Source organism: Paramisgurnus dabryanus, chromosome 1 (genome assembly GCF_030506205.2).
Source record: "Paramisgurnus dabryanus chromosome 1, PD_genome_1.1, whole genome shotgun sequence".
In the NCBI taxonomy this organism is placed as follows: Eukaryota; Metazoa; Chordata; class Actinopteri; order Cypriniformes; family Cobitidae; genus Paramisgurnus; species Paramisgurnus dabryanus.
The window spans coordinates 46215573-46335634 of record NC_133337.1 but is presented as its reverse complement, the minus strand read 5'-3'; the positions used below and the strand labels follow the sequence as shown (position 1 = coordinate 46335634).

The 120062-nt window shown below is 37.8% G+C and overlaps 3 protein-coding genes across 14 annotated transcripts; 2 read left to right on the top strand and 1 right to left on the bottom strand.

Annotated features, from left to right (window-relative positions):
• Positions 1-11166: 11166 nt before the first annotated feature.
• On the bottom strand, positions 11167-34261 carry sec24c (SEC24 homolog C, COPII coat complex component). Of its 4 annotated transcripts, XM_065262958.2 has the most exons (25): positions 34120-34261; positions 31789-31979; positions 31468-31551; positions 29041-29158; positions 28727-28896; positions 27927-28640; positions 27457-27599; positions 26877-26945; positions 24483-24594; positions 21781-21908; positions 21518-21656; positions 21317-21432; positions 21097-21221; positions 20576-20767; positions 20404-20497; positions 20113-20229; positions 19790-19960; positions 19580-19676; positions 16226-16371; positions 16003-16141; positions 15725-15843; positions 15445-15624; positions 14871-15062; positions 12932-13021; positions 11167-12721 (listed from the first exon to the last, which is right to left on the bottom strand). In XM_065262958.2, the coding sequence occupies exons 2-25, from the start codon at positions 31958-31960 to the stop codon at positions 12581-12583; spliced, it is 3768 nt and encodes a 1255-aa protein (XP_065119030.2). In that variant the 5' UTR covers positions 31961-31979; positions 34120-34261; the 3' UTR covers positions 11167-12580. The 4 variants fall into 4 exon arrangements, with proteins under 4 accessions (XP_065119030.2, XP_065119031.2, XP_065119032.2 ...); XM_065262959.2 differs by lacking the exon at positions 26877-26945; XM_065262960.2 differs by lacking the exon at positions 31468-31551.
• Positions 34262-34903: 642 nt separating this feature from the next.
• Positions 34904-40176, top strand: chmp6b (charged multivesicular body protein 6b). Its single transcript, XM_065262649.2, has 8 exons — positions 34904-35116; positions 35570-35679; positions 35896-35983; positions 36201-36287; positions 38452-38517; positions 38661-38741; positions 38841-38910; positions 39122-40176. Exons 1-8 carry the CDS (start codon positions 35054-35056, stop codon positions 39175-39177), a joined length of 621 nt encoding a protein of 206 aa, XP_065118721.2. The 5' UTR covers positions 34904-35053; the 3' UTR covers positions 39178-40176.
• A 5995-nt stretch (positions 40177-46171) lies between these two features.
• On the top strand, positions 46172-119060 carry baiap2b (BAR/IMD domain containing adaptor protein 2b). 9 transcript variants are annotated; one of them, XM_065262534.2, is made up of 16 exons: positions 46173-46536; positions 66077-66152; positions 72688-72774; positions 90051-90062; positions 90607-90668; positions 91007-91078; positions 93292-93429; positions 101148-101300; positions 109887-110126; positions 110806-111001; positions 111844-112045; positions 113872-113940; positions 114258-114420; positions 114668-114705; positions 114915-114961; positions 118313-119060. In XM_065262534.2, exons 1-15 carry the CDS (start codon positions 46465-46467, stop codon positions 114931-114933), a joined length of 1599 nt encoding a protein of 532 aa, XP_065118606.2. In that variant the 5' UTR covers positions 46173-46464; the 3' UTR covers positions 114934-114961; positions 118313-119060. The 9 variants fall into 9 exon arrangements, with proteins under 9 accessions (XP_065118604.2, XP_065118606.2, XP_065118607.2 ...); XM_065262532.2 differs by lacking the exon at positions 114915-114961 and having other exon boundaries at positions 46172-46536; positions 111847-112045; XM_065262531.2 differs by lacking the exon at positions 114915-114961 and having other exon boundaries at positions 46179-46536.
• The last annotated feature ends 1002 nt before the right edge of the window (positions 119061-120062 follow it).

Genomic DNA, 120062 nt, shown 5'->3' with positions numbered 1-120062 from the left:
TCAGAATTGTTGCAAAGAAATGTCATGTCCATAACGTTGTTTTTTCTTCATAAATGTGCATACAAAAATTTTATTAAAATAAATGAAATGTTTTTCTCCATTTGTTGTGTTTTATTGCATTCTGTTTGTGCCTTAATTCACAGAATTCCTACAAAGTATGTTGTCTCCCAAACATATGTGTCCTTTTTTTTGTCACATCCATAACACACGCACAAGTTTCCCTCATCTAAAATAGAAACCATAGACTGATATTTTTATCATAGACTGATATTTAAAATCATATGGATTAAAATAGTCTCATTTATTAAAATTTTAATTTCTCCAAAGCTATTTAAAAAACACCTAAGACTAAGTTAATAGTAAACACAAATGAGAACTTCATCAAATCTCTTACAATAAATCTGAGCAATAACATTTTCCTCTGAGCAGCTATGGAAAATTACAGGAAAAATTTTGTATTACGTTAAATGTCTGTAATTTATTGTGCCCGTTATTTTACAGTAGCTTATTTACCAGCACCCCAGCTGCCAAAATTTTACCTTTTTTTTACAGATTTTTTTTTTTACAGTGCAGGACTGTTACTGATGACCCCTCGAAAAGAAAAAAGGTGCATTATTCCCTGATCAAAGGAAGCACGCTATTATAAGACAGCTGAACTATTTGGTAGTGTTCACTTTGTCGTATTGAAAAATTTTCCAGGTTATAGTATTGTAAAATGTATAACTGTGAGCCAAGAGCCGTTTGGTGCCCTTGACAGAGAACCGCTAAGAGCAAAGCCAGCATCCGGTGCACAAACTGGCTAATGACAATGTGGGTCAAGCCCAAGCATGCCTGCTCCAGGGTAGAGATGGCCCTTTAAAAGCTGACTCCAGATTAGTTCCCTGTTAGGCTTCCAGTCTCCGGCTTATTGCACACAGTACATCAGAACTGATCTCAGGTCAGGATGAGATGACGCCCGGAGTTGCACTCCAGGGTTCTCCTTGACAAGTCCTCGGCGTGTGCTGAACGCAGTGATAGACGAGTCAGGGGACCGAGGGAGTGCAGCATCCCTCTCTCTTTTTTCTTTTTTTTCTCATCTGTTGTTAACAAAAACTCTTGCTATCTTTAGCACACCTCTCTGACCTCATTGGATGAGAATGCACACACCTGCAATGCCTCAGCGGCAATACTTTTCTGTTTTCTAATATTTTTCTAATATTTTCTAACAAAATATAGTTTGCAAGAAACATAAAAACTAGGGATGCACCGATACCACTTTTTTGTAATACGAGTACGAGTACGAGTACTTGCATTTCAGTACTTGCCGATACCGATACCGAGTACTTAATAAAAAACATGATTTAAATTTACAGGTAACAGCTTTAGTCATATAATTTAACAAAAAAACAAGGGACTAGTTTTCCAGTTTGTTGTAAACGCTGCCTCTTTGGACCACACAAGAGGCATTAACCCCTTACACGCCGTTCAAACATAGACATTTCTCAGACCGTGGTATCGATCCCTGGTATCGGGGGACTTTTAACGAGTACGAGTACTTTAGAAAATGTGGTATCGAGGCCGATACCCGATACCAGTATCAGTATCGGTGCATCCCTAATAAAAACTGATTTTTTTTATTATATTACAAGATAGTAGATTTTAACATATGAGAGGTCTTTTTTGTATGAAACAAAATGCGTATTTTTCCGGGTCTCAGATTTACGTTATTGTTTACGTTACTCGAGTGGTTTTACTAAAGTAGGCTACACATGTTTTGACAGATTGATTATTATTTTGTATAACCATGGTTTTAGTACAAAACCCTGGTTGAACCTTAATGTAGGTAATTTGCCATATCCACAGTTACCATAATTTTTTATTTGTTTTATTTACACTAATGGGTCATTTTGCAAGGGCACTTGCAATGGATTTAGCCATTGAAATTGTTATGGAGTCCATCCTGTAAGTTTTGTTGTGATGTCACAACCGTGTTTCATTATGGCGCTTGGATCGTTTGTACATACGAGTAGACGGATAAAAGTGAAGCCCAAATAAATTTCCCTTGTCTGCCCAACAAAGTTGAATTCACTTCAAAATGTCATGGAAGTGCTTAGGGAAGTATGCAAGTATATAAAAGTGTTGAACGCAGCCATGGGTTGTTTGAAGCAAAGGCTCACACACACTTACACGCACCGACATATGTATATGCACAGCTGTGACCCATATAGCTGACAGGTGATGATGCTGAGGAAGGCAGGCGGTCATTGTGGTGGGTGGACAAAGCTGTCCTTACAGACACACGGACGCAAAAGATTTCGTCCCAAGAACTAACTGAGAGATAAACAATTTTTAAATGAGGACATAAAGATGTGACACTTGAATAGTTTGTTATTTGGATGTGCTGTGACAGAACGAGGCTATGCAAGTGTGCATTTGCTATCTACAGGACAACATCACCAGCGGAGCGACACCTGCTGGACAAACTTAATGCAACCCTGGATGTGTTCATTAAATTTTATGCAATCCTGGAATTTGTTATCTCATCCTTTACTTTAAATTTCTTTAAACAAAAGTCACAAATTAAATACCACAATACTAAAATGCAATTGGGTTTGTTTATTTTATAAGTATATTCGCCCATTAAACCTGCATGTTTTTGGACTGTGGGAGAAAACCAGCATACCCGAAGAAACCCACGTTGACACAGGGAGAACACCCGGAAAGACCTCCAGACCCAGCCGAGGCTCAAACTGGGGACCTTCTTGCAGTGAGGCAACAGTAATGCAGTCAGTGTGGTAATGAGATGTATATAGCTGACTGAGGTAACTCTCGTTACAGTTATGTTAATACGGCAGTCACACACAGCTCTTTTAGCAGAATAGCTAAACACAAATCCAGCGGGAGAGAAACAAGTCAGCATTGGCAGCGTTCAAAGCAGAATGTAAGAAGTGATTGGTGGTTGTGAGGGTGACAGGGGCCTTGTTAAAGCTAAACGTTGGTTGCAACTGATCCCACAGCAGGTGTCAGAGGCCTGATTTACTTCGCACAAACAGGGAAGTATCATGAGGCACGAGACTCCAGGGGCACCGACTCTCCATTACATCACACATCCAGCAGAGGTCTAATGAAAACAGTGTACACCCATATGGAAAAAATACATTTATTTTGCTAAAAATATGTTTTTGATACATTTTGTAGAAAGTGAAGTTTAAAGGTGCAGTGTGTACATTTTAGAAGGATCCTTTTATATCAATGTGATATCATATACATAACTGTATTATCAGAGGTGTATAAAGACCTTACAAAATGAACTGTATTGTTTTTATTACCTAAGAATGAGACGTTTTATCTAACATTTTGCACCATCATGTTTCTACAGTAGCCCTAAACGGACAAGAGAACATTTGTCACTACGCTGTCTCAGAAAAGGACATGTTTGTCCTGTGACAGCTACCGTAGCTTCTCTATGGCCCTGTCCCAAATGGCACACTCCGGACTTGTGGTCCTCCTCAGAGTCCACACTTTGATGACATCACGTAGTCCAGACTTTAGGGACCCTTGATGCGAGTCCACGTGGGTGCACCGGAGTCGTATTTTGGGACAGACTCGAGCATCACACCGGAAATAGGTAGAGAAGTTGCCCGTCAGTGTGAACTCCTCCCTTCCGTCGTCTGATTGGTCCGATTGCCCTTTCGCAAGGACTTCTGGGTTGGCAAAGTGCGCGAAGCCTGCTGCAGTGCGGGCTTCGCTAAAGACCGCATCAAGGGGGCAAAGGAGGCGCTGATGAGCACACTTCAAAGCGTAAAAATTACAGATGGGACACCCTACGGACTCGTAGACTAAGCGAGAATGCGCAATTTAAGGCCACGAGACCGAAAGTCCACATGAAGTGCGCCATTTGGGACAGGGCCATTGTGCTTCGAAAGGGAGGGGTGCAATTTGCAACCCCACCACTAAATGCTGCTAAAATCTACACACTGCACCTTTAATAAAATATATTTTTTAAGTTGAAAATATATTTGAAGAGTTTGGTTCCAAAACGCAATAAATCCATTTTGACAAATTTAGGTAAAAACTTGTTTTTTATACCAAGAAAGTGACAAGATGAAAACCACTATTTTCTGTTACAAACTTTCACATAGCATCTTTAGGTTATAAAAACATAAAAAATTCAAATCCATAACTTGATTTTCAAAGATTTATTATAAAAACGATTTTTTTTCTCCCACAAAATGCAATAAATCCATGACACGTTTTTTCTTCAAAATGCTATAAATCTATTCAATCAGTGTATAAATGTGCATTCATCTTTGCCATGTTATATTCATTTAGTTGAACAGTTGTACACACCGATTAAAAAAATAAAAATTAATGTCATTAATCAAAACACTTACTTTGTCATATTAAGATCACTGTCATTGCTGCGGTTATACTTGATGTCGTCGCTTAACATTTTACACAGATCAGCTGTAAAATGTTTTGGTCCTGCTCGATTTTCGTTGACTTTGAGTAAAATAATGGAAAAAAAATTTATAAGATCCCCTGGGGTCAATGTATTAGCATGACAGAAACGTGATGCTGTCGGGAGAACAAGCACCTGTCTTCGAGTTCCTCTCGTGTAAATTATTAGATGTTGATGGCTTACATTTCTTTCCCGTCACAGAAAACCATCACAGGTTTATCAATGCTAGTAAAGTATTATTTTGTTTTTGTTTGTTTGTTGATCACGAAGTACAACGCGCCGCCATTGTTTGTTTACATTGGGTGGAATGGTGCGCTGTAATTTGTGGAGCGGATTTATTGCATTCTGCCGAAAAGGAGGAGTGGCATTTATTGCGTTTTGGGAGAAAAGGGAGAAAAGATGACAGAATAACACGGCGAATATTGGATTTTGCATAAAATTAAGAATTTACTTTTAAATACTGACCTGATATAATACTGATTTTGGCAGTAACTCATTTTTTTCAAAAATGGCATTTATTGCGTTTTGGAACCAAACTCTTCATTTAATTTAACATTCATATACTAACATATATTTCAAAATGTATTTCAGGGGCAACAAATACATTTCTAATTTTCAACACAAAGACGAATTACGTTTTTGGAGACATTGATTTCCCCCCTATATATTCAATAACTGATTTTTGTTCATTTTTAACTGAAAAAAATATACAGATTGCTATTTTAAGTAAGTGCAAATTTGTGAATTGTCGCATCCATAACAGAGAAATGTCACATCCATAACGTTGTTTTCAACCTTATATAAGTAAGGTGTCTCCCAAAAACTTACTGTAGGATGTGTCCTTTTTTGTCACATCCATATGTTTCCCTCATCTAGAACCTAGACTGATATTTTCTGTTGACATCAATTAAACATCATTAAATTTACCCAAATCCAGATGACTTCACTTATACAATCTACATTTATTAATTTTTTTTACTGCATTTACAGTAAACAATGGTCTTATTAATTCCCATTTTTATTTCTTCAAAGGCTCAAAGTTTGGAAAAACACCTGAGACTAAGTTGGAACTTAAATGAAACGCAAACTAGAACTTCATCACATGAAAGAGCAATGCACAAGGCAAAAATATATTTTTCCTGTCCAAAAGTTTGCAGAAAAAGTATAAGTATAAAATGTATAAATATGTATAAAATATAAAATTATATTAAAAAAGTATACTTTTGTAGAATATATTTTATAAAGTTTACATTTAATTTAATATTTTCAAACCTGTTATGTTCACAGGTTTGGAACATACAATGCAGCGTGAATATAAATGCTATAAAATATATTTATTTTTAAAATATTTTTCAAAATATAGAAAAATGGCCAAAAATATATTGGTGAAAAACACATTTGTGTAAACATATATATACTATATGAAAATGAAATGGGTTCCAAGCTGTCACTGGCAGTACCCTTTTAAAAAGTTCCTATACCTTTTAGTTACAGATATGTATACATTTATACTAATGATGATATACTGATATACTAAAACACTCTTAGAACGAATGTGTTAAAAACAACACATTAGTGTTAATTCTGGGACAACACTCTAAATGCGTTGTCCCAGAATCCACCCATCTCAGTTATTATTGAAACAACACATTTTGTGCTACTTTTAACACAATTTGTGTTTTATTTTTACAACAAAATAAACACAAAATGACACAAAAAGACGCGTAAAAAATTAACACATCCTTTTTCCAAGAGTGTAATATTAACTCTTTAAGTGCAAAGGTGTAGTTTTGGAAAAGGTACTGCTCAAGTGACAGCTAGGGACAATTTTTCTGACAGTGTGGCTGCTTACTGTAGGCTATTGATTATTTCAAAAGTTCATTGAGTTTTACAAGTGTGCCAATTGCTATAAATTAGAAAAATTCCAAAATGCAGAGTCATGTCAATTAAAGAAAATTACAGCCTGTATTGAGGAAATAAATTTGTCATTGATTCCATCAAACTTGTTTTATGAAAAAAACACTGTCACAGTAAATGGACAATGCAGTTGGTAATAAATATTTTGAGTAGTGCTAGGGTGTTCTGCATAGCCACTCGCCCCCTTATACCCCTATGATACTCTGGTCCTTATGTGCACGGGCCCTATTTAATATAAGCAAAATTGTCCCATGTTATTCCTGTCTTTTACTAAACAAGCCATGTGATTGGATGTAATATTTATTTCCGTAGCACTAGTACTGTTAAATATTTAGGAGTTTAATACTTAAAAATCCCTAAATCTATCAGCAATAGTAAAAGCTTGCCATAGCAGACGCCGCTAAAAACAGCACATGCCATGAATGACTCTCTTGGATTGAGTTAATAAACACACCTTTAATGCAACCATCACATCACATGCCCGAAGTACAGATCATTCTGTTACTGTAGCTTAAGGTTTATTTTAAGCGAGCGAGTCTGATGCTGTGACAGGGTATGTGCTTTGAACTGAGATTAAGTTGAGAGATCACAAACATTTCTCGTTCATCTAAAACAAATCAAAGCACTTCCAGTAAAGTCACAGGATCATTTAAAAAAGTGAATAAACATTCACTTTTATGAACTTTGGCTGTAAACATATGGACATTTTCTGCAACTCGTGTTCAACACAGATGTTGTTCTGTGGTTTTATTACAGTCAACATTCAATCAAATGCTTTGTGGTGCTGTACTATTACTTCTTGCTTATTCTTATGGCACAAAACTCATTAACCCATGGTTGGGATATCAAATCACAAACTTGTTAAAGGGATAGTTCAACCAAAAATGAAAATTCTGTCATCATTTACTCACCCTCAAGTTGTTACAAAACTGTATACATTTCTTTGTTTGGTTGAACACAAAGGGAGATATTTGTAATCAAGCAAACAGAAGCACCATTAACTTCCATAGTAGGAAAGAAAAAATACTATGGAAGACAAAAATGGTTTGATTTCGAACATTGCTCGAAATATCTTTGTGTTCAGCATCATAAAGAAATGTATGCAGGTTACATACAACGTTTGAGTTTTATTTGAGGCTCTTTTGAAATCTGGCTGTTCAGTAACAGTTTAGCAACATCCTAGCCATATTCACTCCATTAAAATCCTCTTAAAGGGATAGTTCACCCAAAAATAAAAGTTATTTTTCTTTTTCTCAAACCTGTATAAAATTTCCAGCCTGATCTCAAGAGAATTCGTACATATTTTACGAGTTTGCTAATTTGTATGAATTCATACGAAGTTAATCATGCAAAAATGTATCGTACATTTTGAAAAAAACATAACGTACATCTCATGAAAAAAACAGCAACAACATCAAAACCCAACCCCTAACCCCATTGTCACAGGCTTCAAGGCAAATCTTACAAAGAATTATGAATGGGGTCGTATGAAGTAATACGAATTAGCCAACTCGTAAAATTTGTACGAATTCTCGAGAGATAGCGTTAAAAATTAATTTTTCTGGTGAACACAAATAAAGAAAAATATATTTTGAGTAATGTTTGTAAGCAAACCAATTATGAGCCCCATTCACTCCCATGGTAGGAAAAAAGAATACTATGGAAGTGAACGGGGCTCACGAACGGTTTGGTTACAAACATTCCTCGAAATTAATTTTTTCCTGTTTCAGAACAAAGAAATTTAACATCATGAGAGTGAGAAAATGATGACAGAATTTTCATTTACGGGCAAACTATCCCTTTAAGTTAAGTTTCTAAAAATAAAGTTAGAAAAACTCTGCCCTAAAACATTTAAGCATTTGTTTTATCTACAGTGTCATGCAGTATGGAGCTAGAAGAGTCTCAATAAAGATAAATGCACACACTACATTCACATATGCACACACAGGATTCATAAATACACACGCAGGATACACAAATGCACACAAAATTCACAAATGCACACACAAAATTTAAGAAGCACAGAAGATTCACAAATGCACACAAAATTCACAAATGCACACAAAATTCATAAATTCACAACCAATTCAGAAATGCAAACAACATTTACAAATGCACTCAAGATTCACAAATGCACAGGACAAGATTCAGAAATGTATTTCTGATGCACACACAAATATATCTTGATTTACAAACTGTTTTGGTCTGTGAACTTTACTGCATTTGTGTGTCATTTAAACAGGGATTGCAACCAATCAGATATCTCCCTTGTTTTAGTCAATCACAACAACGCACCCCACGTGGGGGATTGTTTACTTATAAGCCAATCACATGACCTTTAAGCTGGTTTGCCAACTGCCAATAAAACCGAAGAAGAAGAAGTTTACACAGTGTGATATGCACGTGGTGCGGGCGTGAGCTAACGTTAGCGCGGTGGAGTTCTGTCTGTCAGTTGGTTGGTTGAGACCTCAACATGGCTTCTGGCAACCACAGGGGAGCGGTATGTAGAACTTAAAGTGTTTAGCTAGTTATCTCCTTGGTTGCAGATCATTCCCAGTTTAAAAAAAGGCATTTGTGTGTCGAGCCAAGTCAGGGGAGTCTCAAAATTCACACACAAATGCAGTAAAGTTCACAGACCAAAACAGTTTGTAAATCAAGATATATTTGTGTGTGCATCAGAAATACATTTCTGAATCTTGTCCTTTGCATTTGTGAATCTTGAGTGCATTTGTAAATGTTGTTTGCATTTCTGAATTGGTTGTGTATTTATGAATTTTGTGTGCATTTCTGAATTTTGTGTACATTTGTGAATCTTCTGTGCTTCTTAAATTTTGTGTGTGCATTTGTGAATTTTGTGTGTGCATTTGTGAATTTTGTGTGTGCATTTGTGAATTTTGTGCGCATTTGTGTATCCTGTGTGTGTATTTATGAATCCTGTGTGTGCATATGTGAATGTAGTGTGTGCATTTATCTTTATTGAGACTCTTCTAGCTCCATATGCAGTGCATTACAATAGGCTACATTATTAATCGGCCGATTTTTGATAAATTTGAAACCATCGGCATATCGGCAATAGCACGAGAAAGGCCGATACCGATTGTTTATTAATTAACTGCATAAAGAAATGCATTATATGTAAAAAATAGTTAATGTTGTTAATAGAATAAATGCTGAATAGCTAAAACCATCTTTGAAGGTTGTCATGATGTCTTATTATATTTGTTTTAGCTTAATTTGTGCCTCTCTTATTATGTTGGTCAGTTGAATGTTAATTAGATCCAATCCATGTTCAGTAAAAATTATTTGATGCAGAAATAAACTAGTTAACGTTAATAGACCAACTGTATAGTACTGTATTTAATATCGGTATCGGCCAGAAGTTGTCTGTTTAAATCGGTATCGGCCCAAAAAAATCCTATCGGTGCATCCCTAGTTCATTGGGATCAAACCCACAATCATTTGCACTGCTAAAGCAACACTATACACTACAACACAATTTTATTATGCTTTCTGCTACAAGTGTAAAGTAAAGGGCCGTTTACATTTTAACGATAAATATGAGGTTAACTATAGGAGCGTCCACATTATAACGATATACTTGCCTTTAATGACATTTAATGACTTTTATTGGATATTTCTTGTAATAAAAACTGTTGCACTATTTACATGTCACTAAATATTTAACTATGCTGTTCTTGTTGCATTTACACAGCCGGTAAGTTAACCAGCAGATGTCCTCAACACGCTGCGTTTCGTGTAAGTCTAGTGAATCTAGTCTGTGTAATCAAAGTTAATATCTTACCTTTTGACGTAGTCAATGTGGTAGGATAAAAGCATTATGAATTTCACAGCAACTGCATTAGCGCTGGACACCTGAGGTAATTTTATGTCGACCTCCGCATTGAGCTTTTCAACTGTCATTTCAAGTGCGCGTGCACTTGAAGTTCAAATAGATTTGTTTGGCTGTCAATGGTTTATCGTACATCAGGTGTGGGGAAAATCGCCCAGAAAGCGATCCCGACGATATCGTTCGCTGTATCTTTATCGTTATAGTTATGGTGTGAACTCCGATTTTGTCTTAAATATAAAACGATTTTCAAAACTATATAGTTATCGTTATACTGTGAACGGCCCTTAATAATGTCAAAAATGACACTATTTCAAAAAGTAAGAAACATCCCCAGAATTGATCTGGGACAGGGAGCACTCTAAAAATGTCTGGGTTATTTTTCTGACCCATAATGGGTAAATATTAGACAGAACACATGCTAGGTTAAAAATCCACCGGAAATCATACAGACATGCTTGGGATCTTTTACCTCACAGTCCAAGTTAAATACTGTGGGATTGATTTCTGTGACCAGTGGTCACTGACCACCAAACACCACCTCTACAGAAACATATCTGTTCAGCTTTAACATCCTGTTTTATTTAATTTTATAGATGAAATCGATTATTATAGGCATTTATTTGCAGTCACGTGGCATAGATGGATCAAGAAGACAACTCAAATACACAGAGGAGTCTACGGCAAACATGGATTAAAGATTGCAAACACAAAAGAGAAGTAAAAAAAGACACACTTGATAAATTCAGATTTCTCAGTTCAGTAAAGAACTTCACTAGGATATACCCCATGTACAAAAGCATACATAAAACAGCTTGGAAAATGATATATAGGAGGACCTTATGAGGTTTAGGATCACTGGAGGAGAGAATGCTAAAGCAAACAAGAAATGATTGTTTAAAAGAAGCACACAAACACACATTTCTGTTCATGTAAAAAAGATTGAAAGCACACTAACCGCCATTTTTAAAATGTGATTTTTAATTCTGTACATGTAATAAATGTGATGACAAGGAATTCAGTGTTGATTGCTTTTTAAGGTCACAATTCTGCATGTGCTCGAAAACGTTCGCTTCAAAACTGTTAGAAATGAGTCCCGCACTCCACTCATAGCACAAGGCTTCAATTGCACAAAGATTAATACCCTAGACACGTAAACCCCGAAACAGGAGATCTCGACCGCGAGAATCAACCTGACCCAGGATCGTGAACCTTCCAAGCAGATTTAGTACATAATAAACCATAAAAGATGCATGATCGAGCATATTTGCAGAACAGATTACTAGCAGACAATACAGGAAAAGAAAAAAAAGAAAAACAAATGTCAGTGCTTCGGTAATATACGCCAAATTCATGAACCATCTGTTGAGGAATCGGAAATTCATGTTGGACAGGCATCCAAATGTGCCAATCCATACTCTCTCCACAATTGGACAATTCTGGATCGGGACGCAGAGCAGACACAATAACATGTTTAGGCGTTTCTGCTTTCGTGAAGGCTGATGGGAAAAAAAATATGGGAATAAATTTATCTTCCGACGGCAGGCTTTTATACTGCCTTTCCTATTTTTTTTAACTTGATGCATAGACTTAAATTTGTTTTTTAATTTTGGGGGAGTAAGAAACATTTTACGATTAACAGCACACTTCAAAATCCCACAGAGTCTATTAGCCAAGGGGTTGCACACATAAAAAAAACTAAACAGAAAAAAAGACACAAAATTAGACATGATGAACAGAATTAATATGACAAAGGAGAGACTGCATTGGTAAGGCCAAGGTTAAGAGATAAATTATCAAAGACAAGCTAAGAAAGTCAAAGATCTGGGTAAAGAATGTCTGATGAATATGAGATTTTACTGTATTCAGATTTTTAATTTTTCTGTCCCTCTGTCCCATGAATCAGTGCTAGTGTTTCTTACAGAACACCCAGTACAATCAACATCAACGTTCACAGTCATCCATCACGCGCACACGCACGCGAACACTAAAACCCGGTAGCCGTTCTGCGGACAGTGTTAGTTTCACAAAGCTTTGTTGAAGCTTTGAAAACTGATCCCAAATCAGATGTGGACAAAGGGTGGGGGGCGTTCAACTAAACGGCACTTCTCCCTTTTCAACCACACGCTCTGCCATCGACACAGAAGAGAAGGTTGGGCCGAAACTCCCATCGCTAAAACCAAAAGAACAACACCAAAACCCGATGGAGCGATATTTCCTTTACGAGGTGGTTTCCTCCTCACGAGTCACGGTGGGTGAGATTATATTTGAGATAGAGGAGATGATGGGTAAAGGGATTGTGTTTATTATTATGTCAAATAAAAAGATATAGCGCTTCCCAGAAGAGACCCAGGGGGGAGGAGGACACGGAGGTCCTAGCTCAGGAGCTGACGAATCTCCTTGTGCATGTGACACAGGAAGTCCACGTAAGAAGCTCCGCCGTTGTTGCTCTTATCTTCAACCAGGAAGTGTTTGAAGATCAGCTCTAGTTTGTCTTCCTGTTTCACCACAATGAGCTGAAAGGCAACAAATTATTATTGTACAAATTTTATTGTATTATTGCTCGACAGTCGACCTCATTAACAACATGGGAGTCAAGATTATCATACATCTGGAATATCGGTCGACTTTATAATCCTGTTGCATGGCATCAATTTGTTTATTTTATTTTATTACACAGTAGTTATATCAGATCAGTTTTGATTGAAGCTCTGTGGTGGATTTACCTTCATGTATCGTGACCGTTGTGCCCTGATGGACTCGATAATCTCCTTCAGTCTCTTCGAAAAAGGATTATCCAACACCGGCAGGGATGTCTAAAGCAGCAAAACACACAAAATAAAAACACAATTTTCACATAATGTTCCAGAATATATGAATTAAAGTCTCTCTCTAGTAAAGTATTCAAGTGGGCTCATAATGGACACAAATGCAAACTAATGTTTTAGTATTTAAATATGAGGCAGGAACCAAAGTGCATATGGGTGATTCTCACAAAATTAGACTTATGAGGTGTCATGAAACATTTTGATTAAAAAAAGGAAATGCAAAGAAAGGGTATCAAAATAAGAAGCATACAGTTACAAACATCTCTTCATGTACTATTTTGTACATGATTTCAAATGACATCATACAAACCAATTTTTTTCACATTTAAGGGGAAAATTTTCATTACCGCAACGTGTCCAAGACTGGATTTGGGTTCTTTGACATGGAACATTTATAATTAAAAAATCTAAAAAATAAAAAGCTTCAGTGCATGTTATACTATAAACATTTACATTAAAGAAACATGTGGTATTTGGTGATCATTTGTAAATGTAGAGACAATAATAAGGAATATTAATTAAATTTCTCATCCTCCGCAACAATTTTCAATCATTGTTTAAGCCCTCAAGGAACTAACATTTTCAAGAAAAATTAGTTGAAAGGGACATAATTGACTGTGACACTCAAGATGGCTACCAGGTGAGGTTCTTATTTTTTCTCTCCAGATAAAAAACCTTTTTTTTTGTCGAAGTTTTGTTTGTCATAGTACCTAGACAACATTTTAGTTCTCATTACCAAAACATGAGTTTGTAAATGCATATATTTAATGTAATATGTTGCGGTAATGATAATGTTTTATAATGATAATCTAAAAAATGTAAATAATTCTATAGGAAATATGTTTTAAATCCTCTAAAAATAATGGTTATATTAAGTTCAGACCTTAATCTTATATGTGAAAAAAATTGGCTTCAATGGTTTTTAAAAAAAATCTGATGCTGGACACCTTTTTAGTCTGGATTTCATGAAAATCACCCAGATGTACTTAATTTCTGATTTAGGAGGAATATATGAGCAAATTTGTCTTAAGTTTACAAACCCATACATCATGTATGCCTGAATCAAATTTAGATTAGTTCAAAAATTTTAAAGGTCATGTTCTTCCTGATCACATTTTTCAAACTTTAGTTAGTGTGTAATGTTGCTATAATAGCATAAATAATGCCTGTAAAATGATAAAGCTCAAAGTTCACAGCCAGGCGATATATTTTCTTGAACAGAATTCCACTTTTAAAGACTACAGCGAACGGCCGGTTTGGACTACAGCCCACTACTTCCCGATTGAATGACGCCAATATAATAGTTTTTGACTAAACTCCGCCCACAGGAATACGTCAGTTGCCAGCTACGGCTCAAACAGCGAATCACAACACACTAAACAAACTACACACAATCAGAACTCGTTACGTTTTTCTGAAGGAGGTACTTCATAAAACAAGGAAGACATCAGCCCGTTTTTCAGGACTGTGAAAACAGCGCTATACAGATAAGTAAATTGTGTGAAAATACAGTTTTTTTTTTAAACGTGAAACATAAACACATGTTATACTGCGCACTGTAAACACAATCGAAGCTTTTAAAAACACAAAGAGAACCTTTAAATTTGTTTCCTGTGTGTTAGCATTTCTTTTTTGCACTGTTTTAAATAATCAGATTAGTGTGCAGTACTGTCAGCTTGTTTTAACACATAATACCAAGTTTAAATCTTTTAACCCTTACAGTCAGCCCAGAAAACGTGAAAGTCGTCAGCATGTTCTTTGAAGACCAGTTTCTACGCAAGCATAAATGACCTGAAAATAGCTCAAGATCTTGCTGTGCATTTTAAAAAGGTCATACCATGCTGGGGTCTATCTGGCTGAACGAAGTCGTTCCAAAGATGTTCTGGAGCAGCTCTTGTTGGGCATTCATCCCGACCCAAATGAAAAGGTTTAGTCCGTTCTCTAACAGGTACACTCCTCCTCTAGACAGCCTCTCCTCGGAGTCTCTCACAGCTACGGGCAGAGACGTGCTCTCGACATCCAGCTTTTGCTGTAGAGAAAGAGAAAGTCAAGTTTGTCACCCTTATTAGTTAAACACAGCAGGCAAAGTGATTTTTTTGCCCAAATGGGACATAAATAAAAACTATTTTGACAGTCTGAACAGCACAAATACATACAGCACATATCTGACGTATTGCAATGAGACATCAGTCTGAACGTCCATGTCGCATTTGGTGCGACTTTGTTTGTTTCTGCGAACACAGTTCACTGCGTCTGACATCACGTCATTTTTTTGGGCTGTATACGGTTCACACGAGACTGATGGCAGTCACATTTAAATGATAACATGAGCAACAACTCTGAACGGAGCATTAAGACCTACAATGTGAACTAAGCCTATAATGTAGGTCGACTTCACGGTTGTCTCTCACCAGAGGAAGCAGCCGAGGGTAGAAGAATGCGTGGCTCTCGGCTACGTCCATGGCGCTGACCAGCTGTCTCAGATAGGCACGGTCATCCAGGGAGACATCCGCCCCGGGCTGCAGAACGTCACTTTTCAACACGCAGTTCAGATACACAGGAAGCAGCTTCATACACTCTGGTAAAATCAACTGTGCACAGGTAGATATACATGAAATCATATGCAATTAAAAATACACACATATTAATAGGATATTACAATTTGATTCCAGCCATGTGTTAGTAGGTTACCTGTCCCGCTGAAGATGGACTGGCGCAGTTTTTTCGATAACAGGCCAAGATCTGCGCACACTGATTCACCAGACTGTCACGTACATTCTTGGTGGGACCGCTAAGTAAACTGCGATATGCTGTAGACACATTCAACTCAATTTTTACAAAATATCAAAAATTAGGCAATGATGCACTGGCAATACACCGCAGTGTTATAACAAACGCAGCCCAACAATCCCAAGCACAAGACGTAGTAAACGTGAGAAATGCGAGAGGATGCATGTGGTTTTGCTCACCATATTTGGCGAGGAAGTTGATGATGGTGTCAGTCTCGCAGTTCCTGTACAGATCTGCCAGCTGAGAGCAGCAGTTTACTGCCATGTTGTGGATGCGAAGGCGTCGCTGCCCACTGCAGCTCGTGTACAAAACCGCACACTGACGAGACAGAAAGCACAGAGAAAAATGTTAAGATGACTGAATTCAGTGCAGCTGACACTTCACACGCGTGTTCACACGCACCTGCATTAGAGCGCCGGTCTCCTCGCTGAGCTTGTCATCGTGTCTGAACTCCACTGTAACTGTCTTGTCACAGTCTAGTCCTGCCAACTCTACATCTGTGGTGTTGCTCATGTAGAAAGAACCAAAGAAGTCTGTCGCCCGGATACCTGCCACAGAGCCATGGGATAATCTTAGCCTTTATCTTTATATTGATCACTGTTGCAATCACTTTTAAGGGCTATTTGCAAGCATACATAAAAATAACAATTACATCATCAGAATTAGCTTCATTACTATAGAAAATTGTAAAGAAACAGACTTCTTTCCCAAATGTAAAGGTCCAATGTGTAGATTTTTAGAGGCATCTAGCAGTGAAATTGTAAATTGCAACTAACGGCTCCAAAGCTTACCCCTCCCTTTCAAAACACTTATGACGCTTTTCCACCACATAGTACCCCACGGTTTGGGTCACCTTACTTTTGTGGGCTTTTCCACTAGTACCCAATACTTTTTTAGTACCATCTTGGCTGGGGTTCCAAGCGACCCAAGCTGATACTAAAACGTGACTCAAAAACATGGTAGATCACTGATTGGTCTGAGAAAATCATCACTACCAGCGTCATCACTTAAATGTAAAATATTAGCTTTAGCTTCATGCTATCTTGCGCTGTCTCGAGTAAACATGCTGTCATATGTCCTTTGCTGTAAGTTCCCAACTCCCTTTTAGCGATGAAAAACATCCACAGGTTGAGAATCAGGAACACAACAACAGTTTTTTCCAGACTTGCAGTTTGTGGCGGCACATTTGCAACACGCACATATATGCTTAAATGCAACTTAAATGAGGCTCAGCAGAGCGCGTCGACTGAGGCCACGGGTGTTTGTACAGAAACTGTCATGTGAGACAGAGGTAGTGATAAACGTGATGTGCAGACATCTATTTGTGGTGGTCAATTTTAATTTTGTGGTGGACTGAGAAATAAATTAATGTATGGGGATGTACAACGACACTCTCAGGGCCTGTTTACATGAGAACGCTCAAGGGTAAAAACGTAAAAATATTTTATCGGATGTGCCTTTCGTTTACACGGCGACGGCGTTTTGGGGGCTTAAAAACGCAAAAAAGTGAAACCACCCTTCAGAGTGGAAATCTTAAAAACGATCTACCGTCGCGTTCTCGTCTAAAGAGTAAAAACGCAAAAGTCTGCTCACGGTGGCTCTCGTCGCGCACGCGTTTATGTCACAGGCATGCGCCAGTTCAGGAAAATAACAACAAACATGTCAGATTATTTCCATACGTCGGACCTTCAAGTTGCCATAGCAGCTCTGATAAATATACAAGTCTTTCCAGCAGTTGTACAAATTATTCACAGCAAGTATTACTGATCAGAGAAGGCACATTAATTACCTCAGTGAAACTGTTGATGCGTTGTACGCAGGCTCACGGACTTGGTGTTGTTGTGTGTCAGTGCTTCACATTGCCACCTAGCCGCCTGGAGTGCATACTACATCGAATATCACACACTTTTGCGTCACCATATGCACGCAGATTTCCCCCTCAAAATGCTTGTATAAACGCGGAATAAAAAGTGATAACGCAACACCACTTTTGCGGTTTCTTTTCAGATCGTTTCCATGTAAACGTAGCCTCAATTGTATGATGTCATAGCAGTAGGCAACGCAAATATAGAGACACGCCTATAATCCCTCCCACTCCAAAGTGTTACTTAACTTGATGGAAAAGCTAACCAAGCCAAAGTGAGAGGAGCTGACCTGACCCAAACCAAACCATGGGGTACTATGCAATGGAAAAGCGGTAATAGTAAAGCTACTTTAGCCACCATAGGACAAACAAACATGCCACCGTCTAAGGCTATGTCCACACGAAGCCAGTGCATTCCCTATCCGATCATTTTTTTCCCTTGCTCTTAAAAAAATAATCCGTAAACACGAAACCACTGAAAGCGGTGTAGTATATATGCCGGACCAGTATGTGGCGCTGTAATTCTGCCACAGATATACACTATACACGGAGAAGAAGACTTTGAGCATGCGCCTAACCAACGTATGGTGTTGTCCATTATCGCTTGTTGGTCACCACAATTGCATAGAAGCAATAGATTTTGCTGTAATAAAACTAGTAGGCTTTAGTAGCTTCTGTAGCACGAACACAAACGTAGTCCGCCGTTATTGTTGTTGCTGTTAGGTGTGACGCTTCCGACACGTGATGTGATGACGTTTTCGCTTCACAAAATATACGGATTGGCTGTACAGACGAAACCGCAAGGGTGTCGGTTTCAGATTTATCCACTTTAGGACCCGGTTTCAAAAAATAGCGGATTCAGTCTCCCAAAACGCCGGATCCGTGTGGATACCAATACGATAACAAATTTATACGTATACAGTGATACGCGTCTCCGTGTGGACAGCCCCTAAGACAACGTACTGTGGTGACAAAACGCGCTCTATAAAGCAGTTTGTCCATTTAGGGCTACTGAAGAAAAACATGGCGGCACAAAATGGCACCTTCCATGTAAGGGGAGATGAGGTGAATGTAGATAAAATGGCTCAATCTAAGGTAATAAAAACAATACAGTTCATTATATAAAATCTTTTTACACCACACCACTGATAATATAGTTATGTATATAAGATATATATATATATATATATATATATATATATATATATATATATATATATATATATATATATATATATATATATATATATATATATATATATATATATATATATATATATATATATATATAAGATATATATATATATATAAGATATATATAAGATATATATATATATATAAGATATATATATATAATATAGTTATGTCTGTCAAGAGATTCACTTGCAGCTTTAAAGTAATCAAAATAAAGCAAATATTCCCAAAATGTAGTGTGAAATATGATGACCATTACTATTAAAGGGGACATATCATTAAAATCTGACTTTTTCCATGTTTAATTGCTTTGTTTTGGTCCCCAGTGCTTCTATCAACCTAGAAGATGTGAAAAAGATCAACCCAATAACTTTTTGGTAAACCATTCTAGGTCACTAAAATTTGGCTCCCCTTGTGATGTCAGAAGGGGATAATATCGCCCCTTAATCTGCACTATCCAACCACGCCACTGCCATTTAGTGCAGAGATCAGCTAATTTGTATTTTAAAGGATACACCTAAAAACGTCACATTATTGCTCACGCTCACAAAGTGGCAATTTGAACATGTTATAATAAATTATCTATATGGTTTTTGAGCTAAAACTTCACATACCCTCTCTGGGGACACCAAAGATTTTTATCCTAAAAAAGTCTACATGTTTAAATGTTGAAATCTGTACAGCAAGTCTTATCTCACCTGTACTAGTGCGGACCCTCAATACAGCATCAAAGCCCATCTGCTTCTGCACATCTCTCCTCAGGTCATTGAGGAATCGCTCTTGGTCAGATGCAGCCTAAAACAGAGTTCATAGGCATCTAAGCGCAATGCCTGTTGTTTTGTAACAAGATAACTTTGATCTGTTTATGTACTTGTCGAATGACTGTTGAGCAGGACAGTTGCCCTCACCTGGAAGTAGGTGTATTTGTAGATGGAGCCACCCGTTGAAGTGGGCACCACCCCTAACGTTGCTACATCAACATACTGGTTGGGAAATAGGAAGAGGTCCACACAGCAACCTTGGGCAACGCACTCCTTGGCCAAAGTGTTGTAAAAACCAACCTGTGGCTGGAACAGGGACTAAAAAGAACATAAAGAGAAAAATTAAAACAGTATTGGGCTTCCTGTTATTACATTAAGTCTCATTGCAAACATGTGGTTAGGATCCAATAGTTTTTATTGGTCTGTATGATGACTGCAAAGCATGTTTTGACAGGAGTAGGTCAAGTTACCTTCTCTTTATCAGTTCCCACTAGTTTCTTGTCCTCACGGTTTTTCAATTTGCCTGGTGCTTCAGCAATAGGTAGAGATGAGTGGAAAATAAAAAGCTTTCCGGCACAATCCGCAGCCTGGATCACAAAGTGTTATTATTACTGTACTGCTCCAATCAATGAATAATGCATTACACAGACGTACTACCGAACTGGTTGACAAGGCGCAATACATCTCAATTACAGACAGCTTTTATAAAGATATTCTTGCACAAAGATGCTTAATGTCAGCTTGTGCTTGAGATCAAATACCTTCAGCGCCTCCAGCCCTGCCTGAATGACAGGCCCATACACAGTTTCCGTTTCCCGCGTGTCTGCAAACATCTCAGGGATCTGATCCAACAAACTGAAGGGACACAGGTGTTGTGTTCAGAGTTTTAAATGCACAAAAAGTGCTATGCAAACAAAATCTTCATAAACCTACCTCTCAATAACCATCCTTGACTCTGAAACATTGACCAGAAAACCATCCAACAGGGGCAGAAACATGTCAGCCACATCTGACACGACCATCATCTGTGGCTGAGCGAGAGACGCTTTCACGTTATAGAAATGAAGCACTTTATTGTAAGTGACGAAGCCGACTCGAATGTTTGACTCCACTTCGGGGTTCTCTCTGAAGGAACAGGACAGGAGAAAAATAACAAGATTGGCATGATTTTACGGTTTTAATATGTACAATCATTTAAAAAGAAGTTTGCTTTGGAGTTTTATTCAATGTGTTATTCAATTAGTTAACACACAGTACCGTACAAAAGCCTATGTTTACTGAAATCTTTGCATGCTTTTAATTTAGCTCAATGCATTAGTAGCGCAAAATGTTGTGGATTCGATCCAAGCGAACACAATTATAAAATGCAATGTATTGTAAATAAAAGCATCTGCCAAATGCATTAATGTAATGTAAATGTAACAAACTGTACAGTTTGGAGTTAAAACTCTCACCTGGGCAAGTAATCCAACAGCGTCTTCAGCTCCTGGCATACCATTCCCACCATGCCGCTCTTCACAGCATTATAAGAGACGTCAATCAGGAAGATGTAGGCTGGCGGCTGAGGAAACTTATTGTTCTATAAACAAGTAAGTCATATATTACACATCAGCACAATTTACAATAAGAGTGAATAAATACCTTGAAATGGTATGATGGGACCTTGTACTGTACCTTACAGTAGTCCATAGTAGCCATAAACTCGTAACTGCCCATTGAGAGCTCCGGTCGCTCATAGCAGTCTACTCTCTTCCCGGTGTGATCCAGATGCTGGAAGTAATGGGGAGGTACTGGGAGAAAGCAATGAAAACATTACTTTATGTTGATTAGGATACATTTAACATCATTAACATGTTAACAGAGCATCTGACTCACCCTCTGTGACGCAATTGCAGAAACTGCACTGAAAACGCCGACCGCCTTCGATAAAATGCATGAACGGACACATGTAGGCTTTGCAGCGATTGCAGCGGATGGGACCGGTTTCACCATGATCAACAAGATATGGTGGTGTCTGCGGAGAAAACCGAGATCATTGCACTGCTACTTTAATATTGAGATGATTGACAGCTGAATCTAGCATAATTGTGCCATTATTCACAAACCCTGATGACAAAAAATGTAAGGTGGTCTCTTACCTCATCTGGTGGCAGTGTGGCCAAGGGTTTGATGACAGCAGCCAGGGGCACCTGTGACTGTTTGGCCATGTCTGAATTGCAGGGTATGTTGTAGGCTGTGCAACGGATGTAGCGTGGACTTGCATTCCCTATGCAGAAAAATCACACTACATTTTAATCCAAACTATATTGCATGTATAGTTGGAAAAGTGTACGGTAGAAAACAGTTTACACCATGAAATACCATATTTTTGAAAATGCATAGAGAAGTTGATGCAATCCATGCAACATGGAGGCATATAACAATGCAGCAAGCTACTGTTTTGGGGCTTTTCCACTGCATGGGACGGCTAACTGCGGCTCACTTTTAGTCCCCGTTACCTTTAGTACCACATCATTTGTGGTTTCAACAGAGTCATACTGATACTTAAATGTGACGTGTTAACACTGGAGATCCCTGATTGGTCATAGAAAATTGCCACTACTAGCGTCATTGCTAAACGCAAGATAAGCTTACCCTTGTGCACTGTCGAGCAAACCAATGGCACTTTTTCATTGCATAGTACCCCATGGTTTGGATCAGCTTACTTTTGGGGGCTTTTCCACAGGCTGCAGTACCCTATACTTTTTTAGTACCACCTCAGTTGGGGTTCCAAGCGACCTGAGCTGATACCAAAACGTGACACGAAAAACACTGTAGATCACGGATTGGTCTGAGAGAATCATCACTACCAGATCGCTATAATTTAAAAGATTAGCTTTACCTTTATGCTAGCTTGCGCTGTCTTGAGTAAACCTGTTGTCATCTGTGCTTTGCTGCAAGTTCCCAAACTCCCTTTTAGCGATGAAAAACATCCACAGGTTGTGAATCAGGAACACCATAAAATTTTTCCAGACTTGCAGTTTGTGGCGGCACATTCGCCTCATGCACGTCCGCATATATGCGCTCACTTGTATGATGTCTCAGCAGTAGGCAGCGCTAATATAACGACACGCCTATAATCCCTCACACTCTGAAGTGTAACTAAACTCAATGGAAAAGCTAACCAAGCCAAACTGAGGTGAGCTGACCCGACCTGACCCAACCAAACCGTGCGGTACTTTTTTAAAATTCTATTCAAAAACAAATGTACAGATAACAAAAATGACAAATTATAACAATAACAAAAAGATTATGAAAAACAAACAAAACAAAACAATATAGAACAACCAGGGGGAGGTATAGGTTAAAGAGTAACTAAACCCTAAACCAACTTTTTTTAGTAAATGATCTGTAAGAATGATGCTTTATTAGTGCTGTTCATTGATTTTAGTAATTTTTTTGACATTTGGATATAAAGTGTTTCAATACTACAATATATAGTGTAAAAACGTCTGATTGCTGCCCTCTTCAGGTTGAACGGTGGCTACTGCAGTTGAATTTTCCTATTGGATGTTTGGTCCAAAAAATGACTCGTGACGTAAGCATGTTCAAGCTCACCACGCCCTTGTTACAATCTCACCACACACTTGATACGAGCTTAGTTCGTCCCCTCTATCTTCGTTGGGATCTGCCCACTTTTCTTGCATTTTTCAAATATTGCCAGTGGGTGGAGTCACGCTCTCACCAGGGGTTTAGTTACTCTTTAAGTGTGTTATTCATAAATAATAATAAATAGAATTATAAGACCTCAAAAAAAAAAGGAAAGGAATTACATACAGATAGAGTTTTTAGAGCTTTTTTTGTTCTCTGACATTCTGATAGTAGTAAGGTATTTTTCAAACTCTTTCAAACAAACAAGAAAAAGAGGTTTTGCTCTCAAGTATTTAGATTTATGAATGTGGAACTTTGCAAGTAGCAATATCAGATTAATAATAAAAAACTGATTTCTTAGATTTATCATAGTCCACAAAACCTAATGCCACATCCTTCCAAAACAACACACATTCATTATAAATTTCTTTCCTAATAAATCGTAAAACATCTTGCCAAAATATCTTAGTAAATGGACAATACCAGAAAAGGTGAACTACAGTTTCTTCAGAATTGTCACAAAATGAGCAACTGGAGGAACCGTGCAGTACTACGCAATGGAAAAGCGCCACAAGTGATGTCATCGTCTGCGCTTTGTTGTACAAGTTCCCAAACTCTCTCATCTTACGATGATGTCATGGCAGTAGAGGGAGAGCAACTATAAGGATAAGTCTATAATCCCACTCACTTTGAAGCGATACTAAACTGCAGTGGAAAAGCAAACTGAACCGAGCAGAGTCATGCTAAGCCTAATCGTACAATGTAGTGGAAAACGCAATTTGAAATATTTACCATGAAAAAAATTTAAATTTCTCAATAACAGCAGGTTGTACATGGTGTATATCAGTGGTTTTCAAACTGGGGGCCGGGGCCCGCGAGATGGTGCCAGGGGGGGCCCAGTTTTATGACATTTTATGAAATACATTAATTTATCATGAATTCTGTGTAATTAAACCTAAAAAAATAAGCCTACTAACCAAAAGCACAACTTTTTGTGTATAATTTAATTTTTTTTTTATTAAAATGTTGAGTTTTAGAGCGTTTCTTTGTCGCAAATTTTCTTTGGGGGGCAGCGAAGGAATGCACCATACACAAGGGGGGCCACACGCTGAAAAAGTTTGGGAACCACTGGTGTATATAACATTTACAAAGTAATAAATTAGCATTGCATCATGAACTTAACCTAAACATCTCCTGTCTTCAATCTTACCTTGATCTTTAACTTGGAAGTTGGTGGTGACAAGAGGTGGGGCTTGACCTCTGACTCCTGTAGTAAAAGGTTCACTTCCCTTGTTTACTTTGTCGTCCTCAATAACCTGAATCTGTGGAAAGACCGACCAGTCTATAAAAAGAATGACACACCTTTCTTCTTAAACAAACACACCCTGACTTTCACCCATTAAACAACCATATGCTTATAGAGAACTAATGCAAACAGGATCAGTAGATTTAAATATTAGCAATATGCTCTTAAACATATGAAAGGAATATGCAGAGTTGAACACAGTTTAATTGTTTTTTATGTGGTACATAGAAGCAAAGAAAATAATTTTGACTTCAGTAATGCATTTACAATGGAAGCCTGTGAGGCAAGTGTAATCTTGAAATGTGCAACAGTCTGTGAATGTAGTCTGAAAAGTACACTTGCTTATGTGAGGAAGATCCGAGGCAGTTTACAGGACAACGTTGTAGTGAAAAAAGATTTTTCTTTGCATTTATGAAAAATTTCACGTACACTTGACGACAATGCCAAAAGAGCTGCATTTACACAGATTTGCAACAACCGACTTTGTATTACGTATCATATGCCATGCCAGTAGATGGCGATGTTACCTTGTAAAGAAAATGGCATGCCTGTGAACATAAGAATTCTTTTACTGAGCGATAAAAACGAACAATGAAGACAGCAAAGCATTGAGCATTTTGTTTAGATGGATAATGGCTGGGTTTGCATCACACTGATTTTATGCGCATTTTGAAATAATCGCATACGAAACAAGTGAAACAAGTAACGCCAAGTTTCCAATAAAAATCCCATAATTTGCAAAAAAGTTTTTACACTAGCTTAAGGTGGTTTTTGACTTATGCAATAAAGGGTAAATGCGCATAATGGGAGATAGAAACTTATTTGCCGAATTAATTCTGACGTAGCATTCATTAAACCGATCGTCTAGCTGTATCAGCTGACGTGGTCTCTCACATATATGGGGCTTGACGATTAAAAAAAAAAAATTGCTTTATGTTTGGATGTAAACCAAGCTAATGAGGTGGGTTTATTACTATATAAGTGACACTGGACTATAAAGTGCCCAAATTTTGTAAACTTTGTTGAAGAAGTGTTAATAAACTCTTGAGCATCATAAACATTGTCCTGTTAGCCACCATTGTTTGGTTATACTTGCACATGCCTATAGGCTAAACTAATGCATGCACATGACGTCACCGTTATTTACGTAGTTTAAACGGAGACGTCAAGGCATCGCTCAAAAACTTTTAAAAGTTTTCTTATTCAAGACCCCAAAATGTCATTGTTATGTAAACAAACACTCAACCCTCTCCTAAAAATGTCCAGTTTACGATTGTCGTGTAAATGGCTTAGGTTTCATTAGGTAAAATAAACTTCCATTGTAATTGCATTACTGTATATATTGTATATTTGTTTATACAAACTTATATTAAACCAGTAGTGTAGGATTCTTATACGATAATGGCGCTTTTTATCAAATCTAACACAGCAGTCATGCGAAGACTACGTAGCATGCAAGAGTGTGGATATGTTTTGGGCAGGAACCAAGGACCCGCTTAAACATATCAAGCCTCAAATCTGCCCAAACAATCTCCCAAAATCATTACAAGACATTGCAAGTAAAGAATATATGTTATGGAGATGAAAATAATAGTTATATAAAGAATCCGTCCATACAAGAACAGATAAAAATATCACTCCGCAAGAAATGACCAGGTCATATTTTATTCCAAAAAAGTTGACTAAGAATAAAAAAATTCTTTGCATGGTCAGGCCCAATTTTCCTTTTTTTTTTTTTTTACCTCTATTTTACTTTATGATAAAACATAACCTGAAGACATTTCTATGTGAGATTTCTTACAATCACTACTAGGGTTGCACGATAAATTACACACGAGTGTCACGCGCATCTCATCAGTAAAGCCGGTACCTTGATTAGTAATAATTCGCCATCAGCTGCTTTTAAATGGAGCAGCATTTAAATTATTACACAGAGCTGTAGTTCACTGACAAGCAGGGAAATATCGCATTCATAATCACAGGAGAGTCATCAACGATTATGATATTTTGCCGCTTGTCAGTGAACTACGGCGCTGTGTAGTAAATGTCGCTCCATCTGAAAGTAGCTGATGGTGATTTACTACTAATCAAGAAACCGGCTTTAATGACGAGACGCGTGTAACAATCAGGTGCGCTTTATCGTGCAGCCCTAATCACTAATTCAATGCATCATTCAACACATTTAACATTGAATGTTAGTGTATAAAAAAATCCAAAAACAAAAGGATGGAAACCAGTGCATGAAACGGAGTTAGTGCACGAAACACAGATACACAACAGCATAGCAGAGGCACTTACTGGACTGGGGATTGCGTCTGGGTCTATTCTATGTCTTGTTTTCTGCACAGGCGGCATGTCAGAGGCTTGCTTTACATTTAACAATTTAGTCAGCAAATGATAAGAGAGAGAGAGGAACCAAAACAAAAAGAAAGAGAGAGCAGAGAAGATAAACAGAAGAGTAACCACTGTTACAGTTCCTCTGTTTTTTCCAAGCCTAAAATTACTGATGATTAATCACACTTTAGCAGGCAGCGACAAAGATGCAGATGTTGTAAGGTGGTGTGTGCAGAATTTCCAAGCCTTGAATCTTAATGTTATTGTTACTGATACAGTATCTGTACTAAACCGCCATAGTGCATGCACATCAGACACAGGAGACTCCAGAGCGAAGCCTTTCGTAACACAAGCACATCACACCACTATAAACATCATTTATTACAGACAGACACAGTGCATATCTGTGTGTTTATGCAAGTGCGTTAGTACAGAAGACAATATATAAAAACGTTAAGAAACACACTTTAACAATCAACACAGCAGATGTATGGGAGATTGGTATAGTAAATGTTTGTGTGGTGAAGATTTGGATTGTTCATACCGGGCTTGGGATCGAATCTGGATCGAGCCTTTTTGGGGCAGATTGTGCTGGAGCAGGTGCGGTGGGACCTGCGCCATAGTTTGGTTGCCCAGCATACGGCGCTGCATAGCCCGGCTGAGGTCCTCTGACCTGCCCAAACGCACCTGGCAAGGAAATAACAGATTATAAACAAGTTTACTTATAGAGTACAATTTTATTGTTTTTTATATGTCTGTGTGGTGTTTTTAATATGCTTTAAAACAAACAATGTGCAAATTCATAATTTAACACCATTGCAGAGTATGTTTTCTATAAAATTGGTTTCTTATGTCACAAACATGTAACCAATCACACATGAACAACGCTGAACGAGTGGATCAGTGGTTCGCATCATAGATATTACGTATGGATGCCACATAGACTCGGCGCTGAAACGATTGCAGCAAAGCTGCTTTAGATCGTCTTGAATGCAAAATTAGGTCCATGCTCACCATTTTGTTGCGGAGGATAGCCCTGCATTCCCGGCTGTGGTTGTGGTGGTCCCGACATACCAGCATTATGAGGACCAGGTGACATGCCAGGTTGTGAGGGAGGCACGTGGTTTGCCTGTGCCATTGGAGGACCTTGAGAGCCCATGGGAGGGCCCTGCATTCCAGGAAGGTGAGGCCTTGGTGGAGCTCCTCCTTGTGGTGGAAACCCAGATGTGGCAGGTGGAGGACCTGAGTGGTAAAGCGAAGGCTGGGATACTGGCGGCTGGGGTGGCATCCCTCCTGGCATCTGAGATGGTGTAGATGTGGGTGGTGGTGGACCTCCAGGGAACATAGGGGGCTGGGAAGTTGAAAGAGGAGGTCTTTGGAAAGATGGTTGTCCTGGAGGTGGGCCATCGTATGATTGGGTCCTGGGTCCTGGAGGTGGGGCTGTGGAAAAAGGAGGCTGAGAGACAGGTGGACCTTGAGGGTAGGAATGCTGAGAGACAGGGGGCGGGGCTTGGGGCTGGGTGGGGCCAGCAGCGGAAAAAGACGGAGGGGCATTTTGAAAAGGCTGCTGTGCTGTAGGTGGAGACCCATAGTAGGATGGAGGAGCAGTCTGAGCCGCACCTTCAGTAAGCAGGGGCTGTGTGGGAGCAGCAGAAGTGGGTGGAAAAGTGTGAGGGGCTGCAGGTGTGTAGGCAGCTGAGACAGGTGCCTGGGATACAGAAGGAGGAGCTAAAAAACAAACAAAAACAATAGTCACAACACTGATCCAAGTATGAAGTTTAAGGAAAAGTTGGAGCAGAATAAAAGTTATTCACCATAGCCTGTGCCAGCAGGAGATGGTGCAGTGGATCCAACCTGCATGCTGGCCATTTGATTGGTCATCTGTTGCATGCTGGCAGGTGGAGCTCCAAACGGTTGGCTGTAAGGGGGCTGAGGACCAGACATATTCATTACTCCTGGAGTGTATGGCTGAGACACTGGAGGCCTAAATGAGCCATTAAAGAAAGAAATAGGACAAAGCAAAGAAAATCATTGGAACAGTAACACATTTTACATTATTGAAGTTCGATGACGTTTTGTTTGAATACAAACAACAAATCTAAAGAGGTGTAAAGATCAGGTCGCTGACCTCTGTTGTGGAGCACCCATTGGTGGTGGCCCGTTCTGAGCGTCTCCTTGCGCAAACTGAGAATAGTTCTGGGCAGCCGAGACAGGTGGCGCTCCCGACGTCGGGGGTCCTCTCATACCTGTGGGAGAACAGGCAGTGGTTTAGGTTTAATATATTCCTAAATTGAAATAGTCATCTCTATTACTACAATGAGAAATAATTTTCACAACACAATAGAGGTCTGCACTCCTGCAAGATTTCTGCAGAGCATGATTAGATTTGTTGTGGTGTGAAATTGTATTTCTGATGTAAAGGCATGACCAGACATCTTTTTTAATGCATACATGAAACAGATTAGTTCTGTGTATGGTTGAGAAAGCTGACAAAGTTACAGATATTTGAACCAATTTAAATTTCAAGACAGTAGGGTATTTGGATCACAAATAGGTTTTTGTGTCTTATGACTTTTTTATTCCAACAGAGCAAGTAATGCAAGTTAGCCTGAAACTTTCCCTACTGAATACCTGAATGCTTTATATACACAATAGTACAAATGAATTATATTCTGAAAATCATACATGATCTGAAAACAGCAAAATAAGGCACACTTTTCTAAAAGCTATACAATACTATTTGATCCATACAAACATTAAAAAAACACAAAGGTCAAACACCATATACATATATTTGAAAGTTCACAGAACATGAAATGATGCTATTGAGGGTGTTTACACCTGGTGTTACACCTCTTTCATTTTGCAAGCGTGTGAAAGTTGCACGAGCTTATTTCATCAATTGCACTGAAATATCAGAGAAACGTGTACAAAGCGTTGTGCAGCATGCTTACTAACAACACAAGCTGCGACTCTTACATAATATTAGTTTGCGTCAATTTAAACCCATAATATCTCCTGCTGACATTTAAACGAAAGAATGGGGACCAACCTCTCAATGTAACCATGGCAGAAGCGGTTGAAATAGTAGACAAAAGATACAAGATGTTAACTTGAATGTGTCTCTCTTGTCCACTTGCAATCCAATATCCAGACCAAAACGCATCTTAAAGGGACATTCCACTTTTTTTGAAAATATACTCATTTTCCAGCTTCCCTAGAGGTAAACATTTGATTCTTACGGTTTTGGAATCCATTCAGCTGATCTCCGGGTCTGGCGGTACCACTTTTAGCATAGCTTAGCATAATCCATTGAATCTGATTAGACCATTAGCATTACGCTAACAAATAACCAAATAGTTTCTATATTCTCCCTATTTAAAACTTCTGAAAATAGTCCACTTGGTTACTTTCAATAGCAGGGGACTATTTTTGGGCAGTGCGTAATATCACTACGCCTGCTGCAGCCATGTCACAGCAGCAAAGTCCTTGATTATTATGCCAGAATGAGACTATAGTTCCTAGCATATCTGCCTAGAAAATCGAAACTTTTAATTTTCTGTCGGTCTTAGTACACAATGTAACTACAGAAGAGTCAAGTTTTAAATAGAAAAAATATCCAATCTCTTTGGTCTAATCAGATTCAATGGATTGTGCTATGATCAGCTGAATGGATTCCAAAACAGTAAGAATCAAATGTTTAACTCTAGGGGACCTGGAATATGAGCATATCATCAAAAAAAGTGGAATGTCCCTTTAATACCAGGTATAAACAGTATATGAATGTTGTTTCTTCCAGTAGTTTTTCAGGGAACGAACGGACTAGTTGATTTTGAACACCTACCTAAGACAGAGGCTGATCATTGACCCTAAATTCCCCATAAGAAAGGGTTTTTAGCCAGGGGGAAATTGTAACATGCCTTCATTACTCCCTGAAGCATCAAAATGTTGATTGTTTAGTTTTTTTTTAAAGTTTAGTGGTTCTAAGTTTTAAGGTTGGTCAGTTGAAGTGTACAAAAAGCACAGTTGCTATTTATTTTAATTCTTTTTATGTATTAATGTTAACATTCTATTGTTTATGTTTAACAGCTAACAAATTTTAAGTTACTCATCTTAAGGGGTCTAAAATAAGGAAGTGAGACTTTTTATTATAACTGAAAGTCCTGTTTAGGCCTTTAAACTTAAAGTCACCATGAAACGGAAGTAACCATTGTCTAATTTTCTAAGATATTTCATGATATCTTAATAATGCAGAAATAAAAACGGTCAGATACGGTATGCATGATATAGGAATTTTGTATCTGCTAATTTGTTTATGCTTAAAAGAAAGTTATACCTGTGCTTAAATTAAAATAACAGCATAATGCACCGCTGGCCTGAATGGGTGATGCTTTTATCAACTGGCCTGAACCTTGCTCATACTGGTCTTGAGCCATATTTATTGTTGAACCCTGGACTGTATTCTGGTGTTTCAAATGGTTGCAGGTAAGGCACACAGATGAACAGCAGGGAATAAAAAACAGGACAGGACACAAAGCAAAACTGAACCAGTTACCTAGGTCAAGAGGAGAGGAGGACAGGTCAGAAACTAAATTTGTTGTGAGAGTCTTAGAGGGAAAGCTTGCATAAGGAGAATATCCTGCAATACAAGAAAGAGAGCGCAGTGAAATACAGCAAGAGAATGAAATGTAAAAAACAGGAGATGACAGATAGGACAGAGAAATCTGTTGCTTTCACCTTCAATGAATTTATCTTTTTGTGTATGGTATATAACTTAACTAATACTTTACATTATAGTAATAATAGAAGCCATAAACACACTTCCTGAAGCGGTCATGGGGAAAAAAGGACCATCATTTTGCACTTTTCTGCTTACCTTGCGGTGGACCTTGTTGGTAAGCAGAGCCTGGACCATTATAAGGTGCATTCTGAGCTGGATAGCCAGCTGGCATGTGTCCGCCCCCATAGCCAGGCTGGGGATAGCCCTGATATCCAGGCTGAGGCTGCCTATAAGGAGAGGCCATCTGAGGTTGCTGGTTAACATTCATTCTCAGTTCATCCCTAATTCTGAAGACAGTGCAAAAAAAAGAGGAAAAAATAAGCAAAAGGAGAGAGTGAGTGAATAAATCTATATTTATGAAGTACTTTGAGAAGTGCTTGAGAAATCTTTCAGAGCATAAATACAACTCCTGCGGGACTGCTGGCTTAGCAAAACTTCACAGTAATAATTTAGCCTAAGCTTAGACAAGTGTAGCAAAAATGTTGACATAAAACATAAACTTGCAAAAAAAGCTCTGCAACAAGCAGGAAAATGTGGACTCTTAAAGGAAACAAAAAAAGAAAGTAAAACAAAAAAGGGAAGGTTAACTTTATACAAAGGTTTCATTTTCAGCACTGACGTCATTCTATTGTAAAAGTAAATAAGTGATTCATTCGGCATTACGGTATTACTGTAAATTAAAAAACTGACAACAAGTAAACACACACATCTTACGTTATATTCTAGTTTTAAATCTATCTACAAACAATAGACCCGGAGTCTAACATTTTTACAGCGGAGTAAAAACATTCAACAAACAATTAATTTTATCTTTTCTGGAAGAGGTTGTATCATGAAAAGTGGAATTTAATGCCAGCCCAGACTTGAATGAGAGATTGAAGTGGACTACAGATGACCTAAAAGACATGTAGTAGCACCAACTTTTCACTTTTTGTGATATGATGCTGAAGCTCTCACATTCAAGTACATCCCAATATTTGCTATTATTTCTGTGGTAACAATTATTACTGTTAATTGTTGAAAGCATTTAATTATTGTATTGCCTATTGGCAAGTTTAAAAAAAGAATGCATTACAACAGTAGCGTAAAGTAAGGTTCACATTAACTTTACAATACGACAACATCTTTGCCAAACTCTGAAATCACATGGGACCTGTCTGTCATTTTAAAGATTTGTGTGGGCTTAGTAACAAAACACTTGTAACCAAAGCACTGATGGTTACGCTCTACTAAAACATGAGCTATATTGTTAACAAAGTATGACCTAATAACTTTCAAGAACAAAAACTTCAGATAGCAATGCCGTCCACACCCACCCAAAGCATCTGAGATTCTTTAGCTCCATGATCAAACAGTGCACTCGAATAACTACTAAAACAGCCTATGCTATGGTGTTTAATACTTCATCCCATATCTCAATTTCACAAACATCAATGAAACACAAGGCGACAGGGGTTGACTCATATTACATCATTACTGCCAGCACACGTTTCTTAAAAGCAGGATGTTATGAAGACCACAAAACAAACAGGGAAAAGTACATTTGATCACAAAACTTCAAGAGCTACATTTAGACTTTTACTACAAAAAAATACTCCTCCTCAGTTTCTAGTAAGCAACAGCTGAGAAGCTTTAGTACAACACAGCCTTGAATAATGTTGAATTATTCAAGGCAATGGACACCGTAGTATACAGTATCCCATGTGTGAAGACTTTCAGATATAAACATACTCACATTCCGTCTGTCTGAAATGAAAGGACAGACCTGTTGTATAACCTTAAACGTGACTTGAGAAATTCGTGAACACAACATAGGTGATAACCTAACAGCAACAAGTCGCATGCCTTTTATTCATACACACAATTTTTATTTTAAAAACACGAGTAAAGAGGATCAAAGGCTTTTACAGACATAACAACGAAATTTAAAAAGAAAACATTGAACTTACTCAAATTAAGAGGCAAATGTCAAACCACAACAAACAAAATCATAACATACGTGCCAGGCAGGTGCATTACAAAACCAACTCGGGCTCCAATAACAACTGAAGAACATACTATTAAGCATAACGTTAAATTATATACTACTATTAAATATTTGTATTCCTTAAACCACTAACGTTATTAGGCATTTGAGAATGTTAAATCCTCTGTCTTGCTAAGCTAATTTGGTATGTTTGGCGTTGCTAGTTTTAATACAGAATCAAAAATGACAAGTGTGCTTGACAACATTAACCGCACATTATTAAACGCTTATTTAATATAGATTCAAACAATACTTTTCACTTTGGTGAATCAAAGTGAATTAAACTCATTAATAACTCGACGTTGCGGGTCGCGCTAGCTGTGTGCTAAGCTATGCTAAGAGTCACAAGAAAATAAATAAACAAAAACTGAACAAATATCAAGCGCCATCTGACAACTGACCTCAATAACAGCTCGAGGAGTTAACGACTGAGTCGTCAAGAAGCCGTTCCGGTTGTAAACGCCGGTAAACGCGACGGGACCACAGTTCTTTCACGGAAAGAGAGCGGCTTGAGACGGACGTTTAATCCCTTCCTCACGCACACCGGAAGAACTGTCACTGTATGCCACGTCCACATCCGCTTCTGTAGTGACATGACATGGCCAATGCAAAAATGTTGCATTTGAGGAAATGTTGCATTTTAACGGTTTTAAAATCGTAAATGTATATTTTATTTAGGTGTAATATTTACTTTTAATTTATTTACAAATAATAATTATAAATTATAATTATTATAATATAAATTATAATTATTTACAAAATATTTACTCATTTTTTTCTTTCTGGTTATAGTTACTTTTGGTATGTACCATATGTTTAGTTAAATAGATAAAAAACTTAAAAATAAAAACTTATTAAAAAGTGGATGTGGAGTAAATAAACAAGAGTACTGACTCATTCAAGTAGACTTTGAATTTAACTGTTAAACTAGTAAAAATATTTTGGTGTATTCGTATTTGTGATGTTCTCATTTTATAATCCTATTTACATTGTAAGCTTCTTTTCTAGTTTTACAGCATTTGGAACACCTATTATTCAAATAATATACACCTATAATAATTTAATTGTATATTCATTTTAATAAAAATGTTATTACTTAGAAAACAGATACCACGTTTCTAAACAACACAGCAAGAATTTAAGTGTGAGATTTCTTCTATTTTTATGTGGCTTTTATTTTGAAGTACGGAATTTCCGGTAGGCCGGCTCCGGCTCAGCCGTCGCTGTTTTTCTGTTATGGATCGATAGAAACTAGGCCTGTGAAATTACCATATTTTTTAATTTAAGAAACACCATCTCTGTCTGGACAGATAGTGGCGGGGATGCGGAATCGAAATGGGAAATCTTTTCGGGAAAAAGAAAGTAACTCGGATAACCGAGCAGGACAAAGCTGTGCTGGTAAGTTAGACACTGGCTAAACGGCTAGTCATTCTGATGTAAGTTGACAGGTTATATTCAGTTTTTTTTTTTAACTTTTAAACCAATACCTCTAATAAAAATATCCAAATTCAAACTGAATGTTATGTATACTTGCCTGGTTTGGCCAATTTAGATGATTCTTTGCTCTAAAAGGGGTGTTATTCAGATGTCATGGTGTTTACAAAACACAGTTGTCATAAAATTTTATATATTGGTAAATGATGTAGTTATTCGACTAGGTTGTTGACATGACATTGTATGTTAGTGTTGTTGTTTGCTGTTGTTTTTGTGGTTAATGTTGTCAGTTGTAATTTAAGCTTTCCTTTAATGTGTATCACGCCTGTCCAGCTCAGGAAATTTCTTTTCCATAGGAGCATGACCGTCCATATCCTTTATTTCATTTCTGTGCATTATTTTTTTGTGTGTGAACAGCAACTGAAGCAGCAGAGAGATAGACTAAAACAATATCAGAAGAAGATCACTCTACAGTTGGAGAAAGAGAGAGAGCTGGCCAAACATCTGTTGAAAGATGGAAAGAAAGAGTGAGTTTGTATGACGGGTCCATACTATAGATCACTCATGTAACCTGTAGAACCAGGATGCCTAGTTCTCATTGAATACAGAGTATTTTAATCCTTTTAATTCTGTACTTCAAAATAAAAGCCACATAGAAATAATTGTTTTTTCAAAGAAATCCTACACTTATATTTTTGGCGTTCAATTAAAGTTTATAATATATGTTTTTTGTGTTTGTTTAGTAAAGCACTCCTGCTCTTGAAAAAGAAACGCTACCAGGAACAGTTGCTGGACAAGACGGAAAACCAGATAAGCAATTTGGAGCGGATGGTAAATAAATCAATCTTACTTTAAGCATTTCAGATTTTAATGTATATCTGATGTGATAATGTTTACATGTTTTGCAATTTTGTAACACATACTTTAATGCAATTATTAAACTATTTCATGTGTCATTTTCTCTTGGTTCTGTTGCCTTTGCCCAGGCTATTTATCGGTCATTCCTAATGTAATGTTAATAACATCCAGACAACCTTTTGTTTTACAGGTACAAGATATTGAATTTGCACAAATAGAGATGAAAGTCATCGAAGGACTGAAAGTAGGCAATGATTGCCTGAAGAAAATGCATGAGGTAACAATGAGAAGGAAAACATTACTGGTTAATATTATTAGTCAGCATTCTTGTTTATATAATGGTTAGTTCCAATCGAATTATTCAATTGCTGTACTTTATTTATCGTATTTTCCAGGCTATAATTCACACTTTCTTTCATAGTTTTGCTGGTCCTGCGACTTATAGTCGGGTGCGACTTATGTGTCAATATTAATTCATACTGACTAACATGAACCAAAGAAAAACATAACCGTCTACAGCCACGAGAGGGCGCTATATGTTGCTCACTGAAACATTAACTTAAAGACAACAGAGAAAGACTTAACAAACAAAATGCCCCCCAAAATAATAATAATTTTCTAAATAAATGCGACTTAAAAATGTTTTTTCCTCTTCATGACGCATTTTTTTGACTGATGCGACTTATGCTCCGGAAAATACGGTATATAATCTCAAAATCTTGAACCAAGAACCTTGTTGCCACTGTATTTACTACACAGACTTATGGCGCTTTTCCATTGCATAGTACCCCACGGTTTAGTTTAGTTTGGGTCGGGTCAGCTTACTTTTGGGAGCTTTTCCATTGGGTGCAGTACGTAGTACCCGATACTTTTTTCGTACCACCTCGGTTGGGGTTCCAAGCGACCTGAGCTGATACCAAACGTGACGCAAAAACACTGTAGATCACTGATTGGTCTGAGAGAATAGTCACGTCATCGCTATAATGTAAATATTAGCTTTAGCTTACTGCTAGCTTGCGCTGTCTCAAGCAAACATGTTGTTATCTGTGTTCTGCTATAAGTTTCAAAACACCCTTTTAGCGATGAAAAACATCCGCAGGTTGAGAATCCGGGACACCATAACAGTTTTTTCCAGACTTGCAGTTTGTGGCGGCACATTCGCGACGTGCACGTCCGCATTATATATGCTTTAATGCAACTTGAATGAGGCTCAGCGGAGCGCCGTCGACTGACGCCACGGGTCGGGTGTTTGAACAGAAACTGTCATGTGAGACAGAGGTAGTTATAAACGCGATGTGCAAACATCTATTTGTGGTGGCCAATTTTAATTTTGTGGCAGACTGAGAAATAAATGAATGTATGGGAATGTACAACAACGCTCTCACGTGTATGATGTCACAGCAGTAGGCAGCGTAAATATAACGACACGCCTATAATCCCTCCCACTCCGAAGTGATACTAAACTCGATGGAAAAGCTAACCACGCCAAAGTGAGGTGAGCTGACCCGACCCAAACTAAACTAAACCGTGGGGTACTATGCAATGGAAAAGCGCCATTAGTCTGGATCGAATACTGCAGCCAGTAATGGCGCTTTTCCATTGCATAGTACCCCACGGTTTAGTTTAGTTTGGGTCGGGTCAGCTTACTTTTGGGAGCTTTTCCATTGGGTGCAGTACGTAGTACCCGATACTTTTTTCGTACCACCTCGGTTGGGGTTCCAAGCGACCTGAGCTGATACCAAACGTGACGCAAAAACACTGTAGATCACTGATTGGTCTGAGAGAATAGTCACGTCATCGCTATAATGTAAATATTAGCTTTAGCTTACTGCTAGCTTGCGCTGTCTCAAGCAAACATGTTGTTATCTGTGTTCTGCTATAAGTTTCAAAACACCCTTTTAGCGATGAAAAACATCCGCAGGTTGAGAATCCGGGACACCATAACAGTTTTTTCCAGACTTGCAGTTTGTGGCGGCACATTCGCGACGTGCACGTCCGCATTATATATGCTTTAATGCAACTTGAATGAGGCTCAGCGGAGCGCCGTCGACTGACGCCACGGGTCGGGTGTTTGAACAGAAACTGTCATGTGAGACAGAGGTAGTTATAAACGCGATGTGCAAACATCTATTTGTGGTGGCCAATTTTAATTTTGTGGCAGACTGAGAAATAAATGAATGTATGGGAATGTACAACAACGCTCTCACGTGTATGATGTCACAGCAGTAGGCAGCGTAAATATAACGACACGCCTATAATCCCTCCCACTCCGAAGTGATACTAAACTCGATGGAAAAGCTAACCACGCCAAAGTGAGGTGAGCTGACCCGACCCAAACTAAACTGAACCGTGGGGTACTATGCAATGGAAAAGCGCCATTAGTCTGGATCGAATACTGCAGCCAGTAAGATACTAAAGTTTTCTTCTTTTCCTTTGACCAGTTGTTTTCCATAGAGGAGGTGGAGAGGATCATGGATGAAACAAATGATGCTATTGAGTATCAGAAGGTAACTTTTACTTTAGTGATCAGCATTTAAAAGACAATTTGGATATAAGAATATCAGATTTAGGAATCGGATGATTCATCCGCATATACAATTCCACAGGATAAAAGAAAATAATGGTTGTTTGTTGTTATTTTTCTTTGCAGCAAATTGATGACATGTTAGCGGGATCTCTGACCCAGGAGGATGAGGATGCTGTTCTAGCGGAGCTGGAGGCCATTACTCAGGTGCGTGTGACCTTGAGGGTTTGACTGATATTAATGTAGCCTGACAACCCTTGTAAATGATGTTGTGTTAGAACAGGTGCATTTTGTTTGTGTTTTTAGGAAGAAGCTGACCTTGAACTTCCTGAGGTTCCTGGTGAAGAACTGCCAGAGGTTCCAGAGCAAGAACCAGGTGCGTGTTGTCATTTTTTGTATCTGTCTGACAGTTTTGTGTTAAAGAAATACTGCATTTTCGCAAATGTAGTGGGCCAAAAGGTACAGAGCACAATGTGTAGATTATAGTATCCCAGATTTCGTTTTCTTTATACGTTCTTTAATTGGACTGGCAACTTTATAATACAAAGTTAAATTGAAAACACAATTGTTCATTCATCATGTTTCAGTGCGGGAGAAGGAAAGGGTGAAGAAAAAGGCAGATCGAGAGATGCTGGCAGTGTAAATGCACATCTGTCCTCCTGCCATCTGTCACATCTTCAAGCCGCTCCACCGGAGACCTCAAGGGCTCATCCCAAACAAAGACACTGGGACGTGATACGAAGATCTCCTTCTACATCTATGGCATTTTTAAATTGTATATACAAAAGCATACTGTTTGTCTAGTTTAGTTGGAAGTTAATTCTGAAGATCATTCTTTAATAGTGCCTGGTCTTTCTAATTACCCTACACTTTTGTCTAATTTCTCAATAACATCGCAAAGGTTTGTCACGAATAAACCTGTAACTTTCTAATGCATGCATCACCTTTACGATAACAATAATCTATCAGAAATTATTCACACAATTTAGTGTCTCAAACCCAGGATCTATAATGCTATAAAATCAGGAACACAAAAACTAAGATAAGCCAAATGATAACTGACTCAGAAGTAAAACAAATACTGACTTATGGACGAATATACTCATCCTTAAGGAAAAACCAGGTGTTACATACAGGAAAATACAAGACCAATGTACATATACTTATTACACTTAAACCAGAGAGGGCATGACAAACCATCTGCAAATTTGTTTATAGCTAATAGCTATAACATGTAAATGTGCTGAAACCCTATACAGCCTCCTTTGTCTGTAATGCTCTCCAAATATTTATCTCTTTCTACACCACCTCTTATTAGGAGTGTTTAGACAGTGCAGTTTGAAATTATTACATTGTGCTTCATAAAGAGTTTTTTATGAAGCATATGTACAAAGTATATGATGTATGCAAGCAAAGCTATTGACATTGGCACCGTGAACAGTGTTTTTCTGTATTGTTTTAGTTCTGACTGACTGTTTTGGCTATTTCATATCACGACAACGATATTAACTCTTATTCTCATGCTAGATTTCTTATTACTGTACTGTGCTTTCATTCTTTAGTAAGACCATTGGCTTGTGGTCTGTCTTCCTCTTTTCATTTTGTTATTCTGCAACAATAAATTTTATTTGATCATTTTTAACCCCTTTTGCTGAGTGGATGAGCAAGTATACATACAACCACTGGGGAGCAGTGTTGCCCAACGTATTTGTGCTTTGAGTTTCAGAAAGTATCTTAATAATGCTTTGTGCTTTATTTAAGTCTGCAAAAGTAAGAGATTTTAACAAGTTCAAACATTTTATATACATATATTTATTTATTTATTTCATGTTTATTTGACAGGGACAAATGCATAAAACATTGCTTTATGTGTGTATATATATATACAGTCTTGTTCAAAATAATAGCAGTACAATGTGACTAACCAGAATAATCAAGGTTTTTTGTATATTTTTTTTATTGCTACGTGGCAAACAAGTTACCAGTAGGTTCAGTAGATTCTCAGAAAACAAATGAGACCCAGCATTCATGATATGCACGCTCTTAAGGCTGTGCAATTGGGCAATTAGTTGAATTAGTTGAAAGGGGTGTGTTCAAAAAAATAGCAGTGTGGCATTCAATCACTGAGGTCATCAATTTTGTGAAGAAACAGGTGTGAATCAGGTGGCCCCTATTTAAGAATGAAGCCAACACTTGTTGAACATGCATTTGAAAGCTGAGGAAAATGGGCCGTTCAAGACATTGTTCAGAAGAACAGCGTACTTTGATTAAAAAAAGTTTAAAAGTTGATTGGAGAGGGGAAAACCTATAAAGAGGTGTAAAAAATGATAGGCTGTTCAGCTAAAATGATCTCCAATGCCTTAAAATGGAGAGCAAAACCAGAGAGACGTGGAAGAAAACGGAAGACAACCATCAAAATGGATAGAAGAATAACCAGAATGGCAAAGGCTCAGCCAATGATCACGTCCAGGATGATCAAAGACAGTCTGGAGTTACCTGTAAGTACTGTGACAGTTAGAAGACGTCTGTGTGAAGCTAATCTATTTTCAAGAATCCCCCGCAAAGTCCCTCTGTTAAAAAAAAGGCATGTGCAGAAGAGGTTACAATTTGCCAAAGAACACATCAACTGGCCGAAAGAGAAATGGAGGAACATTTTGTGGACTGATGAGAGTAAAATTGTTCTTTTTGGGTCCAAGGGCCACAGGCAGTTTGTGAGACGACCCCCAAACTCTGAATTCAAGCCACAGTACACAGTGAAGACAGTGAAGCATGGAGGTGCAAGCATCATGATATGGGCATGTTTCTCCTACTATGGTGTTGGGCCTATTTATCGCATACCAGGGATCATGGATCAGTTTGCATATCTTAAAATACTTGAAGAGGTCATGTTGCCCTATGCTGAAGAGGAAATGCCCTTGAAATGGTTGTTTCAACAAGACAATGACCCAAAACACACTAGTTAACGGGCAAAGTCTTGGTTCCAAACCAACAAAATTAATGTTATGGAGTGGCCAGCCCAATCTCCAGACCTTAATCCAATTGAGAACTTGTGGGGTGATATCAAAAATGCTGTTTCTGAAGCAAAACCAAGAAATGTGAATGAATTGTTAAAGAATCATGGAGTGGAATAACAGCTGAGAGGTGCCACAAGTTGGTTGACTCCATGCCACACAGATGTCAAGCAGTTTTAAAAAACTGTGGTCATACAACTAAATATTAGTTTAGTGATTCACAGGATTGCTAAATCCCAGAAAAAAAATGTTTGTACAAAATAGTTTTGAGTTTGTACAGTCAAAGGTAGACACTGCTATTTTTTTGAACACACCCCTTTCAACTAATTGCCCAATTGCACAGCCTTAAGAGCGTGCATATCATGAATGCTGGGTCTTGTTTGTTTTCTGAGAATCTACTGAACCTACTGGTAACTTGTTTGCCACGTAGCAATAAAAAATATACTAAAAACCTTGATTATTCTGGTTAGTCACATTGTACTGCTATTATTTTGAACAAGACTGTATATATACATACATACATACATACATACACATACACATACATACATACATACATATATATATATATATATATATATATATACATAAACATATATATATATATATATATATATATATATATAATTTTATTCTTTTTATTCTTCCATAGCATAATCTTCTAAACTAGTGGTCTCCAACATGGTGCTATCTATCTAGGGCTATGCTATCTCTTAATAGCCTTAATTTTAATATTTATTTATTACATATTTTTATAATGAAGCATGGCTTCTCTTATGTATGTTAAAATTTTAAACAATGATAAAATATATAGGGGTGGTTTTCCGGACAGGAATTAGCTTAAGTCAGGACTAGGCCTTAGTTTAATTAGGAAATATAACTAATTTTAACAAACATGCCTTATCAAAAACATTACTTTAGTCCTAGACTAAAATAAATGTAAGAGCTGCCCAAACTGAAAACAAAGGGCACTGACATATCTTCAAATACACCAGTGCCCTTTGTTTTGCCTCAAAATGCAAACAAATATTGCTTTTAGTAAGGCATGTTTGTTAAAACTAGGTCTAGTCCTGGCTTAAACTAATCCCTGTCTGTGAAACAGTGAACAGGTAAAATAAAATAAAGTTAACAAGTAAAATAAATGTATTTTTTTTAGTAGACTATCAAAAAGTAGCCCTCTATATTGTTTTATCCATTGTGGTAGCCCTTGATCACAAAAGTTTGGAGACCCCTAATCTAAACTGTTATCTGCATCCATTTTATTAGTCTATACCTTTACTCTTATATCCACAACTGTGTCCTTTTTGTCTATATTTTAGAAGTCACATTGAAAATTGAAGCATAATATAATTTAGGCCATTGTTCGAAAACCAATGCCCTAAAATTGCTACCTAATGTGTTGCTTTGAAAGTCCATTGTCTGAAAGCAGGCGGCTGGAGCTATGTCTGGTCCTGCTCTTATCTCACCTGACCCAGTGCATTATGGATGTGGGCAGCTGCCATGAATCTGAATGGCTCATCCATCGATCAGTTGTGATAGTCTCATACTGTTATACTGTCAGACAATAAACATTGATTAATGAACAAGAGAGGTGTGAAGGGTATGTGGTAAAGACCAAACCTGAGCTTTGACAAAACCAAAAAGCAGTCAGGACCACCATGCAGTTATGCTTTAGGGTCCCACAATTTACATTATTCTTTTGAATATGGAACAGCTTCTATTTTTATTTTATCATTTAATCATAATGTGAAACATTTGTTTTCCTCATGTCCCTGTAGTATTTCACTAAGCTGTATCTCATTAAGGTGAATCCTCTTCTGTTTTAAAGAGATGCAGTTATTTAGGTGTCTCTATTGATCTCTGTTCTGCTTTGTTGCTTTTTATTTACTCTTTACATTTGTTCTTGATAAATCCACTAGATAAGACTTCCACCATGATGTGAAATCAATTGATGTGGCCTCTGAATGGGAGCCCTTCCGCTGTTGTACGCAATTGCCGGAAACCTTCATGGGTTTTCAGTGTAGGTTATGTATGTGCAGTTGGCCTTAAAAAAAACAAAGGAAATTGCCCATTGTATCAGATTGGATTTCTTGACCTTTATAATCAAGGAGAGCACACGCTCTTAAATGCAGTTTACTTTTCACTTGACCTTTAAGAAAGGGAAACATTAGACTTGGGTTGCTCTATCTTGCTCCTGGGGATTAGGTTCATTTTTGGTGGTAATCAAGTGCATCTCATCTAGCTCATCAAGGTCTTGGGGTTTATTTGGGGTAAATTATAGGCAGGTGTTTTAGGCCATGATTGATCTCCAGGAGGGCGTCTGTGTCCTCAGGCAGAGCTTAAAAATTTGTTTGTCAGTGTCGTGAGCACCTTCAAGCCCGGAGTATAGTCTGTTTTTACGTGTACATGAACGAAAGCACACGGTCAACTCGTATACCCACACAGATGTTTGACGCATGCGCAATGCATCAGAATGCAATGCATCTCCTACTACATTCTCCTGCACGTGCATGGGTGACCAACGCGTACAAACTAAACTATGCAAGATTACAAAAAATCTGGCAGTGTGCATACATTGCGCGCATAGTATTCTGTTGATAAAATTTACATAACACACACTGTATGTGGACATGTTTTAAAAAAAACTACACTTCAAGCTTCACACTGAGTTTACTTCAGCTAGATCAGGGGTTCACAAACATTTCTTTTTTTATATATCAAAAAACCACTTGCACTGTGTGATATATCTGATATATATTATACCAAAAGTTCCCAAGGATTTTTAAATCCTGAAGAATTCCTATTTAAAATAATAGCTTGGCTCTTGTCATTGTCGCTTATAAATAAAGTTAATCCATGCTATCGTCGGTTTCTGCTTGTAGAAACTATATGCAACGAGTGGACAAATGCGGAAGTAGTGGTAATACAGCATCTAATGTAGCAAGCAGTTGTTGTGCCTTGCAGCTAATTCATTACGATGGCATAACATAATGTGATCAAACATACAGGTAATAAATTATACAGGCTATAACATCATCTGTAAACATTATTAGTAAATTATATATGTCTCTGAATGGTTAAAACAGCATCTCCCATTGTTCCAGTCTCTTTCATAATGTCGAGCTTCGCCTTTGTTTAAAAAATACGACCTCTATTGGTGAAATCATACATATTGTGCCTTTAAACAGGTTTAATATATCTGAGGACCATATTATTTTTATGGAAATATATGTTCTCTTTTAGAAGAGAGAACTTCTTATATTCCTTGTCATATTATGAATTAATATAAGTTTAATTTAAAAAACAAAATACGTTTTGGTATATTATATTAAAGTCTTTATAATTGGTAGTCATTAATTGGACTTCAAAAAGGTCACTTTGGGCATATGACCCACAAGTGTGTCCCGACAATAGACTGTATAAAATAGGTCCTGAGTCCCAACCCACTTTTTGATAACCCCTGAGCTATCTTAATGATTTATCAGTGTGAGTTTATCAGTAGTTTAGTCCCAAATTATTACATCTGGTTACCATGCCCTAGTAGAAAAAAACAGCTAAAACTGTTTTGCTCATCATATAGCTGTTTAAATAGCTGCACTGTAAAAAAAAAAAAATGCAGCATAAAGTTAAAACAACTTGGTTTTGCAAGTCAGTTCAACCTACTAGTTTTGAATTGTGATAAGTTGACATAATTTACAAAAACAAGTTGGAAATGTTAGATTTCATTTGTTAAGTTACAGAAAAATAAATGTATATATTCAACCAGTCCTCACTGCCTGGCAAAGCTAATAAAGGTGTTCTTCTAGCCTGGTTTTACCTGGTGGGTGAGAGAGAGAGAGAGAGAGAGAGAGAGAGAGAGAGAGAGAGAGAGAGAGAGAGAGAGAGAGAGAGAGAGAGAGAGCAGCTGCAGTATTCTTCGTGTTGGTGGTGTGGGTAGTATCTGCTGAGGGATGAGGAATCCCAGCCTACATCACACAGGACAGACCCACGCGTGAAATGCGCAATGCCCACTCTGATCCTCCTCCACCCAATGCGTGATGTTCCCTGAACACTGATGCAGTCATGACATTTGATTCATGGTTAAGATCCAAGGATATCTTTCATTTTACAGACCGTTTTTACGAATCAATTTTGAGGTGAAACCACAAGTAACCTTTTTCATTTCCCAGAAACAGTAAAAGGTCTTCACATTTAGATAGATGTCCCAATTTTTACGCAAAAGCACATCTAGTAATAATTTCCCATCAAAGATTTCTCTATCGTTTGCCTGAAAACGCTGCGGTGCGTTTCCGTGGTTATTTTTTTAATTAAACGTCTCGGTTATATGCGCGTTTTACATTGCGGTTTTCCCAAAGCAACTTCGTTTCATAAACGCTAGGCAGATATCCACAATGCAGATGTCCAGCTATACACAACTGGATGCTGTTGTGTTAAAATGTTTGGCATGGATGAGTTTCATCATCATTACAGTGGTAGGCTACCCCAGGGACTTCTACAAAGCGAGCTGCGCGACAAATTACAACGCTTCCCTTATTATTATAACTAAAAGCTGTCTGTCTGCTGTACAAGCGCGCACCGCGATGTTGTAGTAGCGAATAGTATTTAGCAGTCTACGAGCAAGACGCTAACAATTGTGTCGCGTTGGGACGCTCGCTCGCGGATTCTGAAAGAGAAGAGGCGGAGTCCGTTTGTATATCAAGCGCGGTTCCCGTGACGCGGATAAGCGCGCACGGTAGATCCCCGCCACTCCGGCGGCTGCGCGTGGGTATCCGTGGGTGCAGTGAGAGAGTTCCGTATAAAAGCTCCCGCATCCTCCTCTGCATTCGACACTCTCTGTTTGAGGAATACATTGTCTTCCTCGTTCCCCGTTTTTTTTTTTCGGGAAGCTTTTCCCGCAGTAGAAAACTAAATTCCCGTCTATGGTTTTGACTCAAGCTACCAATATGTCCCGGACTGAAGAGGTGCACCGTATAACGGAGAATGTCTATAAGGTAAGCTTTAAGTTTATTCCTTGAGTTAGCCTTTTATGGTCCTGTTTTTAATTACTATTTAAAAATAATTTATGATATTTTTATCTAACATTTATTTTCTATTAGGCTATATTTATATTCTTTATTATAAGCATTTATTAACATTGTACATGTAAATAAATAAATATTTGCTTTTGTGCGTCTGTTAAACTTCTAGAGTTGGTCATGAATAACTCTAGATTAGGCATATCTAATTAAACTATTAGATATCCAGTGTATTAATTTTTAAACCAGTTTAGCCAAATACTTGAATCTGTTTTCTCACCTGTAACGTGCTGGTGACAGGTGAGTTTCGTCTGTAGTGAGAATTTGAGACAGTTATAATTTATACTGAACAGCTTCACTCATTCAACATTTACTTTGTATTTCTTCTGTATTTGACCTAACTTTGTGGAAAAACTTAAACTGCAGTGTTTGACTAATATGATGTTGAATGCATTATTGGGTGTGTACGTGTGTGTATCATTGGATTTAGTTTTGTTGTAAGAGTTATCAGGTGGTAATGTGGTATAAAACCAATAGTGTAAAACAGATGGATGGAGAAGATTCCATCAGGAATGACTAATGCACTTATATGGATCTTTACCCATCCCTCACCCCAAACGCATGCACACTTTACACCTCTGCCAGCTTTCCGTTATGCAACACATGGCCGCTGTAACGCATCTCTTTTATGCAACCTGACTCACCATAACATGGTAAACCGTAGTGGCTGCAGAGGCTGAACTACACTCTAAAAAATGCTGGGGTTATTTTTAACCCAGCGTTGGGTCAAAAGGGGATGAGCCCAGCCCACTGGGTTGTAATTTAACCCATGCTGGGTTGTTTTAACCCCAAATCTTGGGTTGTTTAACCCATTGTTGGGTCAAATATCAACATTTTCTGGGTTCATTTCAACCCAGCTGCTGGGCTCGTCCTTTTTTGACCCAATGCTGGATTGAAAATAAATATTTTCAGAGTGTAGTGAAGGATTTTGTTACCTCTTGTAGTGTATATACTAGAGCATGGAAGTGTTAATTCCAACCTTCAGAATTGTATCTGGAATAAATGCATGTAATTGTGCATGTGTTTATGAGGAATATGTTACAGCTTTACCATAAGCAAAATTTGTTTGTGAACTTGCCAAACCTGCAAATGATGTGATTTTGAGATCAACATAAGGTCATGTTATATCTTGGGTCTTATGCCCTCTTATGCCCCTTTTCCACCGAGGCCGGTTCTGGTGCTGGAACTCAATTATGAACCATGCTGTGCTTTTCCACACAAAAAGTCCTGCCACGACAGTGCCCTAAAATCAGGGGCTTCCCCTTTACGTACCCCTTTTACTGGGACACATGCGCTTAGTGTTACTTTAATGTGGATTTATTATGAAGCTGAACAAAGTTGTGTAACAAGCCTTTGGGGACGTTTCTTGACCTATAATCCTGCTTTAGGATTATTTTCAATGTATCAGATATACTGTATATTCATGCATATGGTAAAAGTTACTAGAAGTATTTACAGTTAAACCATAAGCAATATTTTATGACCTGTGATGACCATTTTGGCATTTTTCTGCTCTGGCACAGGTGGATTGTCAGGATTAAATAAAGCCATCAAGGTTATATACTCCCAAAGATTAATCTCTTTGATTTCATGGATAGGATACATTTAAGTAGGAGAAGGTCATCATTTATAGACTTGACTGCTTGGCGTTTTCATACTGCGGTGAATATTTCAAAACCCGGAGTATAAGCCTCTTTAAGAAGTAATCAGTGGTAGCTCAGAGAATAATAGATTTCGTTGTGGGGGATTTAGGTTGTATTGAGTGTAGTACAGCGGGAAGCATTGGAAAGTAAGAACTTGGGTAGCATTTATGTCAAAAGGGTTCATTTATCCTTTCAAGATTCTAAGTTGAAGGATATTTCTTCTGCATTGGGTCCCTTGGACTCTCTGTGATTTGTATAATTATGGGTATTGTGAAGTCGCAGTGGGGTTCGCTGTTGAAAGAAATGAAGAAAGAGAACTGCACTCATGGATAAAAAAAGTTGTCACTTTGACAGTGCCAGGCTACCTGACTGCTTTTGTCTTTATAAATGAATTTTGTCAGTGTCGATTTTATGCATAAATCTGCTGAATGTTAGTACATGCAACAATATATTCAACAGGGCTGATGTGTCATAAAATAAATGGTAAAAAAAAATGCTCCCAAGCTGTCACTGGGGTGGTAACCTTTCAAAAAGTACACATTGTCCGATTCACGATTTTACATTTCCTTTGGTGTGTAAGTGTGTATTAGTACATGTTAACGATATGCAAAAGGTACAAACCCCAAAGTAAACAATGACGCAAGTTATCGTTTCCAACATAAATTTCTTTTTTTTGGACTACAACAAACACACGGATTGTAGGCAACAGTTTACTTCCTGGGATTGGTGATGTAGACAAGACCAGCATTATCATAATTCCTCCCATTTTAACTTAAAGCTTGTAAGTTAAGTCCTGTTAGCTACCGAATCATTCAAACATGGTAAGGAGCATCACATTTCCAGCTGACCTCAGAGGTATTCAGGCCAATCACAACGTACAGATTAGCTGGCCAATCAGAGACACAGAGCTTTTCAAATCAGTGCATTTCAGGAAGAGAGTGAAATCTGGAGCTACAAAAAATTTACGGTATGTGGAAAATAATGTGCTTTTTAACCATAAACCACGCAAACACATTGTATTATACCAAATAGGACCAAAGAGTGCATGTTAGTATCTCAAAATTGGTACCAAATGTATACATATCTGTACATAAAGATATATATTTGAACCTTAAACCCTTTAAATGGCGCAGCCCTTTTTAAGTGGGGGGGGGAGTGAAAAGGTAATGTACACCTTCAAATTAATGTTAACTCTGGAATTTTTTTTGGTCTAGAAGCCTAATTTTGGTCTTGTTTTAAACAAGCGTGCCGTACAAGCCCTGAAAAGTGAAGCCAAAAACGCATCTATTTCCCCCCCAGTCACGGGTGCCAGTATAGATCATAAACCCCGCCTCCCCCATGTTATTCAGTGGGACTTAAGACCTACAAAAAAATTGTATTACACTTCAATTATAATTTTTCCAAAGCTGGTTTCTGTCATTTACTGTAGTTTTTATCACGCTGATGTTAATTCAATTGTTTGTTTTAAGAATAAGTTTGTTTTTAGTTAGTTATTTAATGCGATTAAAACGGTGGTGTCACGTCATGATTGACAGCTTTGATATGCGCATTCTGCGAAAGTGAGGGCAAGGCCTTGATTTCACGGCTTTACTTCCTGCTCACTACTGCGCAGGACTGGTCCCGAAATCGCTACTGCGCAGACTCAAGACCCAAGATGTCAGCGCCATATTGGGACACTGGCGGCTTCACTTTTCACCAATGGAAGAAAGCGAATGGGCGTTTTTTATAGTCTATGGTTTTAAGGAAGACACTTTAACGTTTATTACGGAGGTATCTGTAGGTGAAAATATAATTTTTTAATAGCAGTTTACATTTATTTGTAATAAATAAAAATGCAATAAAGTATTATTTTAAATACATACAATTAACAAAAAACTGAGGTTTGTGTTGATTTGCTGTGAGGTTTGATGCATACTCTTGTAACAAATTAATAAATTACAGCTACTGCATTAATATTACTGCTAAAAGGTTTTGAAATATGAAAACTACATTCTTAGACCTTCCAACAATATATAGTTTGTCATTATTATATACAGGAAAAATATTGAAGTAAACTTATGTGTCCCGTTCACGGGACAGCGCCAATTAACGAGTTAAATTGGTACTGCCCCAGTGACCTCTAGGGATCTTTTTTTTTTTTTTTTTTTGTTCTGACAGTGTACTCCAAAATACATAGCAAACAAACACCGATTGGGAATTAGCAGTGGCGTGTGGCGATACAATACATATCATACATTTCTGGATACAATACATATTGTATTGCTTTGTGGACTATGCAGCATTTTATATGTGAGAAATTGTGTCTGTATGTGTTTGTGTCTACACACATGCGCACCTGGCAGCTGCTTAGTAATCTCACAGGTCCTTGGGAGCCCAAATTCACCCGTCTGCAGTCACGAGTGACTCAGTCTGCATCTGCCAGTGTACGTAGGCTGTGTCTCACGGGCCGCAGAGTATGTGTGTCAATACGCGCATGTGCCTCTGTCTGTGCGTGAGTGGGAAGTGTCTAGCAGGCCTAGCGGTCTGTGTGTGAGAATGTATCTATGCCAAAGCGTAGGGGTTGTAAATAAGTTCAGCTTTGTGTATGCCCACGGTGAGTAGGCCAGTCAGAGCTCATGAAGGACATTGTCATCTGTTTGAGGATGTTTCTTTCGTGCCACACTGCACTGCCCACATCCTGACCACATGTCAACATTGAGCTGACCTTTTATTGGAAAATAGGCGGAATATGTAACCACTAAAGGGATCATTCACAGAAAAAGGTCTTAATATGTACCATTTAGGTACTGATTTTGTACCAATATGTTCCTTTGAGGTACTAATATTCACTGTTGTACTTTTTGAAAGGGTACTGCCCAAGTGACAGGTTCTGAAACGGAATAATAGCTGTATGTTGAGGAAATTGTTGTAACGTATATGTATTTATGCATTTATGAAGTTTTCAAACTAGCACATGACATTTGAAGACTTTTAATCCACAAAATTTTAGCATTTTGGAGCCGCATTAATATGTTGCCTTGCATCCCCTAACATAATTGAAAACAGCATGTGAGGATGAGTAAGGTAAATTTTGGGTCAACCTGTGCCTTTGGGGTCTTTTGATTGTTGCATAAATTCATGATGTTTGACTCGAATGCTACGTACACACCAAACGCGGGGCATCGCGTTACTCCCTCTAGATTACTCGCGGGATTTAATTTCTTGTCATGCAAATTTTTCATTCGAGTTGAATATTTTGAGGCGAATAGCGCGTGTTTTCACGGCAAACGCGCTGCCCATATAGTGTCACTCGCATCGCCCCACGTGAGGACGCGTCTGAATTCTTCTCTGCATTGACTTTGTATGTAATATACTCGCGCAAATTGTTGAACTCGCATTTGGTGTGTATGCCCCATAACTGTGGGTTCACACCAGACGCGAGTTCAACGATTTGCGCGTTTGCCGCGAAAACACGCGCTATTCGACTCAAACAGGTCTTCGCCCCCAGTTGAAAATATTCAACTCGAGCGAAAAATTAGCATGACACGAAGTTAAATCCCGCGAGTTCCTAAATTGGATTGATGAGTCCCTTGTTCCAATATCAACACTATCTTTGTGTTTGTATTGTGTTCAGCAGTGGTTTGGGAAATAAAGTGACACAAAAGGTGGTGTATGTTTTCAACACTAGGGCATGTGTATAAGAAATTAACTCATTCCCCGCCAGCCATTTTTTGAAATGTTGCCCGTCAGCATTTTGTTGTGATTTTCACAAAAGTTTCGCAAAATACCTTCCAGGAAAATTTTCGTATAAAAATATATAAATATACAAATATATCAAATGAAAGACCAGACCCTCTGTTTTCAAAGAAAAAAAAAACGTGAAAAAAAGGTTTCATCCTTTATTTATTTTTTTATCTGCTTATAACATCTGAAATATGTTTTTTTTTTTAGCAAAAAGCTAAAATAATTGCATTTTTGTGAAGGAATTTTGTTAGAGATCAGATTTAGAATGATTATCAAAACAAACACAGAGTTTAAAATTAGTAAATAACGTTTTGGTTTCAGTTTTGTATAAATTGGGTAAGTGTGCCAATCTAGTGGATAATTGCGGTATTGCAGATTAAAATAAAAATTCATCAGGAACACTTTTTTATGCAAATGTTTTTTCTTAATTGACGAGATCACTCGTCAATGGCAGGGAAAGAGTTAAAGTATTGCTTTAATTTAATGTCTTTCAGCAGTTTTACCTCATTAAAATGTGATTTCTTCATTTATATGCACAGTAATTAGAAAAGCACAGCGTTCCCATGTGTGCCCTGGTTTGGGCATTATGTAACATGTCCTACTCTCAACTTTTTCTCCCTTCTCAGTTCCAGTAGTCTGGAGGGCCTTACCGGAATAAAGATGTCATTAAAATCTCTTTGAAATTATTATTTTTGTTTGTTTTTTAGCAGGCAAATAGCAGGCAGATGGTAGCTTAACAACATGTTGGAAGAAAGCTGTCGCACTGTATGTTGGACTGCATGTGTCCGTCTGTGTTTTTGAGTGTCTGTGGACCCCTGAAGGCACTGGATGGCTTCTTAAGAGAAGTGAAATAAAAAAGGTTTTTGAGATCTAAAACAATGGCTTAGCTGCCGATTTAATGTAGAAACCTGTTATTTACAGATGGCTGGATCATAAGTGTGCCGCCTCTCTATATTACGCTATTTATTTCATGATTTGCTTTCTGTTCTCTTGGCTGAATAGCACCGTGACCCCTGTTGTTATTTATGTGTTTTTATTGTTAGTCCTGTGGTTGATCCTTTAGTAAATATAGTTAGTCATACACAGATATGTATAGGTATATGCAATAAATAAACAAACAGTAAATCACTACTGTTAATATTTCCACATTGAGTCATGCCGTACTGTCCCTCAAGAACCAAAACAAGACTGGATTTGCATGCAGGCAAGTCTATAATTCTGTGTGTAAGCTGCGTAAATGTGCTGTTTTAACACTAAATCTCATTTTTGTGGAATGCCATTGTGGTTAAAGATAATGGTTTGTAGCTGGATTAAACCAATTAATCTTCAAAATCTACTGTAAGAAGGAAATACTGTGATTTATTTGAGCTGTTATGCCTGTAAAACAGTTCTTCTTTATCTGATCTCTCATGTGCTCGACTGTCTAGTTTGAAATTCCTCAACTATAGAGCTGATAAAATAAACAGGATAATGTGTAAAGTGTAGAGAGAAACCACACTGTTGTGACCGTGTGTATTTTGTAGGTGAAGGCCAGCTGTCAAGACAGATGTGATAAAGAAACAGTAGATGAGGAAAAAGAGGAACTTTTATTTTAGTTTGATTACTGTTTTCTCACCGGGCACAAAATGTTCTAGTACTTTTAGCCACTCTGATACTGCTTTAGTATACTGCTAAACAAATGAATTAGTTTCTTTCAAAGCTTTTCAACTTTAATGGTCCATGTTAAAGAATGTCAATTACAGGAACATCTGTTTGATATACTGATGTTAAAAAAATTCAATAGTTTCAATTAGTGATGCACCGATGTATTGCCCGCCGATATGTATCGGCCGTTTTTTTAATGAATTTGAAACCATCAGCATATCGGCAATAACACAAGAAAGGCTGAGGCCGATTGTTTATTAATTAACTGCATAAAGGCAATGTCTGTTGTATAATCCAGCTTTTTTAAATAATTAACAAAATAATTAAATACTTCCCAAAACAAAATAAAATCTGTAAAATGTAAGATTACTTATTCACTTGAGCCAGTGTAAAAGTAAGAGAATTTCGGGAAAATGTCAGCGGTCTGGTCTTCATTCAAAATCACAGAAAAAATAACAAAAATCGCCTAAATTTGATCTTACTCTTGTTATGTTGGTCAGTTGAATGTTAGATTAGTTAAATAGATCTTCAGTAAAATTAATTTGATGCAGAAATAAACTAGTTAATAGGCCATCTACACTCTAACACTTTTGGACAGAACACATTGCTGGGTTAAAATGACCCAAATGATGGGATGTTTTAACCCAACTGCTGGGTTGTTTCAACATGGTTAATAAACAATAGCCCACCAGTTGGGTTAAAACAACCCATTATTTGGGTTGCAATCCGATGCGAATCTGCCCCTGAGCTTATTGCTATCAGGGTACCCAGCCCTGGGTTAAAAACAACCCAGCATTTTTTAGAGTATAGTATTGTAAAGAAGTGTTTAAAGGTATGGTAACAGATTTGATCCTGAAACATTTTTAGTTATGCTGGTTAAAAGTCTCCTCACATTCTGATAGCAATCACTGTGTTAAGTTGTTTAAATGTATTTGTAAAAATTTATGTCATCTGTGAAAGGCGTAGGACCAAAAAATGTTCAACAAATCATAGATTTCGGTCCGAACGGACGTTTCCTTTTATGTCCCTCATACGTAAGCGTAATTTGAATTCCCACCGCGCAGAGTCCACGCAGATACCATACGTCATCGGCGCGTTCACGTGCGCTCTGGCTGTAAACAGCGAGAACAGCAAACTTTTCTGCTGAATTGACAACCTACACAGGAGCAACAAAACTAAATGCATCTTTTATAACAACAACAGCAAAAACTGCCTGGATCAGCAATAGCAAAAACCGAAATTAAAATCGGTAACTTTACTGCTTTACCACGAGATGCAAACAGCTACAGGAGGCAAAGGGTCTGAAAGGGTCGTTGCACTGTTTATTTTGGTAAGGTAGGCAGTGTTCGAATTATGTCAAAGCTTATGGGGGTCCCCTAGCTAAGCCCCACCCCCTGGCCAAGCCCCACCCCCTTATCATAGGGTCGCTGTGATTTCACAAAGTAAGATGTGATCGTCCTTGATCAGTAATCATCTGATCCTGGTTTTATTCAAAGAAACCCCAAATTACCCTTAACTCAAACTCTAAAAAAATGTTTACCCCTCAAATTAGTGTGAAACACTGGCAAGGGCAGAAATTTTACACAGAATAGGGGTGAAATAGGGTGGACCTCATTTTTAAATTACATAATTTTACTATACAATAGTAGTGGTTAAATGGATTACATTGCGTTTTTTGAGTCATAGATCGAATACTTTTCAGATCAGCAAAACTGGGGGTGGGAAAATAACATAAGAACAAATTAAGAAATTATGAGCATAAAAAATAGAAAAGAACAAAGTTACAAATAAAGTAAGATATATTTAGGTACATAAATAGAATCAAATGAATAATAACACTGTCTTCTTCATCGAATAATTAATCTGTTTTTAGATACAGAAGTGATTTTCCTTTGTTTGCATGCTTTAGGAATTGAGCGTCTCCGTGCGTCCGCTTATGAGTGTTGCGTCCATTTAATGTGTGCGCGACGCGTCCTTGTCTTTGCGCACATAAAACAGCCCACTTTAACATCTTCCGCTCAAATTGTTTAAAATCGCTTGCATGTTAACATTTGCAAGGTTTAAAAAAACACATGCAAAAGATACTTTCTATAAATATACCAGGGGACCCCCCTAATTTATATTTTTGTGCTTTATGGGGGGTCCCTTAAGGCTTATAGGAGGTCCGGGACCCCCCCAGACCCCCTTCAATTCAAACACTGAAGGTAGGTACGCGATATGTTTGTATTGAGATGGATTCAGATATTCTACTTTGATGAAACGTTGTGTTGCTTATGAAATTTGTGTTCGTTTTCCGGATTAGCATAACGATATAGTTACTACGTCTACACAATCGAACGAGTGCTTAAACTAATTCTGATGTAAACCAGTTGTTTATGTTGGTTATTTTGGAAGTGTTATTCACTTTGTACTGCAAAGTTTTCTCACTGGTGAATGAGACATGAGACGTGACCGTCTGATCTGTGCGTGTTCATGTGATTGGAAAGAGGCGTGACTTTGGATGGCGATTTGACTTGAGGGTGGGATCGGGATTTCATTGCTAGGCGGCTACCGTTAGCATTTTTCAAAATGTGTTACCCTACCTTTAATATCGGCATCCGTCAATAGTTGTTTGTTAAAAGGATAATTCCGGTATTTAACACTTTGAGTCTCATTTCTGGTGTGTTTTGAATGAACTACAGTGATGGACACTGAAATTTTGACAATGGGTCGTGTCTTGACTTTTTGACTCGTTTAGAAGCGTCTCTTGACTGCTTCAGAATGGAAGTCAATGGCCATGCACAAACATGTCATTAAAACAACACTTAAAGGAGTAGTCCATTTTATAGATGGGGCCCATTGACTTACCATAGTATTTTTTTTCCGTCTATAAAAAGTCAATGGACCCCATCTTTAAAGTGGACTACTCCTTTAACGTTCATTTTCAAAACTGTGCTACTCACCGAGTGGTTCGTGGTGTTTGTTGATGATTAAAAACAAGTTTTGTAGCGAAATACAGTTTCTGTCGTGTTTTATTTGGCATTTTGTAAAATTCCATTGACTTCTCTTGGAAGACTCATTGCTCGCTGATATATCACTCCGCCGCCGGGAAACAGAAAAGGGGTCTGTTTACATGTGGTTGTAGTTTTTTCTATCGGTTTCTCTCAGAAGAAATTTTTTCCATATTTGATGGCTCAGTGACCTTAGGTTTGAAGTTGAGCTCGATTGTGACTGTCTATACGCTAGACACCGAGTTCCATTCAGCGTCCTTGTACGGCAAAGTGGTTGTCGCCATCAAGTGGTCGGGAGTGTGCTAACGCTTCAGACTCAAATAGTTGTGAGGCATCTGAACAAATAGTTCCACTATAGCAAATAACACGGATTGAAATCATACATTGCGCCGATATATTTGTTTTTAATCATCAACGAACACCACGAACCACTTGGTGAGTAGCACAGTTTTGAAAATGAACGTTTAGTGTTGTTTTAATGACATGTTTGTGCATGGCCATTGACTTCCATTCTGAAGCAGTCAAGAGACGCTTCTAAACGAGTCAAAAAGTCAAGACAGACACGACCCATTGTCAAAATTTCTGTGTCCATCACTGTAGTTCATCCAAAACAAACCAGAAATGAGACTCAAAGTACCGGAATTATCCTTTAAATTAGCATTCTTATTTTAATATCAAAAAATTATTATGCACACATTTTAATATAATTTACCTTCATGCATATCTGTTTTTAAGTAAAAGATTTTCCAATTTTATTTGTACATTTTCATAAAAAGTGAAGTGAAAATGACGTGATTGTCAAGTATGGTAGTCTGCTATGCCAGGTGTGCGGCCTTTCGACGCAGTTCTGAATTGGGCTTTTTTTAACTCTTTCTGCAGGTTGATGTCTTTCTGCCTGTTAGAGATGGAAGGATTTGGTTTATTAGTTATTGGTATTTGGGATGCTTTTGGACTAATTCTGGACTAATACATTTGGTTCCTTAATGTGCTCATTTGGTAGCAATGATGGATTTAATGTGATTGAAGTGGAGGCTGTTTCTGTCATGTGTGTTATGAATAGACACTGGCAGTACAAATGCAAAACTGATTGCCATTCATGCCAACAAACAAAGTGGTTTGAGTATCAGGGTTTGAATGGTGGCATGGACAGAAACAGTTGGCAAAGAATGAGATTACAGATTTTGCAGCAGTCCTCTGATAAACAAACACACAAGGTGATGAAAGCCCATATTTCTGTTGATTGTCCTGCAATCTAGGTGCCAGGCCAACGGAGTGAATGCTGTGAAACTATAAAGAAATGCCATTTTTACTTAAAATCAAAAGTAGGAAACAAATAGGATTTTTTTGCATGAGATCTTTTTGCATTGTGATATTATTTTCATGACAGTTTGAAAGGACAGTAAGAATAATGAGGTATTTCCCCCACTGCATTAATGACATGGAGATATTTGCATGTTATGGTATTGATAATTTGTGGACAACATGTGTTTAATTGTCCCAAAAATAATGCAAAACTAATAAAAAAATGTTAATGGTCCTACGAATATTAGCCTCTTACAACCCTACAGAGGACAAGTGGGTTCGGACAATGGATGGATGGTCATACAAGTAGGGTTTTAATTAGATTTTCGGGTGAAATATGACCTGGATAGTCTTTAGATTCACCCAGCAAAGGTTAAATTCAATATTAGTCAGAAAATATGTATGTGTGTGTTTTGAAATCTTTGCCATGATATTTCATCTGTGATCATACCATCAGGAAGACAAAACAGTGGTTATGACACACATTATTCATTGTATACAGTCACATACATATGTAACCCTATCTGTGAAATCCAGGCTGATGTCTTGTAATCTTGATTTCAATCATTTTTGTTCTTTACATGATTTTATGTAGAAAACATAAATTTTTTACAGACTGAGCCACATTTATTCAGCATCTCAGCTGTATTCATCGTCTCATGGAACCTCTAAACTGTAATTGCGATTCACTTGTTTCTCTCCTGCTTTTCTCTGAATGAATAAAACAGTTGGGATGGAGGAGTACACAATGTTCAATCGCTCAATGAACACTAGCTGCACAAAACCTCCCCCTTCCCAAATGTGATCGGGTGGTACGATCCGAACGTGCAGAGAATGGGAATACACTGTAGCAGAGTGTAATGCGGGGGAATTCCGACAGAGCCATGTATGGGCAAGGAAGTTATTCTCTCTCCATCTCACCTCTCTTAGCTCGTTCTGAGGTGGGATGTACACGCAGTGCTGAAAACACACTTACACGTACAAGAGCTCATCTGAAATGGAAATTGGTAAGACGAGTACTAGGGTGGCTCGTAGGAGTGTTGCAGCTGTAACTGAATGACTTGCAACATCCGCAGTGGACATGAAAGCTGGCCTCTTTAGCATATTAGGGCCTAATACTTTATTGTTATCGCCATGTTGTACTCGACAGGTTTGGTGGAGTCATGTATAGAACAGTGAGCTAGATTTATGAGTTTGCTGATAAGGGAGCCATACAATAAGAAGCAATCTTGTACTCCTCGGGAAACTTGGGGAAGAACAATGTATGGGTGCCCTACAAAAAGTCCTAAGGTTTAAATACCATTAGAAATGGTTTAAGTGCCGTTTCACACTGTTATGGTAAGCATTAAAGTAAGGCGATGCACTGTTCATTTATTATTTAATTGTATTATTGTGCATTGATTTATTTTGGTAAATTGCATGCAAGAGCTGTGTATTGCCAATTGCATTAATGTCTCAATTTTTTTATTTGTGCCCATATAAATGTGTTGAAACCATATACTGGGAAAAAAAGATGGATGACGCGACGTTGCTTCCTTCCATTGTAATGAATAAAAGGGGCATGCGTAGAAGGAATCGTCCGTGGAGCAAGAGGCGGAGCCGCGGTATCAAACTTCCGCCCAAACGCTAGCGTGCCCAATTCAACCACGTCGATCATAATGACACCCCCGTTTATATAGCATCAAATTACTAAAATGAAACTGATCACAAAAAGGAACATTTGAACATATATCAGCGTAATAACAACTACCTTAAAAGACCAAAACCATCTTTCGGAAAATTTTATTGAAAGTGTAAATAATTTTTTTTATTTAGAGCCGAGTCTGGGGCTTCACTTTTCAAGATGTATGAGGTCGAAACCTGTGTGATCTGCAATTTTGTGCACTGATATTCGAATCCAGTCTCACGAAGTTGCGTATAAATAGCCTGAAATATAAAAATCTCCACTTTGGGGTGCATATGATACGCCAGTCCTTCCCATTCACTTAAACGGCGCTTCTTTTTTGTCGTTTTATTTATTGTTTTTTAAGTTTTTTGCATTTTTTTTCCTATTTTCGCTCGGGTTTAGAGTTAGAACAACTTTTTGTTATATAAAAATTATATCCTAACCCAAACCCAATTTTAACCCCAACTCCAAGCTAACATGGCTTAAATATAGACAAAACATGGAGAAACTTGTATATTGAATAACCTCCTTAAGCAAATCTCAAATCTAACCCTAAACCAGTGGCGTCTGGGCATGCAGGGTATGCATGTGCAAATGGGCCTGGGCCAATAGGGGGCCCGGCCCTGGGCCCGCCCCAGCTTTTAATAAAAAATTTTTTCAATTTAATTTTTTTTTGGCTGCAATAAATATATTTTTGTATGCATATCATGTGTAGTGATTTCTTATTTCTCTTTAATGTCTAATTTCTCCGTCATTTCTTGTTTGCGTTTATTATTATTTTTGCACTCCGCGGCTGCCGTAGATCACTATGCCACCATTTTTTTTACATGCATCGCCGTGCCAAAAAAAGAAAACACAGTGTGAGAGGTTACTATAGCATCTATCTACATGAACATTAAGGATGGACAAATATAAACATAAAAGTGGGGCCTTAAAGAGAAAAGACAAGGCGGAGAAGTTAGTCACGAGTCAAAACTACCCAAAACATTTAGTTTTTCTTTATTTAAATCTACCCTTTAAAGTAAAAAAGTAAAGTAAAAATATTTGACTACCTTATAAAAAGTATATGTTGTTAACAGACCTGCGCGCAACATTAAAAAGTGCCAACGGGCAAGGTTGGGGGGGCTTTGGCTTAAGGGGGCCCATAATTTTTTTTGCATATGGGCCCGGGACTGACTTCCTACGCCACTGCCCTAAACCCTAGAAAAAATGGTTTAAAAAACAGAAATATTTGAGAAACCAATAAATAAAATGACAAAAAAGTGTGCCGTTTAAGTGAATGGTAAGGACTGGCGTAACATATGCACCCCAAAGTGTAATTTGCAGTATTTAATCCACGATTTTTCCACTTTGTGCTATTTTATACACATCTACATGAGACTGGGTAGGATATTCATACATTTTAAATTGTAAATTGTAACCTGTATCCATATATAGTTTTAGGCCCACTGTAAGTCATTTTAATGACTGTATAATGTACATCAAGTATTCCAAAACTGACTTTTCTTGTATTTCCTTTGCTTAATAATATTTTTAATTGCAAATGTAATATGCAATGCTTTTAACAGAAGGTTACTTGTATGAATCAACCCCGGCTTTAAGGTTAAAAAACCTATTCGGACACACTGATTTATACCCATCATTATCCCTCACCCAACTCAATTGTCCTGGAGCCCCAATGCTCAAGAGTATTACATAACAGTAAACAACATGCAGTTCTTGCTGTAATTCACATCAGTGGTCACACGGCAGCTTTCAGCAATATTTTATTGTGTTTGTTGAAGACATAAGGATGAAAACAGACACTTTTATGTACCCAGGTGGGTGACATTGAAGCATAGCTTGACATTGGACTGATACGCACACACGCGTGAGTTGATTACAACCATCAATCTTTTCCAAGCTGTCTGATACTGTGAGACCTCAACTGCATTAGTTTCGCATCACAGGTTATGTATTTTAGGTTTATAAGTGCTGCTGTATAAGGATGTGTGTTTGCGGTAAATGACCCATATTTACAACCCTGTTAGGTCAACAAACAATAAATGTTCCCGTTATTCACAATGTGCATGCAAAAATATCCAGAACCAGCTTTGTATTAAACTCCATCCCCATCTGTTAGTAATTGTAAAAATAATACTGTAATTTTTACTAAAAATGTTACAAGCTAACCTAATTTATATCTTGTCCCACACCTGCTACTGTAATCTCTGCTTGAGATCGATGTGATCGAATGGGGAAATTACAATTTCCCATGACTGTTTCCATGCCAGTGCTCCTGTTGATGGAATATGCATCAATATTAAATCTTGCTTGTTTATTAAGGCTATTAATCATTTCTTAATGAACATGACTGTAATGAAGTGCTAAACATTACATGGTAATCTGTGATTAGTGTCTGACAGAGCCATGCCGAGAAGAAAATGACATCTAATCGGGGTTTGGTTGCTCTATCATGAATTGATTGCTTTGGGAATAGTCAAGGAAAGAGAGGTTTCCGAGTGGAGTGTTTTAAGTGCTTGGAATGATTAGATGCTGGATGGACATCAGTTTGACAATGGTTTATGTATAATGTTGGTTTTTTTATCTGTATAAGATTTTGGGAAGAGGAAAATCAGCTGCGCAGACCGATCAACATATGAAATCTGAGGGATTTAAAAACACATGTTTGGATCTGTATGAAACCCTAACCTAATTTTAGCAGTTTAAATTGTTGACTCTAGTTCTGCAGAAATGACGTGCATCACTCTTTACCAAAACTTGACATGCAGAGAGCAATCTGGAAACTTGTTGCATGCATGAATGAATGTCAGGCATTTAACCTCATGCATGCAGGTATGTGCGTATGTCACCTCACAGCAATGTTGCACTATAATTGTGTAATGTCTTTATCTGATGAGAAAATTCCTGCTGTGCTCCTCTGTAAATTATTTGTTGGTTCTGTATTCTCTGTTTCTTTGTAGGGATTTTACGAGGAAGATCAGCACAGCTGGACAGACTCAGTCCTATGATTATACACAGCAGATGATGAATTACATAATGGTTGTGAGCTTAGATGCTGAAAAAGTAACGAACGATACCAGTGCTGATATATGTAGCTTGGGGATTAATGTCCAATAGAATATATGAGGGGCTCAGATGCAAAATCCGCTAAATGCCAAGTCCGTCAAAAATGAGATGATGATACAGACCGAATGCTCTCGGCAGGTATTGTGCGTTTTTCAGAATTTGCTTCAAATCCCCTTAATCCCAGCATCAGGCAATTCCGAAATACCGGTTTGTTTGCAGAATCCAGATTTTTCAGCAAAGTTCATTAAGTGCACAGAAGAAGAGTTGTTTACCGGGTTAAATGAGGTTTACAGAATATATGAGTATATATGTAGATTTTTAAGGCTTTTACCTTTATCCAAATAGGACAGTGAAGAGTGACTGAGGACTGTATGCACTTAGAGGGTTTTGCAGTGAAAGTCAAGTTTGTTAAATATCAATGAAATTACTATGAAAGTGACGTTTGTGAAAAAAGGCATTTCAATTATTGACTAATAACTTTTTCATTGCCATTAAAGTGAAGTTACTGAACCTAAACATAAAAAATGCTAATTTACAAGAAAACATGTCAGGTGCACTTAGAGGGTTTTGCATCTGAGCTCTTTATATATTTATTGAAACATGATAATGTGCAATAATTTTTTTAAATGATTATTTTATTGTAAATTAGCAAAAAATATTTCAAATTCCATCAGGTGCAGCAAGGGATGTAAAATTCAAACACGCATACATTTAAAGCAACACTATGTAGTTTCCATGTAAAAATGACTTACAGCTCCCCCATGTGGTTGAAAAGCGCAACAGTGCCTGGTATCAGACACTCTTCTGCAGGCAGGGGGAGGGGCGGGGCTGTGTTTCCTACCCTCCACCGCCACTTTCAGAGTGTGCTTGTAGCAGCTAGGAGGCTGCTCAGGTTGCAGCAACAGTACAATTTGTCCAGTTAAAAGTTGTTCTATCACTGAAATAATTTTAGAGACATTATTTAAAGGTAAAAAAACTACATAGTGTTGCTTTAAACAGCCATTCCTTGTTTTATATCGTAAACCTACTTTCATTGTAACTAACACAGGCGAGGGAATGACAAGTTACTAATGGTCTTCATTGAGTATGTCAACAACTTTACTCCAATGCCTAAAGTGGAACCATTCTTATTCACATTTTTACAACTTCATTCCGTCACCATAGCTGCCGCGGTATTTGTGTTGCACAATGCTTTGTTGATAGTAGCTCTATTCATGAATCCTCCATTCTTTGTAGTGTTCTAGCGTATCCTGATTTATTCTCCCCAAACCCCTTAGGTACCCTTCCTCTGTCCCCTTTTTATGCCAAGCTGTATTATATTCCAAGTTGTCATGAAGCATGTAAAAAGTTAACGGGAACACTGTGACTGGGGAAAAGGGTTTTTGAATCATTCTCAGAACAAATTTGTCAAGTTCAGAGATAGAGAGCGAGAAAGAGAGAGAGATTTGAGTCCTAATGGAACATCGAAGCTCCGTTGAGAATAGGTGAGGAGTTTTTTTTTTAGAAGAAAGGGCATATCTTAATGTTGAATTAGATGAGTCAGACTGGAGATAGATCACCATAATACTCCCACAGTCTGTGCCCACCAGCAACAATAGGTCGACAAATCCCAGCTGGCACATTGCCTTCCAAATCTCACAAATTAGAGTTTTTTGAATCGTGGGGGGAGCTCTGGCTCTCTTTCTCTTTAACTTTCTTTATATCTGCACATTAATTGCATCTTATTTAGGTAGTATCATATGATATATTGTTTGGGGCTAAAGATTTGCATTCTACTGGTATAAAGATGGTATTCTACAACTGTGATTATCCACATTGGCCAATACAAGGAATAGATATCCTCAGATACACTGTCAGAAAAAAAGAAAAGTCCCTAGCGGTCAGTGGGGAAGTATTCTGTATTCTTTAAAGGGGCCATGGCACAAGACTTTTTTAAGATGTCAAATAAATCTTTGGTGTCCCCAGAGTACATATGTGAAGTTTTAGCTCAAAATACCATATAGATAATTTATTATAGCATGTTAAAATTGCCGCTTTGTAGGTGTTTGCAAAACATTTAAAGACATTTTGGGTGTGTCTTTAAAATGCAAATGAGCGGATGAAGTGCAAACATTGATCAAAATGATGGTGGTTTGTTGCAAATGAAACTCAATTGTGCTGTGAATTATTTTCACTCTCTCTCTCTTTTTATCTGCACTAAATGGCAGGCAGAGAAACCATTCTTGTAGAGAATGGTTTACAAAATCTAAGTTACTGGGTTGATCTTTTTCACATTTTCTAGGTTGATAAAAGCACTGGGAACCAAATTATAGCACTAAAACATGGAAAAGCTTGCCATGGCCCCTTTAAAGGGCACTTTTTACATTTTTACAATATGTAATATAAGTTTCAGGTGTCCAATGTGTATGCAAAGTCTCAAAATACCCCACAGGTCATTTATTATAACATGTCCAAAATGCCCCTATTTGAGTGAGAGCAAAACCACACTGCTGTGTGTGTGTACCTTAAAATGCAAATAAGCTATTGCTCTTCTCTCCCTTACCAAAAGAGATGCTTTGGTTGAAATAGATCTGATTTTGCATTATAGCACAGAAAAAATAGCGGACCATGTCTAACTCCCCAAAGGCAGAAAGTATGGTAATACAAGCCAGTCAGCGGCCGTGGGCGGGGCTTTAGCAGTGTGACATCACATTGCTAAAAGTATCAGAACCGCATGTCTAATGAGACTGCTTTGGTTTAATAATGATTTAAAAATGAAGGGGTGAATATAATTTTTTCATTCAGTCTCAGAAATAAAGGTAGAAAAGTCACTGGGACAGTTCCCTTGCAAAAAGGTACACATTTATACCCAAAAAGTGCATATTAGTACTTCAAAGGTACATATTGGCAGTTCAAAGATACATATTTGTACCTAAATGGTACATATTAGGACATTTTTGAAGAGTACTGCCCCAGTGACAGCTTTGTACCTTTATTTTTGACAGTGTTGTAGGATGGTTGTGTTTACACACTGCCAACACACATTTATGTCCAAACACCTTGTAAAAGTGGATTTTGCATAATATGTGCCTTTTACGAAGGTCCTAATATGTACCATTTAGGTCCCTACATGTATACATTTGGTACCAATATGTAACTTTAAGGTACTCTTTAGGTACAAAGGTGTACTTTGTAAAGGGTCCTGCCACAGTGAGAGCTATTTTAAACCATTATGGACTGACAGTTTACACTACTTTATTAGTAAGAAATAAGATAAGAAATACTAAATATATATTAGCCAGTCAGGCGCAAGTTAATACATGTTGGTCTATCACTAGCTGAGTTCATGTGGTCATTAATGTTTTAATAAGTTGTAGTGATGAACAAAGCTGCCATGTGAGGGTGATGTGCTTACTAAACTTGTACTATTTGTGTTGCAGTCCATCATGGAGCAGTTCAACCCTTGCTTGAGGAACTTTGTTGCCATGGGAAAGACCTACGAGAAGGCTCTGTCGAGTGAGTACAAAAGTGGCTTCTTCATTAGGACTCTAGTGGCAGTGAGGCGGCTCTCTATGCTATCGTTTCATTGGTTGGCATGTTAAACTAATTTACGAGAAGAAAATATTCATGCCTGTGTGGAGCGCCGCTCCTTGGCTCCTTCAAAACTATATTAAGTGAGATTTGTTATTGTTCATTCTTGAATTCAATTACTAGAACGTTGTTTAAATGTTTGTCGAATGTTCGTTAAGAATCAATGTTTTTGTTTGTGGAACGGAAGACTTCCTGTTCCTCCTGTAGTGATGATGTCATAATGTTACATGTCAAAACTCCATCCACACCCTGAATCCCCTGACATCCCTCATGCATGTTGCATCTGAGTGAGATATAGTGATGCCCAATGACGTGTTTCTGTTGTGTGTGCGGCGCTGCATGCATTTTGAGATGTTGGCCGAACTGGGCAAGGACATAGATGTAGGTGTTTTGAACCAAAAGTATGCACCAGAAGGAACTGAGAGGGAAATAGAAAGGAGTACAGGCGTAAATAGGCCAGAGAGACCTCTGGGAGAAGACAGTCCCGTAGAGGGAGAGAAAGGAGAGCAGTTAAGATGTGTATTCAGGACAAGCACTTTACATCACTGCAATGGGTATGAATATGGGCTGTATCAAAAAATGCTGGGTTATTTTCGACAAAGCATTGGGTCAGAAACTGACAAGCTGAGTCGTTGGGTTAAATTACTCTAGAAAATGTTTATATTGTACACAACAACCTGGCAACTGGTTGGGTTGTCCATTTTTGACCCAACGGTGGGTTGAAAATAGCCCAGCATTTTTTAGATTGCATACAGTACATCTATACATTTTTACATTGATTCTTTCATTTAAGCTTTATTCTTACAATTTACTTGCATTGTCCATTTTATACTACTAGTAAAAACATTTTAATGTACACTCTGTATGCACAGTAATTGTTATTTAAGGTTACATCTGAAAAAGAAAATTTGCATGGTGTCTTTGTGATAAAACTCTTGCAATACTTGAAATAAGTAAAGAGGGGGTGAACCGAGGTAATTGATTTTGTTAATATAGACAACAACACATACACATTACAGTTAAATACATTTGTCACCATTCTTTTAAATGCTTAATCTGTTCTGGACAATAATAAAAAAATTACTTGATGATATGATTTACTACATAAAAATGCTGGACAGAATAATTTTGTATGTACGCCTGTATTGAAATGCACACGTCAATAGCTATGTTTACATGCACAAAATGTTGTCAGTCCTACTGAATTTAATCTGATTGCAGGTTACAACAGTACAGTTTAGATATGTAACCTAAACATTGCAATCTGATTAAAATGTATGTTTACATGAGCATTCTATATAATTAGACACAACGTCTGCGCAAGCACACAGCCAGGGTTGCCAGATTTGTGTATCAAAACCAACCCAATGGACATTCAAAACTAGTCCAAAAAGCATTGCAATGACTTCCAATAACTAATAAACAAAATACTTTAATCTTTAACCCGCAGAAAAAAAATAACTTAGTTTAAAAGCACCCCAAATTCTTCTGTGCATGTGCACAATGTATTTTGTGCACATGCACAAATACTACGATTCATGTTTATACATGCGCTCTTTTCTTTAATGATCTGATCACAGATCAGACTACTACACCATCCCTTTAAAGGCGGGGTGGATGATTTTTGAAAAGCACTTTGGAAAAGGAAGTCGGGCCGCATACCTAAAACACACTGGTAGCCAATCAGCAGTAAGGGGTGTGTCTACTTACCGTCATTGTTGACTGGGTTGTGTATATGTGTGGGGTGGGTCTATCAAAAGAAGGTCTAGATTCTATTGGGGTAGGGGTGTGTTTGTTTAGGTGATTTCAAATGTCAACATTTGCTTTCAGAGATCATGCAACCTGCCTTTAATATGAATGAAGTTGATAAAGATTTTCCTAAATACTGTTAGGATGACAAACTGGAATAACCACATGTCACAGGCAATGTCAGAAATGGAAGAAATGTTTCCCTTGTGTGCTGGAAAAGCATAGAGCTTAACAAGATAAACTTATAGACTAGCACATGTAAACTTATCGAACATCTCCATGTAAAACAATTACTGTCCAAACAGGGCTCTTGTTATAGTATTTAACCAGACAATACAATTGTTAACCAATATGATGTCATTTGCTTAGCAGGAATTATTTTCACACAATTATTATCCTGTACATAATGTCACAACATTGTCGATTTTAAAGGCGTTTCTGTTTTCCTGTGTGTAGTTCAGCACCCTGGACACAGTAGAACATCCTGACAAGTGCAGCATCCCTATAGAGTTTGATTACCGTGCCAAGCACTGCAGAGCAGCGTTCCACTCATCATTCTAGATCATGTATTTTATGAGGCAGAAAACATAAGCAAAAGCCTAAAGCTCTGGAGGTTTGAACGCAGGAATGTGTGTATGTGTGCAAGAGTGCTGAAGTCTGATTGATAAGAGTAAAAATGAGTCAAACGGAGTGAGATTTGCACTCCACCCTTGCGAATCAGCCCTGGCTGCAGCTTAGGTGGTACACAGAATCCACGGGGATTTGTTGGAGTTGTAAAATTGCCAGTTCGTGCAGTCAGCAGAGCGGAAACCCATCCACAGTACCCACTGATGACTGGTGCAGATGGCGGTCACTTGGGCATTTGCAAACTTTGGGTTGTTGCAAGGGTTCGCAATGTGAATAATATATAATTTGGAGAAAAGGAAATGTTATGCTACAAATAATGAGAATGAGTTGGAGGTCTGTCGGCAGGCTTTTAGTGTGTCTGTAGCTCGGTAGACCATTGCGTTAGCAGCGCAAAGGGTTGTGGGTTTGATCCTAGGAAACACTCATACTGATCAAATTTATACCTTAAAGGAATAGTCTACTCATTTTCAATATTAAAATATGTTATTACCTTAACTAAGAACTGTTGAATCATCCCTCTATCATCTGTGTGTGTGCACGTAAGCGCTGGAGCGCGCTGCGACGCTACGATAGCATTTAGCTAAGCCCCATTCATTCAATGGTACCATTTAGAGATAAAGTTAGAAGTGACCAAACACATCAACGTTTTTCCTATTTAAGACGAGTAGTTATACGAGCAAGTTTGGTGGTACAAAATAAAACATAGCGCTTTTCTAAGCGGATTTAAAAGAGTAACTATATTTTATGGCGTAATAGCACTTTTGGGAGTACTTCAACTTGGCACAGTAACACCCTCCCTCTCCCATTATGAGAGTGAGAAGGGGAGCGGACTTTTCAGGCGAGTCGAAGTACTCCCAAAAGGGCTATTACGCCATAAAATATAGTTACTCTTTTAAATCCGCTTAGAAAAGCGCTACGTTTTATTTTGTACCACCAAACTTGCTCGTATAACTACTCGTCTTAAATAGGAAAAACTTTGATGTGTTTGGTCACTTCTAACTTTATCTCTAAATGGCAGCATTGAATGAATGGGGCTAAGCTAAATGCTATCGTAGCGTCGCAGCGCGCTCCAGCGCTTACGTGCACACACACAGATGATAGAGGGATGATTCAACAGTTCTTAGTTAAGGTAATAACATATTTTAATATTGAAAATGAGTAGATTATTCCTTTAAGTCGCTTTGAATAAAAGTGTCTGCCAAATGCGTAAATTTAACTATTATTCCATTAGATAAATGTTTAATCTCTTAAAAAATGAAAGTGAGAAGATGTCATGATTTAATGGGCACCTATCATGCGAAATCCACTTTTGTGCACAAGTGTTTGGACATAAATGTGTGTTAGGATTGTGTGAACACAACCACTCAACAGTACAATGAAAAAAATCCACCCACGCCTCCTTTTTTTAATCCCCATTAGACCAAAGCAGTCTCACTGTACGTTTACATCGCCGCCGGCGAGAGCGTCAAAGTGACCGTAATCATTAATTTTCAATGTAAAACTTCAACGAGCTCCGGCCAGCATCAAAGCTGTGCGTCTTGGACGGTGTGGGTGTTGAAGAGAGTTGAAGTCAGGTCAACTTTATGGTAATGAGCTATGGCGCGGTTCGGCGGTAACCACTGGGAATCTTGAAATCCTCGGCTTGAGAGGATTTCAGAAATGTGGTGCTGTAAACTTTGGTTCCGACCACATAAGTTCCCAAGGAAAATGGAGTAGACATGTCTCCTATTAACGGCATGTTGAAATTATGAACACAAAAGCCACACCACACAATTGGCTTTTAATTGGTTTATTTCATTAGCAAACATAACTCTAATTGTTAAGTTCTTTCCATATTAATTTCACATTTCAAATATTTGATAATGTAAACTTTACCATATTTGTGGTCAGTCTGCACAAGGTCAACATGCTTGTTGCTTAGCGGCCCCTTTAACTCTTTCCCTGCCATTGACGAGTTTTTCCAGCAATTCGTATTATTCATCAGGTGGCACTCTTACCCAACTTGGGTAAGTATAGGGCAAACAGTTCAAACTCCGTGTATGTTTTGAGGATCGCTCTGAATCTGATCTCTATAAAAAGTCCTTCACAAAAACGCAATTATCTAAGCTTTTTGCTCAAAACTTGGTGTTTTTGAAGAAACCTACCTATATTTGAGAGGTGAAAAAAAGAAAACAAATAAAGGTAGGATGAAACGGTTTATTTTATTTGAAAGCAGAGGGTCTGTTCTTTCATTTGATATATTGTATGTTTATATATATTTAAAAATTCTATTTATTAATAATTTTTTATTATAAATGTAAAATTTTCTGCAAGGCATTAAACTTTTGTGAAAATCATAAAAATGCTGGTGCTGACTGGCAAAATTTTCAAAAATATGGTGGGGAAAGAGTTAAATAAAGTTTTTAAGAATTCAATAGTCACAGCGTCAACAAATCTTTCTACAGCGTTGTTGGCAGGGCAGCCAGAGCGTTTTTTGATGCTCTTGCCGGTTGACGAGTTGGTGGTGTGAACATATAGTCAAAAGACATGCTGCTTTGATTCTTTGATTAATGTGACATCACACTGATTACTCCCCGCCCACAGCCAGTGACCGACAGTACTGCATTACCATAGTTTCCACCCTTAGTTAGTTATACGCTGTTCCCCATATTTCAATAGTGAGATACTATTGTTCCCCGACTGTATTCACAGGAATCAGATCAGTTTTAACTGAACGCGCTCACTGTCTCTTTTGGTAAGGGGGTGAGGAGCAGTACCTCATTTGCATTTAAAGGTACACACACGAAAACAGCACAGTTTTGCTCCCACCCAAATAAGGGGATTTTGGACATCCTATAAAAAAGATCTTTAATCCTATAATAAAGGTATTTTGAGCTGAAACTTCACAGACACATTCCGGGCACACTTGAAACTTAAAAATAGGCATAATAGGTGCCCTTCAAGTGGCTGTTAACCCTGAAGAATCTTTCTTTTGTCTATCAGAGGTGTTGGAAATTGGAGTTTTAAATCGCCAAGAATTGAAAAAACTGTTTAGAAATGAAAGAGGGAATCATTTATTGGATATTATCTATATTTAAGAACTTTTAGTTTGAGCTGGTATGAAGGTTCAAATCTGGATTGTTTTTGGAAGCTGATATCTTGCATTTTCTCAGAGTGTGTTGGAGAGACTTCTCTGTCCCATCTGCCAGCCCTATATTTCAGACCTCTGTAATCCTCTTTTCTTTTGCTCTCTCCCTCATTCCTTTACCCACCAGTGTTTGGCCCATCTCCCCCAACCGCTGGAGCACCAAAGCCCCCAGATTTTCCCCTCTAATCCGCCACAACCAGGACGCACCTTGTCTTAAGCCAGGGATTTGCACGGACAGTATCAAATAAGTCTATACATTCATTTATGACTGGACTGACATTGGTGTAGTTAGTATAAACTTATCATCTCCCCCATACGCTCCCTATGCACTGAACTGGGATTAAGTGCAGTAAATCCATTTGTGATAGACAATATGCATTCAGCATCAAAGCATGCTATACATATTTGATTATTTAGATAAAGTAAAGTTTGTTCAGAAACAAAATTTCCTTAAAATATATATACTATACTGGTACTGCTACACATTACCCACTAACTAACCACTTGCTCGGTACGTTCTTGATCCCAAATTTGACTTTGTACCAAACACTTTGTGCTTCTTGGCGTGCTCCCGCTTTGCTAAACTGCAGTGATCCTCTGGTTTACAGAGAGCCTGAATCTGAGCCAGACCTATAGGGTTGCAGAAGAGGCAGTACTACCCCTATATCGAGACCTCACACAGAATGAGTGATTGCTCTCAGTAATGCGCTGTGATCTGATGTGAATGCGAAGTTGTTTTTATAGAAACCGTACCTTTGCTACTCATTGCTCACCAATCACAAGCTCCACCCTCACCCCAGAGCAGAGCCATCATAGAACATAGATTATAAAACTTTCCCATCCACCACTCCTCTTTCCATGGACGCGGCACCTGTGGGTTAAGGGAAGCTTCGGGTGTGAAAGACTAACTGTAGAACACTCCCGATTCTTATGTCCCACATGCTTCCATGTTTCCAGGTGTGACATTTGCAGCAAAAGGCTACTTCGACGCACTGGTGCGGATGGGAGAGCTGGCCAGCGAAAGTCACGGCTCTAAGGATCTTGGTGAGTTATAGACTGTAGATGCGGTGCCCCCTGTGGTTGGGAGGGGGACTGCAAAAGAGAATAACTATGGTTGAAGTGTGAATGGGCGGATGACTGAGCATATTTCAAACTGTGTCTTTGGACAGAACAAATACTCTGTGAGTTCACTCTTTATATCTATTCTGTTATTGTATTCCCATGTCTCACTTTAAAGTTAACTATTGTTATTTAATGGTCTTTGGACAAATCACATTTCATTTTATATTTAAAAGACTTAAAATGCAATTATGCATATTAAAGCAACACTATGTTGTTTTTTTTACCTTTAACTCTTTCCCAATACCGCTATTATCCACCAGGTGGCCCCCTTCCGCAACTTTTTAAAACCGGAAGTATTGCCCTATGGCAAGCTGCTGCATGTCCGTGTCTGTTTTAAAGATCGCTCTGGATGGGATCTCTATGAAAAGTCAGTCACAAAAATGGAATTATTTTGTAAGTCTGTAAGTCATTTTTACATGGAAACTACATAGTGTTGCTTTAACAATTCATAAAAATAGTCTACAGTTAGGGGTTGACATTCTTATGCGGTAAAACATGCAACATACTGTCATACAGTACGCTTTTTTCTAATATCTTTAGGACACTTACAATTTTTTATTAATAATTAATGTGAATTTTTATTCCTTTTTAATGAATTAAACTGTTTGATAAATCATTCCAATGGATCTGTTTTTTTCCGGTCTGATTCTGCAACATGCCCATGAGAAATGTTATATGCAAACTGATCTATTTCATGAGGTGTGATTCAGAAAAGTGTCAAATTAAAAACATGTTTTCTTTGCTCAGTGGCCTTTCTGTGCATTCATTATCAGTGGCGGCTGGTGACTGCTCTTCCGAGGGCCGCAAATTTAAAATGTGTGTTTGTTGCGTCATGTGAACCATGTGCATCACGTGTTTTGTTAAAATAAGTGCCTGGGTGATTCTCACGAAGTCCAGATTTAGAAGGTGTCCAGCATCAGAATTTTTAAAAAGCCCTTGAAGCCAATTATTGCACATATAAGATCTGAACTTACTATAACCATTATTTTTAGAGGTTTTAAAAAATATTTTCTATAGAATTATTTAAATTTTTGAGATTATCATTATCAAAAATTATCATTAAGGCAACATGATATTACATTAAATATATGCATTTACAAACTCATGTTTCGGTAATGAGAACTAAAATGTTGTCTAGGTACTAAGTAAAACTAAATTTCAACTTTTATCTAGAGAGAAAAAAATAAGCACTGCTTACCTGGTAGCCATCTGTGTGAGTGTCAGTCAATTATAATTTTTTTTTTTTTGTTGTTGAAAATGTTAGTTCCTTAAGGGCTTAAAGGGACCATTTAACATGTCCGCCCAAAAAAAAATCAATTCATACTCCACACTCCAAACAGACGGGGGCAGTATACCTCCAGAAAAGTGAGTTGGTCTATTTTAATTTAGCAGCTGCAAATTTAGCAACATATATCAAGTTTGATTTACATTAGCAACTAAGTTATCATTAGTCACAAAAAAAACATTCGGTCTCATTAAAATTGCAATGTTTTCCGCTACGTTTCGTGCGTCCAAATTTTGGTGTTCATTATAATCGAAGACATTTAAAGCTTCTTAGCTAATGTTACATTTTAGCCTCAGTTTGGTAGATAACGGGTGAAAACCGGATCGGATCCGTGGGTAGAGCTAACTATTAAACGCTAACAGCTAAGGATGCGCAATAATTTGCATGCGATAGTCATTGCGCTTCTCGTCAGTGAAACCGGTTTCTTGATTAAAAGTGAATCGCCATCAGCTGCTTTCAGATGGAGCCACATTTACTGCACAAAGCCGTAGTTCATGTACAAGCTGAGCATAGGTTATCACAAGGCCTATTATAAGTGAACTTCTAGCGAAATACTAACAGCATCTTACTTACCAATCGAAAAGAAATGTTGTCATTTCGGAGTCGAACCTCATTTCTTTCATGTACATTAGTTGTCTCCAGCGATGAAAAGCAGTGCCAGTATTTACTCTGGTTCGGTTACTTTATTTATCATATTTTATTTGTGATTCCGAGCGCGTTGTTCCCTGCAGCAAATGTTTGTGGTAGTGGTAAATGTCTCTTGCTTTAGCCATTCTTCCGCTCTCTTCCCTGAACTGAAATACATCCGAAACCCCTATTGCAAGGCAGGAAGGCATCAAGGCATGTCCGAATCCATGGCTGTCCGAATTGCATTTCTCTGAGCTGCTTTCATGAATCTTAAGCCAACAAGTCAGCTGCCTTAGTTTTCGGACGCAGCGGTAGTAGTAGAGGGCTGTACTCCCACACATGCGACTTATTCGTGCATTGCAGTTTGGCTGGCGGTTATGTGCGTGGCCCGCATACCGCCTCCCATGGTCGAAACTGGTATTACAACACCAGTCGGGCTGTAGCTAGTATTTTAGCATGCTAATTCAGATTGATATTTCTGCAGCACTATACCTTGTCATTTTTTTAATGACACCTTTGCCCTTATTTCTTCTCATTCTTTTGATGCGTGTAGCTATTTTTTTTTTAATCTTTTACCTCAATTATTACAAATGGCACCTTTTAACAATGATTGAAAATTGTTGCGGAGCATGAGAAAATTGGTCTTGGACACATTTATATTCCTTATTATTTACCAATGATGACCAAATAACACATGTTTCTTTACTTTAAATGTTTATAGTATAACATGCACTGAATCTTTTTATTTTTTAGATTTTTTTATTATAAATATTCATATGTCAAAGAACCCAAATCCAGTTATGGACAAGTTGCGGTAATGAAAATGGTCCCCTTAAATGTGGAAAAAACAACAAAATTGGTTTGTATGATGTCATTTGAAATCATGTGCAAAATAGTACATGAAGAGATGTTTGTAACTGTATGCTTCTTATTTTCACACTCTTACTTTGCATTTACTTTTTTATCAAAATGTTTCATGACACCTCATAAGTTTAATTTAGACTTAGTTTATGATGAAAGAGACGCTCACGTTCACAAAACCCACGCAAGACACTCCCTTAACACTAAACTCTGATTACGCATGAGATTATGTGAGTATTTGGCAAACACGAGCGTCCCTTTTATCATAAACCCTTTAGACGCATCTGCAGCAGGCACTTTTTTTGACAAAACACGTGATGCACATATGTTCACTCGACGCGCCGAACACATACTTTGAAATGAAGAACTTTGCATCGTGCACCCTTGAAAAAAGAAGTCACCGTCCGCCACTTTTCATTATTTAAAAGTGACTTAGCCTGTGCTGTTTAGCAGACAACTTAACTGAACAGTCAACAACACAGCAACCACCGGGAAAATTGAAACAGCAAATACTTAGAAATCACTTTAGGGTCTTTGCAGGAATTATAGATCTGTAGCTATTCTCTCTCTGCCACCAGTAAGAATCTAACCTATAAAGACTGTTAGAGATTGGCATGCTTTATTGATGCCCAAGAGGGAATTTATTGACCAGAGAGTGGGTTTGTTTTTGTGGGATACTTCACTGATCAACTAAACAAACAAGTCAAGCTGTCTGAGCTCGGGTCCAGGGTATCACTCCATGTCGAGGGCGATACATTACTAGAAAGTGACTTTTCAAAGCTTGATAAAATTGGCTCTAGAGTCTCTTCTGCACAACCTTCAGTATATTACTTAAAGCCTATCAAAGTTGGAAGTTTAATCTTAGAAGACGACAGGAGGGATGTGGCGTATAGTGAAGAAGATCATGAAAAACAGTTATACTTTCATTATTAATCTTATTCATCTTTTCATTACACCTACTGCTTATTCAACGGAGTTCCCGGTCCCAGCTCTAATTTTAACAGTAAAAGTCTATATTATTATATGAATTCATCCTCATCTCTTCTTGAAATTGGATTACACGATTTCCAGCCTTTTCAATATCTAAACAATACACCATGGCGGCACTAGAGGTCTTATAAGATGATATTTTAGGCTGTAAGAGACCCATTTCTAGACTCCTGCTAGCTCAGCATTGTTAAAAAAACAGCAATATCTCTCTGTGTGAAGAAGTTTAAGGAGAAAACTTTTATATGATTTTTATATGAGACCTTTTGCCTGAGACTCTGCGGTCTGCGCTTGTTTTGTGCTTTTGCTTGAATAAACTAGCATGTGTGTGTCTCGTACTCTGTAGTATGCATGCTTATTATGCACGTATTTCTTTTTTAGTGTGTTTGAAGTGTGTATGCCGTCATGACTGTTTTGTGTGTGAGTGAATGACAGTAATATTGTTTCTGTATGTCAGATTTCACAACTGTAACAATGCTTGGTGTTGTGCATGTATGTTTTGTTTCTTTTTTATGCTATTAAGAGTCAGATTGTGTCAAAAACCTTCCTGATGTGTCTCATAGCCAATAACCTGTTTTTTGTTGTCTAGTGTTTCTGTAGTTGAGGATAAAAAGTTTGTCTTTCACTAATCAGATCATCAAGTGTGTACAAAATGTCTATGTTTAATCTTCCTGTAGCTCAGTCAGTACCACATGATGCTAGCAAAACCAAGGTCGTTGGTTTGAATTCAAGGATATGCAAGAGCATATAAAATATAAAACGTCAATGCTATGCGAATTGTTTGGTTTAAATTATTATTAATGTTACATCGCATTAATGTATAATGTCAGTATCCATTTATTTAGGCTTTAAAGAACAACATTGTGATATGGGAACTTTAAATCAACTTGGCCATAGGCAAAATGTGTCCACGGTTAGACGTTCACGTGTATTTGTGTGTCTTAGCATGTGAGCATCATGGTCTTGGTCTCCCCACAATTACTGCACGCTTAAATAATCCCTTAAATGAGATCCTAGCACAGCGTTAATAATTGATGCAGACATAATTCTCACATTAGCAATGTGTTGTTTAAATGAAACTGGATGGGATTGGATGGGAAAGAGTGTTCCTGTCTACAGTGAAAAGACTTTATGTTTTTATCATGTCCTTGTTAGCACATTAGAGAAAGTGTTATAGGATGTTGTGGACTTGCAACAAGGCCTCGGGTGTGCATTAATAATGTAAGATTTGATGCACGGACCACATGGGCAGCACAGTTCACATGCTGAAGACGTGTGTGTGTGTTTTCTTGTGTTATATGATTGTATATTTGAAAAGCTCAGATGCAAAATCTTTTAAGTGCATCTGACATTTCTTGTAAATGAGCATTTTTATCAGGCTTTTATGCTTAGGTTCAGTAATTTCACTTTAATGGTAACGAAAAGGTTATTAGTTAGTATTTGAAATGCCTCACAAATGTCACTTTTTACATTACAACTTCATTGGTATTTAACAGATTTGACTGATGCTGCAAAACCCTCACTGTAAAATACAATATTGTATTGCAGCATGACATAAAAACAACTTTGTATAGCAAGTCAACTCTACTATTTTAAGTTTTGGCTTGTGATAAGTTGACATAACTTATAAAAATAAGTTGAAATTGTTGAAGTTGTTAAGTTAAAGTAACATAAAAATATATATCCATTTGGCAAAAATGCTGTCAAATAATAACCCCTTATCGGGTAAAAAGTCATGTTCCCTCTTTCATCCAGTTCTTCTTCTGTGCACTTAAAGGCGGGGTGCACGATCTCTGAAAGCCAATGTTGATATTTGAAATCACTTAAACAAACACGCCCCTACCCCAATAGAATCTGGACCTTTGTTTGATAGACCCGCCCCACACATACGCAACCCAGGCAGCAATGTTTGTTAGTAGGCACACCCCTTACTGCTGATTGGCTACAAGTGTGTTTTGGTACCCGGCGCGACTCCTTTCTCCAAAGCGTTTCTCAAAAATCGTGCACCCCGCCTTTAAAGGACTTTGCTAACAAAATCATTGTGGCGTTTAGCAGATTCTGCTAACAAACTGGTATTTCTGAATGGCCGGGATTAAGCGGATATGAAGCGAAAGTGTTAGGACATGACGAAAGCATTCGTCTAAAATCATTATCTCACTTTTGAAAAGTGGCGTTTAGCAGTTTTTGATTCTGAGCTCTTCATTTGTTTATTGCAAGAAAGATAATTTATTTAAAGGAATAGTCCATTTTCTTAAAAGAAAAAACCAGATAATTTACTCACCACCATGTCTTCCAAAATGTTGATGTCTTTCTTTGTTCAGTCGAGAAGAAATTATGTTTTTTGAGGAAAACATTGCAGGATTTCTCTCATTTTAATGGACTTTAATAGAGCCCAACATTTAATACTTAACTCAACACTTAACAGTTTTTTTCAACAGAGTTTCAAAGGACTCTAAACGATCCCAAACGTGGCATAAGGGTCTTATCTAGCGAAACGATTGTCATTTTTGACAAGAAAAAAAAAATGCTCTTTTAAACCACAACTTTTCGTCTAGGATCCGGTCCAGCGTGACCTAACGTAAATGCGTAGTGACGTATGGAGGTCACGTGTTACATATATAAATGCACATTTGCGGACCATTGTAAACAATAAACTGACACAAAGACATGAATTAATATCAGTTGACATACAACAACGTAGGAACGGTCCTCTTTCAAGACGCTTGTAAACACTGGGGCGGAGTTTCGCGTTCGTCCTCTGTGACCTCTTGACATCATGACGTATTGCGTGGGGTCACGCTGGCGCATCACGACCGGATATACACGAGAAGTTGTAGTTTAAAAGTGCATATTTTTTATTTTTCTTGTCAAAAATGACAATTGTTTCGCTAGATAAGACCCTTATGTTTATAGTCCTTTGAAACTCCGTTGAAAAAAACTGTTAAGTGTTGAGTTAAGTATTAAATGTTGGGCTCTATTAAAGTCCATTAAAATGAGAAAAATCCTGCAATGTTTTCCTCAAAAAACCTAATTTCTTTTCGACTGAACAAAGAAAGACATCAACATTTTGGATGACATGGTGGTGAGTAAATTATCTGGATTTTTCTTTTAAGAAAATGGACTATTCCTTTAACAAGTCGCTTCTTGTTGCATCACCCATCCTATAGGTAGATGTTAATAGTGGGTTTAAATAGAAAACTGGCAGTGATCTATAATAAACTCACAAGACTTTCAAATTACAACCAAGAAGCCATCAATCTTACTATAAGATCAAATGTGGAGAAGCTATTGAACATTCTGCAATTCTTGTACATTATTGCGAAAGCCTTACTTTTAGTGTAGTGTATAATTGTAAGATCTTATTAAGTACACCCTCATCCTCCTCATGGCATCCTCAAATCTAAGTAACTCTCAGTCTCTCGCTGTGAAGAGAGATACGCTGTGATTCTTCAATGCAGCATTTGTGCGTATCGCATCACCCACCGCCTGCAGTCAGCCCACGCGCTGATGCAGGAACGCAGTCAGCCTGAGAAATGGAGCGAGAGCAGCGAGCTAAAAATAGATTAAATACGGGCCTTAACAGGAGAGGTTCCGTTAGAGAGAGAAAGAAAGAGCAATGCAATGAGGATGCGGCCCGTGACTCTCTGGTGATGTCACTGTTGCCAAAAACAGCCTCTCCTGTCTGCCTTCTCCAATGCTGCACGAGTGTGCCGAATACTAAACAGCTTCCTGTTCTCGCTGCCCAAATATGGGTATCAGTTGTCATTGCAGTGGGATACCAGCAGGTCATGGTCTTTCTTTTTATCTTTGGGAGTTTTCTACAGATTTAGTGCAAATATTTGTTGAGGGATGACTGTGTTCTCTGTATAAACACGTTTAATTGTGTCTTTAAGCTTCCTGTGCTTATTATAGTCGCAAAATGACTCTGGGGTGTTTGAATTATTAATGCTGGCAAGTCTTTCTGCTGAAATGCTCCAGCAATATATCCAGTCTCGTTCTTGGTAAGCTATTCAAATAGAGATCAGGCTTTCAATTCAGACCTTAAGAAATATACGATCAGGATGTTATGGTACGATTTGGCAGTGGAAGTTATTATAATGTATGTGGAAAATGAGTTTAGAGTGAAAAGAAATGAATCTACTTTGCTGAATATGCCGAATAATGATTGTTTTAGCTGAGAGGAGGGAATAAGAAAGCTGTGTTTTTTAATAGCATGAAGTAGGGTCTGTCTGTCTGTCTGTCTATCTATATCTGTCTGTCTGTTGATCAATATCTTTCTGTCCGTCTATCTATCTGTGTCTGCCTGCCTGTCTTTCTATTGATCGATCTACATCTATATCTGCTCTCGCTCTCTGTTTGTCTGTCTGTCTGTCTATCAATTGATCATTATCTGTCTATCGATCGATTGTGTGATCTATATATCTATGTCTATATCTGTCTGTCTGTTTGTCTGTCTGTCTTGTCTGCCTGTTCGCACATTCATTCATCCATCCATCCATCATCTATGAATTTATATCTATCTATTGTCCTACACTTGTTTGTCTTTTTGTCTGTCTGTCCAGCTTTTGATAGATCTATATTTATATATCTATGTTTATATCTGTCTGTCTGTTATGTCTGTCTGTCCGTCCATCCATCATCTGTCTATCTATATCTACTGTGTCTGTCTGTCTGTCTGCCTGCCTATTTATCTATTGACCTACACTTGTTTGTCTTTCTGTCTGTCTGCCCATCGATTGATCGATTTATATTTTATATTTATGTCTATGTCTGTCTATCTGTCTGTCTGTTATGTCTGTCTGTCCGCCCAGTCATCCATCCATCATCTGTCGATCTATATTTATAGCTATATCTACTGTGTCTGTCTGTCTGTCCGTCCATCCATCATCTGTCGATGTATATCTACTGTGTCTGTCTGTCTGTCTGCCTGCCTGCCTGTTTGTCTGTCTGTCCATAGATCGATCGATCAATTAATTTATATCCATATCATCTATGTCTGTCTGTCTCTCTCTATCTCTCTCTCTCTGTCTGTCTGTCTGACTGCCTGCCTTCCTGCCTATCTATCTATTGACCTACACTTGTTTGTCTTTTTGTCTGTCTGTCCATCTTTTGATAGATCCATATTTATATATCTATGTTTATATCTGTCTGTCTGTTATGTCTGTCTGTCCGTCCATCCATCATCTGTCTATCTATATCTACTGTGTCTGTCTGTCTGTCTGTCTGCCTGCCTATTTATCTATTGACCTAAACTTGTTTTTCTTTCTGTCTGTCTGTCTGTCCATCGATTGATCGATTTATATTTATATATTTATGTCTATGTCTGTCTATCTGTCTGTCTGTTATGTCTGTCTGTCAGCCCAGTCATCCATCCATCATCTGTCGATCTATATTTATAGCTATATCTACTGTATCTGTCTGTCTGCCTGTCCGTCAATCCATCATCTGTCGATCTATATCTACTGTGTCTGTCTGTTTGCCTGCCTGCATGTTTGTCTGTCTGTCCATAGATCGATCGATCAATTAATTTATATCTATATCATCTATGTCTGTCTGTCTCTCTATCTCTCTCTCTCTCTCTGTCTGTCTGTCTGCCTGCCTTCCTGCCTGTCTATCTATTGACCTACACTTGTTGGTCTTTCTGTCTGTCTGTCCATCGATTGATCAATCTATATTTATATATTAATGTCTATATCTGTCTTTCTGTCTGTTATGCCTGTCTGTCCGCCCATCCATCCATCCATCATTTGTCGATCTATATTTATAGCTATATCTACTGTGTCTGTCTGTCTGCCTGCCTGCCTGTTTGTCCATTGATCGATCAATCTATATCTATATCATCTATGTCTGTCTGTCTATCGATCGATCTACATTTATATTTGTCTCTCTCTATCTGTCTGTCTGTCTGTCTGCCCGCCTACGTATCTATCTATTGATCTACATCTGTTTGTCTGTCCATCGATTGATCAATCTATATTTATAAATCTATGTCTATATCTGTCTGTCTGTCCGCCCATCCATCCATCATATGTCGATCCATATTTGTATCTATATGTACTGTTTCTGTCTGACCATCAATCGATCAATCTATGTCTATATCATCTATCTGTCTGTCTGTTTGCCCGCCTGCGTATCTACCTATTGACCTACATCTGTTTGTCTTTCTGACTGTCTGTCCATCGATTGATCATCTATATTTATATATCTATGTCTATATCTGTCTATCTGTCTGTCCGCCCAACCATCCATCATCTGTCAATCTATATTTATATCTATATGTATTGTGTCTGTCTGACCATCGATCGATCAATCTATGTCTATATCATCTATCTGTCTGTCTGTTTGCCCGCCTGCGTATCTACCTATTGACCTACATCTGTTTGTCTTTCTGACTGTCTGTCCATCGATTGATCATCTATATTTATATATCTATGTTTATATCTGTCTGTCTGTTTATATCTGTCTGTCCGCCCATCCATCCATCATCTGTCGATCTATATTTATATCTATATATCTACTGTATCAATCTCTCTCCTTGCCTTTTTGTCTGTCCATCGATCGATCAATCTATTTCTATATAATTTATTTATATCTATGTCTGTCTGTCTGTCTAGGCAACATTCTCGCTCTCTAAGTTCTTAAAGCCTCAATAGCAGCGCACACATGCAGTGTAAAATAGCACTTTATTATGTGACTGACTCTGTCCTGATGTTGGTAGCACAGCTGCAGGTTGACACAAACACTGTTTCATTTTCACTAGGAGCAGGTGGGATATGTAGCGTTATATAATATTTCAGTGTTTCCTCATTGTCTCACCTTCTGGATTTCTCTCCCTCTGTTGAGGAGGAACACAAACATACACAAAAACAAAACAAAAGGCCAACATCTCAAAACACCCCTGAGCAATGAATCACAACGCCGTTAATTGCTTTTGTAGATGCCGCTATCAACATAAGCTCTCCCATGTGAAAAGATGCTTGGAAATCTCTTGGAAATTGAAGATCTGCATTGTTTTACATCAGAGAGAAAAGGAGAAGGTTCGGTTCATTGAAGCATTTCTCCTCCCACCTTGAGTTGAATTAATGAGTCGTGCTATAGAGAAGGCTTAGCTCATGAATATGAATGCATTTGTTTGTTCGGTAACTGAACTTAGCAATACAGTCATATATCCTAATAAAATTCACGAGTATTCACTATAGTATTATTTGTCAGTTCACATAATGACAAATAATCACCACCTTGTCAGGGTCAGGCTTTCAGCAAATCATTATTATCCATTACAGATGCCAACCTAGGCAGCATTTCTGGCCAAAATCGATGGCATCATTGCATGTACACAATTTTAAAATAAATGTATTGTGACCAGATCTTTGCATGTTTACAATACTAGTTCCAAAATTTTCCAGGACCATCAGATAAATCTGTCTACCCAGCAGATACGAACCACAGCCCCCTGCCAGAAATCTTTTCTACTGCAGTAATCCGTCTCCATTATGAACTCATCAGCAGCACTCTAATAGCCATGTATACAGTCTTCAGTCATATAGTAATGACTACAAAAGAATTATTCAAGCCTTGAGGCTTTGAGTTCAATGAGGCATCGCTACATTTTGTTTTGGGTCAATGGGTTTTACAGTTTTAAACATGAATTTTCTGAAGCATGTCGATGATTTCATACAGACTGTTTTGTTTTACTTATTCCACATAAGGCTGCTGACTGCAGTGAACGAGGTTCATGTCAAGTTTATTGATGAAGCAAATGTTTTGTTTTTGTTTAGAAATAGTAGAAGAATTCAGTTCAGAGGTGCTGGAGTTTATCACAGCCATCTGTGTGCTATTTAATTCCTGACTGTATTGATGTTTATTACCTCTATCAAGGTCAAAGCATAAACATTTATTGTCGTAAATACAACGCAGTGCGGTAGGAAGGTAGATAAGCTTTTGCTATTATAAACCACCATGGAAATGAATGCCGGTCTTTTTGGTAAACGTAACTGAGTTAAGTTTTTGGATGAATTGACACTAGAACCGTGAAGCACTTACTCCTTTTTTACTTAGATATGGAATTTGAGGCATAATTAATTGTTTGGATTGTTAATGGTTGTTTTTGAGTTGTATGTTTGGGTGATTCTCACGCAATCCAGATTTAGAAAGTCTCCAGCATCAGAATTTTTAAAAAGCCCTAGAAGCATTTTTTTTGGACATATAAGATTAAGGTCTGAACTATTACCATTTTTTTTAGATGATTTAAAAAATATTTCCTATAGAATTATATAATTTTTTTTGATTATCATTAATAAAAATTATCATTACCGCAACATGATAGTACATTAAATATATGCATTTACAAACTCATGCTTCGGTAATGAGAACTAAAAAGTTGTCTAGGTACTATGACAAACACAATTTCAACTTTTATCTGGAGAGAAAAAATAAGAACTGCTTACCTGGTAGCCATCTTGAGTGTCACAGTCAATTATGTCCCTTCAAACTATTTTTTTTTTAATCTTAGTTCCTTCAGGGCTTAAACAATGATAAAAATTGTTGTGGAGGATGAGAAAATTGGTCTTGGACACATTAATATTCCTTATTGTCTCTACATTTACCAATGATCACCAAATACCACATGTTTCTTTACTGTAAATGTTTATAGTATAACATGCACTGAAGCTTTTTAATTTTTTTAGATTTTTTAATTATAAATATTTCCATGTCAAAGAACCCAAATCCAATCATGGACACATTGCGGTAATGAAAATTTTTCCCTTAAATGTGAAAAACATTTTGGTTTGTATGATGTCATTTGAAATCATGTGCAAAATAGTACATGAAGAGATGTTTGTAACTGTATGCTTCTTATTTTGATACTCTTACTTTGCATTTACTTTTTTATCAAAATGTTTCATGACACCTTATAAGTCTAATTACGCGAGAATCTCCTGTTTGTGTTTTTTTCAGTACGGACCTGTAAAATGTTACTGTAATGTCAATAGAGTGGCAAAAAGTCTGAGCGACAGCATTAGCATTAGCATGTTGCGTGGAAAACGCATCTAAAACACCATCTCTCAACTTTCAAATATTGCTAAAACCTTGTATTAGGTGTGGGGCCATGCTCGGTGGCTCCAGCGCATCATCAAGCCACCGTTTCAGCCCCGCCTTGATTTTCCCATATAAGACAAGCCAAAATGTTTTTGTGCACTGAATGAAGCCTGAAAAATCTTTAATATCAGATCATCTCTTATTTTAAATAGGTACCTGAATCTTTTTACTTTCATTTTTAAAGATTCACTTAGTGCTGGGTAGATGCTGCAGCGTTTCTGTGGACTGTATCCTAATTGATATCGGTCCTTTAAGTGTGGACAACAATATGGTTAAATCTTTCAAAGCTGCAGATGTTGTGATCCCCGCTGATTACCGGTAAGCGGATTACCGCAGCAGGCGAGTGGAGAGATGGGGGGTGAGGAGGAAGAGAGGAGGGGTATTAGACAATTGTGCTGACTCGGAAAGAAAACGAGAGGATGTTGACCTAGAAACAAAATCTGGACATGGGCCAAGGTGAGGTTAGCAGAGGAGACTCCAGGTTACCTACACACCATCTAATGCTTTGCTTTGATGTGAACCTGATGGTATTTGCCATTAAGAAAGGTCACATACTCTTAAAAGTAATGGTGCTTAAAAAGTTCTTCACAGTGATAGACCATTTTTGGATGCATTCTTCCATTAGGACTTCCCAGCACAGTAGTCACTGTTGGCGATAAATTTGGGTACATTGAGTTTGTCCTTGTTTGGCATATGTGTAACTTCTGCATGGATCCACCCTCTTATTAATTTCTCTGTTTTGATGTACATCATTTGTAGGATGGCTTCTGTTGACCTTGATCTGCAAATGTTTCATAAAACGGACTGTTCTTATGTTTCCCAGAAGGCAGAGCTTAAGAGGATGTCTTGATTAGATATGTACTGCAGCCTGGTACAGTTTTCCCGGGTCAGGCATGATGGATTCGGACACGGCCAGGGTCGCGCTTTGTGCAGCTTAGCGGCTCAGTTTATGTGTAGATTTTTCACAAAAAGGCTTTGAATAAAAGGTACATAAAATAAAGTAATGTAACTTTACATTATTATCCTTTTTACAAATAATTACATTTGTCTTTTAGTTGCTATGTACCTGAAAAGGCTCAAATAGTTCCCTATACCCTTAATAAGTGCACTATTTGATGGGACACCATTTGTAGCGGTGTCCGAAATTATAGTGAGCATTATCCAGTGCACTTTTATAATCCCATAATGCACCACAATAACTGCTAGCCGCTACCCCTTTAGTGTGAGGTGTGTGCTTAAAGGCAAGGTGCATGATTTTTGAAAAACACTTTAGAAAAGGGAGTCAGGCCGAATACCAAAACACACTTGAGGCCAATAAGCAGTAAGGGGCGTGTCTACTAACCAACATTGTTGCCTTGGTTGCGTATGTGTGGGGTGGGTCTATCAAAAGAAGGTCCAGATTCTATTGGGGTGGGGCGTGTTTGTTTAGGTGATTTAAAATATCAACATTGGTTTTCAGAGATCATGCACCCCGCCTTTAATGAACTCCCGCGTCTTGACACAAGATGGTGCCCGGTCGCGCTCGGTGTCCAAAATCACTCGTTTTCATTCACTCATTCAAGTGGACTATATCAGTGGAATGAGGGTATGGGGGGCTGTTTTGGACACAGCCTAAATAAGGTATTTTTAGTTCGTTGCTATGCAGTTACTAGGGTGTTCTGGTCGGTTGCTAAGTTTTACTTACTGGACTGAAATGCCAGACGCTCTCTTTTAAAAACGCCAACTGTGGCCGCTTGCCAACGTATCAGTCGTTGTACAATGCACCAGTTGGTTGGTGTCACATTTGTCCTGACCTTCCTCCACTGTGATTGGACGGCTAAGTGATAAGTGACATTGACGAGCCCAGCGTTTTTCCCAAAGTCTTCTTAATTCTTAGCGTGAAACGCTTAGCTCTTTGCCAGTTACCGGCATTTTGAAAAAATGTGACTTCCATTGGAAACAACTGATATGGGCATCAGGAATGCTTTGGTGGACACAGGGGGCCCTATCTTGCACCCAGCGCAATTGACTTTGTCAGTGACGCATGTATCATTTGTATTTTGCACCGGCGCACAGCGGGTTTTTCCCTCCACAGATGCACGTCGGCAAACTAGGGAATGAACTTGCGCTTCCTGGGCGGTTCAGCGCAAAAAAGGAGGCGTGTTCCGGCGCAAACTATCCCTGATGCTTTTTTGCAGTTTCAAAAAACAATTGCGCCACTGACCAAACAAAACTAGTCTAAAGTCAGTGGCGCGTTGCGCGTGGTTCATTATGCTATTTTAAGGGCGCATGCTTGACCACAATGTATAGCGTGCACAACGCGCACACACTTTGCTTATCTAATCTACACAGATGCAACAGTTATTTTTGCAAATCATAAATTGTTACAATAAAAAATATTAACACATGAGATAAGGGAAATCATAGTGGGGAGCATTGTGGTGATAGTTTTTATTTATTGTGTTGCTCCGTAAAAAAATTCTCATGCAAATAACGATTAAAATATTTTCATAAGTTTGATGTGTGTCTGTATTGCGTTTATTTTATGTAAAGAATAATTAAAATGTTTTCATAAGAAACTTGGTTTGTAAGTATACTTTGGGGTTGGACCTTGCTTGCGTTTCTTTGGTTCGATTTCAAAGCCCCCAAACCCTTTCAGCGGTGAGGGTGGACGCAGCGATGTCCTCTGCTGGCGTCAGGTCCTGTGTAGAGGCAGATCCACCTCCCGTTACACGGCGTGCCTGATTTATGTTGGCAAGCTTGGGATTCCCCCGTCTCCTGACATCATTGTAGCGCTTGGCGCAACGATGGGGATGCCAGCTGATGAGACAATTGTGGCTATTTCCTCTCACGCCTGTTTAACCTACGCTGATTTGGTCGGATTTCTCCCATCCCCATACAAAACAAATTCTCTGTCTTTGACTGCTCTTACAAGAACGTCGGTCTCCTCGGCTGTGAACCGCTCCTGGCGTGCGCCTGGTAAATCCGTCATAATAATAGCAACCCGTCATGGAACTTGCGCCCTTGCGTTTAAAGGGAATGTTGGATAACGTTCTGATTGGTTTATTTGACCTTATGCCCAAACCACACCTATGAATAATGAACCTACTTCAGACCAACCCCTTATTGATTTGCGCCTGGCGCAAAAGTTATTTATCCCACCGGGAAAATAGCAACAGCGCCCAAGATCCGCCCACAAAGTCACTTGCGTTTTGCGCTTCACACTTGCGTTTCAGATCGTTAAAGTAGGGCCCAGGGCCTTACTGACCCAGGCCAAAAAAGCCTTCTCGAGTCCTTGTGATACTGTGTTGGTGTCCTATATCTTAAGTCTATCCTTAATTTAGGTAAAGTTAAGATTTGAATAATTACATATAATTACTTAGAAAAATAATAGCACATCATTCATGTCTACCGCACAAATGGTGTGAGCGAGTTACATATTCATGTTTAAAACTCTGTTTTGGCAACTAATAAAAGTGATGCTTGACTTAGCAACACTAATAATAAGTTTAGCCCTTTAGTATCTACATTTTTCCTCAATGTCAAATTACAGCTTAGGAGGTAGAGAGACATTATTGCCCATTAGATGTCATGCGAGTGCATGCATGATGATTCTGTCTGTAAGTACTGTGTCTTATTAAAGTTCTCAGTGTCTTTGGCTAAAGCTGCCCTCTACGTCACATGCTTTGTGTGTGTTTTTCTTATTTTATTTCATTATCAAGCCAGTTAAACCTGGTTAATGCAGAGTTGGACAACAATTGAATGGATAGTCAGAAGATATCTAAGCACTCTAGGGTTATTTCTGTCCCTGTTGGACTTTAGAAGAACGTGTCTTGGTTTCTAATGTAATAAAATGTTTGTTTTATGACTGCTTTGATCACTTCATATGATAAGAAATGAGCCAGGTTGAGCTTTAAAAAAATTCAAAGAACTGTTTTGATTTGTGCACCAGGAATAACACAGATAAGCGAAGTAGTACTTCAGCCAAATATTTGTACCAGAACTCACTTTGGCTGTTTTAAGGACAATATATGGGAAAATTACTAATTTTTTGTATGTATAAATTTAACATTGTGTTGGTGCCATTTCTTAAAAAGCAATAATCCACTTAAAGCCACACTTTACTTAGATTTATCACAAGCAATGGAGTTTTAAGACGTGTGGTAAAATCACCGTAAATGCACGGCTTCATTAAACAGCAACGCTGTTTTGAAATTGGGCCTATGAGACCTGGGCCACTATTATGTATACAATAATGTTTGTTTTTTCAACTTTTGACACTGTCTTAAGGTCTTCTGTACTATTTTCCTGCTCAAACTAGGTCTTTTGTTCCTTTCTTTACAATGCATTGCCTAATCAGAAGAGGCAGCATGTAGGTACCACAACACTGCACACACGCCTTAACATGGCTGCATGCTTCACCAGTTCTTCTTATTCTTTAATTCAGCTTTTTCTCATTTTTCTTTGATATTCTTCTTTCTTTTGCACAACAAAATGATCAGCTGATATGATCTTATGATCATCTTTTTCATCATTTTTTGCATACTCTTATTTTTTATTAAATATGCACCTGCATTATGCTTTTATTGTCAGTGTTTTGTTTTGATTAACAAACTGTTTTGCTGACATTTAATTTGTGTTTTTAATAAAGCCATACTGATATTTTTGATTTCTCCATGTTTGCCTAATAATTTCTTGCACCCATAGCTCGACTGCTGGACCGCCTTGCTTACCAATTGTTTTATTTTCTCTCTCTACCTCCTCTATTTTCTCTCTCTACCTCCTCTATTTTTCTCTCTTGCACCTTTGTGTAGCTGCATGATGTTGTGATAACAGGAGCAAAGCATTGTAATGTGAATTTAATCTGTCTCTCTCTCTCTCTCTGTATATCTGTATGTCTCTCTGTGTTTCTCAAGGGGATGTGCTTTTCCAGATGGCTGAGGTTCACCGACAGATCCAAATGCAGCTTGAGGATATGGTGAGTATTACAGATATGAAATCGTATTGAGCGTACTTTCTCATTACATTTTCTCCCAAACTCATTTTCCTACTCATGTTGTATCCGAGAGGCTCCATTAGCCTGCAGGGTGAGAATGCAGAAGGGGGCAACTCCTTAAAATGTCATATTGACTTCACTGTATACATGGTGAATGATAATCGACAGGCGTAAACATTAAATCTTAGACATGCATATACTATGACATTGCTAGATATACCAAACGTAAACCAAACTATATCTCTCACACTCTTATTGCTGGTTTGTTGTACATGCGTGTTTGTTTTTACCTACTAAAATAAACTTTTTTGTACACTCAGCTGAAATCATTCCACAATGAATTGCTCACAGAACTGGAGAAAAAAGTGGAACTGGATGTGCGCTACTTAAACGTAAGTGCAAACACACAAAAACAGTTATTTTGTAAATTATTAATAGTAATAAAGTAGAGTTTTACTACTTTTAGGACCAACATCTAAAAGGCTTCTATGTGAGGAAAACATTTGTACAAGAAGCTGAAATGAAATTTTATGAAACTTAATGAAACATACTGTACATGAAAGATAAAAGTGTCTAACATTGATCGCGTGCTGGCTATGTCTGGGTCCAGAGTTGCCCTGACACAACAAAGGTACAGCGGCCAAGTAGGGCATCCGTTCTGTGCCTGCATGGGATAAAATAATTTTCCGTACCAGCAGTTGGCAGTAGTTGTTGTTCATTACTCCAAACGGAAAATCGGATAAGCTTGTGACTGCAGTGCAGTGCTCGCTTACCAGTTACACAAAAACTTTGTTCAACACAGAATGATTCATAATACATCTTTAAAGTCTTATGAGCCATATCTTTTAAAGTATTTACAAATCTGGGGGGCGTTTCCCAAAAGCATCGTTAGCTTACTATGGTCGTTGTTACCATTAAACTCTATTTGTAACGACAGAATTGGTGACCATAGTTGCTTTCGGGAAACGCACCCTAGAATGATAAATCCCCCAAAATTAGAAGGGCGTTCTGTGTGTTCCCTCTTGACTTTGGGGATTGCTTGGTTTGTCATTTTAACGTGTGAACTGGTTGGCTATGCCCAACAGCAATCATAATGATCTGACTTGGTATTCGACAGGGTGAATCGGACGAAAAATGTTGATGTGAATGTTCACACCAGCCGCGGTAGAGGCGGCAAAAACGCGCTATTCGTGCAAAGTTGCATGGACACTTGAAAATTTTGAGTTTACTTGCTTCATTTGCATGTGAAAGTCCCACGTGAAATTCTAGTCACTCGAGACATTCAGGCGGAAATTCGCATCATGGGAGGGGCTTCTGCGTCTCCGCTCGCTCCCCGTAATCACGTCACTACTAGAGCAAGCTCCTGATTGGTTACCACGGCGCGAATATCCGCCAAAGTTCAGATTTTTCAACACGCGCGTTTCCCACGGCAACCCTCAATTCGGGCAGAATGCGCCATCCACGACCCGCGTTCCACATCATTCGTACCGCGCAATTCGTGCGTACCGCACCGCAGGATGCCTATTTGCGTCTTTGCATTGACTTAACATGTAAATCACTCGCGTCTGCCGCCTGTTCCGTGTCTGGCATGAATGCCACATTACTTTAGCGGAAAATTTTAAGTCAGATGATGCTCAAAACCTGCTCGACCGTCAACTTTCGGCTTGCAGTCTACCTAGCCTTAGATCATTGCATCTCAACTTTTTTAAGCCTGCTGTATTCTTCACTGCAACATTTGAAGCCCCCAAGTTACAATTTTTTACTGTTTTTTGGCGTTTTTATCTACATACACCGTGGGTCTTCTTACATGGAAGTCACCACCATGTTTCTACAGTAGCCTGACAAACTGTTCTACAGAGTGCATTTTGCATTTCGAAATTGAGGTTGGTTGCAATTCGCAGTCTCACAACTATATGCCGCAAAAACACTTACACCTTTAATGTTTATTTTGTCTTTTATTATTAATTTTTAACACATCTTGAGTTCGTTGTGGACCCCGGCTGGGAAACGCTGCTTCATTTTGAGGTTTGCAGGTTCACATACGGCTCCACAAATCAAAGCCGCATTTATTCTGAACCTCATTACAAGCGTTGACAGAAACAATTAACTACGAGCCCATGGTTCTTCTTTCCACAGATAGTAAGAATAGGAAAATAAACTGTGTTTGAATCAGTCAAATGTAGCAGAAGGTTTTGGCAGCAGAGAACAGTGAAAACAAAAAGACTCGGTTTGAAGCACAATGGATTCGTGAAGCAGAGAATTCTGGGAAGACACTTTGAGGACAATGAAGATACTGACTCAGCCAAGTTCCCATTAGCACATAACGCACAACGACCTTTTGCTTCTTCAGATTCAGTGTTCAGGCTACTTAAGCGTTGTTAAAAAAACAATTGACTCTTAATAGGAGTGCTAAACATTTAATCAAAAATGATTTTTAGCTCAGGATGTCCTGCGAACGAGTTATCGGGATTGCTATAAAAGAGCCTCAGCTCATTTCATTCTGATAAAATGTTTTGAAATACAACAATTAAAGTCACTAATTTTGTTTGTAGTTAGTATATTTAGTTTTTGCTTGTGATGAGCACCAAGTTATTGTCTCCAACAGACCGCTCTAAAGAAATATCAGATGGAGCACAAGAGTAAAGGAGAGAGTCTGGAGAAGTGCCAGGCTGAGCTGAAGAAGCTGCGGAGGAAGAGTCAGGGCAGCAAGAGACCCTCAAAATATGGAGACAAAGAAATGCAGGTGAGTCAGCGCTGCTCTTTACATTTCCATTAAATAGAGATTTAATTGTGCTACTTAACTCTACATGTAAGAGTACTCAAAGTATTTCCAAAACTTTAGGAATTAGTTCACTCAAAAATAAAAATTCATTACTCACCATCATGTCATTCCAGAATTTTTATTTTTGGATGAACTTCTCCTTTTAAACATTTTTTTTTTTTTTAGAAATGATTACACTCTAAAAATGCTGGGTTATTTTCTTGGTCAGAAAGGGACAAACTGTTGGATTAAATAAATTGGACACAATTATGGGTTAAAACAGACCAGCATTCTGGGTTTAAACAACACAGCATACAGTAGCTCACATTGGGTTTGACCCTTTTTGACCCAACACTTGTTTAAAAATAACCCAGTTTCCCTTCTCTGTTAGTTTGGCAGTAGATTGTAGTTTTTCAAGCGTTCAATGTGTTTGTGTAATGTGTTGCGGTAGTATGGGCAATCTGTGACTTTAACTGAGACTTCCTGCTGTCATGGGAATGATATCAATTTGAGTGTTTCCATAATAAGATCTATAATTCCACTCTTTCTTGCACATCTTGAATTTACACATTAGAGTACACAAAGTGTTATGGGGTATGACCAATGGGCATACTTTCGATCTCGTAAGGCCAACATGGAAGTGACTCCATTCATCAACTGGTCAGTAGAGAAGGGCTCCAAAAGGGAGTCAATCCCCATAGACCCACCATGTTAAAATGCCAATGGTTTTAGCAACCAGCCACCTCAGCTTCACCCACGTCCCGCCTCCTTACCCATTTTTGGCTATCTGCAAGTGATGCATGGTGACGCACTGCCAAGATGGCGATGGCAGGCTTTGCCAACTATTGGCTTCAAAAAAGCTCTTCACAAACCTACTGGTGATGTCACAGACACTACATCCATATTTTGTACAGTCTATAGGGGATTATCAAGTTTTTTGGGTGGGATTTGTCATCTTTGAGCATGTCCACTTCTGGCGCAGTTAGGTTGTGTTTCTAACATCCTGTTAGTCAGTGTTGGAATTTAGGTTAACGAAGTAAAAATACGTAAAAATTTTTTTCCATGTATTTGTACTTTACTTAAGTTGAATCCATAGTGCATACTTGTTTTGACTATTACTTCTTTACATTTTGTAACAAATTATCTGTACTTTTACGTTACTACATACACCATTGTTCCTTTACGTACCTTTCTCAACAACTTTTCTGTTTAATTTGGACCAGCAGAACTGCCATTATGATCCAACGGAAGTGGACATGCACAAAGATTGCTGAAAGCGGAAGTACTACGTATTGGCGTGATAATCGCCTATTGGTATGACTAAGGCTGCATTTACACTGCCTGTTTGAAGTGACTCAATTGCACATAGATTCCGATATTCTCCGATCGGTTTCAGGCCTCAGTTCATATGTGGAAATAAATCAGATACATGCATTCGCGTTCACAATGTAGGCAAACAAATTCCCATGTCAAGACGCATCGTGCGACATTGAAATTGCGACACTGACAAATGGCTCCAATTAGTGGAGTAGTGAGTGTTTACATGCACACACTGTAAAAAATACTATGCTGCCTTAAAATTTTTTGTTGAATCAACTTGGATTTACAAGTCATTTCAACTTACTATTATTTATCTTGACTAGAGATGAGTTGTTATAACTACAGGTGAGTTGTTATAACTTATAAATTTAAGTTGACTTTTCTCAACTATATTTTATAAGTTGTGACAACTAATTTCTGTTGACATTACTTGTAAATCTGAGTTGATATAACAAAGAATTTTAAGGCAGCAAAGTTTTTTTTACAGTGCAGAATAAGCGGATGACTATCAAAAATCTGCTTATTATAGAAAACTGTTTTCATGCGTTTAAATGCAAATCAATAAACTGGCTATGCAGACAACTGCGTTTACATGGGACTTGGAGAATTGTCATGTTTCTCGCAGGCAGTGATGTCACGGCTATAGTACATATTAGTCGTTCAAAAATTTTATTACTTCTCGTGTCTGCAGAACCAGTAAATGAAAATGAACTTTAATTTGCGCAGTTTCTCTGCCAACTGCTTTAGTAGAGCGGAGACTTTTATGCGCTACTTTGCGCTAGACATGCGCACATGAACAAAACCGTAAGGAAAGGTGTTTACATGCCATGTGAAATAGGGGTAATAAGCAAAAAACTACCTGTGCAAATCGGTTTTTGCTTACGCCGTTTATGGGCTTAATTTCCCCGATTAAAGAAAATTCGTTTTATGTGTTTACATGACCCTACGTGTTTTCAGTTTATTAAGCATAAATGGCGTAAGACTGTGCATGTAAACACAATCTATGTTGTAAAGTTTTATGTCTTGTTACAGAAATAAAGCTCTGTAATATTGTATAATCAATTTTTCTGTGTTCATTGCATATTGCGACATTGAATTGTTTCGCCAAGTGTTTAGTGTAAATGCTGATATCGGATACAAATCGCTGTTTAAAGATAATGTAAACAGGTCGTTAAAAAAAGATATTGTCAAGTCAACAAATTGGAATTGGGCATCAAGATCTGCAGTGTAAATCCAGCCTAAGTAAAACAAGATGAAACATTGATTAAAGCTACCAAAATGTGGGATCTTGTTTTTGCAGGTTTTTTAGTGGTGCACGACAAGGGAGAACATCACTATACATGCAGCTCATACTTATTGTTTTGGGCTACCTGCCAGTGCCCTAGAAGTAAACACCTAAATGTTTGGGGTTTTCCCAGATTACCGACCTATGCATTTTTTTTGAGGGTCTGTTTTTAGCTTTTTTTACAAAACGTGCTGTTGCTCTATTTATGTTCTGGCCTAGCACTTTGAAAAATGCTGTTAAGTTGCGAAAGATAATAATAACAATCCAGGTTTAGTCTGCTTGGTTGAAGTCCACAATATTGTACTTGTATTGTGTAGGTTTGATTGTTCTCGGTGTCCTTGTGCTTCTGTTCACCGAGACCTTGTTTCAAAGGGGTTGAATGTGGTTTGTTTTAAATGTACGCCTCTCACTACCGTTGTCACCAAGTACGGGGTCTGGGACTTTGTTATAGGCTGACCTGTGGTCAGTTCACGCTATGAGCAGTAGGTGTGCTCCTCATAATGGCGTGGGAACACACTGTTGCATAAAACGTTGTGGGCTGTGTTCGCTCAATGAACTCACTCCACAGGTGTACTGCACTGCAGAAGATGAAGTCGAGTGGGTTGTTTAAGTAAATGGACCATATTAACTGAATGATGCGAATTTCCGGTTTCTGAGTATCACAGTGAAACAAACGTCATTGGTAATTTGTTATTCTGTACAGGCTCCTTTGCATTTTCAGTTTTAAAGGCTCTTGTGGGTTTTGCCAAGCAGAAGCAAAGATTTTAATGTACAAATGTCGGGTTTTTGGCAGGATCTCACATGTACTTAAAGGGCACCTATTTAATTGCTAAAAACACGTTATTTTGTGTATTTGTTATAATACAATGTGTTTGCGTGATTTATGGTAAAAACACATTATTGTCCACATACCATACATGTTTGTAGCTTCAGATTTCAATCTCTTCCTAAAATGCACGTATTTAAAAAGCTCTGTGTCCCTGATTGGTCAGCTAATCTGTACTTTGTGATTGGCTTGAATACCTCTGATCTCAGCTGGAAAAGTGACGTTTCTTACCATGTTTGAAAGATTTGTTCACAATGCAATGCTAACAGGAGTTAACTGAGTCAAAGCTGGAGGAATAATGATAATGTCGGTCTTGTCTACATCACCAATCCCATGAAGTAAACTGTTCCCTACTATCCCCGTGTTTGTTGTAGTCCAAGAAAAGAGATTAACGTTAGAGACGATAACTCGCATCATCGATTACTTTGGGGTATTTACCTTTCGCATATTGTTAACATGTACTAATCAACCCAGTATCACGAAATTGCGTGACTATTTCACGCATGGACCAGCGTGACAATGTCACGCTTTGCCGCGTTTGAGCGTGAGCATGTCACGCTTTGCCGCGTTTGAGCGTGAGCATGTCACGCTTTCTGTTTGTGTCACTGTCACGTATTGGTTACTCAACTTTTTTGTCCTAATTTCTTACCATTGTCGCTTCGGTTTAGGGTTAGATTTACATAAAATGACACCCTTACCTAAACAAACTCTAACCCCAACGTCAGGTGACAATTGGTTAAAGTTTAGAAAATATTCAATTCAATTCCATTCAATTTTATTTATATAGCGCTTTTCACAAAAGTCAATTGTTTCAAAGCAGCTTTACATAAATAGAAGCAGTGAAAAGCACAGAAAACGACAGATAGCACAACAAAATACATGATAGCATGAGCAGTTAAATTTGATGCGGCTATGACTCAATATTATAATTGCACGTATTACTAAAGCAATGTATAGAAGAGGAAGCTAGGTAAAGCCCAAAAAGGCTGCCTCCCCGGGGTGAAAAACCCCCTAGGAGAAAAAAAAACCCCGGGCTTTTATCCGAGGAAAAATAAGTCCTAGGAGGGAATATATAAGAATAAGTATTATATAAAAGAATAAGTATTGTATCTTTTTTTTTATAAACCAATACTTAAAGTGACAAATACTTAAAGTGACATATAACACAAGCACCAAATCTAACCCTAAACCGAAGCGACAATGGTTTGAAAATAGGACAAAAAAGTTGAGTAACCAATACGTGACAGTGACACAAACAGAAAAGCGTGACATGCTCACGCTCAAACGCGGAAAAGCGTGACATTGTCACGCTGGTCCATGCGTGAAATAGTCACGCATTTTCGTGATATAGGGTTGGTACTAATACACACGTACACACCAAAGGAAAAGAAAAATACGTAAATCGGACAATAGGTGCTCTTTAACTACTTAAAGACACCATGAAACGGAAGTAGCGATTGTCTCATTTTCCCCGTCGTCATGGCGTATATCCGGGTGAAACAGCATCTGAAATGAAAAAAGGTACGGCGGGACTTGAATTTCATCCATCGAGATTGGATTAGAATGTTGGAAGTTTGGTCATGTTGCTATTTGCTAGTCACTGCAATCTTTTCCCAGGCCTGGTCTCTTGCCATTCCTACGCACAAATTCATACAAATTAGCCAAATTGTAAAATCTGTACGAATTCTCGTGAGATCAGGCAGAATATACTGCAGGTTGCATGCCTCTAAGATGGTGAATATACTGTAGCCCATTACTGTACACCACTTTTCTATCGAACAGAAATGACACCAGCTCTCATTTATTTCTATAGAAATAAACTGTTGACATATTTCAAGCCTTAATGTTAAAGAGCATATTAAACCATCTAAGAGGGCGTGTATACCAAAGCTTTTAAACGTGGCTAAAAGCGCCATGCGACGTCGGCTGTGGGAAAAAAAAGTTCATCACTTCCATTGGAAACATTTGAAAACATATCAAACGCTGTGGCTTGCACGCCCCCTAAGATCAGCCACTACAGGGATGTGCAGATTATCTAGTATAGGAACTAGTATTTAGTGAAGATTTAATAGCCAAATTAAAATAAATCAGTTTAAAAGAGTGAAATACAGCAAATTGTAACACTATTGGCACGGTTTTTGTATAATATATCACACTGTTTCTGCATGTGCAGTTATGTAAGTGTACTCACTTAAACTTTAAAGTTTAATCTTAATGTGTGACTCTACATGAAACTGTACATGTAACTGTCCTCAGTGACTCATACACTGAATGAAAATTTAATGTGAACAGAAAGGGGGTCTTGACCGCATAACATTACATATAAAGCACATCCTGTTGTATAAAGCTGTCATTATCCATGTCTTTGTCTGATCCATTAGCGCAAATAATATGCAGCATACGTGCAGATACAGACCAATAAGATTTCTTTTCTATGCACTATTGCTTTTGTTTCCTCGTTTCTACCTGATTCTTACGTTTCTTCTTTTAATAGAAATGCCAAACAAACAGGCTTTTTTTGCAAGGACACTGTTTTTAATTTGATAAAGTCCTGCAGAGAATAGAAACTGAATCTAATGCTTTGTTTATCCCCATCACCTAAAATATTATACTGAGCACTTCCCACTCCACATTAAATAAAGCTACAAGTCAAAAGCACTCCTAAGTAATGTAAGCGACTCAATGGGATATTGCGATCTGCAGAAATATTCTGTGTTCAGCTGTTTTTGCCTGCTGAGCACGCTAGTTGTCAACAGTATGACTACACACCCACTCATAATCAGACAGAATGCCGGGAGATGGTATATAATTTACTTTTATATACATTTTAGGGCACCTACATAGCCTACACATATTGGATGGGTTAAAAGTTACCCAATGCTGGGTTGTTGTTACCCAACCATGGGTTCTAATAACCAAGCAGTTGGGTTAAAACAACTAAGCATTGGGTAATTTTTAACACATCTATGTGTTCTGTTTAATATTTACCCAACGCTGGGATGAAAATAACTCGGCATTTTTTTTTTTTTTTGAGTGTATGGTTTATGTTTTTAAACATAAACCATACACAAACATTGTAATAAATCAAATACACAAAATAACATGTTTTTAGAAATGAAATGGGTTCTCTTTAATAACAGGTGTCTGGTTTCAGATTATAGTCTTGTTTTTTCCAAAATGTACAAATGCTGTTTAGAAAGGTCCTAATATGTACAATTTAGGGACAGATATCAAATACAATTGAGGTACCAATAACTAGCTTTGAAGTACCTTTGAGGTACTACACTGTGAAAAGTGTAACATCAAAAAAATTTTTTTAAGTGAAACTAAAGTGAGATTTAAGTGTGTCTCCAATTTTCTAACCTTTCACTATTAACAGTGTAATATGCACCCTTTAGGTACAAAGATGTACTTTTTGAAAGAGTAGGCTACAGTCCCAGTGACAGCCTTTGTACCTTTTTTCTGAGAGTGTATTTTGCTGGATGCTCATGCTTTTTACGAGGAGGATATTTCTGTTTAAATGTACATTTATGCATTTGGCAGATGCTTTTATCCAAAGCGACTTACAGTAAAATCATATATTTTATCAGTATTCGTGTTCCCTTGAATCAAACCCGTGACATTTGCATTAGTATTTGTAGCTGTAGTATTTAACATCTGGATAAGGCATTGCTTTGTTCATTTAAGTTGTTGTTGCAAGTCACCAAACTCATTACATCTCAAAAATTGAGATTGTGAGGAGGTGAACACCATGTCCTGTACATATTCATGCAACACTGTGAACCTGTGAAATGTTTTTTAACCTTAGACTAATAATAGACTCACTAACTGCGACTGCAGCTTTATTCATTTGCACTTGGTGGGAAGGAACCAGAAGAACTCAGCACAGGTTGAGCAAATGTTATGTCTGTGTGGTTGGATAACACTTAATTTTGGCAGGGCAAATGTCCTTGTTAAAGATGTTTTGGCAGTAGCCTGGTCTCTACTGGGGCAGCATCTTTGGCAATATACATTGAAAGCACTAAAAATAGCTATATATCACAGTCCATCGAATGTCTCTTGATACTCTGATCAAACCAAATATGCTGGTTGAGTTTCTGAGCTTTGCGATTGACCATTGCATGAATCATTAGCTTGAGCGACTCCTCACCTGTATGTGGTTGTTGTCATCGAAAAGTGCTGTTTCTCCTGTAGCATGGCCTTCATTACATCAAATTGGTGCACTGTTTGTCATTTTTTGTTTGCTTCACATCACCTTCCTGTCCTCAGTACGTCGAGACCATCAGCAGCAAACAACATGAGCTGGATAACTACATCGCCGAAAACTACAAGACGGCCATGTCTGAGGAAAGGAGGAGGTATTGCTTCCTTGTTGCACGTCAGTGCGCCGTGGCCAAGAGTAGCAGTGTCTACCACACCAAGGTGAGAATCAATGTCATGCTGTAGATACATTTGGGTGCAGAAACACTGAAATGTTGAGTAAATGTTTATGGTATACGTTTAATTCCTTTAGCCGAAAAAATAAATAAAAAAGTGCTACATGATGCCATAGAAGAACCAATTTTTGGATCCATAAAGAACCTTTAACATTCAAGAATAATTTCTTGGTTCCTTGTAGTGGAAAAAGGTTTTTAGACTATAGAAAGGTAAAAAAGACATGTTTTTGACTAAATGGTTCTCTGAGGATCAAAGCTGGTTCTACTGTAGCATTGCTGTGAAGAACCTTTAGTAGCACTTTTACTTTTTAGAGCATTTTTGTACATTTAAATGTGGTTTAAGACAATATGAAATGTGCAACGTTTCGAAGTAAAGCTAAAATATTTATTTGAAAATTATGTAAACTAGTGCTTGTTTTATCCATTGACATGGGGAATCTGTAGAATCAGTTAATTTTATTGTTTAAGACCTGTTAAGTTCAACATATCATTGGTTATGTAAGGAATTATACTGTAAGTTATCCCATACGGCAAAAATAATATATTTTTTAATATATTTCAAAATATACAGATAATTGCCAAAAACATATTATGGAATGTATTTACAGAAATACATTTTTCATATATCGTCAATTTTTAAATATATATTTTCAAAGTAAATAAATTGTAAAGCATAAAAAATATATTTAGTGCTCCATATATTTTAATCCAAGGAAATTCAAGTCATAAATATATCCAAGTGGTATGTTACAGCACTGTAAACATAATAGCTTTAAGTAGGTTTGCTGAAATATATTTTGGAATATTTTTACAAAAATATATTTTCACAGAAATATTTTTTTGTAAATTCTGAAATATATTTTCAAAGTAAATAAATTGTAAAGCATTACAAATATATTTAGCCCTCCATATATTTTAATCAAAGGAAATATATTCGAGTCGTAAATATATTCAAGTCATATGTTACGAAACTGTACACATAATAGTTTTAAAAAGGTTCAAATTAAATATATTTTCAACTTTAAAAATATACTTTATAAAATAAACTTGTATTTAGGATATATTTGAAATATATTCAGACAAAAAATTTTTTTATTTTGCCATATGGGATGTAAAATTAGAAATGTATTTGCTAAAATATATTTTGGAATATGTTTACAAAAATACATTTTTCACAGATATATATTTTTTTTTGTAAATTTTGAAATATATTTTCAAAGTAAATAGATTGTAAAGCATTTAATAATATATTTAGCATATATTTCCCTATATTTTAATCCAAGGAAATATATTCAAGTCGTATGTTACAAAACTGTAAACATAATAGTTTTAAAAAGGTTCAAATTAATTATATATTTTTAACTTCAAAAATATACTTTATAAAATTTACTTGTATTTATATTTGAAATATATTCAGACAAAAAAATTTTTTTTTTGCCATATGGGATGTAAAATTAGAAATCTATTTGCTGAAATATATTTTGAAATATGTTTACAAAAAGAAAAATTTTCACAGATATATTTTTTTGTAAATTTTGAAATATATTTTCAAAGTAAATAAATTGTAAAGCATTAAAAAATATATTTAGCCCTCCATATATTTTAATCCAAGGAAATATATTAAAGCTGTAAATATATTCAAGTCATATGTTACGAAACTGTAAACATAATAATTTAAAAAAGGTTCGAATTAAATATATTTTTTACTTCAAAAATATACTTTATAAAATAAACTTGTATTTAGGATATATTTGAAATATATTCAGACAAAAAATAAGTTTTGGGATGTAAAATTATTGAATTGAAATAAATTTTAAAATATATGGTGATACATAAAGGCTAAAGCTAAATATATTTTTAAATTCAAAATATATATTGAATTGAGCTTTACTTTCTACAAAATGTATTTAGCATATTTTTAAAATATATTTTTGGCCAGGGAAATGTATTTTTTTGCCATATGTGAGACCTTTGATAAATACATTTTACATTTCATGTTGTCTTTAACCTACAAGTGTCCATGTAAAGTATACATTAAAGATCATATATATTCCAAACGTTCAGTAATATTCACACGTTTGCCACAGCTGGACAAATATTGTGCTCAGTTGTTTCTGCCCCAAATTCCAATTATTCAGTCGTTCATCTCATTTTAATGCCATCGCTCTGATCATTCATCATGCTTGCTACTGAATGGCCTGCTTCTTGAAATGCTCTTATTTTGGGTGAATTGTTGGACTGATGCTGTTGTGTTGACTGTATTATAATTTACAATCCAAAACTTTAAATGGCTGTCAGTATTGAGGTTCTGTGGTGCAGAAAAACCATTATGCAGTGAAGAAACGTTACATTTACACTATACAAAAATAGATGAGAGATTTAGTGATGTCTGGTGGATTCACCAGCTTGTCGAGGAACACCAGTCATTCCCAAGTAAGCGAGCTTCTCTCCTCTGACACCCACACTTGTGAGTCGGTGATAGACGGAGCATTGGCAAGAAAAGGGAGTAGGGAGGGCCGGGCAAAGTGTGGCCCACTTTTACAAGAACAGACTGTTCAGATATCAGATGTGTAGGAAGATATTTACTAAAGAAATGCTTTGGATACCTTTGATGAAAAGAGAAATGAATTATCAAAATCCTCACCTATGTTATGTCTTCATGTGATAGCATGTCTTGGCTTTATGAGAATTACAGGAATTACAGTAAATAATTTGAAATGAACTGACCATCTGTCCGAGTTTGTCATTGCGGGATATTCACACAACCTCCTACACAAGTCACGCAAAGCAACAGTTGATACGCACCTGCTTGAAACTGAGGTCTGAGAAGGAGACTAAAGACCTTTTCATTAAAATGAATAAGAGAGGTGAGAATTTTCAATTATAATACGTCTTATTCAGCCTGCCGCCATGTTGATTCTAAAAATAAGGCTGTGAGGGAATGATGTCCAGTTCGTGAGCTTTTAAGGAAAACAGCACTGTTTTTCAATATTTAACTATGTTGTTACCTCAACTTAGACAAGTTAATACATCCCTATCTTTTTTCAATGCGTGCACTTAATCTTTGTACAGCGCGTCATGAATATGTTAGCATTTAGCCGAGCCCCATTCATTCCTGCAAACTAAGTGCTCTTCCATCATACAATCTAGTTCTCAGTTAGTTTTAATATAGTTTTATTTTGTGCCACCACACTAACTCATGTTAAGGAAAACTTGGAAGTGTTTGGTGGCTTCTAAATTCATCCCTGGTTGGATCCTAAGGAATGAATGGGGCTAGGCTAAATGCTAACACATTCATGACGCGCTGTACAAAGATCAAGTGCACGCATTGAAAAAAGATAGGTATGTATTAATTTGTCTTGAGGTAAGAACATAGTAAAATATTGAAAAACGGTGCTGTTTTCCTATAAACCTATTGTTTTGTATCGTGATGCTGGTCATTCAGCCATAAAAACACAGAAAATACATTATTTTATACATTTCCACAGGACAAAGAACCTCAGAAATCATGGATTGTTATAATGAGAAGGGACATATGACCTAATTTTGAGATCCGAGCAGTGCAATGTGTACATAAAATCTGTTTTGTTATTAGCCTGTTGGCTAAACACGTATTTCAAATATTGTACATGCTTACTTTTCTTTAAAAAACTAATGTAGTCTTATAACTAAGTAAATAACTCCAATTTGTACAAGTTACAAAAAATGTAAGGCATGAATACATTAAAGGGACACTCCACTATTTTTGAAAATATACTCATTTTCCAGCTTCCCTAGAGTTAAATATTTGTACCATTTTGGAATCCATTCAGCTGATCTCCGGGTCTGGCGCTACCACTTTTAGCATAGCTTAGCATAATCCATTGAATCTGATTAGACCATTAGCACCGCGCTAAAAAATAACCAAAGAGTTTCGATATTTTTCCTATTTAAAAATGGACTCTTCTGTAGTTACATCGTGTACTAAGATTGATGGAAAATTAAAAGTTGCGATTTTCTAGGCAGATATGGCTAGGAACTATACTCTCATTCTGCCGTAATAATCAAGGACTTTGCTGCCGTAACATGGCTGCAGGAGGCGCAATGATATTACACAGCGCTTGAAAATAGTCCCCTTGGTAACTTTCAATAGAAAAGACAGAAAGTAGTTATTTAGCGGTGCTTTTAGCCAAAATGACTTCCGGCAAAATTATTACATGGTCAGCTCCCCTGCGGTATCCAGGAGCACAATGGTGACAGCTCATGGTACTTGTTCTGGGTAATAGCCCTACTGGTGATCAATCACTATAGTTACCTTATAAAGCAAAATGAAAATTTGTTCACTCAAACCGTATGACTTTTAACTTTGTGGAACACAATATACAGTGACTGAATGTTAATGCTATTATTTTCTATACAATGATTGTAAAAGGAAATGGGTGTTGTCAAGCTTTATATATACAGTATATGACCTTGTCTGTGGACTCCAGGCTGAAATCTCATAATCTAATCTAAAGTTTGATTTCACATTGATCTTTGGGATGGCCTTTTTATGTTCACAAATCATGTAGGATGATTTTATGTAGAAACAGTAAATCACAAAAAATTACTCACAAATATTATCAAGATATTGTATTGGTCTGCTTTTGTGTTTTATACACAGTAAGTCTGCTTTGTTACATCATGAGGGTGAATAAATGATGCTTTTTTCCCATCATTTAAAACCATTTATTTAAAATTTATTTTGAAATTTGTTTTATAAAAATACAAATTCCAAAAAGCTACCTAAATCTTGTAATCTGTAAAGGCTGAAGTATAGGAAATTTTAGATAGGGAGAAATGTAGTATGTATGTAGTGTAGCCCAAGAGATGCATTGCATTTTGTCCCAATGCACATGCGTGGAACGTCTGCATACACGTACGAGTCAAATTAACTATACTTTGCAAGGCTGTGCATTGGACCACTCGCGTACATTCGCGTACATGTAAAACACAGACTTTACTCAGGGCTTATTGGCATACAAATGAACAGTTATGGCATTTAATAGAACTTCGGACCTGCTGATCTTCACACCACAATCAAAACAACAGCAGTGTTATTACCTCTGTGAACTCATCGAGATTGTGAGTCGGCAGGTGTTCGGACAGACAGCCGGGTGATAATTGCTTTGGCTGGTTGATGTGTGAAGAGGACTGTAGGGGTCTGTACTGACCTGTGCTAGCTGGTACAAACAGATACTGTGCTGATATTATGACTAAAGATAGGAAAGAATGAGAAGGGGAGAACAGAGATTAAAGGAAAGGTGGTGAGTGACTGCAAACACTGAATTCCAGTGATGATACATCCGGAACAACCAGGATTAGAAAAAGTTCACACAAAGTTTATTATTTTCTCTGTGCAATCAAACTTTAGAAAAATAAGGCTACCAACCAACAGCACTACATAATTTATTACATTTTCAATTTCAAATGGTAAGTTTGAGATTGTTTTATGTCATAAACTTTCTATAGGGGGCATGAAAGGATGCCCTCGACACAAGGGGTGGCACATTGCGAACATTTTGAGAACCACTGCTTTAGGGGACGATTACACCGAACACATTTTAACGGTTAAAAATGTGATGTGGACAGCATTTAATTGATCTCAGAAAAGAGCAGTGTGCTTTTTTTTATTGCTTGGCAAACAAAGAGGCAACTGTCCTGAAACAAAGGTCTTCTGAGGGTAATCCGTGCGGTGTTGTTGTAGAAATATCCATATTTAAAACTTTATTAACGTAAATAACTACCTTCCGGTAGCGCCGCCATCTTAGACTCCTCTGTATTCAGAAGAGAGTATTAGCGTAGTGTACGCACTTTTCTTAGTGACGTATGACAAATTCGGAGGGCGGGGGCACAGAGCAGCAGCAGAGAAAGCTCCGCAGGCTGCGTAAGCTCTGATCTTGAATGCGGACGCAACTAAGATGGCGGCGCTACCCGAAGGTATTTATTTTCGTTAATAAAGTTTTAAATATGGATATTTCTACCACAACACTGCACGGATTACCCTCAGAAGACCTTTGTTTATCATCCTGGAGCCGTTTGGATTTATTTTGTGAAGGATGGACGCACTTTTTTTGGACTTGAAGGTCGTGGACCCCGTAACATTACATTTAATCAACTGAAAGATCTAAAACATTTTCTAAAATATCAGAAAATGTGTTTGTCTAAAAAACGATGGACATATGCAACTCGGACAGCTTGGGGGCGAGTAAATCATGGGTTTAATATCATTTTTGGCCGAACTATCCCTTTAAAGCCGAGGCTCATTCATTTGCATGGAGAGGTGGGGTTTATGACTTGTACTGCAGCCACCCACCAGGGGGCGATCAGAGAGCCAGCTGCTTCACTTTACAAAATGTATCAGGCACACCTTGTACAAAGCCACTGTAAACATCTGTTACCACTACAGAAGGCCCGCCTCTCCCTGCATTTGATTGGACAATGGAAAAACCGCGAATTTTTTCGGGTATTTTGAGTTGACTTTTTCAACTTCAGGCGCTTCTTCAAAAACGCCTGGCACGGCAGGTGGCACCAAACACGCTTTAAGCGCTTGGAAATGCGAGTCGCACCGCACTGCCTTTTTTGGTGATTTAAAGAAAAGAGCAGTGTGGCGCGGGTTTTAAGTTGTTAGGCAAGCACCAAAGCAGCTGTCCTGTCAATCAAATATTGAAGCATGAGCGCTCTTTTGCTGTTAACTGTCATATAAGCAGAAACTTTACAAAGAGGGTGCTTGCTCTGACCTTGATGGAGGGTAAAGGGTGCACAAACATGCAAGAGACAGTAAGTGTAGTTTCCGGTAGTTCCAAGCAACTTCTACAATGAAAGGCCCGACATCCCCCTCAATTGATTGGACAAAGGAAAAACGCAAATGACATTTGGCGCTTTTCCGCTCAGGGTGCTCCTGTGAAAACACTTGGCGTGCATAATCAGCGCGCATAGAAAACCATTCACAAAAGGCGCCTGCCACTGCCATAAACGTGTTCTGTGTGAACGCGTTCCCTTAGACAAATTATTTTCATACAACACAGATCAAAATTGGCAAACATATTTCAGTCAGTTTAATTTCTATTACTCCCGAGAAAAAAATGACAAAATAAAGCAAAAGCAACCATGAACAATGTTCCCAGAATGCAAAAGATATGATTGGCCGGATTTCTATCACTTTAATACAATGCAAAAAATTATTTTCAAGAAAAAAAATTCTTAGTACTTGTTTTCAGTAAAAATATCTAAAAATTCTTAAATTAAGATTCTTGAATTCAGTTTTTTCTTGATGAGCAAAATGACCCAAGAAAATAAGTCTAGTTTTTAGACCAAAAATATAAAATTTAAGTGATTTTGTGCATAAAACAAGCAAAAAATGTGCCAATGGGGTAAGCACATTTTTCTTGAATTTAGTGTTTAAGAAAAAAGTTCAAGATTTTTTGCTTACCCCATTGGCAGATTTTTTTGCTTGTTTTTTGGGTCGTTTTGCTCATGAAGAAAAAGCATCTTAATTTATAAATTTTTAGCTATTTTTACTGAAAACAAGACAAAAACACTAAGAATTTTTTTTCTTGAAAATATTTTTTTGCAGTGTAGACAATAATAACTGGACACCTCAAATTATTAACCCTAACCCACACAACATACAGTATTGTTTTTATATAGTAGAGCAGCTCTGATTGGCTATCGCAGTCACCTCTAATTCTCTGTCAGATATAAGAGAAACATGAATTTTTAAGGTAGCCTATTTTTTACATTTGACATAATACTTAAAAATTGCATTATTGCTGTTTTGTACACATAGTCATGCATGTGTCAAAGAAAGTTTCATACAATTTTCACCTTAAAAAGAGCCTCTGCTGAATGCATAAACAAATGTCTAGTCATCCATTACAAAAAGTAAAGTCACCACTTTTCTAAAGAGTTTGAAAAACATGACCACTGAATTTTTATTTTAGGATAATAAATCATCCCAGCTTACAATTCCAAGCACATCTCTTAAATTATGCCATCAACATCCACATAATATCTTGACATCTCTTTAAAATGTGACTCTTGAGAGTTAGATGTATATAAACATCAATGTACTGCTTATACAAATGAACTGCAATTCAGAAAACAGTCCAAAGATAAAGTCACACGTCATGTGCTCTACATTCGGTGGTTTCTAGGTGTTCATCATGTTTCTATTACCGCTGATGGTTATTTAGTGTTTACCTTAGCTCACTGGCAAAATAATGAGGTTATTTTAAGTCTCAGGCTATAGGGAGGGGATAGTGTCAAGATCAAAATGGGACATTTTAGTCCTTCAGAGGACCACATGGTGAGAGAGCATCATTCTATAACAATATTGCTTTCCATCTATTAGTCCATCATTAAAAAGCGTAACCCTGAAATCTCCTGAATTGAAGTTTGCTCACAAAGAGAGAAAGAGTGCATATTCTGTTTACTGTATGTGCTGTTTTTACATACATTTTTTGTAATAATTATTCTTTTGCCAGGTGCATACCACTCGGGTCATCCATAATGGGTACTAATATAAGTTGTGGCGCCGTTTGTCTGTTTTCAGGGCAGAGATCTGCTAACACAGAAGATCCCTTTGTGGCAACAAGCGTGCGCTGACCCAAATAGACTCCCGGAGCGGGCCATGCTGCTGGCCCAGCAGATGAGCTTGGGATCCGGCGGGCCAATGGGAGCCAGTTCACATCACACCTCTAAATCTACCCTGACAATCTCAGACCCCATCCCAGGGGCTAAACCACTTCCTGTGCCACCTGAACTCGCGGCTCTGATGGGGAGCCAGCACACGGTGGGTTGGACCTGGATGGAGAAGAAATTGCCTTTGGAAAAATGTCAATTAAGCGTCCAGTTTTATACGCAAATAATTGCAGAACAAATGCGAGCCCCAAAATGAGTAGTTTTAGTTTGAAGATTTGTAAATGGTAACATTAATGATGTGTGTAATAAAGTCCTGGGGGGGTTTTAGGGGAACAGACAGGAAATAAAATCGAGCTCACTATAGATGGATATAGTCATTAAATGTATTTTGCTAATGACTACATTCCTATGAAATGAATAATCAGAAACCTGCAGGCATTCACACTTACATTTCCATTCAGTTTATTATTACGCTGCAGAAAGTCTCATGAGGAACTAGGCTACAGAAGATGTAAAAAAGCACTTATTTAAATGAAGATTGCACATTCATACTATACTATACCATAATATACTATACTACAATAATAAATGTGTTTGTGGATTAATAGTTAATGCATTATGTTAGCAACGCAACCATTACAAGTTTGATCCCAGGATCACACATACTGATACTATTAAAGAAATGTGTAATGTACTGTAGATTGGATGCCCTATAAGTTACTTTCGATGAAAGCATCTGACAAATGCATAAATGTAAATTCATTCCTTTATGACTTACAACAATGTTTCATGCTAGGAGTTTTAAACACGTAAACACTTAAATCTTGCAGAGGATGGCGGGAGCAGAAGGTGTCCCTGTAATAAACGGCACAACAGGGATTTCCGGAGAAGACTACCAACGGTGGATGGAGACCAGAGCCGCACATGAGAGACCATCCCCACAGGTCCACAGACACGGCGCCGGGACCTTCTCCAACACCCTTCCTGTCCGCAAGGTTGCTCCCGTTAAGGCCAAGAGCACTTTGGGTAAGTCGTGTTGCAGTTCACTTCTAACCTTTAATGCAATAAGCAAAAAAAATCTGATCATGGCTGAATGCCATTTATGAGGTGTTTTATGTATTTCAACACTAAGCAAATCTTTTTTACACCAATATGAGGCTTGTACAGAGGCTTGCATCCAAAGGTTATTGGAAGCTGGTGTCTGTTTTTAGAAATGTTTGGGTGTTTGTGCAGCGTTGTGCCTTCCCTTCATAAAGGAGCGAATATTCTTCAGTGCTTGGACAATACCAGGGCAGACACTGCTGAAATGAAAACAGGGCAGGGCACATGGGAATAGAGAGGACAGCTTTAAAATGGATGAAAAATAGGTGAAGGGTAGCCTATAGTTTCACTTGGAGAAAGTATTTTTAAGAAGTTAATGCCGGGCACAAGCTTTTGCCGGGTGAAATGTGACCCTGCCTGTGAAAGCCCAGCTCATTTTATTATTTGTATATAAAATCATCTTACATAATGATAAGAACATTGTGTAAAAAATATAACCTTGATATCTTTCATATTGACTGAGTAAGGTCATGTCAAATATTGTAATTATAGTGAAATTAATTGCTTGAAATCAAACTTTGATGATCCTAATCTTAAAATTTGATGAGGTCTTCACTGGCAGGGTCACAAATTTTGACACCGTTTCAAATCTAGTCAATTCTTAGCAAGCATCCTAACTGATATACAGCCTTGGAACATAGGTAGCAACATAAATAGAGTGCCTCACATTAAATTAACAGGGGAACTTATTAAAAATGTGTCCCAAATACACAATTTATTAACCTTGTGCCTATGCTCAGCACTTATGTCAGACTCCTTTCTTCCAGCAGAGACCCAGACCCTGCCCAGGTCCAGCTCAATGGCAGCTGGGCTGGAGAGAAATGGACGGACACGCGTTCAGGCCCTTTTCTCCCATGCTGCGGGTGACAACAGCACCCTTCTCAGCTTCACGGAAGGAGACATCATCACACTGTTGGTACCTGAAGCACGAGACGGCTGGCACTATGGAGAAAATGAGAAAAACAGAATGTAAGAACTTATACTAGTTATACTGCACACAATACAACCATTGCTCTTTTGCCAGTAAGCAACCACCTACAGAAACTCTGTTGCAACAACCAAAACACCCAAGAAACCACTTAAAAACTCCACGACAATCATTTAAACACCATAGAAACCACCTAAAAACTTTATGGCAACCACCCCAGAAACCTTTTAGAACCTGTTGCAACAACTGTAACACCCTAGAAACTCCTTGGCAACCACCCAAACACCCTAGAAACAAATTAGAAACTCCACCAAACACCTAGAAGCCACCTTAAAACTCCATGGCAACCACTCAAACACACCAGAAACCTTGCAACAACCCAAACACCATAGAAACCACATAAGAAACTCCATGGAAACCACTCAAACACTTTAGAAACTTCCTAAAAACTTAATGGCAACCACCCAAACACCCTAGAAACCTTGTAGAAACTGTTGCACAACCGAAACACCCTAGAAACCACCTTAAAACTCCATGGCAACATCCCAAACACCATAGAAACCATCTGAGAAACTCCATGGCAACCACTTAAACACTCTAGAAACTTCCTAAAAACTTAATGACAACCACACAAACACCCAAGAAACCTTTTAGAAACTGTTGCAACACACCAAACACCATATAAACCACCCAAAAACTCAATGAACTCCACCCAAACACCGTAGAAGCCGTTTAGAAACTGTTGCAACACCCAAACACCCTAGGAACCACCTAAAAATCAATGGCAACCACCCAAACACCATAGAAACCACCTTAAAACTCCATGTAAACCACCTAAACACCCCAGAAACCTTTTAGAAACTGTTACAACACCCCAAGCACAAAAGAAACGACATAGAAAATCAATGGCAAACACCCCAGAAACCACCTTAAAACTCCATGGCAACCACCAAACACCATAGAAACCTTTTAGAAACTGTTGCAACACCCCAAACACCCCAGAAACCAACCTAAGATCTTCATGGCAACCACCCACCCTACTGAAAAATCCAGCTAAGACCAGCATAAGCTGGTAGCTTGTTTTAGCTGGTTTAAGGTGGAACTAGCTGGTTTAAAGCTGGTCATGCAAATAGGCCAGCTGATCTTCCAGCCTGACCAGCTAAGTCCAGCTAGACCAGCTTGAAAGTGACCAAAACAGAGCTAGACCAGCTTGCTACAACAGCAAACCACTTTTCACCAGCACAACCAGCTAAAATCAAACTGGGAGACCAGCTAAAACCAGCTCACCAGCTTATGCTGGTCTTAGCTGGATTTTTCAGTAGGGCAGACACCATAAACGCCACCTAGAAACTCAATGGCAACCACCCAAAAACATTTTGGACACTGTTGGAACAACCCAAACACCCTAGAAACCAACTTAAAACCCCATGATAACCACCCAAACTAAAGGCCCCATGACAACCACCCAAACACCCCAGAAACCATGCAACCACCCAAACATCCTAGTAATATTATAGAAACTCTTGAAATACCCCCCCCCCCCCCAAAAAAACATACAAACCACCTAAAACTTCATGGCAACCACCCAAACATCCTAGAAACCGCTTAAAAATTTGGTTGCAACCACCCAAACACCCCAGAAACCACTTTGAAACAACCTAGCAACTGCTTAGCAACAACCTTACATTGTGATGGTATCTTTTGCACAGAAAAGACTGTCAAAGAATTAAAAAACTTAAAATGTAGTTATCGTGTGCTGTCTTGCCATTTAAGTCATAGTTTTACAGATATTTCCGCAGATGATGAATATGAGGGTTTTAAAGAGAATTCATGCCTTAATATGCAATATTTATTTGTTTTCTATCAGGCGAGGCTGGTTCCCGTTCTCCTACACCCGTGTGATAACTGAACCAGACACCAATAAACTCCACGTCACGTGAGTATGTTTAAATATTTAGGGGTGATTAAAAACCCTTTGAATGCCTAAATGCCATTTATTTTTGCTGGCACAGCCTATGAAGTGCAGTTAAAGAAACTACAGTCATGTGCTAAATAACATCAAAGCATGCAATTGAAAGAACTTCATCAGATCACCTTATATAGGCATATTACAGTACATTACATACAGCAGATGCTTTTAAGTGCATTAAATCCATACATTTATTTATCAAACCCATGACCTAATGCAATGCTTTACCAGTTATGCTACAGGAACCATGGGTGTTAACTGAGCGAATATGTATGTGTTTGTAGTTTGCAGCACAGTCGGAGCAGCAGCACAGGAAATCTTCTGGAAAGAGAGATGGCTTTACCCACACCTGATTACGGCATGCCCACCCGATTCCTCACACAGCAACAGAGCACACAACACAGCCGACAGAGACCGTACAGTGTGACAATGCAAGGACTCTCACAGGTAATGCACACACATACAGTAGGCAAAGAAGACAATTGATTTTAATGCAGTTCGACTTTTGTCCCGTATCCTATAGTCAGATCCATTGGCTTAGCATGACTCCTTTTAGTGTGCACTCAATGACCCCCAATTCCACTGTAGGCTTTGACAATAGAGATGCCATTCACATGTTAGTATTCTACTACTGCCATCTGCTGGCCATTTGAAGAAAAGTCAGTCACTAAAAAGATTTTCTCTTCTCTCATAGCAAGGGTTGGAAGACTACGAATCCCGATTCCAAACAAGGTAAGACTGAGCTTTTTTGCCACAAAGTGACACAATACTGACGAAGCATTTGTCTATTAGTTTTATCTGTGTGTCCATTTATATTAAATTCATCCTCTCTGGTTTTCTTTGGATTAAAAATGGCACTTTTTTAAAAAGCATTTGAATCCATTTAATTTTGAATCAAAGCAAATTTGGCAAGCAAAAAGTCTTCTTTGCTTGACCTGCAGATGGATCAGACGAACATAACAGACGTTTCTGAAGGTCTAGCCCAAAAGTAAGGTGGGCAGGTGACCGCACAGGGCACCTAAACCCATGTTGAACAATGGGAAAACTTCTCAGATTGTTTAAATGGGTTTCAAATAATATTACGGTCAAGCATTGACTATCCTGGTCATTTCCCATAGATGAGAGATATCTAAAAAAAGTGATATCGCTATAGATATAAACAAGTGAACAAACCATTTTGGGACATCTATGGGAAAGCAGACAGCTTTTCCTGCAAATTCCCTAGTATAACCAAATTTAAAGCGGCATAAACGGTATATAGTTTAAATTTTATTATTTTTTATTTCATTCTTGCTTTGGCTGTCCATTTGTGGGTGTTATTTGGTGTTTAAGTATCTATTGTAGTTTCTGTCAAATGTAAAGAATATCCCCATGAGCAATATTCTCATCCTACCCTAAATTTTGTAAAGCTGTAGTCTCCTGTATGTCCTGTTATACACACTATTTAAATTTTACTCCCATTATGTATTCAAACTACTGGGCTCCATTTTCACAATACAAGTGTATGGATCTATTATAAACTATAGTATCATTATCTTTAGTACACTATACTGTCTGTAAAAATTCAATTAAATTTTTTTTATTTTTTATTTTTAAAAAGTGGTCCCAAGCTGTCACTGGGTCAGTACCCTTTCATATTAAGGTCTTAAAGGAATAGTCTACTCATTTTCAATATTAAAATATGTTATTACCTTAACTAAGAACTGTTGAATCATCCCTCTATCATCTGTGTGTGTGCACGTAAGCGCTGGAGCGCGCTGCGACGCTACGATAGCATTTAGCTAAGCCCCATTCATTCAATGGTACCACTCAGAGATAAAGTTAGAAGTGACCAAACACATCAACGTTTTTCCTATTTAAGACGAGTAGTTATACGAGCAAGTTTGGTGGTACAAAATAAAACATAGCGCTTTTCTAAGCGGATTTAAAAGAGTAACTATATTTTATGGCGTAATAGCACTTTTGGGAGTACTTCGACTCGGCGCAGTAACACCCTCCCTCTCCCATTATGAGAGTGAGAAGGGGAGCGGACTTTTCAGGCGAGTCGAAGTACTCCCAAAAGTGCTATTACGCCATAAAATATAGTTCCTCTTTTAAATCCGCTTAGAAAAGCGCTACGTTTTATTTTGTACCACCAAACTTGCTCGTATAACTACTCGTCTTAAATAGGAAAAACGTTGATGTGTTTGGTCACTTCTAACTTTATCTCTAAATGGCAGCATTGAATGAATGGGGCTAAGCTAAATGCTATCGTAGCGTCACAGCGCGCTCCAGCGCTTACGTGCACACACAGATGATAGAGGGATGATTCAACAGTTCTTAGTTAAGGTAATAACATATTTTAATATTGAAAATGAGTAGACTATTCCTTTAAAGGGATAGTTCGGCCAAAAATGATATTAAACCCATGATTTACTCACCCCCAAGCCGTCCGAGATGCATATGTCCAACATTTTTCAGACAAACACATTTTCAGTTATTTTAGAAAATGTTTAAGATCTTTTAGTTAATCAAATGTTAAGTTACGGGGTCCACGTCCTTCAAGTCCCAAAAATTTGCATTTATCCTTCCCCAAAGAAATCCAAACGGCTTCATGATGATAAAAAAGGCCTTCTGAGGGTAATCCGCGCGGTGTTGTTGTAGAAATATCCACATTTAAAACTTTATAAACGAAAATAACTAGCTTCCGATAACGGCGCCATCTTAGTCGCGTCCACATTCAAGATGAGAGCGTACGCAGTTTACAGAGGTTTCTCTGCTGCTGCTCTGTGCCCCGGCCCTCCGAATTTGTCATACGTCACTAAGAAAAGTGCGTACACTACGCTAATACTCTCTCCTAAAATACAGAGGGGTCTAAGATGGCGGCGTTATCGGAAGCTAGTTATTTTCGTTTATAAAGTTTTAAATATGGATATTTCTACAACAACACCGCACGGATTACCATCAGAAGACCTTTGTTTATCATCCTGGAGCCGTTTGGATTTATTTTTTGAATAATGGAGGCACATTTTTGGACTTGCAGGACATGGACCCCATAACTTTACATTTGATTAACTGAAAGATCTAAAACATTTTCTAAAATAACTGAAATGTGTTCGTCTGAAAAATTATCGATATGCATCTCGGACGGCTTGGGGGTGAGTAAATCATGGGTTTAATATCATTTTTGGCCGAACTATCACTTTAATATGTACCATTTTGGTTCAGATATGTATACATTTGGTTTCAATATGTACATTTGAGGTACTAATATGAACTCTTTAGATGCAAAGGTTACCACCCCAGTGACAGCTACCATTATTTTACTTTTTTTTTGTTAAAGTGTACATTACCAAATTATAAGCAAACCATTACACCGGTTTTGCAGGAAATGCAGCCCATAATGTGTTTTTATGTACAGTAGATGAAACCAAAGTTAGCAGAAAAGAAATAGTTCACCCAAAAGTTAACAATTAACTTCATGTTGTTCCAAACACAAATGTCTGTCTTTGTTTCTTAAAACAAATAATTTCTGTACACTACTATAAAGTGATTTTACATTTTAGGAGCTTCATTATAATTTCTATAAAAAGGAAAAATGTGTCCCACAAGCAAAAGAAAGTCATATGGGTTTGGAAACGACATTGTCTTTCATTTTTGTCTATAAAAACCCACTGTTTTTTCAATATTTTACTATGTTCTTACATCAAACTTTTTCAATGCGTACACTGTGCACTTTGCACAGCATTTAGCCTAGCCCCATTCATTATTTAGGATCCAAACAGGAATTAATTTAAAAGCCACCAAACACTTCCATGTTTTCCCTGTTTAAACATGAGTAGTTACACGAGTAAATATGGTGACACAAAATAAAACGTGGCAATTTTTAAGCGGATTAAAAATGAGAACTATTGTATGGCGGAAGAGCACTTAGTTTGCAGCACTTCGACCTCGGGTGCATTAATAACATACAATATAGTTCTCATTTTTTATCCGCTTAAAAAATCACCACGTTTTATTTTGTGCCACTACTTGCTCGTGTAACTACTCATGTAACAATCTTAAATAGGGAAAACATGTAAGTGTTTGGTGGCTTCTAAATTCATCCCTGTTCGGATCCTAAGGAATGAATGGGGCTAGGCTAAATGCTAGCACATTCATGGAGCGCTGTGCAAAGATTAAGTGCACGCATTGAAAAAAGATAGGAATGTATTCATTTATCTAAGTTGAAGTAAGAACATAGTAAAATATTGAAAAACGGTGATGTTTTCCTTTAACATTAGTGCTTTGTGCTCCCTGTGCATCAATGCATCTGTGTCCAAACCCGACCTGGCAGCTTCTCCCTCTGTTTGTTCCACAGTGCGGAGGGCAAGTTGATTTCTACAGTGTGAGAGGACAGACAGACACACAGGCAGACAGACAGACAGACAGACAGCATCTTCCCCTTCTCAACACTCACATCTCCCTGTCTTGCTTCATATCTCCACAATCACTTCACCCTCACAGGAAGAAGATACAGTCTATATCCACCCCTCCCTCCTTCTCCATAATCTCTTACTTTATCCCAGTCGGAAGCATCGTGAAAGATACTAACTTCGATATTCCATGTTGACTTTCCTCAGTGTTCGCTCTATCGTGAGCTCATTTTCAATAAAAATATTGAAATGGATTTTTTTCTGAGGAATTGTCTATACTGTATGTATCTCCTGCTTGTCTTTCATGCATGTACAGAACATGTCAACGGTGTAAAGTCTTAAGTGCATCACTTGTGCCATGCAGAGATCTTGTGATTTAAATGATACTGGCATGGTAAAGAGTTTACATTTGTTATTGTAACATGATTCGTGAGTTTCAAAGTATAAACACGTTAATAATATAGCTAGAACTGACTTGAGAAAGATTGTGTATTTTGGGCAGTGAGCATATTAAAATGTTAACGAAAGTATTATACCTTTTACACTGTACATCTGAATGAATTTGATGTTGTTATATAGGCTACACGTTGTTATATACAGTAGGCTGTTTACATTGCTAATGTAAAGGGCACTCCATGATCTCATTAAATATCAATTGGAGTGTTTTCAATAAAAGAGAAAGTGTTTTTTAAACGCGTCAAGTCTTGTTTAAAGCAGGAATTCTGGGATGTTTTAATGTACACTGTCAGATGAAATGGTCAAAATATGCTACCCAGCTGTCATTGGGGCTGTACCCTTTCAAAAAGTACACCTTTTGACATAAAAGGGTCCTTTCCCGGACAGGGTGCAATTTGTAAAATATTTGCAGTAAAATGTCAAAAAACCACTAGGCCAGTGTTATATATTTTGTCCAGGTGATTACTACAGTCTTGTTCAAAATAATAGCAGTTCAATGTGACTAACCAGAAAAATCAAGGTTTTTAGTATATTTTTTTATTGCTACGTGGCAAACAAGTTACCAGTAGGTTCAGTAGATTCTCAGAAAACAAACAAGACCCAGCATTCATGATATGCACGCTCTTAAGGCTGTGCAATTGGGCAATTAGTTGAATTAGTTGAAAGGGGTGTGTTCAAAAAAATAGCAGTGTGGCATTCAATCACTGAGGTCATCAATTTTGTGAAGAAACAGGTGTGAATCAGGTGGCCCCTATTTAAGGATGAAGCCAACACTTGTTGAACATGCATTTGAAAGCTGAGGAAAATGGGTCATTCAAGACATTGTTCAGAAGAACAGCGTACTTTGATTAAAAAGTTGATTGGAGAGGGGAAAACCTATAAAGAGGTGCAAAAAATGATAGGCTGTTCAGCTAAAATGATCTCCAATGCCTTAAAATGGAGAGCAAAACCAGAAAGACGTGGAAGAAAACGGAAGACAACCATCAAAATGGATAGAAGAATAACCAGAATGGCAAAGGCTCAGCCAATGATCACCTCCAGGATGATCAAAGACAGTCTGGAGTTACCTGTAAGTACTGTGACAGTTAGAAGACGTCTGTGTGAAGCTAATCTATTTTCAAGAATCCCCCGCAAAGTCCCTCTGATAAAAAAGGCATGTGCAGAAGAGGTTACAATTTGCCAAAGAACACATCAACTGGCCTAAAGAGAAATGGAGGAACATTTTGTGGACTGATGAGA

Coding starts and splice junctions, on each gene's coding strand:
- chmp6b (XM_065262649.2), top strand. CDS start 35,054: ATGGGAAATCTTTTCGGGAAAAAGAAAGTAACTCGGATAACCGAGCAG. Junction 38,742..38,840: donor AGCTGGAGGCCATTACTCAG/GTGCGTGTGACC, acceptor TTGTGTTTTTAG/GAAGAAGCTGACCTTGAACT. Junction 38,911..39,121: donor GGTTCCAGAGCAAGAACCAG/GTGCGTGTTGTC, acceptor ATCATGTTTCAG/TGCGGGAGAAGGAAAGGGTG.
- baiap2b (XM_065262531.2), top strand. CDS start 46,465: ATGGTTTTGACTCAAGCTACCAATATGTCCCGGACTGAAGAGGTGCAC. Junction 66,153..72,687: donor CTACGAGAAGGCTCTGTCGA/GTGAGTACAAAA, acceptor CCATGTTTCCAG/GTGTGACATTTGCAGCAAAA. Junction 93,430..101,147: donor ATGGAGACAAAGAAATGCAG/GTGAGTCAGCGC, acceptor TCCTGTCCTCAG/TACGTCGAGACCATCAGCAG.
- sec24c (XM_065262958.2), bottom strand. CDS start 31,960: ATGAATGTTAACCAGCAACCTCAGATGGCCTCTCCTTATAGGCAGCCT. Junction 29,159..31,467: donor CTCCTCTCCTCTTGACCTAG/GTAACTGGTTCA, acceptor GTTCTCCCACAG/GTATGAGAGGACCCCCGACG. Junction 20,498..20,575: donor TCAAGGATGGTTATTGAGAG/GTAGGTTTATGA, acceptor GTGTCCCTTCAG/TTTGTTGGATCAGATCCCTG.